Source organism: Haliotis asinina, chromosome 1, assembly GCF_037392515.1.
Source record: "Haliotis asinina isolate JCU_RB_2024 chromosome 1, JCU_Hal_asi_v2, whole genome shotgun sequence".
NCBI classification, from domain to species: Eukaryota; Metazoa; Mollusca; class Gastropoda; order Lepetellida; family Haliotidae; genus Haliotis; species Haliotis asinina.
Genome location: NC_090280.1, coordinates 97,138,328 through 97,282,506, shown reverse-complemented (window position 1 = coordinate 97,282,506; position 144,179 = coordinate 97,138,328). Strand labels below are relative to the sequence as shown.

Sequence of the window (144,179 nt, the reverse complement as noted above, 5' to 3'; positions counted from 1 at the left end):
TGCCTCCAGTACAAATGAGTATAACGTGACCAGTCCTCTCGATGAAGATGGGATTGAGATGAAGACCTTCAGCCATCAGGAGATACCACAAGGGGACATCCACAAAGCCCTATATGGCAAGGGGGATCATATTCCATACTCTGTCTTGCAGAATGAGAGTGATGATGAGGAATACTGTCACACAGAACAGCAGAGAAGGTTCATGAGTTCCGACTGCACTATGACAAGAGGTACCCGAAGTGTAGATGATGGGGTCTGCTTCCCTTTCAACAGGAACAATCGCTATTCTAGCTATTCTCGAACTCCTGAAGAAGCAGAAAGTGGAGGCTTCCAGAAGCATGGAACTTTCTTGAGCTGCAAACCTCCATTTGGTTATGGAGAGGAACAGCTGACGAATGTCGGTGGGTCAATCGCCCGTCTCCTTCCAAGCACCAACATGTCCACAGGAACAGACATTGGGGAAGATGGCAAGAAGAAGAAAGGCATAAAGAAAAAGAAAGGAATGAAAGGTAATCACTATGTTCCTTTATTTGTAAAATATGTCATCTCTGTCTCTTTGCAGTGTTTAAGACCTGAACTGACTCACACACATGCCTCCATCAAGGATACTCAACAACAGGGATAGGTCACTCACTTGCTTTCTTTACCATTTGTACTAATTTATGTGTGCCTCATCGTGCCCCAACGCACACAGTGACTTGGCTCGTTCCCGGTGCAACTTCAGTTGTGTTTAACCAGGGAGACCACATGTATATAGAGTAAATACGTTGTAGATTATCCCTGGTTTAACAGAACTTCAGCCAGTTTATTGTATCAATTGGAATTTTACAGTGAATGAATAAATGAATTATAGTAAGAATTAAGAGCAAGAATTATGTGAATGAATGAAAGAAATAAAGAAAAAGAATAAAAGGAAGAAGTCCATGTCATTGAATGAAAGAATAAATGATACACCGTGGCCTTCCCTCCCAAAACATGTTAAAGAAGGTAAAAGTATCGCGAGAACACGTTAACATCAGCTGTCCTTTTAAAAAATCTACTTTGAGACATTTTTGTTTACATTAATAATTAATTCAGATATCTTACTGTATGTGGGGAATGGAATGGACATTAACAAAATGTTAACTGACACTGTCACACTGCCCTCAAAAATAAAGTGTAAAACTCTCACAAAGCATTCTAAAACACCTTTCCAGTTTTGTCAAATAATAAGATCAACAAGAAAGAAAGAAGTTCTGGAACTATAACCCTAAAGCATCAATGGCGATTCAGAGCAGATCGGCGATATGTCATACTTTTCATACACCTCAAATACACCCTAACATTTTGTTTTAGATTATGGAACTCTCACTATTACTAGCAAACACATTTCACCTGATAGTATATTCCCCCTCATATGAATTAAAGGTGTATGTGAAAGATTTTTTTGAGGAAGTAACTAGGAATACTCAAACAATTGCGTACAGCATTTCAATGGCGAAATGTCATATTTTTCACACACCTCAATTATACCCTAACAATTTTTTGAGTCACAAAACTGTCACTATTACTTCCAAATACATTTCAACTAAAGGTATGTTCTCCTGAAAATTAAACGAAAGTGTGAAAGAAGTTTTTATCGGCACAATTTAGTCTATCTTTGCGGTGAATTGAGAATAGAAGCCAGTGAGCTATAACTTACCGACTTGAAACTTTACTACAAATCTACTGTCCTAATACGGACACTAATACCAATTATTTGACTTAAACTGAAGTGACAAAATAGTTAACATATCTTCTACATATAGGATTTCAGTTGTTATAACACTTAGCGAACGTAGTCAGCTGTTGAAAATAAACCGGGCTCAATCTTAAATACTGCGCTGCCACCATATTGGCTACACTGGTTACGTTTCTCCCTTTATATAGGCTCCCTGGCTCCACGAAGAAGAGGCACAGGTTGGTTCAAGTTGAGCACATCGTCAGGAACATTGTCAGGCTCTGTGTAGCCAGTATGGTGTTGTACAAAACAACGCTTGTGCTCAGATGGTCATGAATTGTATACCTTATGATGGATTTATGAGAATTGTGGTTTTGTGGTTGCATAGTACAGTTGCACTAGTGGCCATATGCATCAAAGCAATCTTCATGGTAAAAACTACTAATATAGATTTGACCACCACAAATGTTATAATTCATCAAGACTTACGATTCTGCTTATTGCTGGTTTGAATCTTACTGTCATCCTTCATATGATGTGTCTGTACATATGCGTATGTGGTAAGGTTAGACATTAATGATAGCCCTTGTTTGCTTTGTGTCCCCAATCAGTCATATTCAGTGCTTAAAAGTGGTCTAGTGGTTCTTTTAATGATTTTGAATCACATATATAGAAGAAAATCTTGGTTCATTGTTTTGCTTCATTTTTAAATTGATCATATATTGTATGCTTGTTAAGGGCAGATTTAAGATGATCTACAGGAGCATTTTGAAAACATTCTGATCATACAAGATTAATGTTCCTGAATAGTTTGGGGATAATTTTGTAGTAAAGCCTCAGGAGTATTTGATGTTGTACAGTTACATGTAACAATGTTTCATGATCCCCAGTGTTCATGGATGGTGTTTCAAAGTAACAGGAATTGGTTCCTGCAAGGTTCAGATGTCTGTCTGACCCACTGAAAATTCACAGGACCCATGGCATAAGAATTAAACACACAATTCAGATTTGACAATTCTTATAATTGGCATTGAAATTATTAACAAACGTAAAATTTATACACAGCAAACAAGTGTGACATGTCACATATGATAACTTCAGTCAAAGTCATCGTGAAATATACAGGAAGACACTGGTCCCAGCAGGTTGTAGACTTCTATCAGCAAGTCTGTTAGACACTATTCGTGAACACTGAATCCCTATTATGTTTTTTCATCATATCAAACTCAAATTTATTTCCAGACTGTAAATTTTACATCAGCTGATATGTAATTGTTGAAACTGTTTCTTTTGTAACATCCATGATGCATGTATTTCCTGTTTAATAGGCTACTTTGTACACATTCTTGTCGTGGGAAGTGTATATTTACAGTGGAGTTTATGAGTATTCGGCAAGGAAGGGATTCCCTGGTTGCTTTGAAAGGGAGCAGATATAGGAATGGATGATATAGAAAGATGCCTAACCAAAGGTTCATTATGACATATGTCCTATTGTGGTTTGTGTTTGTTTCCAACAAATTCATGGGGACAGAGTGTGATTTTTTGACCACCTGGTATAACACAATCCTCAGCATGACATGGTGTAGTGCTGTCTTGCATCCACCACAAACATCAGTTCTAACTGTTTTAAGCAGTGGTTTGCCTGATCCAAATCAGAATAACTATTTTTAAAAATATTGTCCTGACGTAACCAATTACTGTATGACAATCATCTGAATCATACAATTTGTGTGAAGTATTCACTACTTAAACATTTTTGATGGTGGATTAAGCCAGAGTTTAGTTGAGTCCATGGCTTTGTCAGTGACATGCTACACAACCGTGTTCGGTGGAATAGAACCATTTAATGGAACATCTTCAACATGATCAAATGACAGCAACAGCCATTACGCAGGGGTAATTTATGTAGGGCAGAGTTACCTCCCTTTCCCTGTTATTACAGTGATAGGCAGAAGCTAGCTGGTGGAGCTTATTTCCCCACTAAAGATTAGATCCAATTCACTGCCTTTCTCCCATTTATTTGTTATTGCAGCAAAATGCTGTTTCGGAAATGACTTCTGTGTGAGTTCTTTAACAGGAACCAAAATGGCCATTTGTTAATTTGAAAAAATAACAGCTGCTTGCTAGTTCTCCAATAAACAGTGTTCTTTATGTTGGTCCCTGGCTGTTTCATGTTGAGTTATGATTTTACTGGGAATGAGTGATTATGGAATACTTGCTCATGGAGATATCAAGATTCAAATAATTGGAAATTGATCATATTTCAGTGTCATGTGATTGAAGGTTGTACTGGATGTCTGAGTAAGGTTTGATGAATTGTGAGAGTGATATTTTTCTGATTTAGGTGAATCTGTTTCCATGTTGTCCTTTCTTTATAGTATACAGGTTATATTGAAGGAATAACAGTTACTGATTTTCTGGTTGAATTTTTTGCCCACCAATAAGTCCATATTTCATTATACAGAAGTAGGTGAATATTCACTCTTCCTTCGGTTGTCTGACCATTATTGTTTCTGCAAAATACTCATGGCAAGTTTATGATCATCCAGACACGGAAGTGAGGCTGGGACAAGTAACCCGGATACCCAGGACTGTTGGGTAATGAGTTCGACCGGGGTACCCATCTCAATATCCGGACCCATTATGGTCATGTGTCTGATAAATTAAACAGTGTACTATGTTCTTCTTTCATGATTAAAAAGATTTCGATGTAATTTTAGTCACATGGTTAAGATATTGAAAAACTCAAAATTTTTGCATCCGAGCTGAAGAATATATTATATTATAGATGATGGGGTACTTAGATAGAAAACTTTGACCCATCGCACACCCTACAAGAACATTGTGATTTGTAATACCACCTTTACAGATTAATGTGAGCTGGGTGTTTTTAACCTGGTTTTTGTAGTACATGTTGTGTTTGCAGTTAGAACCTTGCTTCTGTCATCTCACCCAGGTTATTATCAGTTTGATGTCAGTATTTTACACAACTTGATAGACTGAAATTTATTCTGCAAATATGTATAGATTTTTGTCTTAGTTGAATTGTGTTTTGTTATGACTGATGGGAGCTAAGAGGATTTCCTGAAATGGAAGTCAGTCTGAAAGTATTGACTAGCCTGGAAGGGTTTGCTTCAGGATCTGTTTGCGTTGACACACTGAAATTCCAATATTGAAAATGGTTTACATTCTTGACGAGTTTGTGTGAATGAACCCTTCACCTACGAGATACTGACGTGGAGTACTAGTAAGCACTCAACAGCTTTCCTAATGGACACAAGTAGTGTTTCTGTGCTAGATCACCTCTGTGGAGGCTGAGAGGACAGAAGCTGTGGTTTCTTTGCAGGCAGCTCCATACTAAAAGACACGTGAAGATCCAGGTTAGAATTGATCTGCTGTAACCCATGCTTATCTTAAGAGTCGATAAATGGGAGTGGATGGTCAGGCTTGCTGACTTGGTTTACGCATGTCATCATGTGCCATTTGTGAGATAGATGCTCATGCTTTTGATCACTAGAGTGATCCAGCCTCAGTTATTTACAGACGATGCCATATAGCTGGATTGTTGCAGAGTGTGGTGTTATACAACAAACAAACCATTCAAATCAAACTTAAGAGATGTCTGTGTTTCCAGTTACCTTTTCTATGGGGATAAAACAGGGACAGGGAAAGTCAGGCTACTTTGTTAGGGGTATCTGTGTAAACCTGGCCAACCTTTATGTCTTATTGTCTCAAACACAAGCTGTTGGAAAGAAGAAAGTATACCCCATATTCAGTACTGCATAAAAGTGAAACAAGAAATGGGTATTCCACAGTACTTGGTACAGATGTTATAGTCGCATATTAAACCTTATGTTTGCTATGTCTCTGTGTCTACATTTATTGTTGTAATTTTTGTTGTTGAATTCAGTTTTCAAGTGAATGCTTTCCTCTGTTTAACAGATTATGTGGACTTGTTGCTGTATATCTGATTTTTGTGATGTTGCTGCTGTTACTAAGCATACACAGGACATGTTCTCACAGGGCAGTGGGATAGCCTAGTGATGTAGAAGTTTGCAACTTCTCTTTTTCACATAGGTACAATGTGTATAACCCATTTCTCATGTCACTGCTGTGATGTTGCTGGAATATTGCTGAAAGCGATGTAAAACTAAACTCACTCACATGGTCTCACAACCTTCATGCTTCTTAAATTTTGTAACCAAACAAGAAGTCAGAAAGGAAGCCATTATTGATCGAAGTTGGTCATATTTAAAGTTTATTACTCTCATTAATCACAATAGCATGCTTCATACCATTCCTGAAGAGCAAGTCACAGGGGCTTGTAACACTCAAAACTATCATCAAGGTATATTCTGTCACTGCCAGGCTCTTGGAACTGTATACACTTGGCAGATTTTAGTGTTACAAGCCCCTGTGGTACAAGCAAGAGGTGTAAGCATGAAGACTAAATTTTTTTACACAGACTGAAGCCCAGATACATGTAGCAATAAAAAAATACTAATTGTTTGCCGGGGAATAGTGGTAAAGAATATTGCTGATCTAATAAAGTCTGATATCACAGATTCAGGTCACCACATGGGGAAAGTGTAAGTAACCCGCATCTTGACTCCCATACCATGGCAAGAAATGCAGTATATACCACCTCGGAAGATATTTACTTAAAAATTAACTCATGGTAATGGACATGCCCATCAATAATTATGCTGTTTCTTTCCTGCCATTGATTAAGTGGGTTGGTCAATAAAGTGCCCAAGGGTGTGTTAATATGGATCATTGGTGTATCAGCTACAGCAGGTTTCTAATTCCAGTGCTGAGGCTTATGGATTCTGTTTGAATTGTGTGCATGTCAGTGGTTGGCAAAGTAAATGGTGACAGTCGGGGAATAATCCTATGGGAAAAATGACCAGCATTTCTAATGTGCAATAATGGGTCTATATGTTAATATACTCCCACCCTGCCCTCCCATAAGCCACCTATTGGTCCCAGCTTATCAGCGCCAGTCAGTCCGTGAGTCCCACAGAATGCCATGATAGCTGTAGAAGGGGACCTGAACTCAGATCAATGGAAGAATGGCTGTGTACAGAATGCCTGCTGTAGGCAAATGTGCAGTCTCTGATATCGTCCTGCAGGGTGCTGCACCTTCCTGCTGGTAGAAAGGTTCCTCTATGCAGAAAATCTGATGCTAACATTTATGTGTGGGTAATGAGTTGAAAATATTATCATCATCAACCTGTGCTTGTTTTCATTCCAAGGCAGGGCGCAGTCAGTTTCTATTGATTTCTGGCTGCCAGTTCAATTACTTCACATGCAAATCATTGCTCGCTGGCATATCTCCCATCCTTGCGGAGTCCATGCCAGATTTTCCGTCTCAGAGTGGTTTTCCACAGAAGATGACAGGTTAGAAAAAGTCAGTGGTCATGTTCATAGACATGGAGTCTCCGATGAGCTACAAGTCATGTCCACTGCTGGTCTGTTGGCTGTAGGAAGTGCCTTGTAGGAGTAGTGGATCATTCAAGGTTACAATGACCAAGTCCAGTCGACAGAGTGGTTGGTCTGTGTAGGCCATATGGTATGGTGCTAACTCCAGTCGGTTCATCAGCCTAGAGCTGTGGAATGCAAGCTTGTGTATTAATGTCCAAATATTTACTTATTGTGGAGTAGCTCTCGATGGCCAGAGGCAAGTTTGCAATTTTCATGTGGATGAAATGACCTTATGATGAATTGATTATTGCTGACTTGGGACCAGAACGTGATAATGATTTTGGGATCAGATGATCAATGAAACCTCCATATTGGATGGGAACTTCAGCTATTGATGGAGGTCCTTTATGAATCCAGGAACTGCCTGTCATTTGTCACCAGGGAAGATTGTAGGACCAGACAAAGACATTAACTCGTGCAGTCTCGTGAGATATTAGCTCAGTTTTGCCAGTTTTCAATTCGGAAAGCTGGCATTCGAGATTGTGGGTATTGTATATAGCATTAAGTATATTTAACTTTATTCACTTGAATTGTCCCTGTCTGGGACAAGTGTGATTGTGTGGCTATATCTGGACTACATTGAACACAAGCTGTTTGTCACAAGACTTTGGTACTGGTCTGACCTGTTGGATTGATGCGCACAAAGTAGAACTGTCTTGGTCGATCTGCTGCAACTTGTTCGACTTGCTGAATTATGCATTTCTATAGGAAGAGGATTGTGCAGCAATATGTGTTAGTTGTGGTGTGTAGACTTGAATGAGAGAGGACGGTGTGATGCCGGCCGACACGGGCGGGAAGGCTAAATGCAGCTGGAGATAGAACGAGTCAGCAGCTACTGTATCAAGTACTCTCTAACTCGCAGACCCAACGCCCTTGGTAAGTTTCTTATACTCTCTAACTTGCAGACCCAACACCAGTGGTAAGTTTATTATGCTCTCTAACTTGTAGACCCAACATCCTTGGCAAGTTTCATATACCATCTGCCGCACTGACCCTCAGTAAGTCCGAAATGTTCTCTTTTGCTGAACCATCTCTGACAGAAAGTCTGAGATACTCACTCTACGGCCCCCAAACCCTCAGCAAGTCACAAATTGTTGACAGCCATGAGACCCAACATGCTTTAATATACCTTTCAGATTGTGGTCACAATGAGGCAGTATCCTTGGCTTGTTGCATCCTCAATAATCTCCAGGGTATACGTTCCGAAACTAGTGGAGATTTATCGAAATGCATACCATGGAGATAATAGATGATGGGTTAGTTGGAAATATGGTGATCACGTTTTCTCGATCCTGGCCGCTGTGATACCTCGGCTCTGCATACATATCATTCAGTGTATGACTCTCACAGATAACTTGTCATATGCTTCGAATACATGAAATCTGGTGTATGCTCTTTCAGTGCAGCACTGCTTAAGATTGTCAGGACGCCCAGGTAGCTTTTGTGAGCCTTATGCATCTCCATGGCACATGTTGTTGTTTGTCTAGACCAGGTCAAAGGTTGGTATTCTGAGTAAACATTGAAAAAAAAGTCAGTGAATGTGCCTAAACTGGAATTAAAACATTCCTAGTTCATGTAGGTGTGAACGTTTTGGTCAGTGTTGATTTCATGGCCCAGAAAGAAGAGGCTTTAATACTTAGTATTGATGTTCATGTGCAATGTTAAAAGACCTCTGAAATACTTAAGATTAATTATTGGAACTTCAATAAAATTGGGCTAGATTTTCTAAGCTCTCATAGCGCTAAGATAGTTGTAAATTAATGTTAATGCGTTACCATCTTAGCACTAAGAGAGCTTCGAAAATCTAGGCCCTGTATTTTGTAAAATTATAACAGTTATTATCTCAGTTTTTTTAGGACTCATGGTTTTGGAATCAAAGATGATGTAATGTGTTACCTTGTTTCAACAATATATGGGGGGATCTGACCTGTTAGTATCCTTGTTGATATGAAACTCTGATGTAGTATGCTTGTTCAGGGATTTTATTACACTGGCAGCAAAGTATTGTTTTAACTAAGATCTTCATGGTTAAAGTAGCCATGTATGTTTGTCTTGAAAGGTGATATGATTCTGTCATTGTTCGGCTGGTTAGACTAGATCAGTGACTTGCTGGTTGGCATGCCAGTTCACCATGATAATGTGGAAAAACCATAACATCAGACACTGTTTGTCTGGCCCTTAGGCAATTGTTTACAGGTTACAGGTTGTCTTGCTGCTATAAGGGCAGTCAGGTAGCTAAATGGTAAAGTGTTTGCCTGCTTACTGAAGACACAGGTTCAAATCGACACATGGATACAATTTCTGAAGTCCATTTCTCATCTCCCCTACCGTGATATTGCTGGAATATTACTGAAAGCGGCTTGAACTATTCTCAGTCACCTTTGCTGCTATTATTCTGCACATTGTGCCGTGTGTTAACAAACTACAATCTACTCCTTGAGACAGTAGGAACTGATGTTATTGATTGTTTAAAAGATACAATTTGAATTCATTGAGCTGAACATCTTTCACATACTGTCACAGCAGGTAATTTCCAGGTGCAGTGTTGTGATGTCAAGCCTGCAGACTGTTTCCTTGATGAAGATTGCTTATCAGCAGCTAACGAAACTAAGACCTGTTGAACTGTAGGCCACATGTCAGCATGTTGATTGGAGTTACCATTGTGCTGTGTGAAGCAAGTGATATCATTGGGTCCTTGATGTTTGCTTCTATGATGGTATTTTAACAGAGAACCAAATTGTAGCCTTTCGAAATTGTCTCTGATGAGTTTATTCCACAAAGAACAGTCAAATAAAATGTGAACCCATCCCATAGAAGGTTATGCCTTTTTCTGCTAATTAGTAATACACATCAGCATGAAACAACCCTTGTTTAAGTTTACATTAATGGACATAACTGAGAAAGTAGGATGTATCATCTCAGTGTAGATTAGGGTCATTTGACTTGGGCAACGACAAATTTGTCCAAGACCCTAGTGATGGGGGGAAATCATTGAGACCTTGGACAAATTTATGAGAAAGCTAGAACCTTGACTGGAATTGATTAATTCCTCAAATATCTGAATATTTTACTTATAGGATTAGCTGACTGAGTATGATTTTTTACCGCCTTTTGCAGTGTACTAGCAATAGCAATATCACGGCTAGGGACACTAAAAGCATGCTTCACACTGACAGCATTAGAGCAGTGATAAGGACCCTTTCACTTTTATGCTGATGTTTTAAACACTATGTTAATGTTCATTCTGATTCAGAAACTAGTATGTATTAGGAATATCTACCTGCCCTGTAATCAGATCCAACTAATAGTGCACAGTATACCTTTTAGTTCAAAATGGTGTATGTGCCAGCATGGGTACATGATCATGATAATATGAATATAAAAGACATTTGATGAAATGCTGTTGCCGTAATTGTTCCTGTTTGAAAATAACTTGATTTATTATCTCTTCATGTCAGACTTGAAAAGGGCGACACCCATCTTCCTTTTTCTCTTTGTGGTAATTCAGTCCAAATACTCTGCTGTCTCAATGGAGAGAAAAATCAATTCATTGGCTCATGGTCAGGATAAGTAATGCTGCACCGTAAATACCACAGTGCTAAATCAAAGACATCACACCAGCATTATTGCTTAGTATCACCCTGGCAGGATTGATTCTAGCCTGTTGTCTTCTTCCTGCAGCCTAATCTAGCGTTGTGTATGGCTGAACTGCCGTGCAGATCCTGTTTTGATGTTCAGACTTGCCATACATTGCATGGTCACAGATGTGGATGTGACTGTTTTGTCAACCAATCCTCTCAGCCAATGAGAAGCCAGCTACTCCATTGGAAGCTGGGTCTCAGCGGTTGTTGCTCGGCTGAGTGGATGGACTGACCGATGTGTGGACACTGTAGATGTCGGTGACAGATTTGGATGTAATGGAACTGTACCGAATGGTTGGCCCTGAACTCATCAATCTCTGTATATGGAAATCAGGTTTTCTGTCGTTCCTTTGAGGGAGAATTGTCATTAGTTACATGTAAATTGTCACAAATGAGTGTTTGCATTTTCAGTGATTACAGATAATAATCAGTCTAAATGATTGAAGAGCTGCACATTGGCTGTATTGTTTTGGTTATGTTTCAAAATGCTGTATCATCAAATTGTGGCCATAGCTCAAGTTTCAGCGTGTGACATTAGAATCAATACTGTTTCCCACATGGCCCAACCCTGTCATATATGCAGGAGTTGATATGCATTCTCTAAGTAATGCACGTGTTTTCGAGTGAATACTTGATTATCCAGAGCATGATGTTTAGATGGCCAATTTGGCAGCTAGTCTGTAGAGTTTCTGTGACACTTAACTTCATACACACTCCAGTCCACATCATGTATTCAGCCTTCATCCCCACATCCACCACATACAGCCTCCCTAAATGCTCCATACAGTTTTTCTACAAGCTGCATCCTGGATAATGTATTTTTCCTTCATCTTCCCCTTCATACAACTTTCATACACACCCCACAAGCCTCCCTACAAGCTCAATACAGCGTCTCTACAAGCTGGAACCTGGATAATGTTTTTTTCTTCATTTTCCCCTTCATGCATCCTTCATACACACCACACATTGCCTACCTACAAGCTCCCACAGCTTTTGTACAAGCTCCTTGCAGCGTCTCTACTAACTGCAACCGGGATAATGTTTTTTTCTTCATTTTCCCCTTCTTTGAACCTTTGTATATACCACATACAGCCCCCTACAAGCTCCATACCGCTTCTCTATAAGCTGCAACCTGGATAGTGTCTTTTTTTCTTCATTTTCCCCTTCATACAATCTTCATACACACCTCATAAGCCTACCTACAAGCTCCATACAGCCTTTGTACAAGCTCCATATGAGCTTTGGACAAGCTGAAACCTGGTAAATGTTTCTTGCCTATATCTTCCCAATCGTTAAACCCAAATTATTTCAGTTGATCGATGATGTGATGATTTGCAAAGGTGAGTCTCTGTGTCAGTATTTTGCGGGACGGTTTCAGTGGACATGAAGTACTTGAAATAGACCTACTTCTGAACTTGGGCTGAAAATATAAAGGATTGTTTTATACAATTTGAAATGAATGAGTGTATGTGTTGTTATACTGACCAACCAGAAATAGTTTTTACTTTCTACTTGTCTTATCACTAGCATGTATTTTTTGAAAATATTTCTACTAGCCTGCAAGCTACTTGCTTCCTGAAACCTATAAATCTTCAATCAGCCCTTTCGCAGTGGCGTAGCCTATTGGTGTGCTCACCGAAGACCTGGGTTCGATTCCGCACATGGGTAATGTGTGAAGCCCATTTCTGGTATCCCCTCAGGCCTGCAATGATATTGCATGAATATTGCTTAAGTGGGATAAACCATACTCACTCTTTCGCTCCCTCAATCAGTGCCACACACAACAGTTCCTTATTGCCAAGCTGAAACACGCAGACTGGTCATTGTGAGCCACTAATTTGGATTCTCAAAGTTTTAGATGCTTTCAATTTCAATTTCCCCAAAATAATTTAAAATTGAAATGAAATATGCCATATTCTTAATGGCCTTTCCAATTGAGTCATTAATATTGCAGCCATCTTGTCTTCTCCAGTTCTATTGTTATCATGAAAGGATTCTGTCTTGAGATTCAATTCGCTAGTCCTAACCCTGATAGGGCTGTCGGAACTTTATTGATGGGTTCAATTTGCGTGGACATTGCACCCTTTGGTGCACAGGTGGTCTGTATGTGGATTAGGATTTTTGGACATGCTGATCCTTGATGATCCGTTGTATAATCTCTTCCATTATTGTATGTAACCTGCACTAGAGTTGACTAGCGATACAGATTATAAAGGTTGATAGTCGCTGACATTTCCTAAGGAAATGAAAATATTTGACATCACTGGTCCTCTACATATTTTAGAAGCAATTCATACATAAATTCATATGCATATAAATTGAGACAATACTTCATCTACATAGTTTGTTAACAATATTATCAATGACAGTTCATGTGTCCATATTTGGGAAGCCTATTACTCTGTTCTTTTATGATTTAAGATCCATCAGTATCTCTTAATTTAAGACATTTAGACTTTTTGTTTGTTTGGTTGTTTATTGTTCAACGACGCACTCAGCAGTTTACCAGCTATATGATGACTATCATGTCCACACTGGTTAATAACAGAATATCTAGCAGTTGACATCATGAGCATCAATGTATGCACGTGGGATACGATGACATGTATCAAAACATGTCAGAGAGCCTGACCACCCTCTTTGTCACCACGTAAACAAGCATGGGCTGCTGAAGACCAGTTATAACCCAGATCGTCACATGCTTAATACATTAGAACATTCAAATAAAATATGAAGGTAACTTCCATGAAGCTGAACTGCAAAAATTAAAAGCAATTTGTCTGATATTCTGTGCCCAAAGCCCTAGTTACTTGAAAATATCATACCTGTTGGTGATACTGGTCACTGTAGGTTACCTTAACCTGAAAGGACATTTGATGTGCATGTACATCTATAATTATCCAGCTTTAATTTCAATTATTAGCTCTGTATAACTGCATAAACCTGACTTGGTGATATCCTGGTTAGCCATCTTCCTGTCTCTTGGGAATTTATTTATAGCCCAGTCAGCTTAACTTTTGAAATCAATATTTGGAATGTTATTCATAGAAACTGGAATTTATTGCTGAGTAGTGAAAATTGCGGAGTTTGCAGCAATCTGGTGCCACCAATCTGTCACCTCATCCATTTCTGACTAATATGCAAATTACAATAAGAATTGTACTTCAGTGGAAAGGATGGTCTCATATAGTCACAGCATCAAACTTGTGAGGAATACTTGCGTGATGGGTGCTAAGGAGGGGTTAATGACGGTCAAGGTCTGTTAAGACTGTGTGTGGTTGTTTCTGATATATTATACTGGTATTTTCATTGAAATACTGTTGTCTGTGTCAGTCTGTTATATCAGCCTCCAGAGCTTATTCTTGATTTTCTGTTAGAAAATTCTTTCTCTACCTTTGCAAGAAGATGTCAGTAATTTATTTCTATTCTGTGATTTCAAGTTCTTTATCCATGTGCCAGGAAATATTTTGTTCATCAGTGAGATGATGCCTGATTTATTGAATTTTATGTTTACCAGATGACAATTAGTGCATGAGTGAGACCGGTAAGCTTTTTAAACTGTTTGCTCACTGCATTGTATATCTTCCACAAAGCACAGGCTAATGTTGTCATGACAGTGCAGAGAATCAATGAATTCTCAAGCACATGATCAATGGCATGGAAACTGCTTGTCTTCCCTTCAAGGTCATTGCGGGCTTGGGACTCAGTGAGCAGGACACAAACAGTGGTGATAGTGCTGCAGTTCATACCTGTTTGCATGTCAGGGAAATACCTTGATGGTTCGTTATCACATGGAATCTGGTTAAGGAGAAATCTGGAGTTGGTGTTATTAAGAATTGATCCAGGTTATCTTAGGGACAGAGAGTAATCAGATCTGAAGAGGAGGTTGTCATTAATGATGTACCACAGGCCTGTCCTTACAGATGGTGCAGGCAGGAGCTAATTCAAGGCTTAGAACCACAGTGCTCAGAGCTGTTTTGTCACCCATATTGTCAATGATGAATCATTTGGTATGTATGTGTGGTATGTGATGATCCGAGAAATCTATGATTATCTATGAAGAGAGCAGACATGTCGCTGTGTCATTGATTTGGTTTGTTCTGAGGCATTTTTGAATTTGTTACTTTTAGTTGTTATATGAGAACAGAAAGTGCATCAGCGTACATGTTTTACACTTGATGTTCTCATAAAATTTGTGTAAATTCAGTCTCTCTTATAAATGATGGCTTGAGCTAGTCCTGTGACAGTACATTAAGAATGCTGTAAAGTAATAGTTTAAAGATTTTCTTTTTCTGTACACATACTTATACTGCTGTTGGCAATCATCACATCATGAGAGAATGTAAAATTAGTCATCGTTAAAGTATCTTACCTTTATATGTAAGAAGCTTACTAACTTCTAAAATGCTAACCGAACACTCCTAAATATAGGAAGAATCTCAAACAGAAATAGTTGTTTAGAAATAATATTTACTGTTGAGACTAGTCTCGCTATTAGACTAGCCTTATTCACTGAGTATCGTATCCAGTTTCTGTCTCCAAATGTTCTTTTGATGTTTAGCATCAGAAGGAATTGCCAGTTAGCTGTTAATGATGGTGAATTATTTTGAGTCTTTTATTCTTGTCTGAACCTACATGATACTTAAGATACAATTGTTTAGGCTTGGCAGGTCTGATAAGAGCTAGCCCAAGGGCTTCTGATTGTCATGCATCATTGTATCTGTGGCCATGTTGAGGAAAATTGTTGTACTATCAACAGACTGCCCATGGTCACATGACTGGACAAGCTGACTACCTGCGTAGTGATGTGCTTAGATTCGGTGCAGTGTGTTTTGTTACATTAAATCATCTTCAAATGGGGATCCCCAAGCAAAATAGGTCCCCGTCAAATTATGATTGCTGTAGGTGGTGAGATACAGTGAATATTATCAGATGAACTGTGGTGACAAGTTGCAGAAGTCGAATATTCAGCAGGATAGTTTTATTGCCATGGATATTTCCTTTGTTTTGAGTGCTGTGGCATGCACATCTGAAAGGAAGTACTGTTGAAGAGACAGTTTTATTCTGAATGGGATTTCAGTTGTACAAACCCAAATTTCAGAATTTACGTTTTTGGAAAATCAAGCAAATTTGTTTCAGAAAGCTAATGTTTGATTGGCTCAAGAACAGCCATACCGACCCTTTACAGCCTTCATTTTCATTGGGTAGTTATTGCTTACTCAGATTCTCCTGATGTGACTATAATCATGCTGGTGTCCTCAATCAGTGATACAGGGGTAAAACGTCTGATTTCCTTTTATGAGGTTGATGCCATTGTACTCCAACTTAGTGGACTTGGCTCATAGTATCTATCACTGGTACTATCGCTCTCAGACAGGATTATTTCTACTTCTGCAGAAATTGTAGTGCTGCTGTGTGTATAAAGCCTATTTCTGGTTTTCCCCACCATGATATTACAATAATATTGCTAAGAGTGATGTAAAAGCCAAACTCACTCACTCACTTTGAGATTAACTTGAACACTGCAATATGCCATCAGATATTTCACAGTAGTAGTAAAGCGTGGAGCGCAGTGGGGACCCCAGTGTACATCTCCAGTACCCTTTACAACCACAGGTAAGTATCAGGTGATTGCAGTGCACAACTTGGATGATTGTGTGTCGGTATCCCCCAGCGTTTCGTTCTATCTGTGACTGAGTCACCTAATACTGACAAAATGAAAAAAAGGCTGATGGCAGCGTTAAACAGTATTAATACTTACTACCTCCATGAGAGGAAATTAATTCTAAAGCTGTTGCCGACCCATCGTTTAGTTGATATCCACATCAACGTGTTGTAGGTTACTGTGTAGTTGAGAGAATTACAGATGGCGAGGAGCCTGATCATCCATATAGTCATTCTGTTTTAACACCTGTTGGATATTCTAGGCAGGACACTACATGCCTTGTTAAGCTTTCCACACATAAGTTAAGGCAAGTGAGACTTTAATCTGTCCTGCAAAGTCATCTTACTCTCCGGTCTAAACTTTGATCGGCCAGCTCTGAACTTGTAGTTGGTATTGCTCAACCGAGATTCAACTGAAGTGTCTGTGTCTGACCATATAACATCTGTGTGGATCTCTTAATCTCTCACAAGTCACCTGTAGTTGGAGTGCTGTCCCACCTTCTTATCTTGTTTGTCGTATGGCTTGCTCACAGTGCAAAAAAATGTTGCCTTAATCTGTCCTTGAGTCCTTGGCTGGTGGTGTGGGGAGATCAACTGGCCCTACACTAACAGATCATGTGGTTTCACATGCGCCGGGGTAGGCCCGGAACTGGAGTGTTCTCGTATCGGGGTTCACCAGAACACCATCCTCCTCCTGTGCTTGTGGGAGGACAAGGTCTGTATTCTCTTTCAAGACAAACTTAAATCATTATGGGTACACACTACTTGGTAGGTTTGTATTTACACAGATGATACTGGTTCTTGTCAGAAGACAATTGTCGGTTAGCTCTCTGTGTCAAAGGTTCCCTTGTCCGTGATGTTTGACCTAGCTCACGTGAAGATTTGCTCACGTGATTTTTCATTCATTATCTCTATTTCCATTCACATTTTCTTCATTTTGCTTTGGTTTTGTTCAGTTGTGATTACCCTCATTTGTCCCGCCACTATGTATGATTTAATGTGGAATGTTTTAGAATTTACTCATGTGTATAAATTTACAAAAAAAATTTTTAATGTTCTATGAAATTTCTGAAAAATTATTTTGATTGTGTTCAACTGCACTGCATCTGTTTGTAACTAAAATCACATTTAATTTTTACTTGTAATATCCATATTTCTGTATTTCACAATGACTTCATTGTGGTCAGTTGATGAAACAGTGTTTATAGCTGAATCATAATTGGAGTCCTGTCTTTGAAGTCCATAATGAATGTGATGCAATAGACAGAAACACCTAGTGGTAGACCCTGAACCACGTGAGGTGTTGACTTTTTCCACCAAGGTCATTTTGTCACCCAGTTTCATGTGTTGTGATTAATCACATCCTTCAACTTGTTATTCAACTTGTTATCTGGACAAAAGGCTCTAAGGTTTGTGTTTTTAATGTGATGTAAAATAGTGCTCAGTCATTGCAATATCGTTTATGACTCAAAACACCACACTTCTTGCCTGATTCATAGATGTGATTTAGTACAAGGGAGGTAACTCTACTGCTCTGACTCTACACCCATAATGTTTTTATAAGTAGATTTTCTCATTTTCTGGTAATGGTTTTTGAAATGATATTTTTGTGTGTGTCTGCTCTTGGCAATATGGAGTCTTGTGTTCCTCTTTGCCTCATGTTACCTTCTGGTGCTTGGTAGATAACACAAGAAATGCTATGGCAGTATACTGTTGGTAAGGAAACCGTATTAAACCGGGCATCTTAGATTATTGCTAAAAAGCTGTTTAGGCTAGTGCAAGCATGTGCTCACTCTTGCACGCACTGCTATAGCCAAGTTTTTTCTTTAAAGCAATATTACATTAAGACATGTTTCACTCCAACACACCATTCCATTGCTCTTAGTTAATATAATGAGAAATCCTTCCTGATTTAAAATGGCATTCATATATGAGACTTATTGTCAAAATAAATTTCTGCTCTTTTACTAATTTAATGTACACAAAAATTTTTACCCCAAAAAAATAACAAACTTGCCACCCCAATATTTTTCTGACACACAGTGAAGGCAAGCACTTATATCCATATGATGCAAATAGCCATATAAGTAATAATCACTCACCCTCACCCACCCCACCAACCCAATGAAAGTCATGATCAAACCACACCTAACCACTTTGACTTAACACATTTTCTTGTAGTGACTCAGAAAGCCTATCCTACTGGGATATGTCAGTTAACAGAACGTTAAGATGTCATGTAATGCATGTTTCAGGATGGAAAACAGAATATAAGTTTCTTTACTCAGTTATGAAATGTAGGGCTTACGAGCTGTAAAATTAAATCTATAATGTGATTCTGTATGGCAGCATGGGGACAGCTGCTTCTGCCTTGTTCTGTCGCTGCATATTGTGTTTTGCAAAAAGCTAACGCAGACTAGTTTGAGTGACGTTAAACCCAGTAATATACAACTATACAAGATTTTAACATAGTTACAAAGCATCATAAATTTTTCATTTACTTAATAAAATGAACACCTTTCATGGACATATTTGAAAAAAAAAATTGGCTCATACATTTAGGACTTAATATACATCTGTTTGGTTGTTTTACGCTGAACATTTTACCCATCAGGACAGTCACTAACTGACAGCAAATCTTCTCCTAGACTGGGTTTAGTCTCTACAGCAGTGATTATTAGTTAATAATAATTTCTAGGTTATATAATTGGCAAGAACAAGATGTTCATATTGAAGTTGGGCATAGTGTCTGCTTACCTAGACGTGCTGGTTATAAGGATTGAATTGTTCATAGACTTATCGCTCAGTCATGGCTACCACTCTTCCTAATCCGGATTCGAATAAGCTGTTTGAACTACATGTTTTTGGATTTGGTTTGACACAATGTTGACCTTGTCCAATACAAACTTGTAAATGAATTGGGCAGTGAATATATAACTGTATGTTCATATACAAACAAAGCTGAAGCATGAGTATGGATTTTCTATTGCGATGCTTCTGTCCAGTCCTCTGAAACAATGAACCAGGGCTGAATGTAGTTTGTTCAGGTGAAACAAAAGCAGTTGCCTGTCCAGTGGAGCTTACAGGGTTTGGTATGATGCTAGATACCTGTCCTTGACAGAAAGGACAACTAACAGTGTTTTACTTGGTTGATGTGTGATGTTGATTTTTGCTCTTGCTATCAAGAGGTTTTCCTTGTCCTGATTAGATAAGAGAATACTTTATTGCAAAATGGAATAAATCTGCAATTTGACATGAGTGCTCATTCACTCACTCACTTGCTCCACCTTGCCTCGCCTCACCTCACCTCATTGTACCTCACCCCACTGTACCTCACCCCACATTAAACCATGCATTATCAACATTTAAGTGTTCACATCCCGTGTTATGTGATGGTACTGATGACGTCCCTCCTCTCTCCTCTGTGCTCAGACCCGTGAAGGTCCCGGGGTAGAATAGGCCTTCAGCAAAACATGCTTCCCATAAAGGGCGAGTACGTCTCGTAGGAGGCGACTAACGGGATCGGGTGGTCAGGCTCGCTGACTTGGTTGACACATGTCATCAGTTCCCAGTTGCGTAGATGGATGCTCATGTTCGAGATCACTGGATTGTCTGGTCCAGACTTGATTATTGACAGACCGCCGCCATATAGCTGGAATATTGCTTAACTCGCTCACTCACTCCTCTCTCCTCAATTCATGATTCTTGAATTGATTGCAACCCTTCTCATATGTTTAGGGAAATAATTCCAATGCTTCATGAAATGTTTAACCAAGAATATCACCAGCTTTAAATGGATAGATAATGGTTCTAGTTTCTAGTCCACATGAAGTTGTTGTGTGCAGATTCTCCCTGCTCATATTGAGATGCTATTCATCAATAGAAAGATATAGAGTGGTGTTTTCATCATGTCATGTGATGTGGAAACTAACATCAGTCAGTGTCCCAGTGAAAAGTGAACCACTGATTCTGTTTTACTCCGCATCACTGGTTTTAGATTCAGATTCAATCATGGGAAATAGCCATCAGAATAGCCTACTGAAACATTTCATGTGAAGATATTGTCATCGTGACATCTTTCACAGATTGCTGAAATTATGTGAATCAAGGTTTCTTAAGTGTTTAGCTTAAAATGAAGTGAAAATCAATATTCTGAAAAGTTTGATTGGTCCTGTTTTTGTTACAGTTCTTGTTAAGTATGGTTTTTGAAAGTGGAGTTAAGGTGAACTCTTGGCAGGGAGCACAGACCACTGCTTTCTGTACCTGCCTTGGTGAGCTTTGTGCTCAGCATGTTTGCTCATTATAGAAAAGGTCTGAATTATGTTTCCCTCCCTAATCTTTATTTCTGGTGTCCTGCACCAATGATATTAGGGGATTATTGCTTAAAGAACTTTAAACACATACTTCCACATTAATGGATAGTCACTGTTGCCCCTTTGATTGTGTGTTTGACGATGAACAGAGTTGCAATTGTGTGTGCTCAGATTGATATTGTGTATATCCTGGGCTATATTATGTATAATTAGTGCAACTGAGCTATTTATGGGTACTACAAGAGCCATTTGCACTTGTGACTGGTCTTAATGTGTGGTTCATTATGAAGCCATGCTCTACATTCATGTGCTGAGTCAGCCAGTTTGTGGTATGATATTTTATGTTGCAACAACAGTGTACTTTAGAAAGGCCATGAAACCATCTTGTGTATCCCTCCCAGCACCATTGTGTAGGTACATAGATAACAGTCATGTGACAAGCTGGGTGACAAGACCTGGTCACATGACTGCACAGCTAAGAATAAGACTGTCCAAATATAGCTCTCGAGCTGCCTGTCATTGAGCTGAAGGTGTTGGTAGCAAGTCATCTCAACATGGCTGTAGACAATATCCTGAATGTCCAGGACCCCTCAGCTGTTGCAACATAGAAAGGCTGCGGCTCTGCCTTCACCTCCTCTCCCTAGTTTGAGAGAATGAGTGAGGACTGCAACAGCTCACCAGTCCTAAACCGCCCCACACCAGCTAGCCTCAACAAGCTCTTGGGTCTGCCTGCCTGCCTGCCTGCCTGCCTGCCTTGAGTATTGATTCTGTGGCTGAGTGGCCTTTGCTAGTATTATCATCAGCTCCGATCATTCTTCTGCCATCCACTCCTTACCTGAATTGTAAGTACAACATGATTTTCTCTGCGTGTGTCATGGAGTATGTGTTCAGCACCCAGTTAGTACAATGTGGACGTCAGGTAGAGCAACCTTGGTGGTACTGACAAGGTCTAGTCCGTACCAGCCGGCATCAGACAGATTCGCCAGCTCACTCCATATGTTTATCTAACCCTCAGTGTTTTGTCGGATGTTACTCCACAGAACACCCTTTCTTCACTCCATCCTCCGTCCCTCCTCCCCTCCCTGTTCTGACCACCCACCAGCCATGTCACTTTAACCTCGTAACAGCCCGACTGTGTTGGTCTCCCGCACATACCTCCAATTGCACACAGCTGAAGTCACGCCCTACCCCTGTGTAATCAGGCTGTGGCCGCTATATATCATATCTATTCATAGCAGTGTCTCATGTATACTGGGCTCAAAGTACAAGTCATGCTGCCGCTGCAGACCACATGGTCACAGGCAACCATACTGTTTGGAGACAATGTTTGATTGTAAAGCCCAGTTGCTTGAATATCTCGGTGTGATTGGTGAGTGTGATAGGACAGTGATGTGCTGCGAGTGTTAACTGAGGCATGAGGAATTGGGCAATACAGGTGTGTACATCCATCCCCGACATCACTGCCTCGAGGGGATAGGATGTTCCCTTTGGTGGTACTGTAATGGTGACCTCGCACATTCCTAACAACGATAATGGAGACTCCATGCATACTGACACAGGCCTCATGTACAAGGACAGACACATGAGTGGAGAGAGACACAGGACACAAGCAGACTTGTATACAGCAACACAGGTGGACAGGAACTAACACATATACAGGTGGAGAGACCTGATTGCAAGGTTGAACATATAGGGCCGCACAGGTAGACAGACTCACTACATATATAACAGACAGACATATTTTACAAGTGAGGAGACCTACATAGGTGGAAAGACCAACCTGTATGACAGTTAGACAAGTTGATCTGTTTTGACAAACACACAGGTGGACAGACACAGCCATGTGGGTAGACATGTACACAGGAACATGCAGACAGGCCTGACATTAGGGATAGACAGGTAAACAGATACATTGACAGACAAATACTTGTCAATGACATACGCTCATTTACACGTAGACATACACAGCATGAGTACAGACAAGACAAATGCACTTTAACAATCAAGCCCAACATACCTGGACAGGTATGCTTAGGTGGACAGACACTTGTACAGAAACACAGATACTCGTACTTCAGTGTTCAGTATAAAATATTTGAGCTGAATGTTGAGAAAAAGAAACTATTGCCAACAATGTAGTTATGGTCATATTAGCTGATGGACACTTCTATGTACATACCATGATGCTGTGTCATAGGCTGATCCTGTCAGCTACAGGGTCAGTCATAATAGATAGAAGAGTCTAATTACAGTGTCTGTTCTGCTGTCAGGTGGTAAAGGCACTGTATCAAGGTGACAAATATAGTTTTGTTAGACGTTTGCCTGGATTACACTGATGTCTTGGGCCTATCTGTGTATGCTCAAGGCAAGTTGCTCTTCAGTTTATCCAACTGTTTATGTAAGTAGAACTCTATAACTCCTACATTTGCTATGTAGTATGTCTATTCTGCACATGCTTCGCATGGTGTTTCCTTGATTGTCCTATAACTTGTTATTATTCCTTTGAAAACCTAACCAATAATACATCCTAGCCATAGATTCCCTGTTATAGCTGATGTTTATTATTCCAAGGAAGTGAATATTCCTGTTTCCACATGTGCAGTTGCTTTGGCTCAAGGGTCAGGTTTACCTAATTACACATCATGAGACAGTTCGTCTCTGAAGAGATCTTAAGGTTCTTGATCCAGTGGTAGTATTAGGATGCTGTTTCTTCCGGACCTGATGGCAGTATATGAATTAGCAATTCTGGACCAAATATTCCAGAGATTGACGTCATGAGCACCAATATCTGTAATTGGGCTATGATGATTTGTATAACTATGTCAGCAAGTCTCAAAGCCACTGGTTTCATGACAAATGTGGGTTACTGAACATCAGTTTTAACATAGATCCTCATCAGTAGTTGGACAATGTACACAATGATCAAATAATTAAATCATACAGTCTAACAGGTAGATTTACTTTTTCACAAAAAGGTTTCCAAAATTATCTGTATTTCAGACATTGTATCCTTCACAGCATTTGACATATTCCAGCTGTGTAAGGGATGGTGGGGTAGATACCCTAGTGGTTAAAGTGTTCGCCCGTTATGCCGAAAACTCATATGGGTACAATGTGTGAAGTCTATTTCTGGTGTCTCCCTCCATAATTTTACTGTAATATTGTTTAAAGCTTGCTCACTCACTCACTTCAGTCATGTATCTGCATCAGTAGAGGTGACACATGTCCTATCGAGGGTATCTTTGAAGCATGAAGTTTACTCTCTTTATTAATGTACTGCTCTGGCAGGATTTGATAGAAGGATCGTTTGCAGAAATAAACAAGTGCCCTGTTTTATATCAGATAATTGCTATTTTTTGTGATAAATGTTTTTGTCATGTGAAGAGGAAGGCATAGTTTGTCAGATTACAGAACTGGATTTAAGATTATCAGGGAGTTTCCTTCACTGTAAGCAGCTAAATCAGCAATGAAAATTATCCACGATTGTTCAGGTGTTGTATATATTATTGAGGTGCTGGAGTAATCATTGAATATGTTTTCTTTTCATCTTGAGGAATACAGGCATGAAGTACCTTCATGTTTTACTTTTTGTATTTGTATCAATTTTGTATCAATGAAATGATTTAGGAGGGACTGGTTTGTAGAAGGGCCTGTTCAATAAGGAAACAGCTTGCATGTTAGAACTTTTTTGTTATTTTTATTATTTTGTCCTCAACATGACATGGTAGTGTTGTAGAAGTGTCAGTGTTGAACATACAGTGGTAATGTTGATCACAGCTTATATTTGATCAGAGGCTTTACTGAAGGACATACCTATCTGAACTCATGACATTATTCCTACTTCAATGTATTAAAATTATTTATCAAAATCTGGCACAGAAATGCAATGCTTTTCTCGTAGGTTTATCACACAGACCTGACATTCATGTCAGTGTATTTTAACATGACTCTATTGACCCAGTTATGTTCTATATTTATTTTGAAAAACTGCTCATCATTTCCTCACCTGTGTATAGTCAAAGGATGTGATTCACATTGAACATGAATGTTTTGTTGGACTTTGTATGTTGTGTATGTCATCAGTGCCTAAAAGTTATCTAATAATAATGTTGCCATTAATCCAAGTGGTCATTCAAATTTATATGTCCAGCACACATGTTGTAATGTACATCATCCCCAGATATAGGGAAAGACTGGAAGTAAATTGATATAACTGGTTCCTTCAGCTGCCTGTAGGTGTCGCATGTGTAGAACAGATAGTTAGTCAGGCAGGCAAGGGGTCCTGCCAAGTCATCCTGGACAGACTGTGGTACAGGTCGGTACATAGTGTTATTCATGTTTAATTATGATGATGAAGGAGAGTTAGCTCTCCGATTATATTGACATCAGTAAAGCTAGTTTATTTGTCATTTACACAAGAAAGATACTGTTACACTTGATGGATGTGTGTGTTTCATGTTGCAGCCAACTTATTGATAATGTTAAGTGTACAAAGGATTATCCTCTTTTTCGTTGGTGGTATCTGTGTTATGTTGTGTATGTGGCATTTACATGGTTATAGATGATGCCAGACAGGGAGTCAGTACAGAACAGGATGTGGTATTGATTGTACTCCGACATTGATTGAATGCAACTCCCATGTTGAAATGCCACTGTACATTTTATGTAGGTGTTGTATTAATCATTCATTTTAGGCTATCTCTGTCAAGGGCAGTCAACTGCTTCATTGGCCCTGTGCCTAAATGTGGGTCGTCTGTAGGCAGTGACAGTGTCTGATATGCCTTGTATCTCATGCCTGTGATATGTCTTATAACACATATCTTTACTCCTTGATCTATGTTTATGATGTGTGGTCTTGTGCATAGAATCTATGTCACAAATACATTGCAACATTGATCAACATTGATCTTGGAGGGGTCAGCTTGTTAAAATGGCAGCCAGATCTTTACTACCCCTCACTGAAGCACACATAGCACATGTGATCTCACTTGGGCAAGTGAGTTTGTTTAATATAGCCCCTGTTCACCCAGCAGATAATGGGTACCCAGTGGGATTGCTGACTACCAACCTTCTAGCACCTCACTTGCAGCTTGGGTTATCCAGGGTAATAATGTCCTTGATGTCATGTGTGCTAGGAGCATGGCATGCAGTTCATTGCTACATAACTGACCTTGTCATTATTATTTTGAGTTACATTTATCACTGATTTTCTGTACTCCTGCTACTTAGACATTTGTGAGCACTTATGATACATATTAACTTGTGATGGAACTTCACATGAAATACGTTATACTAACATTTTGTAAATGAAGACATTTCTTTGAGAAGACATTTAATTTTCAAGAGAGGCTTTATATTCACCTTCTGTGAACTTAGTGGAAGTAGAAATTGTTTAGATTTAACTAGACTTGGCAAGGCTTTTTGTATAAATGTAAATATATGTATTGCACCGTCATTGCAGAGGATTGTGATTATAACATGTTAATATTTTTCTCTCAACGTTTGTGTATGTCTGTGCCAACATAGCCTCAGACATTCCGTCGTTGCTCCAGTGTATTACCTCCTGTTCATGTGTGACAAGAAAGTAAAATCTATTTTCAACTGTGAGAAGTAGTTGAGGCTGTTTAAAGACTGCAAAGATGTAATCTGCTGAGTGAGGATTTCTAATCTGGTATTTACATCAGTTGAGAGATTTTTTTACAGCATCCAGAGAGGATGATGGTTTGCTCCTCCACATTTAGCTGCCCTGAACTTGATTATGATAAAACTGTTGACATTTGTACAAAAGCATTATCATCAATAAAGAAAGACTATTGATTCCCTGGAGAAAAGTCTAATTGGAATCTGCAGAATGTAAGAGAATTTAGGCTCAATAGGACCTGCACTATCGATTTTTCATCAAGGCAATATAGGAATATCATAAGGTCAAAAATTCATCAAACGAAAACATTGGTCGGTCGAATTGATGCTTACAATCAAAACAACACTTCAGCTTTTCAGTTTTGAAAACAAATTGAGTTAATACTCCAGTCGTGTTGCTTAATATCCTTTTCATAATGTGCAATGTACCCCAGCCATGTTCAAAATTAACTTGAGTTCGGGAGTCCTTTAGGTTTGTTTCTCTAGAATTTGAATTTCAGAAACCATCAGTTTTTAACCATTAGCAATAAGTTGGTAAAAAGGAAATGGATGTGTAAGCGTCACAATAGTATTCATATCTATACAAGCATGTCAGTTTCAATACAGAGTTAAGTAACGATGTACAATTAAATCGTGAGAAGTGGGTTATTGCAACTTGGGTTGATTTTCTGAAATTGACCCACTGATATTGATGACAGCGTTTCTGGTATCATGATTTCACAGTATCATATCAATTTTGTTAGCTACTACATGGAACACTGGTTTTGCATCCTGTTCTCTGAAGCATTTTTGGTTATGTATTTTTCTAGTATAATAGATATTATCTTTCTTTCCAGAATGTAAAAGAAGGAAAAGGTTTTGTTAGTGTGCTGCTTGTTTATTGAAATAGATTGAAATGTATGATTATCCATTTCCAAATTGTTTAGTATGAAGTAGCTCATAGTCAGCCTGTAATCCATTTGGTTGCACCTAGTATGTTTGGTTTTATGAAGTCATCACATGATATGGAATCTTCAGTATGTCCTCTTCTGACCTGTGTGGGATTGGGGAGAGGGAAGACTGGCTTTGGGCAGCCTGTGTCCCATGACCTGCTCACCTGACTGACAGCATCATAGGTGTATTGAGATATACTGGCATGTCTCAGGTGTGTGTCATACAGATCCTGCTAAAACACATTGGATTCCTAACCCATTATCTTGTATCCTGGTCAGGTCTACACCGCCGTCATCCGATGACAGTTTGAGCTGCCATTTTTTAGGTGTTGTATGTTAATATTATTATGCTTTTAATTTGAGTTAGAGTTTTATTTTCTTTTTCACCGCTTTTAGCAATATTCCAGCAATATCATGGTGTGGAACACCAGAAATGGGCTTCACATATTGTGCCCTTAGGGGAATGGAACCCAGGTATTTGCTTTTAATTTGAACAATTAGTAGTGTAAACTGAGTGTAAACTGCACTTATTAATGTAAATTTACTTTTGACACTGCCTTACATGTCATGCAGTTATCTATAATGAACTATTTCATAACTATGTATGTGTTACTGCCATGCGTGTTACATGCATGGGCTAAATAAATGACAGCATTTAGGCGTGTGCTGACAGGGTTTTTTTTCTATCCATCTACATCCTTATGTCTGTAACAGTCATGGTCTGTTTTTGTCAGGGATTTTTCAGATGCATAGGAACATGAAAAATTGGCATTAACAACATGTTTCCTGTTTCATCACATTGTCATCATACTCCTACTTTGATGACATTTGAGGGTGGATTAGCCTACTGGTGAAAGCATCCGCTTGCTCGCTCACTGACTGTAGACGTGTTCATGAATGACGCCTTCCATAATTAGGTGACTTCAGTTATAATACAGTGAAGGATTCAGGATAATTCAGGATGATATTTCTCATCATTGTTTATTCTTTTAGTCTTTCAAGGTAACTGCTTTATAAGGGCACTGTAGAATAAATACTCATAGTGCATTAGTTGCAGCTCATTTGTAACAACTATTTTGGTAAATATCTGAATGTTTGTAGAAAAGAAATGGTGTAAAGGGATTTGGCTGCATTTCCAACTTAACCTGCTGGTCTTTATTTAGCCTCCAATTATTCCATGCATACAAATGTGTAACTTCTACAGGTTTGCCAGTGGTGGGTGGAAGCAGATAATTTCACATGATCTATATATCAATACAACAGCTGTTGTTGCTACCATCAGCGACGCCCACTTTAAATGTTGCACATCAGTAAGATTAACATTGTCATCACAACCATTATGCGGTCCCATCAAGTTCATGGTTATTCTACTCTGAAGATCTGGTGTTATTTCATTTCTCTACTTTTCAGTAAGTGTATCTGTGGTGTAGTGCAAGGCAAGTTCAGTTTCATACCTGGTTACAGCTTACTAGAAAATGGTACAAGATATTCTTTATGTTACCCTCTCTGACTTTCTGCACTCATGAGAAATGGTCATGTAGACATTACACTCACATGCAACACACCATTGAGTGTGTTCATCTGTCAGCTCATGGACATGTATTTGATATGGAGCTGTAGTTCAACATATAGTTAGTTGCCTTATATATGATCCAGTGGTCCACAACTCCATTTGGATCCAGAGAAGATTAAACTGTAGACCATCAATCAGATCACACCCACCCCACTTGACTGAGGTAACCTCAGTGCAATGCTGAAGACTTGAAATAAGGGTTAACATAAGTGAAGGATGCTTCGTGAAAAGACCCGAAGGTTTCGTTTGATACATGATACATGCAGAATCTCAACTGAGACTGTTGCCACTTTTCATCAAGCCTATATTAGCACTCTGCAATCAGAGAACAGATAGATAATCTGTATGATGCAACCATTCTGTCATCAAACTGTCATCAGACTGTCATCAGAGAACACTGATGACAGCCTTATGATGACAGTTCCTGTCATCAACTCGGGCAGCTTTAGTTCATTGAAACAAATGATTATAAGAGTAGTTCAGTCGGGTTGACTGGAGTGCCATCCTTAGCGTGTCCCTGATCTGTATGACTTGACAAAGATGTATTCCATGTTTAGCTACATAAGCTTACTCAAAAAGTACCTTGTGAATAACCTGTTTCATCATCAGTGTAAGTATTGGGATTGTGGGTGTGACTTTGTTTACTTTGAGACCAGCTGTTTCTAGTTGCACTTGTTCTTTCCAATATTTCTTCCTAACATGTCCCAGCGTGAATCCAAGGTTGTAATGTCAGTCTCTAGTAGCCTGTTGTAAGAGCAGAGTCAACAGTATTTTATGTTTACAATGATTTACTTAATGATTGGGATTATAAATTGTGCTACAATCACTGCCACCAGTCTAGGTGTAGGCCATGACAAGGATGTGATATTGCCAACTGCTGTACAGCAGCATTCGCCCACTGAATGATTCAACCTTGTGTGTGTGTTTATGAAAGGCCTTAAAGTATATACTACCTAAGAAGTTAAGGACAACCTGGTTCTTTCATATCACTTTCATATTGCACAAAATATGAACCATCCCGTTGTTTCATATTACTTTCGCATTGCTCAAAAAAGTTAGATACCATCCAGTTCTTTCACATTACTTTGTATTAGTAAAAAAAATGAAAGGATCACACGATTCTTTCATATTACTATAGTCAGTAGTAATATGAAAGAATAGATGTTCCTAACCAGATTTTAGTTGTTGCAATAGCCATATTTTCTTGTGCCATTATCATGGAAAATTGTTATTCCATGTGGATTAGAGCATGACTACAGTGTGGACATTTGAGGAAATCATGGCGATTACTGTCTGATACGGGGCTGCATGTCATAAACTCTGATCTGCTGAATATGGCTCTGTAACATTTATCTGAAACCAGGGATGACATTTGTCAAAACGGACACTAAAATCTACTGTCATTTGTGGAAATTGAACCTGAGGTCACTCTGATGTGTAATTCCCTTGGTTTCCTATGTGCCTAGTGTGCAAACTGTGACATGAAAGCGTTTGGTTTCTGCATCTGGCAATGGTCTGACTGATGAGGAAGTTCTTTGCATGTAATGAGTCAATGATATGAATACCACAGGCTTTGTGCCTGTCCTTTTATCTTCATCATTCAGACAGGTCATTTTAATAGTATATTTATTTATCAGATCATGTCAGTTTGGTAGCCTAGTGTTTAATGCATTTGCTCGTAATGCAAAGACCCTGGTTTTATTCCCCACTTGGGTACAGTGTGTGAAACCCACTTTTGGTGTTCCTGTCATGATATTGCTGGTATAGTGCTAGAAGCAATGTGAAACTGCACTCGGTCACTAATAGCGATGTACATCTAAACTTACTCGTTATGTCCAATGCCTGTTGTTTGTTGTCCACTTGAATGGTCAGTAAAAGGGTTAACAAGTGGTATTAGAATCGACCCCTAAATATTTTGTTGTCTCCATTGTGCATGACAAATACACAGGAGAATTTGTCACTGTACCTTTGTATTTTAGTCAGTGTTGAATGATGTGCAGAAAGTAGACATAATTATTATTTAATGATTATAAAAATACACAGAACTACACAGAGACGGTCTAGGGAAACTTATCCTCAGTACTTTTCATTACACTTCACTACTGAGTCTAACAAAACCTTATGGGAGGTCGCATCAGGTAACCTTTTGAGATTGACCAATCAGAGCATAGCTTACCAAGTTGCGAAAGTGCACATTCGGACATACCTTTTGACCTTATTATCTCGAAAAGGTTCGTAACGGAACGATTCCGAATGCTATTTAGCATACGCTTGCTTCCGGGTGATGCACACGGAGTACATACAACCATGACAATGGTGAGTAAACACTAGCTGAAAGTAGTGTTTTTGGCAATCTTCAAGGGTGTCATCGGAAATATTAGATAAAGGTAACCTTGTCCACAGAAACCCAACCCCAAAGCGTATATACTGCAGGTCAAATAACTGTGTTATATGCGGATTTCTGTTTGTGGAGAGAACTGTGTCAGTGACCTGAATATTTTGAAAGTCCCTCCAATGCCAAAATAGTAGCCGTTGACTGATTGGTTAAGTCTGTTTAACCGTCTCGCGTTGGATTGGACGGTCATTGGTTGCTCAAAGGTTACCCGACACGACCTTCTACCAGGTTTTGTTAGACTCATTGGTGGAGTGTAACGAAATACACTGAGACTAAGTTTACTTAGACTGTACACAGAGTTTTCCCTTCGATATGATAAGGTAATACTTTTGTTTGGGAATTTGGTTTATATTTGAGAAAAGTTCAAAACTGCAGGTTGAGATGAAATGTAGCATCCATATTGATGAGTATAGAGCTAAATATTATAAGCGCTGAATCAAATCTATGACTTATTACAGTATTGTCAGTATTTCACAGCAACACGATTAGAGCACTAATACGATGTCAACATGACATGTTAAGAGACAGTTAGTCCAGGATCTAAAAGATTAATGGGCCTTCACTGCTGCTTAAGGAAGCAGTGTCTTGTAATGATTAAGATCATGCATCATTTAAACTTTTGCAGAACATGGTTTTCATGAGGAAATTTGGAGAGATACCAAAGCAGACAGTTATTTTTAACAGTCTTCTGATTCAATTTTAGATGTGTCAAATCCTTCTCTGATGCAGTTTGAATGGGGGTCAGAGTTGTAGTTTAAGGAGGCATTTTGATTGGTTGTGCAAGGTTGGTGATATAAATATGATGGTGAACATCTTGCTTCCTATATGCAGATGTTGGAGTGAAGGGCTGTTAAGTTTGTTAAGTACTGACAGTATTGTTAATCTCATGCTGCCATGTATCCCCATTCAGTAATCCCAGCTTACTCCCCACATGTCCCATGTCTCCATGGGGATACCAGGTAAAAGTAAGGTCCCATGTGCTTATTGCAAGAGCCAGATCATAGGAGCTTTGGAAAGCCAACCTTATACTTGGCAGGTATCATTATGTCTTTATGTGATGAATGTTAATCTGACCATCAATGTCGTAGGTCCCATTTGTACTATGAACAGTTTTTCTGTAAGATATATTGATTTCAGAGACTAGTTGTTAATCTAACAAACCGCGAAACACCTGACATTGATTGTGTCCCCTCATCCTTCTTCCTTCCATTTTCTCTCTAGTGTCTGCTTTCCTGCAAGTCAGGGTTGGTGTCTAGGGTGAAGAAAAGTAAGGCACATATTGAATGGTTTCCCAGTCAGCTGCAGCTAAAAAGTAGATCCCATTCCAGCAGATGTATTGTGGGCATGCTTTGTAAAGAAGCCATAGACTTGTAGGGTGGCAAGCTGCCACTGGTTGAATGCTGACAGTGTAACAGTATGTTACTTTCTGAAAGACATACAGAGACTGCTCTAAGAACTTTGTGTTCATCCTTAGAACCAACACACTCACCATGTATATATGTTTCATGTTACCCTGACTGTGAAGGAACATTGCTTGGGGATGGCAGCCACAGGTTAGCTTGTTCACATTAGCGCATGTGGAAATGTAGACAGTATCGTGATGTGTTAAATAAAAAATTATTTGTGGATTCATGATTTGCCTCCAGTCTCCTTTACCACGGTGGGGGGCCTTTTGAGTAGCTTCGTGGTTAAAGCGTTAGCTCTCACCACGCCAAAGACCCTTGTTCGATTCTCCATATGGATAAGATGTGTGAAGCTCATTTTTAGTGTCCCCTGCAGTTATGTTGCTGGAATATTGCTAAAAGCGGTGTGAAATTGAACATACTCACTCCTTTACCACAGCAGATTGATATCTCTGATACAAGGAAGAGTACTTGTATCAGGTATCAGATATATCTGGAGAGGTAATGTAGATTGGTCATAAACGGAGAGTCATTTGTTTTGTTAATCACACCTTTATTGTCATTAATAAAGGTCATATGCCGAATAATACTGTTTTCGTCAAGTATATATTCTAGTAACTACAGGGGGTTGAGTCCCATCAGGGATTTGAACCCACACAGTCAGAATAGACAGTATCGAATTCAGTATTTGGCAGAACACTTTCCTAGAACAGTACAATCTGTGGTACTTTAGTGGTGGACCTGGTCAGGATTTGAACCCACATTGTCACTGTGAAGCACCAAATCATCAACACATGGTCCATGTACGAAGGAATGTCAGAAAGCAGTGAGTCTCACTACGACAATGGTACAAATGCAGCTGTTAAAACAAATACGCCTGTCTAAATCTAAATCAAGCAATCCAACTCTCTGACTTTTGATCATGATGGGAATACATTCAATACCATTCTGAACATATTTTATATGATATCTGAGGACATACCAAAATCCAAGAGGTACCAAATGACATATCGTTTTCATTTTTCTACAATTATTTTACAAATATCATACCCAAGTGTGTTGTGATGACTGATATTTTGTGAACCACATTACCCACATATGTGAAACTTTGCTTATGGCTTTGCTAATGATCCATTCACAATAAATGGAAACATTGGACATCAAGAATACAGTTAGGCTCATTACTTTTTGACATCCCCTTGTATTGGGCAGTCAGGATCATTTCATGGTGTTCACCAACCTGCTGTATAGTTCATATAAAAACTTTGATTTGTAACGTGGCGATTAAATAAAACATGCTTGTTATGACTATTTCCTTTACTTTTCTCTGCTGTTTAGTTAGCTTTGGAATTTTCTCCAGTTACTCCTTCCATTGATTTCCCTATGTGCTTTTTAAAAAGGCCTTGTTCCATTTCACTCTGACATTTAGTTAATGGGTTTTTTTGTATGGTAGTACTTGAGCAAGAAAAAAGAAATTAATTATTAAAAGACTTATCACACGCTTGTTTGAGAATCATAATGCAGACTGACATTTTGCGTGTCCAGTAGCATTTGGCATTCAGGAATTTAGGGGTAGTGCATCAGTGGCAGCTTGTATTGGGTAGTGTCAGTGGGTTATTGTGTAGAGAACTCCAGCTCTAGCTCTCTAGATGGGGTGATAACATCCACTCCAGCAGAAAAAATCATTAAATCTAATCACAGGAGTGAAGAGAGGCTTGCTTCCACACAGCACAGTGATAATCAGCATTAACTTCAGAACGAGGTTATTGGAGTAATACATCTGTTCTCTTGACCTTATGTGGAGTCAATATGTCAGATGTTTTATAACATGTTATTCTATATTTATGAAAACTTTGTGGTAAAAGTGTTTGACATTCTGAAAAGCTAGTTTGATTCTTCACATTGTTTTGCTTGAATTTCGAAATTCCTCATGCAGGATATTGGTTGAGTATTTTGCAATATTTGTAAGCCTCCTGAAAAATGTGATTTGGGTCTCTAATTCTTGTCTTCTATCTTCAGATGATGCAGATGAACGTGTGAGCAGCTCAAAGACCAGGAATAGTTGCCATGACATAAACGGAAACCCAATTGCACCTAGTGCCTACAGGCAAATGAGAGAGCCACCCAACAAGTCAGTCGAGGGAAGTCTTGTCAGCTCAAGAAAGCCTACTAATTATGGAACATATCCCCAACATCCCCCTGAATTTCCACGTGAAACTTCGAATTTCGACCCTTTCCCATTTCAAGGGCAGTCAGTTAAAGACTTGGAAGACGGGTCCTCTAGCACTGATCGCAAGAAACCTCGTAAAAAGACACATAAGGAGCCTGTGAAGCTTTCTGAAGATATTCCCAATTATGTTGGGAACATAGCTAGTGTAGACGATCTTGTCAAATTTATAGAAACACATAAATTTGGTGAAAAACAGCTGAAAAAGAAAGTCAGTCAGAAGTCTAGTCCTGGCAGCGAAATTGCTGCAAAAGCAGACAAAGCAGCAAAAAAGAATAAGGAGAAGAAGATAAGGGTAGGTCAGGCAGACGAGACTAACGACTCTCACAACGAGAGTGTGGAACTTGTCAACTCTCCCACCGCAGTTACCAGTGAGGCTCCACCATCCCCAATTCCTCCAGCAGACGCAGCTGCTGCAGACGCTTGTCCAGTTATTGCGGCAGACGAAGAGGAGGAGGAGGACATGGGCAACTATGGTGATAAAGCTGCAGCCACCAGTGTAGTAGAATCACAAGCTCCACTGGAGGATTCCCAGTCATGCAGCAAACCAGACACAAAGTGTGTGTTGAACAAAGACATTGAACCACTTGCTGACAAAATTAGTTCTTCCAAAAGTCCTCCTTTGCATAAGAGGGAGGTTGATCCAAAAGACAAAAACAAAACAAAAAACCGAGAGAAGGAGAAGTCTGTGGAGACTGTTCCTCCATCTTCAGTTGAGAATAAGAAACAAAAAGGTAAGAACGGAAAATCAGAGGGTCAGCTTAGGAATAATAAGAAATTGGAAAATAAAAACGACATCATTAACAATACCAAAACTCTAGACAAGATGAAACTTGAAAATGGTCCAACAAGGATGGTGTCTAATTTAGACAGTGATGATCTTGCAATCACTGAAAATCATCAAGACTATATTTTCACTGACATTGATAACCTTCCGCCAGTTGAACAAGAGTTCACTTTGGTGAGTAAGAAAAAGAAACGTCCAGGTGCTAAAGACGTTGTGCCCGAGATTCCTCGCCAAAAGAACGGACCAAGGGAGAATCGGGGCCTTCCACAACCCCGGTCTGTGACACCACCACCTATATCCTCACTGTTAAAGAAGGAACAAACGCGGGATCTCAGCCCATCAGCCTTCCCAGCTCTTGGCAAGAAGGCAAATGCTGCCAAGTCTCGGCCAACTTTCAGAGAGGGAAGGAGGAACTCATTCGGTGATGTTCCAATTGATACTCTGACTGAACTGAGGTCCCAGGATGACAGTGACATTGAGTCAGTGAAATCTCTCCCAGCTGCCAAAGGAGGCAGTTTGAGTGAGTTTGTGTCGCGTTTTCCAGTGTCTTATGCAAAGATGGCTGCTGCGCCTAAACCACCCAATTCACCCACCAGCCCAAAAGCTGAGGAAGAGGAGCCATTTGACAGCCAGTCTGAAAATTCCAACTCCAGGAAACCTACCATCTGGAAAGGCAGTCCTACTGAACGCAGACATTCAATTGGATCAAGCCCTGAAGATACCAAGCAAGAAAACAGTCCAAAGTTAACACAGAGATCACGACAGAAAAGTGGTAGTCAAGAATTCCTTCTGTCTGACCCTGTGGTGGTCGATAAGGATGTGTCTGTGCCTGCTAGTGTAGACGTTGAAACCAGTTCTGTGAGTGTGAGTGATTCAATGGTCGTCAAGAGTAGTAATAGTTCTAGCGATAACACTGTTTCAGAGGACACTCTGTCAAGTGTGACTCCGTCGGGGGAACAACCCTCCAGCTCCTCCAATGACAGTCAACCTATTCCAACCATTACTGTAACATTTGATTCCAAAATGCCTGGTATTCAAATTGTAAAATCTGAAAACCCAAATGGTCCTAAGAATGGGCCTCCTAATGGGCCTAAAAATGGACCTAAAAATGGACCTCAGAGAGCTATTAAAGCGGAAGTGTTGAATTACACCGAAAGTTCACGATCTCAACATGCTGTGAATCTGGGTAGTGTTTCCAAAGATACCCGTAGTAAGCAAGTGTCTGTGAGTGCTCGTGTTGGTGGTAACAATGGCAAGAAAAATAATAAGTCTGTTATCTTCCTGGACAAACGATTTGGTGAAGCTCCAGAAAACCTGGGCATTACATTTGGGTTTGATTCCAACTTTGAGCACGATGTGAAAAGCACCTGTGACAATGACCATGTGACAACTAGTGTGAACAATATTCAGCAGGAAGGGACTTCTTGTGAAAGAAAAGATAGTGTAAATCATAATCAAAGTGAACCTCAATCTATACCAGTGACGTTACCAAAAGACATTTCTAACAAATCAGAGCCAACTGCGCCCAAACCATCAGAAACACCATCACAACCAACTCCAAACAATGGCGGTGGGGCGGAGGTTCTTCCAGGCAGTAGCATCAGCTCCTCCACATCCTCCTCCACAACCAAGATGTCCAAGACACGAGTAGGAGGACTCAACGGAGTTGTACTGCCGAAAACTCAGGGTTATAGAAACAGCCATGGTTCTGATGCATTAAGGACCGAACATGCAGCAGTATCTAGTGAGACAAAGTTATCAGCTGCTGCTGCTGCTGCTGCTGCTGCTGCTTCTTCCAGCAAAGATAATAATAAAACTGTGTTTGTTTTCTATGGTGACGGTATTGTAGCAAAACTTCAGAACTCCAATGTGTCTGTTGATTCCCGGGATGCTGAGCCTCCGCCCTCGCCAACTAGTCAACACAAAGGACAGCTTGCATTCTCTCCCGACGCCAACCACAGGGGGAAGTTCAATGTGTCCGAGGCTGTAGCCTACTTGAAGAAAGGTAAGTTGTGGCCCTTAGCAAAACCTTGTGGTGATGTCTGCCATTGTAACCACACAAGCCTGAACCTGGTGAAATTCTGTTTGGGGATAGATTTACTAAGCGTATTTTCTGAAGCTGTTTATGGTTAGACTCTTATATACAACAACTGGAAGTAGCTGAAACAATGGAACCAGGATAAGTAAAGTGCTCCCTGTTAGGCCTTACAAGCAGAAATAATCTGGGATGTCTTTTTGAAATGGCATTTAGGAGGTGGTGACAAACAAGTTACAGTCAAGTGTCATTAATCCGACATCATCAGTCGCACAAGTTATCAAGGATGTCAGACTTAATAATTGAGACAATATTATGTTTTTTCAATTTGTTACCAACAAAAGTGTGGGATAAAGCCGGTTGTTTGAGAAATGAAGGTCAGATTAAGGAGACAACTGTATGTGGGTTGACAAATTCTTTATTGCAGTAGGTGCAATGATTCAGTTTAGACGGTAGTACATTTATTAAGCACTTGCACTTGTTTCATAACTGGTATCTACACCGAAATGGTGCCGCTTTTGCCATAAAAAACATCGTCAATCCATAAAACATCTTCCTGTTTTGGGATGTCATTGTATATCAATAAGAACATAATTAATTTTCATGCTGTACTGGATCAAATAGATTAATATTGATACTAAATTAGTAATTTACTGCCATGGTAGATAACAGATAAAATTAATTATATTTGTATAGTGAAATTTTATTAGTAACTTTAAGCCTGTTTCATTTTTAGTATTAATTGATTGAGTTCAGGCCTGCATAGGTAATGCATATTTTCACAGGTGCAGAATAATTATGTTTTTATTATGCATATATGATAGATAATTGTAATATTTGAAAATAGATGTCAAGTTTTGTAATTTGAAATTCCAAGTATTGATTGGTTTAGAAAGCTGAGAAACATATCACACTAAAATATACTGAAGTGATATTAAGATACAGGGCCTAGATTTTCGAAGCTCTTATCGCTAAGATAGTTGTAAGGTAATGTATGGCACTTACGACTATCTTAACACTAAGAGAGCTTCGAAAATCTAGGTCCTGGTTCAGACTAGAGGACTTAATTAATTAAGTAGAATTTCAGGATGATTATCCAATGATGTATTTTACAGTCAGTACATAGAGCCATTTAAACAAAGCCACTGTAACAATGGTAGCTGTTGTCTGTAAGTCATGTTAGTTATTGTTTGTCTGTGATACACTTACAAAAATGTTCAGAGTTTTAAAAAAATGTGGACTACAAGCTCAAATACAGCTAGACCAATTAAGTTTTAATGGATTCTTATCCTCCAAGTACCTTATAAGATTAAAAATTTTAATCTTTTAAATAAAATTTTAAATGAAATAGATTGATAGCTTAATTGATAGCGCATACATTGTTGTTGTTTACAAAATCTCTTTGTCCTTTTTTCTTTGACCTTCAGTTCATGTAAGCTGGAGAGGAAAAATGTGCATCAAAGGTTGTAGTACTCATTTATACCATGTTGAAGTTTGAATAAGATAAAAAAAAAAACATTAAATGAAAAAATCTTTTAACAAGTACTTTAGTACATGAAACTAACACTTAAAATCCCAATGTGAGAATGACACAGATGTGCTAGAGGCATATTCTCTACCACTGTTCTTAGCCTGATTGTTGAGCAGTGAGTACGTTCAGAGAGTTGATCTATTTGAGATTATTTATCTATGTAAGTCACAGATTAACTGAGCACGATCAGACACATTCAGGAGTGATTCAACATTAGTCACATGACATCGAACCATGTGACCTGGTATCAGTGTGCAGTGAAACACTTGTACTGTAGAGCACAATCTGTCACTTGTCTAAGTACTTGCCAACTGACGATGATTTATACTGCGTGTAGATGGTAGATTTCCATTAAGAATTGCATACATGGAAACGAATTGAGGAAAATGTATTGATACAGGAAAGACCAATTATAGCTTAAACAATTTCTATGTTTACTTTGAAAACTGTCAAACTGGTTTCCTCCGGATTGTTTGTTCATGAAGATTGGACCCGTAAAGGTCCCGGGGTAGAACAGGTCTTCAGCAACCCATGCTTGCCACAAAAGGCGACTATACTTATCGTTAGAGGCGACTAACAGGATCGAGTGGTCAGGCTCGTTGACTTGGTTGACACATCTCATCGGTTCCCAATTGTTTGGTGCAGACTCGATTATTTACAGACTGCCGCCATACGGCTGGAATATTGCTGAGTGCGGCGTAAAACTAAACTCACTCACCCACTCACTCACTCACTCACTCATGAAGATTGTTGTTTTGTCAGTAGACTTGGCATACTTCCGTCAGTCGGAATTTGAGCAGTAACACAACTCTAATCTTTGCAAGGGGTCCTGCACCATGACTTTGAAACATATTCTACAAACAAACAGAATGTATGGGAACACCCGAAAATTTAATAGTCATATGAGGCTATTGCATATATATTTCATGAAAACAAATCCAACCAGGAATTAACCTAGAGGAGGAAACAGGAGAGAAATGTATAGTTTGATGCAATATTTCTTCTTACATATTAAAGGCAGTGGGGTAGTCTATTGGTTAAACTTTTTCTCATTATGCCGAAGACCTCAGTTTGAATGCCCACATGGGTACTAAGTGTGAAGCCCATTTCTGGTGTCCCCTGCTGTGATATTGCTGAAATATTGCTAAAAGTGGCACAATACTTAACTCGCTCACTCTTACATGTTAGTCTACCCGACATTGAACGACACCAGAGTTTGTCAGCTGATCGATGATTTTATAGAATAGTCATCTGAGGTCACTGACTGATTTCAAAAGTACTTCCAAGATTAACAATAACATAGGGATGAGTCAGTTGACAGTTGTAACAGTATTTCTGTTGAATAAATCAGTCGCAATTTAGAACCTTAACCTTTATGGTTTGGGTTTTGAGATTATGTGACATGTGCTGTTTTTCTGTGTAAAGATAAGATTGTGTAATCTATCTGAAAGCATTCGGACTTTTACAGATGTGCTTTGAATAATACAGTATTTTGAGTAATCCATCGTTGCCACGGCACATTAGTGATGAGACACATTAGAAGTATATCTGTTCAAACAAATACACTTGATGAACACTATCATCAGTTGTGTTTTTTGAAACAGTGTGGACATTAATGTAGCCGGACAGGTTGCAGTGTACACGCCATATTCTACATGACGCATGCTGCCATGTGGAGTAGTTTTTCTATATAGGAAGCAGTGGGTAGGCAACAGGTGGGCAAGATGGGACATTTTCCCCTCCAAGATGCTTTTGTAAAGCAGTAGTCTTGAGGCAAGTCTGGATTTTCCATATGTGCAAACTTCCTATCTCACATGTGTCCTAATCTGACGTTGGTCTCTTAAATTATATTATTACGATAGAGACAAGAAAATACATTCAAACTGGAAGGGAGCCCTAGTCAGGGTGGAAAAATTCAGAACATTTCCTGAACCTGAAGAAAATCTAGACTTGCTCCAATGGGTCTTTATTATGAGAGAAAGGCTTGGGTGAACAGAAACATCGGATGTTTTAGAAACTTAGACAGTCTATGGGGATTACATTTTCAGTTCGGTTATTGCTTGTTTCTGTTAAGAATATATGTTTACAGAGGTAGCATGTTAGTGTAGAATGGTCTCCGAACTATGGGGGAATGTTGCTGCACAGTATCTACATTTCTTATGCTGCAACATTCTTGTGGTGCTAGGCTGCTATATTTAGTGTCAGTGGAGAGATTCCATTACTGAGATGCATGAAACATACATTGCATCAGATCGGGTTGTGAGGGACACATGTATGTAGAGGGTTAGGGCACATGGAGATGGAGGTGGTGAGGGCTAATGGAGGTAGAGTGGGAGGGCACATGGACGTAGAGGGGTGATGGAACATGGACATGAATGTGGTGAGGAGGAGGAGGGCACATGGAAGTAGAAGGATGTGGGCACATTGGGTGGTGTGACATTAGGTGTGAGGCGTCAGATTAGTTAGAGATCAAGATTATATAAAGAAGGGTTGGATGGAATTTGGGGTAGATATGCGAGTACATATAGCATGAAGGAAAGGATGAATGGAATGTGGGATGGTGACACTGTGAGAAAGGAGGGGAAGGATTTACTTTGCTGAAAAACACATTTCATATTCACTGACAGCATTTTATGTTGCACCCTTGGCTAACCATCTTTTGAAGTTATTTGGAGTACATTATTACGGATGGACAGGGCAGTTTCAAGAAATTTATAGCCAGCTACCTTATGATCTGTTTGAAGTTTCAGTCACTGATGTAGTTTCAGGGCAGTGTTGAAAATTATGTTAAGTCAAGGAATCTCTGTCATTTAAATACTGAGGAGGTCCTAGACTGAAATACCATAGGAGATGACTTACGGACTTGAGGACCCCATTATTTTAATCGTTACTGAGATGGTGATAGGATGTATGGATTGATGACTGGATGACAGGATGGAAGAAATGTTGAGCGCATCTTGCTTCTTGTGGCTGAAACAGGAATACTGTCTTGTAGTGTAGAATTCCTCCAGTGTGTGGGAGCCCCCATTAATCAGCATCCATCCATGTTTCCAGCATCCTGTATTAAGTCATGCAGTGATACTGTAATCAGAAACATGCTGGAAATGCTGCTCTGTTTTAATTCATCCAATAATGAGTGAGGCACTTTATGACTCTAAAATGTTTGTAGGCTGACGTTAACCAGAGACTTATCAGCTCCTTCAGCTGTTGTTTCTCAGTTGAGTCAATGCAAATGTCCCCTTTCTAACAAAGTATCAAAGATAGTTTATCTTTGAAGGGGTGACTCATTTTGATGGGATCCAGGTCAGAAATATGATTTTTCAGTAGACATGCTTCTTTTGGCCAGGGCAGTGTTTTGAAAGCGCATGATCTAAGCCCTACGGTGATCTTAACTTTCACAAATGAACACTGACTTGCAATCATCATAGCACTAAGATCAGTTTGTGGGAGGGCCATGAGTAGTGTTTGATTGCAAGGGTTGGTCATTGATTGGATAAGCTTGTCATTAATTGAATAACATGCTCATTGTTTGGTTAAGATGGTATGATCTTTGATTGGATAAGATAGTCATTGATTGGATAAGATGGTACAGTAGAATACGTTTATAACGAACACGGATATAACGAACTGACGGCTATAGCGAACTGTTTTAAAAGTCCCGAATAAACCACCATATGTTATCATATAAAAAAAGTCGTGAATAACGAATTCTCTATAACGAACTTACCGGCTATAGCGAACTGATTTGCAATCCTCACGCGTCCCAGGTAACACTAATTAACGATGTGAATAACGAACTGAGCGAACTTAATCAGTGCCATTGTCAGTTACCGATGCTCATTTTGAAATCCTCGACAGTATATGCCTCCCACACACATCAGAAATGTGGGCAGAAAGTTTTGATACTCGTGAGACTTTTAAAATACGATATATTCGATGACGAATGCGTAGTGACGAGTGACCTGTGTAAGATTACTGACTTTGTAGTGAAAAGAACGCAATGTGAATAAATGAATGAACGAATAAACTGAGTAGGAATGTGTTGTACTGTATACTGTGTGTTTTACTGTTCTTTCAATGGATTTTCGTGAATAGCGAACTACGGATATAACGAACGAATTTCAGTGGTCTCCTGTAGTTCGTTATAAATGTATTCTACTGTAATTAATTGGATAGGATGACCATTGGGATAAGATGGTCTTTCATAGGATAAGATGCTTTGGGGGATAAAATTAGATGTCAGATTAATGAATGGAAGCTGGGTGTAGACACCTGAGATCAAGATACAACTTTGTTCTCATTTGTTTGTGTAATCAAGCATTTTACATGATCATATGGGTAAAAAATCTCAGCTAATGGAAAACATCAATCACTTCATCACATAACTCTAGATATATTTTCATGAATCGAAAAAAAAATCAAACCATAATTATTATTCCAGTTTTCCAGTACGGTTTTACTATTTTTTAAATATATTACATATGTAACATCTGTTGCCTAGCAAAAGTTATTTATATTCAGTGACATAGTATCCCTACTACAGTTGATTTTATTTATTTTTTTTTATCAACCCACAATGCTTCCATGTTATAAGCTGGTACTATTGCACCATTGTTCTGATTCTGTGTTGATTGTGTGAAGAATTGTCTTGGAAGGCAGAAAAACAAACCACATTTAACAGATGCAAGTTGTAGGTATCTCAATCACTATGGCATGCGTATTTTATCTAAATGTGTTGTATCAGTATCACTTGCTCTTCAGGTAGGCAAGAATGTTGTGGAAATGAATGAGGAAAGAATTATAGCTGGAGACAAATTGTATAGATATAAGCATTTATAACAGTATTTAGTATTTATAACATTGTAGACAAATGTCTGTGTTACAATGTCTTGATTTGGATCAGTATTAATGTAACAAGCTGGGTAAATAAGAAGAGACTATTTCACTTCAGGCTGAGTACAGTGAAAAACTAATTCACTCACTGTTGTCAGTGTTAACCAAGTAGATGGAAGGGTGTGAATGTTATTGACAATGAATTGGTAACTAATTTATTAAGTTAATAATTGTTTAAATGCTGATATTTTTAGTTATTGTCAGACCACGCTTCCTGTTAGCAAATGAGAACATGCCAAAATGGTAGCAGTGTTGTTAAATTGTCATTAGTCGCAAAATAGTGAAAACACGAAAATAAGAGTGTGCTTGTCCCATCTAGCACAGTTTGGATCAGGGCTGAGATTTGTTGTCGCTGACACTAGAGGATCACTAGGTTGAACATGCTAGCTCTTTACCATAACAGTGTAAAACCTGTCAAGCTTTGGAATCAGTTAACCTTGAAGTATGCAGGCACAGCATGGGAATATTTGGACTTGCCCTGATGCCAATATTGGGCCACAAGTCTTCAGCAAATGTCAGTAGAAAGTCCCAAATTGGAATTCAAACTTTCCAGTTCTTGTTAATTTTTCAGTATTTTGGCTTTGTTGAGATGACTTGGAATTCACTTATGACAAGACTTAAACCCAAATTGCTAAAAGTACTGTCACGTTAGTGTTGAGGCACAGTGCACCCTTTCTACAGTTATGTGGATATGGTGCAAGGATCTCGCTGTACAGGAATATTGATTGTTGAAGCTGTATTGGTGATATTATGTTCTTTTTTTGCAGAGTGGGACAAGGTGCTTGAACAGAAAGATAAAAGTAAGTTTTGGCAGTATACATCATTTGTTTCAAACCGGTGTCAGGATCCACACCAAAGCGTCACATCTATTAGCTCTGCAGAGTTGTCACCCTTGGAAACATCAGGAACCTATGATTTTGGTGGAAATCCACTATCCTACAGTATGTTTTATAGGTTTTTCGGCAACACACCTGTGCCAACAAGTTTCACCAAGTGTATCAAGTAAACATCTTGGAAGACTTGCAGGGCTGGTGGGGAAGCCTTGTGGTCAAAACGTTCTCTCATCATGCCGAACATGCAGGTTTCGTTTCCCCTCTATAGGACAGTGTGTGATTCCCTTTTTTCTTTTTTACATTGTTGGCATCACTTCAGGCTCTCTAACATTGCTGCTAGGCTGTACTGAATGTTAAACCCATGGATGCACAATAACCTTTACCTGCAAGTCTAGATAAGTGGATGGTCTAAGGATGCAAGTCTGTTAGAGGAAAATTGTGTTATTTTTATTTGTATCTTTTAGAAATTATCATTTAGACTATTGACTGTTACCTTCGAGACTTGAGCAAGTCTACATAGTGTCCTCTTCCTTCAAGCAGACACACAGAGATATAACTGGAATACAGTTCAAAGCTTTGTTAAGCCCAACCAATTCACTCACACGTTATGCATTTATTGACATGTTAGGCACTAGACGGATCCTGTGACACTAATGATGGTTTGTCTGATTTCAGATCCCCAAGCAGTTCAGTTTTATGATGGTCAGTAGATCACAACCACCAACAACAACAGTCCAAGACATGGGATATTCTGATCATGTGATCTCTCACATCACATGTCAATCATATGACAGCAGTGAGTGGTGTGCAACAACCATGTGATAGCCAGGAGAAAGCAAGTGTTGATGATGATATGGGCTGAGAAGAAAGTGTTTCTTTTCTGAGTTGAATGCTTGATATCTTTGCTGAAAGAGAAACCTGGAATTGAGTGGAGGAAAAAAATGAGGAAAAGCAGTTAATATTTTCTTTTGCTGTATCTATTTTTGTGTGTGGAGAAGTGGCAGCAAAGTTTTTTGTTTTGTTCATTTTGTTTTTTAACGCAAGAAAAGCATTTACAAGAAGCTATCCCATGATTGTTTGTTGTACGGAGTTGTTTTCTGTCATACAGACTTGTTTTCTGTCAAACCATGCATCTTGTAGACATGATTTGTTTCATGTGAAGGCAAGATGACCCACATCATTGTTATATTTATTGACTACAGACCAAACATCCACTGCAGTCAACGCACATTATACTGTTGGTGTCACACGAGTGCCACTGATTACATCTTCAACCATACATTCACTGGGCATTTAACTCCTCTGACAGATGGACTATCTTGTGGGTCACTACTGAAATACAAGCCTCAACCAATAATCTATCTCATTAACTACATTCAACAAAGGATGACAGCGGTCATGTACATACTCCCCTCAGGATATGTGCTGTAGCATCTCTCTGCGTAGATGTGTGTAGTCCTCCCATGCTGCTGCTGCTGCTGCTGCTGCTGCCGCTGCTGCATTGGATCAAACTGAGAACCATGTCTGCTCACAGGTTCACTACCATCCTTTCTGTGCCTGCTGCAGGTGACAACCATTTTCACACTTGTGACATCCTTGTAATATCAAATGTTTTAGTGACAAAGATGAAGCAACATATTCATCAGGCAGACATTTATGTTGAGAAACCATTCAGAAACAGCACAAGCACATAGTGTTTTACCAATATTATTTGTCTGAGAGAAGAATCTGTGAGTCTTGCTGAAGTGAGTACTTTCCTCTATTGAGTTCCGTTCTCCATCTCTGTGCCTTTATGTTCCGTTGACTGTCCTCTCCACCGCTGCTGCTGCCGCTGCCAGTTCCATCATCAAAACCTGCAAGGCCAGTGATAAACTTTGAAGAAGGCCGACACTCGAGGGACACATTTCTATAGTATCTCTTCTCTTGCGACGTGTACGCTTTACATCTACGGTGCTAACATGGACGCTAGCCATTGACTGTGATACCAGAGATCAACTCTTATTGGACGTACGTGACGACTTGTATGTGAACACTGGTGTTTTCTACTTCCTGTGCGATGATACGTGGAGAGATTTGAGTGTGCAGTTCAGGCAGCAGCCTACACAAGCCTGTGTCTGTCCGCACCACTGGCATGTCTGTCTGTGTCTTACACCACCATTTGTGTGCAGTTTGTGTTTAAATACCCTGGTCTGTGATGAGAGGCAAGCTGTGTTGTTGCCCTATTTGTGTTGTCAATGTATAGTATATACATCTGTGATCCAACTCAGTAGATGAGGATTCAAATCAAGGATACATGAACTAGCCACCTGCCAACCAGCAGAGATTCCTTAGAGGAGAGTACCAGTGTTAGACAACATGACAACTAACTGCCTTGGTAGTGGCTGTGCATGATTTCATCAGCTGGGTATTCAAGCTGGTGGGGAAACAGTCCTCATTCATTTGTAGAGCAAGCTACCACTGCCTGGCACATTAAAGCTAGTTGTCATCTAATAGTATTTGCTGCAAGAGTCGGCATCCACCATATGTCATTTGTCCATGTTGAACATGTCTGTCAGTCTCTAGACCTTGATGGACTCCTGGTCAGATTCAGGATCCGCGCCTGGGTCCGAGTTCCGACAGATTGAAGTGTACATTTGTATCATAACCAGAGCTATTACAGCTTGTAGACAATAATTTGACTGTTATTTAAGAAACAATCCAAAAATTGAAAATCATTCCGTGTGATGCTGTAAGCATGTAGGAACTGGGGGATATATAAGGGAGGTGTTACACTGTGAGAACAGTTCAACAAATTAACATATTTCCATAGGATAACTTGGTCAGAATTAATGTGTTTCTACCATTCTTCTGTGTGCGCCATCAGGACCTGTGATGTGATTTCCAGTGATCTTTGTTTACAAAACGCTTTAAAAAAAATCATCAACAAAAAGCAATGACGCTGATGAGAGTCTTTTTCCATACTTCAAACTGGTAACCATTTTGTGCTGAGCCAGGAAAAAAGTCAAAGTCATGCTGTATGTTTTCTACAAGTGACTTTGGGTTTTCTACAAAACTCAAAATCCAAAAAGGAGAACCAACCGTTATGTGTCAAGAGGGAGGGCCAGAGCCACGCCTTGACCGAGAGGCAGGGGCAGCCACTATAAGAGATGTGCCGAGTGTGCATATCGTGGGTATATGTGTAGTAATGTGGTAAACTGTCATACTTTGTACGTTCAAAGAAAGATGAAGAGACTGTTACAAGGTTTCAGGGTGGGCTGTAGTCTTCTATTGCACAAAACACCCATTATAGTAGAATAGATATTTATTTTGTAACTATTTAATTAACATTTGTAAGTATTTAATTAATGTTTGTTACTATTTAATTAACATGTAACCTATTTGGTATCTGCTCTGAATTTATTTCCTGTTTATTCATTTTGAATATTTTGGCATAGTGTTGAGATCTGAATATATTTGAATTGCTTGTCAGTAATATGTTTGATCATGAAATGGCCTGTCCTTGAGATCAATCCAAAATGGTTGCAATCATGTCTGTCATTTTTGGTATATTTGGTGAGAATAATAAGTATCTAAGTGCAACTTTAAAGACTACAGCTTGCTCTGGCTATTCGGAACTGTTAAAAACTTGTTATGGTGAAGAAGAAAATAAACAGCTTCTGTTTCAGCGATTTTTTTTATTCTTTATCTCAGCAGAAAATGGTAGATATGGAGGGAGTTTGTAGTCTTACAACATTTTTAACAGTATTTCAGCAATATCACAGCAGGGGACAGCAAAAACTGACTTGACACATTGTGCCTATGTGGGGAATCGAACCTGGATCTTAGGCGTAATGAGTGAATGCTTCATCAACTCGTCTACCCCTCAGCCCCTGGTAGATATGGGCAAGATTTTTTAGTAAGTTACTGTTGTAAGTGATGAATGTTGTAAGACCTGTATCACTTCAGTTTCCCTCATTCAGTTTCCCACATCAGCAGACTCTGAAATAACTGATGTACTGCTCGAAGTAGTATTAAAAACCTCTAATGACCCTACTTCAGGAATTGGTGGCTTAGTTGTATGAGTGAGTGAGTATGGTTTTAAGCCACTTCTGGCAATAACAGTGGGGGGACACCAGAACAGAAGCCGACTCTAACCACCAGGCTACCCCACCACCTACCAGCTGTGAGGTGTTGTAGTGCTAGTTTGAATCCAAGCTTTGCCCAGATGTTCATCAGTCCAATTAATTGGATTCAAAATATTGTTCATTTTCATCCTTTTCTTCTGTATCATACATCAAGCAGAAATGATTTCCAAACCCCTTTTAAACTTGCCATGTTTCCCTATGTAGACACCTAGATTTCTCTTAACTTTAGGGAATGCAATTGACCAGGCATGAGTTACTGTTTGCAGTGATAATTCACAACCTTACCAATACCCCAATTCTAGAATCATTCAAGGGCACATTTGCTGGGAATTGCTGTAATCATATGAAGGAAGTGATCATTACATGCCTGTAGTAAATGAATAGGAATCGCTACCTTTCATCAAGAGACCAGGTCTTGAATAGATGCACAGCTTCATTCTTCTGCGAAGACCATATGACTGTCAATTTGAGGTCAACCAGTTTTGTTTCTTCTCTCACTCATGATTTATTATGATGAGTATCAGAGTGAGTGAGTTGTTTTTACATCACATTTAGCAATATTCCAGAAATATCATGGTTGTTGACACCACGAACAGGCTTCGCACAGTGTACCCATGTGAGGGATGGATTCCAGGTGTTCAGCATGACCATCAAAAACTTTAACCACATGGAATATCAGAATATCTGGACAGTTGACAGGGATATGTTGCATAAGAATGTCATTTGAAGCTTTAAGCAGTAAAATCCATGCTCATATGCTATCAAAAGCATTATCTGTAAAATACTCAATAACTTCCTTGTAATCAGTATGTTTGCAAAGTATATTCTTATGTTGTGCCATATTCCGTGTGTGTGTGTGCGTGTGCGTGTGCGTGTGCATGCGCGCGCACCTCAGCTTTAGATCTCTCTCCCTCAGGCTGACATGTGGCAATAGTAACAACCATCAATATGAGCATTTGTAGAGAAAAAAGCACAAAAGAGGGATTATTAACCCGTAATTTAATAAATCACAGTTTTCTTGCTGCTCATTTCAATACCATAGGTAAGTCACCTTGGGATTAAGAAAGATATGAATCTTAATGTGAATTAAAAGAAATCTAGTTCTGCAAAGTTTTACTCAAATATCTCAGTTGCAGAATATGAAGCTGTCATCAAAATTAAAGTTGGAAAGCAATCGACTTTCGCTTCATTTTCCGCCATGTAATCAATGATAAGGAAACAAATGGGTCATATAAACTGGTAGGTACCATCATGGGCTTCTTTTATTGGTCTGTATTTTATAAGCACTTGTTACTGAGTGAAAACCAGTAACCCCAGGATATAAGGACTTTTTCTGAGAACTATTGTAGGGAAGCCGAACAGACATGATGTAATGGTCACTGAAAGCATGTTCAAGTAGTTGTTATCCAGACGTGTCACACTAAACTTTGTTTCAAAGTATATAAAAAATTACTGAAATTAATTCACTAATAAACCAAGGTATGGGGAACTTGACTGAAAGCCAAGCAAGTCTTTGGGAGTCTGAGTAGATATAGCTGACTCAAAAGTAGATCATAGAACATATTTCAGTCATAAAAAATTCCGAGTAAGTCAAATTATTTCGAACTGGATGGTGGATACAGTGTGGGGTGCCCATTTCTGGTGGCCCCACTGTGATATTGCTGAAGTAGTGTTAAAGCTTCACTCACTCACTCACAGCAGGACGAGGGGTGAAAGCCAGGAATGAGCTGTTTATCACTATATATATAAACTCACAAGCATGGGTTTGGACTCACAGACCAAAGACCTGAAGGAGGGAAAGTCCACTACAATCATCCTGGCATGGCTGGAGAGGCTACTCCTTAACACACGACAGTAGTAACACAAATGCATCACAACTGGTGGAATAATTAGACTTGTACAGATGTTAAGTCAGGAATTATTCTGGTTATTGGTGAGTAGGCTTACAAGATATATTATACGTTAGTGGTATTCAAGGGATGACCCTGGACCCATCAACCAAATTAGATTTGGCTTGTATGTGAGGCTCCACCCTTGAGATAGCAAGGACGACACAGTCAACTATGGGTTGGCAGAGTCCAGAGTTATGTCCCTTGGGCACGCCAGAAAATATGACGTGGGTACAAATCATTGTCCAAATTTTACTTTTCAGGTTTGCATGCACCATACAGACGTTCATGGGTTTCATTGAAGTTTGAAAGTGGACACCTATATCACACCAGGTGTCCACACACACTGACGAAAGTAAACCAAATCTATTATTACTGGAACGGTTCAAACTAGCCCTAAACTCGACTCAACTCGACGCTTGCTGGTACAATTCTCTCATGAGCTTGTAAGCAAACACCGATCAAATTGAGTAGTAGATTGACATTTATTGACTTTCATCACCAGGCCTAGAATACGTGAGCCCCCTGGGGGCCCACAAAGATACAGGAATCTGCACCTGGAATGGACATCTTCCTGAGCATTAAAGCAGGTAGCGCTGTGATGCATCTCTGGGACTTTTTTTTCAAATACCTTACATTTTATCTATGTACCGAGGCAATTTACTTAGAGATAGGTATTATGTGTAAGCACCGTTCGTTTCATAAATCCTTATCTTCCATAGTGTGAGATAATATTTCAGCAGCACAAACAGGTTAGCAAAAGATCAGATTTCCTGGCCAATTTCAGTAACCAGGTATATTTGTTTCTTCTATATAAGTATGTCTTCGTCGCGTTGAAGATCCAGGTTCGATTTCCCACCGGGATGCAGTGTGTGAAGCCCGTTTCTGGTGTCCCCCGCCGTTATATTCCTGGATTAATACTAGAAGCTGTGTATAATCACTCGCTCGCTCACCCACTCACACAGCCGAGTTCCAGCGATAGCAGAATTCGTAGCAGATGCAGCATCGTTAATCCCTCCATTGTGTAGATGGATGCTCATGATGTAAATGACTGGCTTGTCTGACCCAGACTGGTCACAGACCGCCGACATCACGCTGCCATTGTGTAGATGTATGCTCATGGTGTAAATCACTGGCTTGTCTGACCCAGACTGGTCACAGACCGCCGACATCACGCTGCCATTGTGTAGATGTATGCTCATGGTGTAAATCACTGGCTTGTCTGACCCAGACTGGTCACAGACCGCCGACATCACGCTGCTTGTGTAGATGAATGCTCATGGTGTAAATCACTGGCTTGTCTGACCCAGACTGGTCACAGACCGCCGACATCACGCTGCCATTGTGTAGATGTCATCCTCGATATCTCCAGGGTCCACGTTCCGTAAAGTCTCCACTATACCCTGGATGCATCTACGGCTCAGCCCGATAAATTTATTTCCTTCCTTGGCTGGCTTTTTATCCAATCAGGTGTCTACGCTGGGAATTTGAGCGAACCAATCACAACTCACTTTCGCTTTTTAAATTCTCTAACCGATTAAACTTGGCAAACAAACCATGCGTAGGTTCTCTGAAAGTATTAGATGGATTTCTTGCATATGTTTTAAAAAAGGTTTCGGACCTATGAAGTTGCATGTATGATTTCCCCAAATTGTGAGTCGCACGGCGAGCAAACCTTCGCAGTTGCAACTGCTACCTTTGTTGACTCTGGCAAATTCGGTTATAACGGCGACCACTCTGATTGGCTACTGTGAGAAAGCGGAGTCAGCAAAGGGAGATAATAAAATTATCGGGCCGACCCGTAGATGCGTCCAGGGTATAGTGGAGATTTTTCGGAACGTATACCCTGGAGATATCGAGGATGTGTAGATGTATGCTCATGGTGTAAATCACTGGCTTATCTTGCAAAGACTGGCCACTGGCCGCCGCCATTATGGTCGAATATTGTTGAGTGCAGGATCAAACAAAAAACAAAAATCATGTAGAATAATTGACAAAATCAAGAAAAGCAAAAACCACACAAGTGGAATCAATATATTTCACAGAGAAATGGTTCATAGAGATTAACACGAAATTCCTCGAAAGTGAAAATTGGGAATGGCACTCTTTGTTCGCGTGTCGAATTGACGTTATTGGATAAGATGTTTTTGCAAACATTTATCTTTGTTCTAACAATTTGTATTAACATTCACAGTTCTTGATCCCTACTACAGACATATGGACACCGACGTTCTTCCTACTTGCCAGGTATCCACTGGAACAATCTACATGCGTCCATCAAAGAATCCCAATCAATAGCCAACTTCCAGACTAACTTAAAGACTTTCCTGTTCAAGAAGCACTATGACCTCTTGTTTGTAAATATGTATATATGTCAGCGCCATAAGCAACCACTTGGTGATTGGATATAGGGCGCTCTACAAATGGACTTATTGTTGTTGTTATTATTATTATTATTAAAATAATCAAGAGCGCCTTCGTTTATTCACTTCGCATTTTATTTATTAAAATGGTCTGTAAAAGTGACCGTTCAATAAAACTCAATAAAAATTAAATACGTCATCTTCCAATACTTATTCGTGGAAACATGTCGAATTTAATATTTCAGCCTCACCATGACACGAATAGGATTAACTATAAATCTATTTAGACTGAATATAAAAACTTTGACAGACAGCACAATAACCAGATTATCACAGATTCGATATTACATGTAATGAATGACAGTAATTGAGAGTATTGTAGAGCTATTTATGTGAACAGCATATCATGACACACAGAAAAGCACTTTTTCAACTGTAACTGACGGTTAGGAATACCAGATAGGAGCGTGGGTATGTTGCAAAAAGTTACACCGTGAAAAGAGGCTTCAAGACATTTGTATGTTCACCAATACACAGGATAGTCTCTCTTTGGAAACGTTATTGACAGCAGCACAGATCAACCATATTTGGTTTATAATAACCTTGACCTTATAGTAAACGTTTCAGGTTTTATATATGGCCTAGGATAATTATAATACCTAGAATTGTTGTCGGGGAATTAGCTTGGGACCGCACACCTTCAAAATAACCAAGAGAAGCATCAATTAGTGGCCAGTCTTTATTCGGTGCATTTCATGAGTCATCACATAATAAAACATTAGCAATATTTCAAGCTTGTACAAATAATACATATAATAACCTTGTGAATTAACAATTACATAAACCTAACAGACAAAATACCTTACAATAAACAATTGCAAGGATTACACATAAGTGAGGACAGCACAGCTGAGAAATAAGCGTCGAGACTGATGTGAGGTAACGCTACAGTAAGACACGTAGTACATGTGTTATCTTCTGTTTGTGGAGCTCGTAAATGATACTTCCCAACAGAACACAACTTAAAGGGAGTAATAAGAACACACAAATAATATACACGTCAGTGTGCTAGTTGAATCATATGACCACACCTTTACATCTAGACTAACGAGAGATGCTAAAGATCATATGTCGAACAGCAGGTTATTGAAAGTGTTCAACGTATACATAATTAGAGCTTAACAATACTGAAAACGTGGCAATATTGAGCAGCAGAATGAAACAACAAGGTTTATGCGCGCTCCCTAGTTTTGCGTGTACAGTATAGTTCTCTCATGTAATACATTTAAACTAAACGCACACAATAATCATTTAGAAATACATTCACTGGTATACATTTGATTGCAAACACGCAATAAAATATACAAGCCGTGCAGAAGGATTTCTCTGCTTCCACGAGCCCGATTATATGTAAATGTGATTTACTAAAGTTAGACTATGCCTGACGTTACAGAATTATACTCTAAGCTGTTTTGACGTAGACTAAATATTTAGGGTGGTGCTACATGGTCTTACCTAACTAAATATTCCCTGGTGTGCTCAGCTTAGTGACAGTATATCGTATAACAGTATGGAACGAAACAGAAAACTTGAACATAATTTAGGGACATACATTGAATGAAATGAACATGGGTTACCTTCAAAATAACCAAGAGAAGCATCAATTAGTACATTACAATAAGTGGCTGAATTCAAACGAAAACGTTCCGTCCTTCGTGGCGCCATGACCGACGCAAAATCATACATAGCGACAACGGTTTTACGAGCATTTCTGTCATCCTCATTGATTGCAGTGAAAACAATTACAAGCCAATATCAATACACAGATAATCAGAATGTTTCTGATTGTTTACATGACATATTTATGTTCAAACGGTTCCTGTCATTCGCAAACTCCTGTGTTGATCTACCTAGATCTTGAAAATCCTGACCGGAAGTTAGGTGATATTTCAACGATACGATATGAGACGGCGGTGCCGACTATCAGCCTGTGGATATCAGGCCAGCTAGGTTATGCTACCCGGGATGACAGCTCGAGTGCTTCGTCATCTCTCACAGCGATGTGTTAATATTTGCAGTAAAATTTCATTTAAATGAAAATATATTCACCTCATTTACAACTGGTTATTGATATTTTCGACATCTTATGTTTGAAATTTGCATTTTTCAACACAAATTTACATATTACTGGGAGAACGTGTCGTAAGTTGGGGAGCTTATTCTCAATTCCATCCGCCTTCAACTTAGTGGATGTTTTCACAATTTAAGAGCCACGGTATACTTTATTTCGGCCGTCAGTTTAGATGATTGGTCTTTTTGTGTAAAGTTACTAAAACAAGCACGTGACATGTTATATCAGAAGCGTTGTATATTTCACACTGTTGTTTACTTGAAATGCCGTCTGTTGTCATGGTTACGAGCTCGGCCAATCGGGACGCATTTTCGCTGCACGAGTTTTTCATGAACGTTATTCAAACTCAAGGGAAGGAAGCAGACGTGTTTCAACCTGATTTCCTGTATTACTGTATCTTGTCAGTTTGGACTCAGTTGGAGAGGACTCGGTTGAAAATTTCTCCTCAAGGTAAGTGTCCCAGCCGGTAAGACTTCCGCCCATATCCCCATAATTTTAACGGTGATGAAAACTTTCTCCGCGTGGCATTTTTTGAAGTTGAACGTGTATTTCAGTAGGGACGGAAGTTTTTTTCTTCCACGCCAGTGTATACAGTGTTACTGTGCATGTACTAAACTCTCCAAATGTAATATTTAGGGTGAAAGTGAGGCAATGCATTTATGGCTACACCCACTGCATGCCAGACGGACATAACCTTCACTATGTAGTCTAATAAACTTCAACACATATCACACACAAAGATGCACTTCATAGTTTTGAACTCTGCGGGGTATCATTACATATTACATTGTGCAAAACAGAAGTGCTGAAAATCACCCCTGAAAATTGAGTACACGGTGATACCATGTTTCGAGACCATTATCGACCCTTTTCGCCACTCTGCTGCTGAGATCAATTTGAGTGAGTGAGCTTTCAGTAATAGTCCAGCAATATCACGGCGGGGGACACCAGAAAAGGACTCCACACATAGTACCCATGTGGGAAATCCAAACCGGGTCTTCGGCGTGACGAGCGGACGCTTTACCACTAGGCTACACAAAAGTCCCTGATCTTTTTGACGCAGCACAACATTGCAGGTCGAGAACAAGGCGATAATGCTGTATCTTTGGTCGACATTTGGAACAATATTCCTCAGGCTGTTTTCAGCGTCTAGTGTCTTCAGTACGCTGCCGCACTGTTGTTTGTTTGTACGCAAATGGTGGTCACACCCTATATTGACGTAGGTAATTGAGTTGTTACACCGCCTCTCTGTAGGGCGCTCTTCTGTTACCGGGTGTGGGTTTTGTCAATGAATTAGTTATGAAACATTGATTGCAAGAAAGATCAGATATGTTACCTTCGTAATATTAACGCTTCAGGTCAAGTTACGTTTTCCGTCAGTATATATACCAATAGGCAGGCCTGTAACTAGATGGATTATTTATGATCATCTGTCTGGGAAACAACTTAACTGTTTCCATGACAATCTGAAATCAATGTTTCTGTGCTTTATGGTTTTATCAATGTTTGACAACATTTAAATGCTGTCTGACCTGAACGAATGTCAGGCAATGATGCTTGTTCATCATCACCAGATACTGTAATCGTTCATGAGGTTGTGTCTCAACCGTGTATGGAGTCACGGCTGAGGAGCCTCATCTCAGATGCTCCATTTGACGTGTAGTCGGTTAGCGCCCATGTCCAAGGTTTCGCTAGAATAGCGAATACAGTTCGTTGTGTCGAAGCTGAAGGGACCGAAGTACGACACAACCGATATTTTTAGGGATCAAGCAATCAGTTCGAAACTATAGTCTAGTAAGCCGAGCTGTCACGAAAGCCGACATGCTGTAGAGTGAGTAAGGTATTTTATTCCGCTTTGAGCAATATGCCAGCAATACCACGGTGGGGGACACCAGAAATGAGCTTCACACACTGTACCCTTGTGGGGATTCGAACCCGGGCCTTCGTAGCGACGAGCGAACGGTTTAACCACTAGACTACTTCCCCCTGCTGGATGCGGCGTTAAACAATAAACCAACTGAAATACGGTACGGTAACAGTTTATAAAACTATTAACTCTCTAAAACCACGTCAGCAATATTTCAGGCACTTTCGTGACTGTAGAAAGCAATGCATATCTATTTTCGAAGACAGTCCTCAAAGGACAGAGAGATAGCCAGTAACAATACATGCACGTAATTATTTATATGAAATGGATATTGAGAACAAACTCACCAGAAAACATAGGTAAACCATCTTGTGTAAAAAGCCCCTTCGCTTCCACTGTCGCGTAATTTGTCCCCCGTGGGCAGCCTCGAGGTTAAAGCGTTAACTCGTCTCGAGGAAGACCCGGGTTCGATTCCCAACATGAGTAAAATGGGTGAAGCCCATTTCTACGGAAAGCCATTTCTTTGTCCCCCGCCGTGGTATTGCGGAACATTACACCATTAGAAGTGGCGTAAAACCCAACTCACTAATGAGTACCCAAGAATGATTTCCATTTCTTGACCATTGCTTGGAGCCAAGACGAAAAATTGGGAACCGATGGTACGTGTCAACCAAGTCAGCGAGCCTGACCATCCGATCCCGTTAGTCGCCTCTTACGACAAGCATTGTCGCCTTTATTGCAAGCATGGTTTGCTGAAGGCCTATCCTACCCCGGGACCTTCACGGGTCAAGCCAATAAAATATTCTAGAGGTGAAAGAGTGACGTATATACAAAATTTATTCAATTACATACTTTGAACAGCCCCCCGAGATAATGTAGCTTTAAACATATCTGTCATATATTCTGGGATAATTGTGACATTTGGCACTCATTTGGTGCCCAATAACAAAAAAATAAAAGTAAATAAAAATAAAAAATAAGCAATTCGTTCCCCAAATATTTCAAGATTTAGGCTGAAACACAGCACATTCTTGATGGGCATTTTAGAAAGCAATAGTCATGAGGGGATCACCGAACATTAGCTAGAATAGATCACGGTTAACAATTTGAAGGATGGTAGCATCCGACGGTCATGGTTATTCAGTGTTTGGTTAGTGCTTGCTTGGGTAACTTCAGTTTCTATTGATTTTATGCAGACTTGTCTGTTTGTGGTAAACCTGTCAAACTGCACTCCCAGGTCGATAGAGGATTTGCATTTGCTGTCAGTGAACATGTAAAGCTTTACCGAGATTGTTTGAAAGCAGATTCCTCTCCATAATGGCCTGGTACAATGGATAGCTACGTGCCCTTGAAAATCTGTATCACCCCGAGGAGAATCACATGGTAACAGACTTTATCTCATGGGAGAGGATGAAGTGATGACAGACTGTATCCAATGACAGAGAGTAGGTGGTGACAGACTGTATTCAATAGGAGAGGGCGAGGTGACGACAGACTGAATCCAATGGGAGACGGTGACAGACTATATCCCGTGGGAGTGGGTAAGGTGGTGGTGATGGACGGAGTCCATTGGGAGTGAGTGAGATGGTGACTGACTGTATCCAATGGGAGAGGGTGACACAGGTGTAACAGGTGACACAAAGGGGCCATATCTTACATTGAGTGTGGTGGATTTGACAGTGGCATGTAAATAATAGCATGATGACCACACAAACCAGTGATAAAAAAATCGCCTCTTACAACAAGCATTGGGTACTGACGACAAATTATAAACACTAACCTCTTCACAAGGTCATTAAAAAGAACAAAGGATTAAATCTTGGTGTAACTTTTAATGATACAAATGAGAAGATGGTCACAAGCCTAAGATGCGCACAATGGGGACTTGTGGGTCTATGCAACATGCAGTCAAGTCTACAAGGTCAATGTATACTACTTACATATGTACAAATGCACACTATTTACACAATATGTACAAGTCATAAATCCTCTAAAAGCCTGCTGTACAAAACTTTAGATGAACTAAAAAAATAAGAAAATTCCACTAGGATCTACACCATGATAGGCAGAAGATGAGAGCTCACAATAACTTATAGTCAACATATTTAATTGCTGGTTTTATGGACAACCACAAGGTACTGGTAACAATTATAAAAACAATTTTATGAAAAGTCTCCTTTCTACTAAAACTATTTCGTATATTCGCAGCGATTTTTGGCAAACTTTGAATCACCTATAATAGTTTAGTTTATGCTTTCTATCCTGCATCTAAGCATTTTCAACAGGAAATTCCATTAACAAGAAGTGTAATAATTTTGTACATGATCATAATACAGTGGTTTTCGCTTTCTGGAAATCACATTAAGTACACACAAAAAAACCAACATGGGACCTTCCTTTTATTTCTTCACTTTGATTTAACAGCTATCTTAAAAACACAGCATAACAACAGATCTAAGTCATGAAACAGACCCCCATCAAACAGGTGGTGCCACAAGATCACAGGTCAGACCAACTTAACACAACCTCTCCAAAACATCTCAATTATTAAAAAGGCAAATAAAAACACTTGATTTTGGCACATAGGGAAGAATTCACAGGGCTCACTAGATGTAGTCTCTAGTCTACACAGTAGGCCCCCAACAGAACAACAGATATAATTTGTATGAAGTGCATAGAAACACATGTGTCACAAGAGTCCACATACACTGCCTGCATCAGTAAAACAGGCTGGTCATAAATTCTAGAGGAGTGGTGATTGGTAACTTTACAATCACAAAAAAGGTGAGATGAATGGGTTTTATGTTCAAGATTGTCACATTCATACAGGACACCTCTGACTGCTGCAAGTCTTCACTAGCATCAGTTTTATAGTGACAGCACACTGAGATGCCATGACACAGAGAGCATGATTACTCAGACCCCTCATACTGACTCCCAGCTGACATGTCCTGTTATATCCTCTCAAAAACTGAGGACAACATTGGGTTAAAAGTATCATCTTTGGCGAAACGGTGAGAGGATGGAAATACCTTTGACTCTCTGCACTAAACTACACTGTGTTCCAGAACACAATACCTAAAATCTTAAGACTCTAAATTTCTAATAATAACCATCCTTTTCAGCTGTACCCAAATTGTACCACAGTTCCCATGCTGTGTATCAGAGAAGTATCCAATTATACATTCCCCTCTGTAATAGTGAGCGAGTGCAGTTTTACATTGTTTGTAGCACTATTCTAGCAATATCACGACAGGAACACGAAAAGTGGGTGTCACACACTGTTCCCATGCTATGTCTTTGGCATGACAAGTGAATGCTTTAACCATTAGGCTACCAAACAACCCTCTCCTCTGTAATAAATGACCAGTCACCTGCTGTCAGCGACTATTGGTTTGTCAATTTCTATTACTATGCATAAAAGTGATTTCTGTGAAAACTGGCAAATGAAAGCATAACTCTTATCCCAAAACTTAAAGAAGCAAAAACTGAAAAAGAATAGAATACTGACAATTATGTTTGAAACATATTACTGGGTTGATGGATCCAGAATTAAGCAATAATTAAAAAAGGTAACTATGATTTAAGCCTTCAATTTCTTCCTATGTTTCTGCAAACACATACACTAAGATTGAGCACTTGAACACATTCATTAGTAGCAAAAATAGTTTCTGAAGAAGTGAAATATTAAGCAGCCTTAAAAACCTTCCAGCCATTATCAAAGTCACGGAACACAAACAAGCCTGCAGCAGCTGTATAACAAAACTGAACACAGATTGTAATGCCAGCCTTTAGTGTGGGTGGGAGACAATCAGAACACATTTCAAATAGAGTATCTGAAGACATACACAATTAAAGCACATGTAACAGGTAATGTTCTATTTTAGTTCTGTAGATAACAATTATCTGGTCTGATTAGCACTCAGAAAACAACATTAAAGCACATGATAAAAAAATACCATACCTGATGTAGTATGCACCCCTTAACTAGTATCCATATCTTCAACTTGTGATTCAGCTACTCAGGTAACAGATTCATATTTTTTTTTTATTTTCATATCAAATTCTACTGAATTCATACTGAAGTCATACTTTTGTTAATGACTTGGCTCTGCTGATTACAAAATTAAATATGTAAATTATGCAGTAGTTTCACACCGAGGAGCGCGACGTTCAAAGATCAGTAGCATGTCCAACAGTAGGTATATTTTCAAACCGTACACTACTAAAGCAAGTACCTAAACAATCACCCAAATCTCAATAACAAATCAAATTCAAGTATTTTGCTCAAAAGGTAGGGTCACATTACACGTTAAACAAAGTTGGTCACCACTGAACACAGTATTTGGATTACTTTACTGAAAACAGCAGAAATACTGCTTCCAATTTCACAATTCTCTTCACACAATTTATGCAATTTCCTTCATCTAACAACAAACTATTACCAAAGGGCATGTCACAAAACATGTGTTAGCCATACTGAATTAATTATCAGATTGTGGATGCAGAAGTTTTTTAAAACTCACAAATATCCCATTAAACTGGTCATTTCCTATTCACAAGTGATTGTCTGCACATTATCAATAATATAACTCTACCTCAGCCCTATTCCAGAGTCATCTATACACTACGATGATCATAACTCAAATTCTTATGTAATGGACATAAAACAATCTATACTTTGTTCAGTCAAGCCAGATCTTCACAAATAACACCTTATTTTCAGATCTTACTCCAACACTCAAACCTAATGCTCTGGTTATAATGTCTGTTAAACATACCTACTTCTAAAATAGGGATTCATGAAATGAAATGGAAGTTTGGATTTAATCTCCCGTCAACACTTCTTCCGTCAATGGAACTGAGTTGTAATGACAAACATAGTTTTACCTTCGATGTGATTTCCAGGAGACATGACGAGCAAACTGACCTAAGGAACAAGACTGAATATCAACTCGCCTGCATACACAAAGATATGTGCTATCATGAAGTAGGCAGCCCACTAAACCTGCCTTCCTGTCCATTACTAGTTATCAAGACACAATGTGCTGTACCAATGTAATATAACCAGTCATACGTGATTCATAACACATTAAATATTTATATATATTTAACAGATGGTTGTGTTTCTTCTGAATTTGCTTTGATCAACTACTTTTATAAGGGTCACGGAGAAATGGAGACCATTCAAACATTAATGAGTTTCAAGCAAGACTGAAAGTGATACATGACACACTACAATGTAACATTGTTATCAACAATCCACTTATTTCGGACAAAAATTAAAAATCAATTTACATTTCCTAATATCATGGTGACGATATGGCATCGACTTACTGTTCATTACTGAAACATTTTGGTTTTATAAAGCCTTAAAATAAACATAGTCTGATCTTGTGGAGGTGCTTTGAACAATGAAGTGTGTACTGTTAGTGACCGATTATCTTACCTAGATGTTTTGGGTAAAACTTAAATAGTTCACTCGTATCTTCAAGAGAACTTTTTGCCCAAAAAACCCCACTTCTAAACTTTTGTAGATGTTATGACAATATTACTCTATTACAAAGCAAAATCCCTATCATGGGACTTGATAAAAAATGAAATCAGCTATCATCTGTCATAATACAAGACTCTATTTTTATTCTAGATTCAAAACAACTCAACAACCCTTTTGCACTGACTACTTTAGAGAGTACCAACTGATCTGGGCAATGTGACAACTTTGACAAAATGAAATAAAACAGTAAACAGGATTGCTATAAGGGGAGACAACCTTAGTCACACAGAGAGCACCTAAAACTCTGATTATGACACAAATTTTGAAGAATTTGTCTGAATGTTTTTACCTATTGAGGGACTGCAGATTAATCATGTAAAAACAGAAAAATAAATACCACTATTATATACATTTCATTTTCTTAATCATATTAGAATGGAATTTTCACGGTCAAATATTCATAAAAATATATACATATAAAATTAGTCATATCAGAAAATTTAAGTACAATTATTTTAAATTAAGTGTAACTTTCCATACAATTAATAGTTAGCATTTTTTAACATTCAGTACTCAATGTTGCTGTGGAAGAATCAGCCACATCTTATGCTAGTTTTAACAGTATGTCAGTTCTCTCCTATGTAAATTTTCCTGTGATGGGAAAGGGCGAATTAATGTAGGTCATAGACAATTACAATTTAGGTAAAACCAGTGGTGCTGACCAACGTAGAAAGCAGAAACAACAACCCAATTCATGATCAAAAGCATCAGCCTATCAAGGGGACACAACTCTGCAGATCACATTGAAGCTGCTTACAAACAGGTCACCATGCCCCTCTACAGCTGCTAACATTCTGAATATGATCTAATCCCTGAAGAACAAAACCTGAGATGAACAGATTACACTATATACTTAGAACCTAGCAAGGACATATTCCAAACCTACTGACGATTAACTTTCTTGAGTTTTCAACATAAACTTTCCTCAGACTTGGGCCTAGATTTTCGAAGCTCTCTTGGCGTTAAGATAGTAGTAAGTGCCATATATGAACATTAACTTACCAGTGCCTTAGTGCTAAGACAGCTTAGAAAATCAAGGTCTTGGTTTGCATTCCTCTTGGAAAAGAGCTGTCAAGAACTTTTGTGTATTTATCATAATCAATTCAACAAAAATGCTGCACATTTGCATCTCACAATAAAATTGTGATTAAACACTAATGTCGTGGCAGATAGAACAATGGAGAAAGTTTTCATGAATACCCAACTTCTTTATCAATAAAGTATTCAAGTCATCAGCGCACATGCTAATACTGTTATCAGGTGATGATAACCTGTTTAGATGCGGCTCAAAAAGCTTACATCGATGAAAATGATTACTGTGTACATTTTTGTATCAATAATATCAAACATTAGCAATGAAAAAAGTATTATCTAAGCCGTTGGCAAGCACAGTACATATTTTTTATTCCTAATATATGATACTAATGATACAGTAAGACACAAGGTTAATAATAATAATTATGATGGTATTCCTAAAATTACTTTAAAAACAAAAGCAAATCATGTGTGAATTTAATGAAAGAGAATTGAGACCTTGTAAGAATACTCGGCAGTACACTAAGGTGAAGTTCTTTCGTAAACTCACGATGATGTCATCAATGCAATGTTGCATGGATTTCTTAAAAAGTAGTTTCTGCATTGACCTTATTTGCATATGTATCAGATTTGGAACCTAATATTACCAGGTTGTTATCATGCATCAGTAACACCATTCTTCTCCGCCCTCAATGATAAAGTCACACATTCAATGAACTTTCCCCGTTGTTCATCACGCCAACTTCTAATGGCTCTGAAAGAAGTTCGGAGGCAAAAGGTAGTTTTAACCAGATATTGGATTTTTTAGACATGACTGTTGTGTTACGGATAATTAACAGTACGTACAGGAGCAAGTATCTTTCACTTGTCCTTCAACAACTAAGGGAAAACTACCCACTTATCAAAGGAAAGGGAGAATAATTGAATCTGAAGATTGTATTAGAAAATCATGACATCTGAATAAATACATGTTAGCAGTAGAGTAAGCAACTGGTAATTCCCTTAACAAATATTTCCATAAAAGAGAAAAAAAAACCAACAAAAACCTAAGTAAGATATTTATGGGAAGATCCTTTTGTGAACTCCTGTTACTGAGCTGCTGCCTTTAAGTGAGTTTTTAACAATGACATAGATTCAACTTTTTTCTCTATTATGGGTTCTGAAGCCGCCTGGTCGACAATGCTGAACACAAACTGGAGACATCCCACTTTGATGTAGCTCCCATGATGCAATAGGGCTGTCCCCTCCCAGCCGGCACCACTCCCTCCAATGAGACTTGAGCTGCTTACTCGACAGTTGCAGGGGCGTGGCAGCTGAAACAGGGAGATTGTTACAGTAACTGGAAACAGGCAAGCCTACTACACAAATACTTCAGTGACAGTGACGTTCTCGGGGGGACACTTTTTCCGTAATATCCCTCCAATCTGATACAATCTCGCTTCCTCAAGCAATTATCTACGCTTCCATTACTCCTGCGCTGAAGAGTTGAGCTTTAGTTAAGGTTACGGCTTAGGTTGGAATCCGAGTTAAGGCTGCCCTAAGGTTTTTTTTCTGCAACGGGCGTATCTTTTTCTTAAGGTGATCGTAACTGCAACCTTAGTGTTTAAGGTTGATCTTGACACGGCTAAGGTTGTTTTGAACAATGGAACACTGGTCACATAGAAGATTACCTTCTGTCAGATGAAACATCATTTCAAACAAAAGTTTTCCAAATAGACTGAAAATCTAGACTGAATGATCCCAATGTAAATCACTTCTTACAAATGAATAATGTTACTAGTCCTCATGTTATCTATTTGCAACTATTTCAAACCACAAAAAGATCAAATTTGATGTTGACATTTAACTAAAATCGCTTAGTTCTTTTTTCCTATTCTGAGATACCTGAGCTTTATGGTGATAGCCTCTAAATAACTGAGTTCCTCTCTAACCAGGTAAGGTTGCTGGATATACGCATCAACCCAGAATCATGACACTACTAATCTGATGACATGTTCTAGAAGTGTAAACATTAAGCTTCAGGAACTCATGCCATACTCACATCGTGAGCTTTCGCCGTCATCGTGTGCTTTTCTAGTTTTTCAGAATCGGAATCAGATCTCCGTCGGGCCTTGCTGTTGATTTCCCTCACAGCAGCCACGATTGGCGAGGGCTGTGGGGTGGTTGCTGGCTTGTCTGAGAAGTCACATGAGTACAGCACATTGTCAACCGTTGTTCCATGCTCACTGTAGTTCAGCAGCTCATAGTGACGGGTCATCTGGAGGTGGGCATAAGTTATATAATGATCACTGACAATTAACTTCTCAATACAATCTCTAATCAAAGGTAGATCAGTAATCACACCAAGGACATAACATACTGCAGCATCTGCTACAAACAAACAATGAATGGAATGGTGATCAAATACCATATTATCTGACTAAACACAAACAAACTGAAAAATATTGAAAACTGGAAGAATGTTTTATAAGGAACTTACCTCATCATAAAATATACAGGCATGTTTTGCTGAGACAAAGTTGCAGTTTCCAAACTGACTGAGGGACACATCCATGTCTGCACCTGAAACAGTCATCAAGTACTGACAACATTTAGATGGATCAACATTCAGCTTTCAATGTATTATAACACCTCTAATTCAGCAAGATGGTGTGATCACTTTGTGGTACTGTTGAAAAAAGAAATCTAAAAAAAATCTAAAAAAATAAGGACAATGAAAATGACATTCTGGGTCCTGATTCACAGAGCACTGGTTTATCACTAGCTTACAGGATGTAGCACATCCAGTACTTGCAGTACTGCAAACTGGATCAGGATCTAGGACTTCTCATATGTTTTTCTTATTTGCTCGATCAGTGCATGTTTAACCACAAGTTTAACCATGAGATTGTTTACCTGTGCCAATACTGAGTGTTCTGTAGGGCATCGGAACTGCCTGACCCTTCCCTGTGAGTGGACACAGCACAGCCCGCGCTCGAACATCGCTGGACCCTGCAACATACATCAGTTTATCAATACACATGAAAGTAAGTACTACATAAACCATATGTTTTGGACTTACGAGTGATAGACAAATTATTCCAGGGCATAACATTATAGACAAATTATTCCAGGGCATAACATTATAGACAAATTATTCCAGGGCATAACATTATAGACAAATTATTCCAGGGCATAACATTATAGACAAATTATTCCAGGGCATAACATTATAGACAAATTATTCCAGGGCATAACATTATAGACAAATTATTCCAGGGCATAACATGTGTTTTTAACTGTTGAGAAATTATCATCATTCTCATAGGTCATAAATAGTCGGGACTCAATATATTTGTACAAGTCTGGACCAGACAATCCAGTGATCAAAGAGAACAACATTGAACTTCGCAACCGGGAACCGATGACATGTGTCAACCAAGTCAGCAAGCATGACCACCCAATCCCATTAGTCGCCTCTTACGACAAGCACAGTCGCCTTTTATGGCTAGCATGGATTGCTGAAGACCTATTCTATTCTACCCTAGAGATTCATGGGTTGCACTTCAGTGGCTTTAATACATACCACCTTGATGTGGTATTTTCTGAAAAGTATGATATTGTTATGCTGTTTAAGTTGACCTATAATTAGCATATGATGATTTTCTGGCAAGTGTCATATAACCTTGTAACATGTGATACATGGTACAAAGAATACCCGGGCCTCCTTTCTCAAAGCACAAAAGTTATTGTAAGTCATTAAGGTAACCTTAGTGCAATGTTAAAGAATGGGAGTCGAGGTTAACCTTAGTAAAGGTTGCTTCATGAAAGGAGCCCCTTGGCAGTTTGTATCCCGACTCTAGAGCATGGTTTGGTTGTTGTGGCAATTTACTGTGTAACAATGTTATATATACTTTTTAAAAGAAAAGTAGGGGATAATGAACTTTCAATCTGGATAGGAACTGTAAACGTTAACACACGTTTCTAGGACAGAAAGGTGCACAATACAGTAGCCCCACACATGTGCATGGGGTCCCATTCTTGATTTTGACGTTTTTTTCAATAAGGTCAAGAAATCACTTAGAACACCACTTCAAGGACAGACATCTTATGAACACACCACCATTTCCCTGTATTACCTACCCTAAGCAAAACACGATATGCACGTGCACAACGCTGTAGCCCCATACACGTGCATGGGGTCCCATTCTTGATTTTCAAGTTTTGTCAAGAAGGTTGAGAAATCAATGAGAACGTTAATTTTGACACTCATCTTGTATCACACATCTGTTAGTGTTTGTTTCTAGTGGTTTGCTTTAAAATAAAAATTGTCTACATGCAAATTACATGCCACACTAATCATCTTTCAAATTTCCACAACAAACAATGTCACCTCACTGTTACTTTCAATAAGCGAACAGCTTGTCACTATTTACGACGGCAAGGGATAGGTATTAACACAGAATTGTGATATGCCTGCAGGTTCAGTGATACATACCTGGTTGAGAGAGAAGGCCATTCAGAAGACTCTTCTTGTTTGGTGGTGATTGGGACTTGTTTGATGATGACATCAACTGCTGTAATCTTTGCCATGCAAGGATTTGGATCAATTTCTCATCAATCTTGTTTAACTCACAATCTGAAACCAAAAGAATGTTGTAACTTAAATTACAATGAACAAACCAATGTGCCACGCCCATTTTGGTAAATGAGACTGTTGGGAAAAACAAGAACCTAATTACACAGATAGTCAATCACATACAGTACCTGTAGAATTTCCAACTCTTTTAAGAGATTAAGGAGGATCCTGTGCTTGAAGCAACACTTGGTGTCTGAACCAAGCAACATTGTTCATTTCTACTTTCAAAGAAGGGTTTGGTTTCTGTGTTTTGGACTGGATATATCATGATAAATCTATCCCTATTGAAATACACTTTCTTCATGGATTGGGATCCACAGTGTTTCAGTCAGATATTGATTGTTCATACATACCTAATCTGAAACTAGTGAAAGTAAATATTACTGAACGTAACCTGTCAAAAGTACTAAAGTTATTTTGTAGTCGGGCATAAATAGTTTATACCGGTGTGAGAAAAAACAATGAAATATGTGTATTAGCTTTGAAGAGCATCATTACTTGTGAATAATAGTGTAGATCTGAGGTTCAACAAAACACATATTATCTTTAACAAAACTTAACATAAACACTGTTCCACTGAAACTGAAGGCACTTCAACATATGTCAAGTTATGTAAGGACCATCACAGCCGAAAACTTATGAATAAAGATAGAATATGCAAGACCACTGTATGTCAAACAAGACAGTGTCATGTAATATTCAGAACGTGTGTAGAAAAAGACAATAGTGTGCAGTCCTAACTAACGACTGAGGACCCAGGGACTTTCATGTTAATAGATCTGTCCAATGCGTAGTGAAACACAGATAAGTGCATAGATCTATTTTTCATGTGGATAAAAATAGTTACCAGACGTAGACAAAATGTTGGCTACTTGTTCAGGGCTGCATTGATGCATTGAACTATCGATGTATTGCAATTGTTCACTATCTAAAAGCAATTAACTGATTGTAGAAACAAAAAAACTATTGACGCATCATTGTTAGGAAGATTGACTATCGACAGTTTAATAATTGATTTCCAGTGATAGATGAGCAGCAGAAAATACAGAATGTTTGGGTGCAGACTTGCAGACTTGCAGACTTGCAGCTTTACTGTTTTATCTGTTTACTGGATCTGGGTTTCAGGTTTCTTGTCAGGTATTAAAGAGACTGAAACTACTTCAACTCGTCTTTACTACACATAAACTGTACATTTATTTATGAAATAACTTGTTACTTTGCAAGGTTATTAATGGATACAAGGCAATACATCTGTGGATAGCCATCTAACTCACAGGCAAACTGTAGCACAAATGCGGTTGTATAGCTTAGAGAATATGACTTTTTATATGTGAGTGAAGCTAGCAAAGGCTGGCAACATAGTTCCCTTGCTTCGGTTCTAAAAATACTTTTAACGTCAAGATAAAATATCGCCACCTTTTAAAGTATACACCCATTTCTTCACAGGGATGTGCTCTCAGATGTCCAAACCTCATGTTGAATAATTACTCACGTGAAATATTTCATTCAACATTTTAAAGGAAACTCGTGGTATATCAGATTATTCTTTGCCTCTATTTCCCCTGAGAGCTTTCAGTTCAAAGGAGTGAAGGAACATGAGGGTATCATTCAATATGGAATGCTCAGAGTTACCTACCCTGCCTCATTCGCCCACAAGTGTTTTTATGTAGAATAAATGTTAGATGGGTTCAGAAATTTTTTGAAAAGCCACTTGCCATAGGGCAAGTCACTTCAAGAAAGTAACTTGTCCTGACTAATTTTCCACTTGCCCTGATTTTATGACACAATGCGTTATGTTAATGTTTACTGGACTATTTATCAAAGAGTATAATTTCACACTCTACTAGCTCTACTTTATTATTATTACTAACTTTAAAGGTCACATATACTCTAATAGGGTACAAATGCAAAATCACATGCTGACATCATTATAAATGAAACCCTGTCATTAAAACTGCTCATTTCGATCTTTAATTACCTTAAATCGACCTTTTTCTCAACAGTGCACAAATCCCAGCCGCAAATGAAGTTTCAACCAATCAGAGCAGCGCGTCTCCATGACGTAATAGTGGGTATAAAAATGAAGGTCTGTGCAGTATTCATCTACATTTCAGGGGTTAAACTATTTCGTTTACAGGTTTGTACAAACCTGAAATCGCGAACTGTTGAGAAGAATAAAAGCTATATGTTCTCACAATCTACTATCATTTAGTTTTGTCTCCTGCTTTGCCTAGTTTTCGAGTTACAACCCTTGTTTTCATAGACAATTCAGTCAAAATCACTTGGTGTCGTTAGGTTGTAATCCGTGTTAGGTGGTATGAACCTACACGTTATTTGTTATCATTCACTTGATGCTCAGTTAATGAATTTATAACAGGTATAATTAGTGGTAATGCCACTTAGATTACCCGACAAAGGTCCCCATTTGGCATTACTTGTGCCTGGATCGATCAAAGGATTAACCGATAACACGCTGATTGATTAATTAGTTTTATGGGGATTTAAATGGGGGATTTGTCAAAAGGTAGAGTTTATGTATGTACATTTACTTATCTATACTGAATACACTCTGTCGTGTCTGTGGCTATGTAAAGCAACACCCTTCTTTCAAAGGAATAACCGTCAATACATTGATTGATTGGTCATTATTGGCTGACTAAATAACTTTTTAAAAAGAATGACGCACATTATGCAATTAGTTGCCAGGTGTGCTATCTTGGGTAACCAATGAAACTATACTGATATGTGAAAAACCTGAAACAATAAATCACGTTTTCGTGTATTAGACTGTTAAAAGACACATAACTTGGGAAATCTGCAGGTGAATATATATCACATGTTTTTGTGGATATTGATGGATACATTCCCCGATGAAGGTAATAGCCTGACCTTGCTCCTATAACTTTAATTTTAATATTTGCATTTTTGTTTTTAATAGGTTGTCGTAGCTTTCAACAGAATCATTGTTTTCGTCGTTAAGTGTAATGATGCAGACGACATGCACTAGGGCGTGCATGCGAATTACGATTCATATAGGAAAACTATGAAATCTCTACATATTACATTCCTGTTATACATTCGCAGATCGCTTCTTTTTCAAAATGCATGCAAGTATGATTATAAAGTAATTAGGATTAAGTATAAAGTATAAAGACGTATATTGACAAGTGTCTACATACTGGTGAGTGAATGTTACAAACCAAGTAAATTTAGCAAGTGAAGAAATTCATCACGCAGTATTTTCACTTCAACCCCGACCTCGCCTTGGTTATGTTACAGGTTGTGTCATGCAAACTCCTTTTGGTAGTGATTCAAATACATATTTATGTAGTTTTGATTTTCTAGCGTGATGAGAACAAACTATACATAATCTCATTAATTCATATGGATTTGACTTCACTATTTTCAAAAATGGTGGTGCCCTGTCTTGGTATGAATGCTATTTTAGTTTGTTTTCACCAACTTACAAAAGGACAATTACTTTCTACTGGTAGTAAAATATGTATTTTATTGATGGACAATAGGATTTTGCATGACATTGCTTATAACATAACAATTTCACTCTTGGAAGTGAGGTACAGGTCAAAATAACATTGCTTGCAATATAAATGTCACTTTGACCCCCACCTTGCTTCCTTTGAAGAAGTCCTTATGTTAAAAGTTGTGTCATGCAAAATCCTTTTGGCCATGATTCAAATACATCTTTGACTACCAGTAAAAAGTAGTTTTGATTTTCTAACTTGATGAGACCAAATCATAATCTCAATAATTCTAACAGACTTTAGCCGTGACTTCTGGACTTTCAAAAATGGCGGCGCCCATTCTGAGGATGAATGCTATTTAAGTTTGTTTTCACCGACTTACAAAATCAAAATTACTTTCTACCGGTAGTACAATATGTATTTTATTGATGGACATTAGGATTTTACATGACATTGCTTATAACATAGCAATTTCATTCTTGGAATCGGTCAATATAAGGGGTCAGTATAATATTACTTGCGATAATATTGACACTTCGACCACAACCTCGTTTCCGAGGAAGAAAGCGTTATGTCCATGCAAAATCCTTTTGGTCAGCAATGTGTAGAAAGCAGTCTTGATTTTATAAACTCGATGAAACTTTAACTCCATTTTCTATCCTGGAAGCGTGGTGAGGGAAAACCATCCCATGTAGTATATACCACAGGCTTCCACAACGCTCGCTTCGCACACACTAAGAACCAATTCAAGCACAAACTACAGGGTGCGGTGGAAATCTATGCATAGTGACACCATCACCCGACCCCAAGGAACAATTGACGGCCACACAACAATTCGGCATGTCTTTGGTGACGTCGAGAAATCAGCAAAATGACGAGCTCCCTACACATTTTCTATAAATTTAACTGGAAACCGTTCCTTCTATGACGTCACTGTAGGGTTCTGGCGACAGAGTTTTGTTTGCGGGCAAGAGGGAAGCAGACGGTTTTTTAGCAACTTTTAAGCGCTTGGTATTAACTAACCACAAGTTTTTTTTAGAAAAAAAATGGTGTTTCGTTTATCACTAACCAAAAGTCTTTCATGAGCAGTGATAAAAAGAGTACCAAAAAATTGAGCAGTGGTCCTTTAATAGCTTCATTATGAGCAGATATGAAATGAAATCCATGATTATTTGCAGTTTGAAAACATCAATTGAAATTATCCGGGCGATGGGATTTTTTAATGCCTGAATGTTATGAAAATTCTGACAATAACAACAGACAAATAAGACAAATAAAGTAACAGGTTCATGATAAAATTAGGCAATACGCTAATAGGTATTTCTTTTTTATCTCTGCTTATTCTTGTTCTTTCACTCCACTGAACCGGAATTTTGAGGGGGCAATGTAGGCAAAGAACAATCTGAATACCACATGTGGCGTTTAAAATGTTGATTAATATATTTCACATGAGCAAATATCAAATACAGGGTTGGAAATCTGAGAGCACTACCAAGTGAGGAAATGGGAAAGTACCTTTGATCATAGCGATATTACATTTTGACGCGTAAAATATTTTTTGAACTGAAGGGAAGCATGATGCAAACCTTTGCTCGCTTTAATTGCTTATAAGTAGACTGGTCATATTCTCTATGCTACGCAACCCTGTTTGTGCTACGGTTTGTCTGTGATCTAACTACAGTCTGTCTCAATGCTAGATGGGATTGTAATTAGGCCAGGTTATCACTGAACGCACTTATCATACACATAATCTCAGCACAACTGGGCTATATGTCATTTGATCCACTTTCTCCAGTCAGATGGTCATCTTACCTTGATTTCCTTCTATTAGCTGCTGTAGAGTTGAGTTGACATTGATGATTGTAGGCAGTGAGCTCAGATTACTTGAGTTACTTCCCTTTCCCTGAGAGATTGCCACATTGCTGCTGCCAGAAGATTTCACTCCTGAAAGTGAGGATTGAAATATATACATTCACACCGAGACGTGGCCAACTGTTGCCAGAAAACTCAAGATGAGAACAGAACATGACATTAACAGTGTCTACGAAAAGAAGAACAAAAAATCCATACTCATGGTGACACCATACTCACGTTTTCACAGTATTTTGGTAAGACAAAACGAAATACAAATAAATTCAAAATGAAAACAAGCACTGTCACTCAGGGTGACATAAGCCCCTGTTGCAAATTATCAAATCAAACTTTGTGCTGGAACCTTCAATGTCGAAGATCACCAAAATCGACTGGGCCATACACCATCTGTAGATAGTGTATATAGCAACCGGTTCTTGAGATATCTTGCTGACAATGGTAAAACGTTACCACCTCCTTGTGACCTTGAAAGAGAGGTAAGATATGTTTCCTCATGCATTGAGGATGTAAGTTTTTTAAAATAAATGTTCAAGGGGTCTCGAATTTAGAGTTTCTTCTGAAAAAGAACTGATATGAACTGTGAAAGTGTTTCAAAAAAGTTAACTTATTCATGTAAAACACACACTCATGAAAAACCCAGCAGTCTAAGTCAAATCAGAACATATCCCCATGAAGACATAGGGTTAAAACTTGATACAAAACACCAGCATCTAGTGTTTTATCAACATCTGCATCATCAGCTATACGATACAAATGCATTGATACAAAACACATTTAAAGTCCAACTCATACTGGGTGCTCACAGATTCTCAGTGGTAGTCAATATAGATAATAAAAGTAAATAGTACAAAAGTCAAATTCATGGAAAGTTTTCATCAGAGCTGAAATAATATATACTGAATTATCGATAATCGTGATACTTATTGGATGATAAATATATCAATACTTTTTTTCATATAGTGATACATATCATTGACCTTAAAGTTAATTTTCTCTAGAAACTGACAGTTATCTAAAAATCTAAACTGTTACTTGATATCAGATTATACATTTTCAGTGTCTATTCTAGGACGTGCGATTTACACCAATAATGATCAAATCGTGCCTCATAAAAACAACAGAGTGCGAACTGTCGTGCATAGTAATTTGCTCCCTACCTAACTTCCAAAAAAAACATACGAAAAAAGCTTCATGTTGACAAGGAATAACTTTTTAAATCAGAGTCGGCCACAGAGTCAAACTCAAGTGACAACATGTAAACATAACAGAGTAACGTCCCTTGATTAAAACTACTATTGGCACTGGGGAAATGAAATTCCATTCATATCAGTATGAAAACAGATAACATTTATCGATGAAGTTATTATTTGATTAATTAATTGATGATGTTAGACCATGAACTCTAAACATAGTGCATGTGTACAGCACTTGCAAAACAGTTTCGTCAATCGTTTTCAGAATATCAGTTCGTTTTAGCTTTGTTTTCGAAATCAGTGAGTGAGTGAGTTTAGTTTTACGTCGCACTTAGCAATATTCCAGCTATATGGCGACGGTCTGTAAATAATCGAGTCTGGACCAGACAATCCAGTGATCAACAACATGAGCATCGATCTGCGCAATGGGGAACCGATGACATGTGTCAACCAAGTCAGCTAGTCTGACCACCCGATCCCGTTAGTCGCCTCTTACGACAAGCATAGTCACCTTTTATGGCAAGCATGGGTTGCTGAAGGCCTATTCTACCCCGGGACCTTCACGGGTCTCGAAATCAGAGAATATTATCACTTGAAGTTGCAGACAACAAATAAATATGAAATTCTTATTTACAACGGTTTGTGGTAATTTGGCGTGAATAATGCCACGCAAAAGAATGAAAATAACTGACTTTTTGGCACAAAATACCACTGAGAAAGCAATGATGTCCACCATGTCTCCCCAGACCGATACGTCTGTTAAGGAGACGTGTGAATCAAAAGGCGAGCAAAACCCCAAGACTGACCCTGGTCCCTCGGACTCTAAAAAAACAGCAAACCAAGTGTTTTTCAGAAAAAAGGTTGCAAGACTGCCCATGGCTCTTTCAAAATGAGCTTGGTGCTATGATATGTGACTATTGTAGCCAAAATAAAATGAGCAATAGTTTCACTTGTGGTGGTTGCAATAACTTTCGTACATCCACACTATTTTGAAAGATGGTAATAATACAGGTATTCCGACATTTTCCAACCCCCCCCCCCTCCTTTTTTGTAAGGGGGCAACAAATCCCCCCTAGATTTTCAGTTCTAGAATGGACATTGCATTTTTAAAGAAAATAAAAGACAAGGAAAATAGAAAGATTGCATATTGTGATGTTCATCGAACCGCACTGTATCATTCCAAGATATTGTGATATGTATCGTATCATGAATTTTCTATACTGTCACACCTCTATAATTTAGATAGATATTCAAATATCAAATCATTTTGTAACTTATGGTTACTGAAAATCGAAACCAAGGTGTCAGAATCACTTTACAATGAATCGAACCAAATCATTGCAGCCATAGTAATCATTACTAGTATCCGGGCCGATATCGTACCACCACCATTGTATTATCTTCTCGCAGGTTCCTTGCCAATACTTTCATGATATATCATATTGCCTCACTGTACTGGTATCGGGATATACTGTCTCCTCACTTGGACCACAACTCAACTAGTGCCAGAGACAAGATTCACAGAACAGCCTGCATATATACTCTTAAAAAGAAGTAGGGGATGATGAACTTTTAATTTAGACAAGAAGTGTAAACGTTAGCAAACGTTTCAAGGACAGACATCTTATGAACACACCACCATTTCCCTCTATTACCTACCCTAAGCAAAACACATGATATGCACGTGCACAACGCTGTAGCCCCATACACATGCAGGGGGTTCCATTCTTGATTTTCAAGTTTTGTCAACGTTAATTTTTACACTCATCTTGCATCACGCATTTGTTAGTGTTTGTTTCTAGTTGTTAAGTTTTAAAATGAAAATCGTGTATATGCAAATTACATGCCATACAGCAATCATCTTTCAAAACATATATTCCAAGTAACTATGGTTGTAAGGAAGTGCAAATGGTGATGCACTCTCAAAACATTCAATAATATCATATCAACGTTCATTGATTTCGATAAATCTCCTAAAGTAAATAAAACAAAGAAGATTCACCCGTTTTTAAAAGAGCATAAGAATTCTGAATCAGTGACATTATCTCTTCCTTTCCAGAAATGGGCACATTACACCCATGTAGGGAAATGAAGACTGGACTCTGAAGTGGCGATAAAACTCTAAACACTTGGCTACCCTACTGCTCTGAAGCATTGAGGTCAGCTAAGTTCCTAGAAATCAAGTGATTTTCAGCCTACCTGAAGGAGAAGCTGATACTGTGATGACTTTAGGAGAGGATGTGGAACCTGAGCCAGTTGATGAGGGTTTACCCCCAGGGGTGGCAATCTTCACAGCTGGCTGCATTGTTACCCGTGGGGAGAGAATTGAGGTAGGGTTACTGCCACTCACATTCTTGGCTGCCATATTTGCTGGTAGCACAACCTTTCCCACCTGACTGGAATTGGGCAACACTTTTGTCACTTTATTAATAGCACTGATTAAGATATTTTTCCCTTGTGTATTTGTCACTCCACCGGAAACCTGTTTTTCACCACAGGGCCATGTGACCTTGACCACATTGGGAGAAGCTGAGTCAGCACTATTACTTCTTGTCCTTATCACAACAGCATCAGGCTTTGTTTTCTGAACATCTGCGTACTCCATCTCACCGTTCATGGTGCTACTGCTGGTTGCTGCAGTGCCTCCATGGAGGAGGGATATTGCTGCTCCCTTGCCAATCTCGAAGGGGCCATTGGGTAACGTCTCCTGTGGACTGGTCAAGCCAGATCCATTCAAGCTATTAGTCCTATCACAGTCGTTGCTATCTTTGAATGTATGTGAGGGTTGGGCATCTCCAGCTGCCAGACTACACTGAGCATTGTCCGTCTCTCGATGTATCACCGGAGCCACAGACGCTGTAGGCTTTCCGTGTTCACAGCGACCACCAGAGTCTGATTTAGCACTGTCAGATGATTTTTGTAATTGTTTCTGAGCCAGGAATTTGGCAATGCTTGTTTGAAGAGACACAACAGCTGTCAGCCACTGAAATCAATAAAAAAACACCATTTTACTGATGACAGAAAATATTTAGCCATTCTTCCCACTCAAACACGAAAGCCTTCACCATGTCCCAAAATAGTTTCCAATGGGCACAAGACAAAAATTAAAATGGTGAAAAAAATAATAATCAGTTCTGACACTGATGTCAGAATCTAACTTCCTCGTTGTAATTTCTTAAGCCTGTTAACTAGACCTCAACCAAAAATATACTTCATTTACCAAATAACACCAAGACTGCACATATCTACAAATCTATCTATGAATGTCCTGATAACCCCTTTGCCTAATGTCCACCACTGGTCCAGCATTATACAGTAGGTAAGAGAGAAGTGGTTGGCTACTAAAGCAAGATTCAGTTGAGTATTGTCACCTCCTCTTGTTCTTCAAGTGTTGCCTCTGATGATGATGCAGCTTGGTTGGACGTTTCCACACTGCCAAGTGTTGCTGTAGCTGCCCTTGGAAGTAATGGGGGAGGATTGTTGTAGTGATCTTTTATTGCTTGCGGTATCTATAAACAAGCAAAGGGTTATTGAAGGCAAAGTTAACCAAGGGAGATAACCTTACCACAAATCCAACACTGACGTTTTCAAAAACACAATAGTTCTGCAAGTGTCAACTGTTGCAAAAACATTCAAGTTAATTCAAGAAATCATAACAAAATTTAGAATAAATAAAAAATTATAGATTTCATTTTCCAATATAAATGATGGTACTTATGATGAACTTGAAATATGTCATGACTTGTCACTGACAACAGCCACCTTGCTGTTGTCGAATTTAATGTCCACGACAAACCACATTTCATTGTTAGCCTGTCTTACAACTCAAACTGAGTAGCTCAAGCCAAAAGATGTGTCAATCCTGTTTTGTCAGCACAGCAAATTAAAGACTGACAGCAAAACGGTTTTCTGACATTGCCACACTATCCATTGTTATGTATACCACCAACCATACAACCAGCGATTACATTCATACATACTACTACAATCATTTCATTCACTGTGCCATCCCAAAACTAAACTTACAGTTATGGTCTTCCTTGATGGGAGTCTTCTCTTGAACCTGAAGGGAGGATTCTGGCGATGTACTTTGTGCAGGAAGTTGACCTTGACAGCATGCTGGTCCACATGACCTGCTGACTGGTCCCAGAGCTTCACCCTCTCACAGAGACTTAGAGACTTTAACAGGTACTCATCCTGAAACAACCGGTTCCCATCATTGAACTAACACACGAACTAGGAACTTCATGCACATTGAGAAAGACAAAAAGCTTATGTTTGGTTTAATGTCATTCTGAACAGTATTTTTGTTATATCTACAGCATATATGCGTGATAAAGAAAATATAGGATTTGAGGTTTCAAACCGATTTAAATATTCCTGCAATATCAAGGCAGTGACACCAGAAATGGTCTTCACACATTGCCATAAGGGGAACAGAACTCGGACATTTTGTGTGGCAAACAAATGGTTCAACCACTAGAATACTCCACTGGGCAAATATTGGTTGTATGTACAGAGTACAGCAACTCACCACACTCTGTTCCACATGGTTGGGGCACATCCACCTGCCTGTGGGGAAGCTGGTTAGGGGTGGAGCAAGACAGTCCAGGTGGAATAGTAGTGGGCAATAGTCACACTGGATGAGGGGGGCGACCCGACAGCTCCTGAAATGCATAACAAACACTTTCATTTCTAAGCTACTTATAAATACTTATATATACGACTTGACAGGTTAAGCAAAACTGACTGTTTAGATATTAGACAGAGTTCGAATTACTTACTTAATTAGAATTAATGTTCACATCACTACCACCTTCACCCCTTTAAAATTATCACAAAGTTAATAAAAAATAATGGGAATACAGATCTTTCAATATTCTAGATATATCACATGAGCCACAGTGATTTCAACAAATATGGCTGAGAACTCCCCACCCCTACAAATTGTTTCTGTTTGTCCTTAGGACTTAGAAATAGCAAAACTAAAATTCCTGACAAAAATGGTCCCTAATTAATGCCAGTAATGAATTGTAGAAAGTTTAGATAAAGGGATTTAAGGTGTCCAGGAAAACAAAAACGTTAGTCCAAATTCACATACTTGCTGCACTGGAAGCAAACTTTAGCTGGTAGTGGCACCATGCCATTGTCCAGTTCATGGGGAGCTTTTCGGCTGGGTCCTCGACTCCCAATTCTTCTTTTGCTTGATCCTTGATAAATTATCAAAATATATACCATTAAATTTCAGTGAAAGCATACATAAACGTATTGTAGTTTTATCATCAGGAATTCTTCCAGACTAAAACAATATTAAGTGTGCATATTCTCTATAGTCTCAAGATGCGTCTACATGATCCAAATATTGCCAGACTTATCAACATGTATGTAAATAAATACAAAATTACCTGGAAGTGGAATAGTGCATGCAATATCCTTTGTCAGATCAAACTGAATGGGGTTCATGAGACGAGCAGCTTTTGCAAGGGTCTGAAGGGGGTGTTCTGGCACATCTTTTTCATCCTCTTGAGAATGTTGCCTCTTAGGGCGACCTCTTGATCCGGTGGATGTACTTGGTACTGGATCCTCCTTACTCTACAACATCAACAGAAGATATCACAAAACTTGTACACTTTCATATATGATCAGAAATGACATCTGTAAATAGAGAATATCCACCAACAGAACAATTACTAGTTTAACGTTTTGTCAGGAGGAGATACATCAACACCATCAGTATGAACAGTTTGGAAATTAATGATATGCACTCTAACAATTTTATATATATTCTATTTTTAACAGAAGTGCAAATACGTAGTCACTGATGTAACCTTTCTCCTGAGAAGGAAAGACATGCCTGTGTTTACAGTGTCTAAGATCACCAAGTGACCACGAGGAAACACTTTCTGTTCAAAACCAGGCGGGTTGGGTGTTGGAACACAAACCTGATTGTCAGCGATCCGGCATCTGTGACATATCCATTCCCCTGGAGGCAAATCATCTTCCTCTAATGGCGGATCACTTAAAGATTAAAAAAAAGTATTTCAGAGATGTTTGAGACTCTTATGTTTGACTCTAAGCACTGACCCCTAAATTCTGATTAGGCTTATTCTTTCTGTTGCTCACGAAGTAATAAGCTAGAGACCAATTAACATACAGAACAATTTTAATCAAGTTCAACAACACTGACTACATAGCCTCCAAGTTCAAAAGAGGGTGGTGCTCTTCTCAAAAATGCATCAATCATAAAAATGTCAGAGAGATACTACACCAGCAACAACACCTGTATACAGATAACATCTACAAAAACAGTCTCCTTAACAAATATAAGAAACAACTGATATAGACAACATGTGGACATAATCATGCCTTTACAACTGGGTGACAGTTTTCTATATTACATCCTTCTTTGGTCACAACAATGAACCAAGCATAAACCCTGATACTACGTTGCTTTTCACAATGGCGTCCTTGTAAAAATGTGCTGGCAAACAAAGTCAGCCATCTTGGATTTCTTCAGGAGAAAACTGAAGAAGGCATTCGTGATCCTGAGAAAACATTGTCAGATGTGAAACATCTTCGTCAGTACTTGGAACGTTTAAACTACTGATTGAACTACTCACTGGCATTGCAAATGAAAAGCTGCTGGACAACGATCGCAGCAGAGAAGATCGCCACCTTCCTTGCAGCTGTCACAACAGTCATGGTTGACAGAACGACCGTGTCTTCTATGTTCACGGTCTCTTCTTCTCATTCGTCTCGCATATTCTTCACTGACAGGTGGTGCGACAAGCTTCTGGATTTGCTGCGAATAGGAAAACATGTTATGAACCACATGGTATTAGGAATAACTTGAGACAAGCAGCAAGTTGCTGTATGTCAAACACGAAGAAAGTAGTTTTTCGTTTCCCGAGCAGTTATTTTCCCCAAATTCATTCATACATATTTAGAAATTGCAAACTTTACTTACCTCCATCAGTCCGCCAGACGTATCCAAATCATATTCAACAGTAGCCATCTTTATTTGTATGTAGATTAGCCCATGCACGTCAGATAAGATTCTTCAAAATACTGCTGTCACAAGTCGAACTCCATTCTCTTTTCTCGACTACATCACCTTCGACCGGATCACCCACTTTAGAGCAATCTTGCACTTGAACTGGAGCTGATACGACCAGTTTCTTTACATCACTCAATTAGAATTTCATTGTGCTTAGCATTTTAGCCACTTGGGAGTTAATTTACAACCACTGTTATAAAATATAACAGTTTTAGTAGTTGCAGTATCTGACAAACCCAGAAAGTTGGCGCAAAATGTCCGACATTGCCTTTGCGCATGTGTACATCCGGGAAATTTTAGCTTTACGCATGCGCAAATCCAATATTATTTTCTAAAGCGGAAGTGAGTAAGGTGAAGGTCGATATTATTTGACATGGCGGGAAAAAGGCCTACGGGTCCAAATTTGTTATGATCTGCCAAAAACGCTATTTTGCACTCTTTACATGTTAGAAATAAATTCAATCAATTGATATTTAAAATAGTATAAAAATCTACGAAATTAAAGAAATACCAAGCATTATGATCGTTGACGGTCTTGCACCGATTCATTTTTTGTACCTTCTGCATGTATGAGGATAATAGAAACAGATGAATGAGGATACTTAAATTCCTCCACTTCGCACCAGTATGAAAACGGTATCAGATTAAAACGTTCAATCGTTGCGCCGAAGGCCAGGGTTCGATTTCCCACATCAGTACAATGTGTGACGGACATTTCTGGTGTTCCCCGCCATAATGTTGCTGGAATATTGCTAAAATCGGCGCAAAGCCTAACTCACTCAGTGAAGCTCATCTTCTTCACCTGGACATCTCAGACGTGTGTAGAGATCCAAGTTTGAGAATTATGGAGCAATTTATCAGCAAAGTGAAAGGCCATTTATGAGCTTTAATCATTATTCCTGCATTATAATGGTATGGCACACTAAAAATCGGGCTCACATATGGCACCAACGTAAGGTATCGAAACTGTGCGCCTGTCGAATGGTACGTGACACACTACTCATATATGCAGAATTCCTCCATGTCCTCAGATGACATCCCGTGAAGATCCGGGTTAGAATTGGCCTTCAAAAAGTTTAAACCGTGCTTGCACGAGGCGACTAACGGGATTGGGTTGCCATATGGCCGCTGACGCAGTTGACGCCGGTCATCGTTTCCCAGTTGAGTAGATCTATGTTCACAGTTGATCACTGGATTGTCTGGACCAGACTCGAATATTTACAGACCGCCACCGCATAGTGCGGCGTTAAGCAACACACAAACAAATCATCCAGTGAGTGAAAATTAGGAAACACGTACATGTAGCTATAATACATGTATACACCTTTCCAAAATGAAAAGAAACACAATCGTTTTCAGCGGTTTATTTAGATACATGTATATTTTGACAGCAATCGTCACTGAGACAATTAATATGTTTGAATCCCGTTAATCATGTCACAGTTCTTATGTAAATGAGTTCTACGTAATGCACGTATAGTGTGTCGGAACATGAGTAGTGGCATCGAAACAATTCATTATTTCATTTCGAAATTTACGACGTAAACGAAGAAAACAAATGTCACCGTTTTGCTACTACAACGGACACTGCGGGACAGGGGCTGGTTTTGGAAGAATTTCCTATTTGAGCATATCGACCAGTCCTGACACGACTGCATCATGTCAAGTGGTACAACATGGTATAGGCACGGAACATATAGAGAACTCACTGAACGTTTTAGGTTCCCATTGCAATAACAAGGGGGGAGGCGTCAGCACAAAGGTTTTGGGCGGATTTTGTTGAAGAAAGCGTCATGGTGTGTGGAGCCATGTCGAACACGTGTAGATCAGAGCTAGTGGTAGTTCAAGGTAATCTCATGGCAAAATGCTACATCTACCAAATAAGTGTGACCTGAACTACTCCCATTTTGTAACCGCCACAGGGAACTGTTTTAACACGACAACGCTCGACCCCTCATAGCTCGTGTTACTGGTTCCTAGCTCGCCAGTGCAAACGTCATTGTCCTTCCCTGGCTTTCCATATCGTCTGATCTGAACCCGATCGAGCATCTTTGTAACGAACTTGATTGACGCCTCTGTAAATGTTTCTGCCCTCGGACACTTGAAGAATGTGCCAACGCGTGCCAGAGGGAATGGCGAAGTTTTGTTGTCATCATCGGCATTCAGGTCACTCACTGCACGCGTATGGGCACGAGGGGTCGTTCAGGTCAGTGCCTCGTGCCACCACCCCACGCAGCTGTCACAGCTCGACACCGCCTTGGAAAGGATTGCATACATCGTCCGATTTTTGCTTAGGGAATTCTTCGCCATTTGTTCACCTTCACCTCGGAACGTTCTGCAAGTGTCTGAGGACGATGGTGGCGTTTACATTTAGAAATGTCGTTTGAATCTGTCACGATCCTACCTGTTTTGTTGCCTACCCAGTTACGACAATAGGCGTTAGGGCAAATTCGAGGACAGATCTGCTATTGACAGGTCGATGTCGAGCAGTACTCTTTCAATTGATCTAAAACCTGCTGTTTGATATGGTGGCTGATTCGGGCCATCGCTTTATCGCCCTGTAAAATCAAGGCGACATTGCGACAAAGCGATAGCACGACACGACATTGCGATACGCCGACACGATATAGCGATATTGCGATACGGCCAGAAAACGAAATAGCGAAAACCCGACACGATATAGCGATAACACGACACGAAATGGCGATATCACGACACGAAATGGCGATATCACGACACGAAATGGCGATAAAACTGGGCGACATTGCGATATGGCGATAACGCGAAAAGGCGACATTGCGATATAGAGACACGATATGGCGATACAGCGACATTGCGATAACGCGAAAAGGCGACATTGCGATATAGAGACACGATATGGCGATACAGCGATATTGCGATAAAGCGATACAGCGACATTGCGATATAGCGACACAGCGATACAGCGACAATGCGATTTGGCGATACAGCGACATTGCGATATGACGATATTGCTCCCTTTCCATTTGTGAAATGTGGAAAAGTGGATAAATTTATTCACTTTTAGAATCTAATATGTGGAGTATGGGATTAAACATCTGGTTAATAAAAAATAATTTACATGATTAATGTTCATGGGTTTCAGTCTATCTCTACAGACCTTTATAGATTAAGAAAGTCTGGGTCTTGTAGTTGTTATTGCATGATGCCTCTGGAAGACGATTTGGAAACAAACAGTTAAAATTATGTGTGGCCATGGTAATGTGCACAAAAGGATGAAGCTGATTTCCCGTTTTCCGAAAGTCTACGTCTTGCCGTGTCAAGTTAATGTTTAGTACTAATGTCATGATTTTTATCAGTTCATAATGCACAAAGTGCATCCTGCCGCCGACTGGTACATACTGGATGAAGAACGTGCTTTACGTGTGCATTCTAGTAATATCTCATGTTTATTTATTTATTTATTTATTTATTTATTTATTTATTTATTTATTTATTTATTTATTTATTTATTTATTTATTTATTTATTTAAAATCAGAACCTTATCTTTTACTTGTTAAAGTTAACACTTTCTCGATTTGGTTGTAGCTTAGAAGTTCGTTTTAAAGTACGACAATGATTAATTTGTGGACGTGGCCGATAATACCGCTTAACCGTTATATTGCCATACGAGCTTCACAGTACTATATATTGCGGTACACTTTTCGCGAACCGGTTCACCCGATACGATCTGCCATTTTTGTGATGTAGCCAAACTTCTAATAATATTCGTATTTCCTTTATATCATTATACATTAATACACTCCGTATTGGGTCCTCTTATGTTCCTTGTTTAGATAAATGAATCACTTAGTGGTATCAAGCAACATACTTTTATTTGCTGATGATACCTCCCTTTACATAATCATACGTAACCCCACCGATGCACCAAGAATATTGAACAGTGATCTTGCTAATCTGTCTGAATGAAGAAATGAATTGCAGGTGTCGTTTAGTCCCCCAAAACCAGTGACAACGTTATTCACTGAAAGGCAATACCTAGAGCGAAAACAGATTTAATGATGGATGACTATCATAAACATTTAGGGCTACGATTTCAAAGCAATGGTATATAGAATATGCAAATCGAATATCAAGTAAAGAAACTAGTCCTATAATATATTGCTTTTGGGGTCTTAAATATGAACTAATAAACTAAACAGAAAGACTGTATATATCATTCCTCCTTCCTGTCTTTGAATACTGTGACTTCATTTGGGACAACTGATCCCAAGACCAAGGATCAGTACTAGAAAGATTACACCTTGATGCTCATCGTACCTTAAGTGAGGCCATCATGGGTATCAGTCATTAAACAAATGACGAAGAAACATGTATGCCATCTCTCTTTCAAAGGAGAAAGAATCATAAATTGTTTATTTTTTATAAGATGGTACATGTTTAACGCCAGAGTACTTAACAAGATAAGCTCCCCAAGAAGTGGGCAGAAATACTCACTATTTCCTTCATAATGCCAAAGATACTCAAGACAGCCAGAACAAAAACAACTAGACGAGTTTAACACTATAACACTCTCTTCTTCCATTAGTCATACAAGGCTACAATAATCTGGACGAATATGTAAATCGGCAAAGTTATTGTCTAAATTTAAATTATATCTTACTTATTACACTCTCATTTTCAGAGCTATAAATACTTTAATTATTGCCAAATTATCCAACTTTTTCCAAATTATCATGTCCAAACTGAGACTGGGTGTAGTGTTTTAAACTTACACCATTTCGAAAGACATATAAAACAAAACAGTTCATACCACTGTGGCTTTTTAACAGAAGATAACCCCGTACTTCATTTTTTGCCCTGTATTTCGTCATATCAGACATAATATAACCAGTACTTCTACCGCAATAGATTCTCTGTTGAAGAAAACATCTGTGGCAAAGATAACGTATCCAATATTCATGCAGAATTACTTCTTACATCCATTTATCATTTCATAATTCAACTCCAAACGTATGGTTAAATAACACATAAACTCGTTTTCTTGGTTTTGAAAATTGACTCATTGAATTATACATCCTTTTACAATCTCTTAATCGTGTTTAATTCGTTTAAGCTGTTTTCTCTTGGGAGAGACATCAGTACAGGCCTTGTTCGATCTGTTTGCCATTCCTTTTTGTGGGTTCTCCGTTGTCTTTCTGATGTCTTTTCTTCTTTTATTTTGAATAAATACTGTTTAAACCGCATATTTTTAGTTTCCAAAATGTTAATTGGTCATGTGATTGTACTAGCATGAATTTTAAACCATGTGAATCAAAGAAAATAGATTGGCAGGGCACTTCTTGTGGGGATAAACAAACCGAAATGGGGGACCCTGCTGCAGACGCTTTTTCTCGAGTTCCAAACATTAGAGCAAAGCATTCAGAAACATGTTCATTTGATCTCTCTTACAATCACATCTGATTCCTAACTTGCTAGTGGCATTGTTTCAAAAGAAATGAAACAGTAATTTCATGACCTTAAACCATGTGTTCCACTTTCACAATGTATTGCAATACATATTGCAGTACGCCGACGTATATCACAAAACATCGCTATACGAACATTTTGGTAACACCCAACCCTGCTAATGTCTATTTAGAGAAAATCGGTAAATATCTCAAACATTTCTACATTTAGTGTAATATTTTTTGTCCTTATGTATGGAACAATGTGTCGACTTTGTTCCATTATTCTTTAGTTAGTGGTAATATGACGCCGCACTTACACAGATGGTAAGACATAAGAGGTACGTTTTAAATAGTAATAACCACCCCACCATTCAAATACAACATTGACATTGTCAGAAAGCAAACAAACAAACAAACATACATGTTTTTATCTGTTTGTTTCCAAATCGCTTACCAGAGGGATCATGCTATAACAACTACAAGACCTACACTTTCTTAATCCATAAATATCTGTAGAGACAGATTGAAACCCATGTGCATTAATCATATACATTGTATTTTATTAACTAGATGTTTCACCCCAAAAACATTAATTTTACATCCCTGTAAATTGTACCTTTCCAGTCAAATTCTATTGCTCTAGCCTCAACAAACCTAAACTAAAGTCAATTCCACCCAATTTTGTTTCAAATTGTTTAATTTAATCATGTGTAATATTGTATCTCGGACTGTTTAATTGGGCTGTCTCCTCAAACGCCTGAAGGTCATCAGTGGGTCCACAATACTGTGTTCGGCGTCAAATATATTTTGCTTTAAATTCTTTAAATTCTGAGAGTGACTTACTATACTTACTGAAATTAATTCAGTGTACAATGTAATATTTTCTTATTTATAGATACAAGAATATAAAGTCTTCTACAACTTTTCTTTATGATCATATTTTCATTTCGTAAAGAAGAAAAAAAGGCACGGTATGATGCCAAATGCGTTCTGGTGAAATCCTATAGCCTACAAAGTTAGCATGACCATGGCCTGCACAACTATCACACTTTGAAATATGTCATCACTCATCGTGCTTTTGGATGAGCTATAGCTATTTCTGTAAAGTGGATGGTTTTACAAATGTGTCTATCTCACATACTCCACCTATCACATTCTAAAACTGAATCAGCTTACCCGCTTTTCCATATTTCATAAATGGAAAGGAAGCAATATCGCAATATCGCAATATCGCAATATCGCAATGTCGCTGTATCGCCATATCGTGTCTCTATATCGCAATGTCGCCTTTTCGCGTTATCGCCATATCGCAATGTCGCCCAGTTTTATCGCCATTTCGTGTCGTGATATCGCCATTTCGTGTCGTGATATCGCCATTTCGTGTCGTGATATCGCCATTTCGTGTCGTGATATCGCCATTTCGTGTCGGGTTATCGCCATTTCGTGTCGTGATATCGCCATTTCGTGTCGTGTTATCGCTATATCGTGTCGGGTTTTCGCTATTTCGTTTTCTGGCCGTATCGCAATATCGCTATATCGTGTCGGCGTATCGCAATGTCGTGTCGTGCTATCGCTTTGTCGCAATGTCGCCTTGATTTTACAGGGCGATAAAGCGATGGCCCGAATCAGCCACCATAGTTTGACAATACGTCAAAAAATGTCTCATAAGCTTGAAGTCGTGCATCGCTTGTTAGTGTCATGTCCATATTATATCATGTGCTCCGACGGGATCACATTGAACACAACCATTACACCAACAAATCAGAATAAAGGTCGTTTTATCACTGACTATTCAGAGTGAGAACAATGGGAAGAATTTGCCCAATGAGCAATGTATTGACAAACCTATGTATAAATTATACTTGTGAACTGCTTTACACTTTTCAGATGATCAGTCAGTTTACAAGCGATAACGCAGAATTAAGGATAGGAAATAGAAAATAGAGTGTCTTGAGCTAGGACCATCAAAGCACCGACTAGTGGTTGAAACGTTCGCTCGGTATGCTGATGATACGTGTTCGTTTCCCTACATGGGTAGAACACAGTACATTGCATTTTTCAAGTGATCACTTAGTTTATACATGCTTTTAACTCTAGAATTAAGAGTATAGAAAAGACAAATTTAGGGACATGAATATAATGCACAGGAAACGTTTCATCAGAGTGCGTTGGGGTAGCCTGGTCGTAAATAGCGTTCGCTCGACACTTCCATGAGCAGAGTTCGATTCCCCAATACGTACAATGTGTGAAACCTATTCTTGGTGTCCTCCAGCGTGATATTGCTGGAATATTTCTAAAAGCAGCGTATAGCCATACTCACTCATTTACTAACGCCAGAATCAGTAGTAAGGAAGAAGCAGTTCAGGGACCTGAGGATGATGCGCGATCTTTGAACCACCAGGAGCGGTGGGATAGCATAGTGGTTTACACTGAACACCCAGGTTTGATTCCAACATTGGTACAATATGTAAAGCCCATTTCTGGTGCACTCTGACCCGTGAAGGTCCCAGGGTAGAATAGGCCTTCAGCAACCCATGCTTGCCATAAAAGGCGACTATGCTTGTCGTAAGAGGCGACTAACGGGATCGGGTGGTCAGGCTCGCTGACTTGGTTGACACATGTCATCGGTTCCCAATTACGCAGATCGATGCTCATGTTGTTGATCACTGGATTGTCTGGTCCAGACTCGATTATTTACAGACCGCCGCCATATCGCTGGAATATTGCTGAGTGCGGCGTAAAATTAAAACTCACTCACTCTGGTGCACTCTAGCCACAGCATTAGTGAAATATTGGTAAATGATGTGTAAAACCACAGACGACTACGGGATGGGAGAAAATAGAACATACACGACCTCAGTGTTGCATTTATCACTGGGAGGGAGAAGAGGGAAAGAAAAATTTGACCAGGTTCGGAGACTTTCTTAATAACTTGTCATTGTTTGTTGCTCGTGCTGTCAATAACCCGACTGTCAGGGGACACGATTATAAACATTCCACTGTCATATAGCTCGAATACTTCTCACTGCTACTTAAAACGTCTAAAAGAAAAAGTTGGTTATTTTTCACGCAAGGAGCATTGTGAACAGAGAGTCACGATTCTATCTTCTGTCAGCTGTACTCGACCTCGTTCTCGGGCGAACGTCGAGGACGAGTGGCTTTAAACCTCTGTACTAACTCATTTCAGGCACATAGTATACTGGGAGTCGACCTTTGTATAATCAGGTCGTGGGACTGAAACACTTTATAACTGATGCTTTGTTGGACTGGATTGGACGTTGTTGCTGCAGCAAAATGTCAGTGAAATCGACTGGACAACAACATGTTCCGGTTAGCGAGGCTAAGTTGTAGCTAGATTGGAGGCTTTGTTTTTGCTAAGCTGAAGTCAGTCTCCCTAGTATATTTTAACTAGACTGGAGGCAGAATGAAAGGATAAATGACGCACCACGGCCAACCCTCCCGAAACATGTAAGGAATGCACCTTTCACCTGGTGGCATATTCCTCTCACAAAAACTAAAAATGTATTTGAAAGAAGTTTTTAAAACGCACTGTAGTATTTTAATGGCGGCAGAGACCATTATATAATTATATGGTCTCTGATGGCGGCGATATGTCATGCTTTTCACACACCTCAAATACACTCTGACAATGTTTTAAAGTTTTTAATCACTTGCAAACTAAATATTTATTTCGCTTCTGAAAATTAAACGAATAAATGAAAGAAGTTTTCAGCGACAGAATTTGATCTTTCTTCGCTGTGTACCGAGAATTGAAGCCAGTGAGCTATGACACGCCCACTTGAAACTTTACTACATATCTACTATACCAATACTGAACAAATAACAATTATATTTGACTTAAAATGAAGGCACAGAATAGGTAACTTATCTTCTACATGTAGGGTTTCATGGCGCCTCATGACCCAGGTCAACAGTTCCAGCATGATAATGCTCGGCCGCATACCTCGATGTTGACACGAAATTTCCTTCAAAACGCTGGAATCAATGTCATGGACTGGCCATAGGGGTCCCCTGACCTGAATCCAATAGAGCACGTTTGGGATGCCCTTGGGAGAAGGCTTCGTGCTCTTAAGAACCAACCTCAGATACTGCAGGTACTTGGCGTTGCCTTGCAAGAGCAATGTCGCAGAATCCACAACCTCGTGTTCACAAGCATTAGGCAGTCGATGAGGAGGTGTTTGGCAGTAGTGAATGTGCGGGGAGGCCATACACAATATTGAACTGAGAAATTTCTAAATTTTATTCTTGTGACTTGACATTCTGTATGCCCATGTTTTGGAACGGCGGCGTAGCCTAATGGAACTGATTGTGGCACTGTCAGTGCATCGAGTACATCACACAGATCTCAGCAATGAAATAACAATTTAACCATCTTACCAACTCTTGTTCTTTTACAGTGCCCTGAAGAAAGAATGTGAAGTTTCTGTTTTTGACTCAGTATATTTCATCTTTACCTTCTTCTTGGGGAATTGCCCACAGCGTCTTGAACAATCATAGTTCTCACTATGGAGGTTCTTTCTTAAATCATTCTACAACTCTCCACATAGAAGGGTTCTTGCTAACCAAGCTGTGGAACCATTTGTTCCCAACTTCACAAAGTAATGTTATGGGTGCAAGGATCGCCTTTCACTGTAGCATCATGGACATTCCAGAGCTGTCGGGGAAACATAGGGAGACAGGCCTTAACCAGGATGTTGGCGGTAGGATCACCTTTCACTGTAGCGTCATGGACATTCCAGAGCTGTCGGGGAAACATAGGGAGACAGGCCTTAACCAGGATGTTGGCGGTAGGATCACCTTTCACTGTAGCGTCATGGACTTTCCAGAGCTGTCGGGGAAACATAGGGAGACAGGCCTTAACCAGGATGTTGGCGGTAGGGTCACCTTTCACTGTAGCGTCATGGACATTCAAGAGCTGTCGGGGAAACATAGGGAGACAGGCCTTAACCAGGATGTTGGCGGTAGGATCACCTTTCACTGTAGCGTCATGGACATTCCAGAGCTGTCGGGGAAACATAGGGAGACAGGCCTTAACCAGGATGTTGGCGGTAGGATCACCTTTCACTGTAGCGTCATGGACTTTCCAGAGCTGTCGGGGAAACATAGGGAGACAGGCCTTAACCAGGATGTTGGCGGTAGGATCACCTTTCACTGTAGCGTCATGGACTTTCCAGAGCTGTCGGGGAAACATAGGGAGACAGGCCTTAACCAGGATGTTGGCGGTAGGGTCACCTTTCACTGTAGCGTCATGGACATTCAAGAGCTGTCGGGGAAACATAGGGAGACAGACCTTAACCAGGATGTTGGCGGTAGGGTCACCTTTCACTGTAGCGTCATGGACATTCCAGAGCTGTCCGGGGAAACATAGGGAGACAGGCCTTAACCAGGATGTTGGCGGTAGGGTCACCTTTCACTGTAGCGTCATGGACATTCAAGAGCTGTCGGGGAAACATAGGGAGACAGGCCTTAACCAGGATGTTGGCGGTAGGGTCACCTTTCACTGTAGCGTCATGGACATTCCAGAGCTGTCGGGGAAACATAGGGAGACAGACCTTAACCAGGATGTTGGCGGTAGGATCACATTTCGCTGTAGCGTCATGGACATTCAAGAGCTGTCGGGGAAAGATAGGGAGACAGACCTTAACCAGGATGTTGGCGGTAGGATCACATTTCGCTGTAGCGTCATGGACATTCAAGAGCTGTCGGGGAAACATAGGGAGACAGGCCTTAACCAGGATGTTGGCGGTAGGATCACCTTTCACTGTAGCATCATGGACATTCCAGGGCTGTCGGGGAAACATAGGGAGACAGACCTTAACCAGGATGTTGGCGGTAGGATCACCTTTCGCTGTAGCGTCATGGACATTCAAGAGCTGTCGGGGAAACAGAGGGAGACAGACCTTAACCAGGATGTTGGCGGTAGGATCACCTTTCACTGTAGCATCATGGACATTCCACGGCTGTCGGGGAAACATAGGGAGACAGACCTTAACCAGGATGTTGGCGGTAGGATCACCTTTCACTGTAGCGTCATGGACATTCCAGAGCTGTCGGGGAAACATAGGGAGACAGGCCTTAACCAGGATGTTGGCGGTAGGATCACCTTTCACTGTAGCGTCATGGACATTCAAGAGCTGTCGGGGAAACATAGGGAGACAGGCCTTAACCAGGATGTTGGCGGTAGGATCACCTTTCACTGCAGCGTCATGGACATTCTAGAGCTATGGGGGAAACTCGTTTCATGTTGACAGACAGGCCTTAACCAGGATGTTGGCGGTAGGATCGCCTTTCACTGTAGCGTCATGGACATTCAAGAGCTATGGGGGAAACTCGTTTCATGTTGACAGACAGGCCTTAACCAGGACAGTACACCTGATCAAGGTGTGTCACAAGTCATCCACAGCATCAGCGGCTTCTTTCTTCTATTGGAGTCCAACTTTGGTCATCTCAATCTCGGATTGGAGGATGAGTGGTTAATAATATCATATTTCATGAGGAATATAAATTAATTAACAGACTGAGGGATTCACACAGATAAAAGTTTGATAAAATTAATTTTCGTTGAGTAATAAAATCCTTTTGATGAATGAGTAATACCTGAATTCCAAGATTATACAAACTGGTTTAACCTATCCCAGAAAGGTATGCCCTAGGTACTTCGAGGTAGCTACCTGTATGTCAAGATCAAGGTGAAAGGAGAAAATATGAGATGTGCTTGGTCTCGTATGTTCGATTTGTGACAACTATAGTTAATATCAAATGCTGTCTTTTATCTGGGCACATATCATTATTATCAAGGGTACGGCTGAACTGAGCCACAGGCAACCATAAAATGTGTTGTTTTAAGTGGTCTGTCTTTTGGGAGGTCTGTCTTGTGTCTGTCTGTCTAAGTAAACTTAGTCTCAGTGTATTTCTGTCTGTCTAAATGTTTTCACAGCTCTCCCGACTCAATTAGCAAAAATGACCCTTAGTTTCACGCCTCAGTTGCCTCATTTGTTATGTTTTCATTTCAGAAACAGAAGCTGATACAACAATTGAGACATTTTACAACCGGCTAGTATATATTATATTACCGCATAAATGTTTGTTTAGTTGTGACTTTTTTTCCTGTGACTTTCAAATCCTACATTCAATTCAATTGCTACTTGGTTCCGACCAGTGACCGTTTTAGCTGGGAGCCTCTATGTGGTCCAATTCTCCGCTTGAGTTATTTTAATGAGATGGTGCCAAGCTGTACGGAAGACTAAGGCCATTGATTTTTTTGTATTAGCTTCAAAATTCAATATATTAAGTCGAAAATTCAACATATTACGTTGAAAATTCAAGATAATATCTTAAAAATTCAAGATATTAAATTGAAAATTCAAGACAATAGCTTGAAAATTCAACATAATAGCTTGAAAATTCAACATATTAAGTTTAAAAATATCTTGAATTTTGAACTTAATATCTTGAATTTCCAATACAGTATCTTGAATTTTCAACTTAATATCTTGAATTGTCAAGATAGTATACTGAGACAGTGCAGAGCAGTTTTGGGGACACAACAGACTTTAAGGACAATATCTGGGAATGGACGCTTTCACTTAAATTATTGAACATTTTGTAAGGTATTCATTTCAACAACTGATCAAGAATTACAAGCTTATAGTGAGTGAAAGAAGCTCATGATCATATAGGTATGAATAATGGAACAAAATTGCCATTAAGGAAAATTTAATGAATCAATACACAACATACTGACGTCACACATGTTTTAAGGGACAAAACATACATTTGATTCACATATATCAGCACAGTCATCATATAAATTCACATCGTAAGCATCTGTTATATTTTAATCCTGTATAATAAAGTAGACATAATACTATTGCATTTGGCAAGCATTGGTCAGAGTAAGGGCAAGGGTTTCCCTGACAGCTGAAGAATATTGAGTGTATGTTGAACACAAATACCACAAAGTCAAAATCAGTCCACGAATAATGATTTAGATTTTAGGTAAGTTGCAGTTCTACAACATTACATAGCTGTGGATTACAAGACGCTATCTGAAACTGGATCATTTTTGTCTGCATTTTTGACACACAATAAAAATATCATGTTAAAATCAGAAACAAGAATATGGTTTAGACATTATGTTAGTTATAATCCTACAATAGTTCATAGCCTTGGATTGTATGAAGAGGAAGTGCAAAAAGCAACAGAATCATGACTGTCAGCTTTTTAACACAACAAGTGAGTGAGTTTAGTTTTAGGCTGCACTCAGCAATATTCCAGCTATATTGCGGCATTAACACAGACAAGACTGAAGTAATGCAGATGTATTATCAAGTATGGACTTAGATTTAATCATGTGTGTGGTCATTTTTCACAGCTGCAGACAGCACTATTCCAGTCATTTGATGAATAAATATTCATACTTGGGCCAGATAATCAAGTGATCGACAACATGAGCATCCATGTGCACGATACATATGCGATACAATGGCATGCATCAACAAGGTCAACGACCTTGGAGTATCCTTTAACAACCAAGATGTTTGGTTGAAGACCAGTTTTTGCTTAGATCTCCAAGGATGACAGATTATTATTGTTATCATTATCATTATTATTATTGTCACAATTAGCAACATTCCAGCTGTATGATGGTGGCCTCTAAAATACCCGACTGGATCGGACAATCAGGTGATGGGTATTGTGAGCAATGATCGTAGCCATGAGGTACCAAGCACGCAAGTCACAGACTGGACTGTGTGTTTTCATCACCCTTGACAACCAATATTGGTTGCTAGGTATCAAATCAAACTAGGAATCCCCATAGCCTTACAAAAGATGTTGGATGCCATTTTGAATCATGAGTTGACATACAGGTTTATAAAATGAGAGCAATTTGAAAATCAGTTTGTGAAACTTCTTTGAGGGGCATCAAGATGTTTGTGTGATGTTAACGGGTTATAGTTCTATGAACATACATCTTAACAACACATGTACACACATGTTGTATATCCACAGTACTCTCCCCCTTGTATACATACCCTTTCAGTAACTTGACATATCACATGACCGTATTATTACTTGGACTTACACCAGAGATCACAAGATTGCTAACTGTGAAATGAGTGACAAACACAATGTAAGATAATATCCATTTAAAGCTTGGTTTCCACTTGTATTCTTCTGCTAGTGTGGTGTCACTGATCTTGGACACTGAGATTGACTCCCATAGCTGTGCGTAGTTTCTCCAATCTGTTGACATTAAACTTGTGTCCATAGAAAGGACACCAGAAGAAAGCCTGAAAATATTAACAATGAATATAGCCATTATTTCAGATGTGACTTTCTTATAAAACAAATAGCTAATACCATTCATCCCCAAGTCCTATTCACTTTTCATTATCGTTTAACGCTGCACTAACGGCAATACTCCAGCGTATATGGTGGCACTCAGGCCTGGCTCAGACAATCCAGTGGTCAACAGTATGAGCATCATTTTGTTCAAATGTGATACATAATATGTATCAACCAAGTCGAGGAGCTTGATCACCCGATCCCATTAGTTGCTTCTACTGAAAAGCATGGGTTCATGAAGACCAGTTGTAACAGGTATCTTCATATTTTAGCAAGTGAGAGAGATGGTCTGAAGGATTCCAGTTTTCAAGGCCAATTTTGTGAAAGCCACAAACACAGGTATGGTGTAGAGAAAACCACAAACATTACTGACAGAACCTGGATTCTAACCCACGATCAAGCATTCTGGCATATATAAGGGGCGCAACTCTGCATGGCAAAAGTTCCCTTGACAACCTGACAATATTGTTTACCATTAAAATACTAAGTGAGATATGTAACCCAAAATTACAGTTAAAACAAATGTTAAGTATTCAAAAAAAAAAAGATTTGTAACAATTCAGAATTTATGGCCGGGGGGTGATGATGATTTTTATGGAAAAACAAAATCAATACTTGTAACCCCTCCTATCACATCAATATTATTGATAAAAACCAGCGCAAACATTTGGGGGTGGATTTTGTGACTTTGCCTAAAGCTGCTATACTCACAGAAAATAATGGTGCATGTTGGTTGGTAGTTTTTGTTTTTTCCTCTGCTCAGAGTTGAAATATGTGCGATTTGATGTAGTGACCCAAAATTCCTACCTTTCTTCTCCCTTAATTTTCAGTGATCTGACCCTTAAGTACAAATACACTCAGTAAATACTGGATGCATCTTGCTTTCTCACATTTCAAGGTAATGTGTAATGGAACAGATATACGTACAACATTTAATATACAGGCAAATGGAATGGACAAGGGAAACAGCCCACTGGAAAATGACACCACCTGAAAAATATATATCATTTAGAAGTCAAATTGATATGTAATTATCTCCATCGCTAGTCAACATTTCCACCTGATTTATGTTGGTTTTGGTTTGGGGAGTTTGTTGTTTATTGCAACAGTCAGCAATATTCCAGCTTTATAGCAGCTATGAGAGTAAATAATCTAGTCTGGACCAGACAGTCTGGTGACTAAAATCAACATGAGCATTAATTTACACAACTGGGATATGCATAATGTCAAGTCAGCCAAGTCAGCGAGCCTGCCCCACCCAGTCCTGTTATTTGCCTCCTGAAGACCAATTTTAACCTGCATCTTTTCAGGTATGGGTGTGTGGAACTACAGCTCTTGACCTTAAAACTATGTATAACAACCCTGATGCTCTCTTTCAGTTTAATATTGAATGTCTTAAAATCATGATGATTTGTTTGGACTACTTGATGTCTTGTGAAACAACATCTTCATTAGCACTGCAAAACATGTTTTGGTGATGTTGATTTTCCAGTGTTTTACCTCTGCATGATGGTCAACTAGTTTGATTTCAACAATGTCCAGCCATTCTGCCCAGGTAAAGGCAAATATTCTCACAAAGTCCTTCTCAATCTGAAATGAGACACGTAATATATCAACAAAACATTGTCTTCAAGGCCTTAGAAGCAGCCAGCAAATAGGAACCTTCCTTCCTGTATTTTGATGTATGTTTTATAAAATTAGTGGAACAATTAGTGAATTGATAATTTATTCTCTGATGTTGTGAGGTTAAGTGATGTGACTGCGAGATTAAAGGATGATCTTGAAATAAATGGCATAGAAAATGGAAGGGTCCCATGTCACAATTATTTAAAGTTATTCCAGTTGCACTTCTTTTTTATACAACATGATTCTTTCATGAAAACCGTAGATTTGAAAATGAGAACTTTCCGTTTATTTAAAGAGTTGTGAAAATATGCAGACCAAAACTCTAACACACTCCATTTGAGACAAATAATGAGTGAGTAAGTTATTTTGAGTAAGGGAGGGAGTGGGGTTGTGTGAGTGAGTGAAAATTGTTTAATATCTTTCTGGGTGGTGACAAAATATCATTACAAAGTTATTATCTATACTTTCTCCATTTTCTCAGTATTTTGGGTTGGCTGTACCATAAATCAGCTACAATAACTCCTGCACAGGGTTTGACTTGTGTGGCCACCTTGTGTATATCATAGAATGTTCCCAGCTTGTCCTCCTGTATCATGGTGGCAAGGCCCTTCTTTACTGTCTCCACAAAGTTCATGGAAGTCTGGTCTATTCTCCATCTACAAAACAAGCATGGATTGTGAAATAATTATCTTTGGAGGAGTACACAGCATAACACACCAAGCACAGGTAGCACATGATATGTGAGCTCTGTCAACATGTGGCACAGCATAACACACCAACAACTGGTAGCACATGATATGTGAGCTCTGTCAACATGTGGCACAGCATAACACACCAACAACTGGTAGCACATGATATGTGAGCTCTGTCAACATGTGGCACAGCATAACACACCAACAACTGGTAGCACATGATATGTGTGTTCTGTCAACATGCTGTACATAGTATGACACACTAAAGACATGAGGAACATGATACGTGGCCTCTGTCAGCATGTGGCATAGAGTATGACACACCGACAACTGGTAGCACATGATATGTGTGCTCTGTCAATGTGCAGCACATAGCATGACACACTAAGGAAAGGTGGCACATGATGTCAGCTCTGTCAACATGTGGCACACAGCATGACACACTAAGGATAGGTAGCACATGACATGCATGCTCTGTCAACATGTGGTGCACAGCATGATACAGTAGGGACAGGTGGCACATGACATGTGCTCTGTCAACATGTGGCGCACAGCATGACACACGACACATTATGAACAGGTGGTACCTGATGTGTGCTTTGTCAACATGTGGCACACAGCATGGTACAGTAGGGACAGGTGGCACATGGCATGTGTGCTCTGTCAACATGTAGCACACAGCATGACACAATTGCTTCCCTGAATATGACGTTCAAGGCAAGTCAAGGCATATTGTATCACTGATTATTCTTATTACGCTAAAACAACCTAATTTGAAGGACAGGCATTTTTAGCTCAGGGTTAGCCAAACTAGAAAAAAAATGAGCCTTAGAGGTGGTGTATGGTGTGGTGTTATACATGTATAAGCCAAGACACACTTAAATGTGACATGACATCCTGGATAAATGAGGGTTTGCTGAACTGTGACATGACACACTTAATAAGTGAGGGTGGCCGAAATGAGACATGACACCCTGGATAACTGAGGGTTTGCTGAACTGTGACATGACACACTGGCTGGATAATTGAGGGCTTGCTGAACTGCAACATTACACTTTAGATAAGTAAGAGTTTTCTGATCTGAGACATAACACACTGGAAAATTGATGGTTTGCGGAACAGTGACATGGTACACTGGGCAATTGAGGGTTTGCTGAACTGAGACATGATACACTAGATAACTGAGAGGAGAGCTTTGAACATGTTTTTGAGTCATGATAAGATTACTCCACAGGGCACATATCAATATATGCAGGACAAAAATAGAGATATATGTAAATACTGAAATTATGAATAATGATTTATTTATTCACTGATACATTGATGAAAAATCAATCATGAAAATATCAATATCCCTAACGTATTTTCTCCAGTATATATTGCAGCTGTTTTGAGTGGAGTGTAAGTGGAGTGGAGTGTAACAGTTACTTCTCTCTGTGGACATGAAGGTCCCGAAGCCCAGGCACCCACATGGATGGCCGGAGAGCACTCTGTATCGGAGCTTGGACACCACTGGCCAGTGTCAGGATCACCATGGCAACACAGGTTCTGACATAGAAAAACCTAAACATTAATGATGCTGGAATTATCACTTTAAAAGAATTAATACCATCAGGCATTAGATTGTTCTTACTGGAATATTTTGTTGTATAGTTTTCCACTTTGTAACAACTCCTGTTAAAGGGCTACGTTCACTACTGACCAAAACACAGTGTTTCATTCAGGTCAAGTCAAATTCAAATACAACTGACCCAGAAAGCACCAGACTACTGATAAGCGCAACATGCCCCTTTTGTTCTAATCACCCATCAACCTTCTCACGCAGATAGCTTTTGATAGATGAAATAACATGTTGTCCTTTGTAACAAAATGATCTCAGATTGTCATGTTCTAGATATATTTTGACTATGTGGCAATCACACCGTATAATGTAGTATAAACATGTCATGGGTGCCCAGAAAATGCTTTAGAACAGAGTACATGAAAGTAAGAATTTAAGTAACATTGCTGAATGTATCTAGAGGAAGGCTAAAGCTTCCTTGTGAAAATCATGGTGTAAAATTGCGTTACAACATTGATAGGAATGCTGGATTCCTAGGTTGTGAAGCAACACTGGGAATGAATACTGTGTACCCAAGCAATCGTAACCCCTGACCATTTTCAAAACTGCGCTTAAGCTACATCCTAAACTAAAATCACTCTATATGGTAATTATCAATAATCAGGGGAAATAAATAGTTCTTAACCAAAACCAGAAGAAAAAATGAAAATGTCAATCCAGGTTACATGTCTGTAAAAAACCTGATAAGTCATAGTGTATGGTTACAATTAATGATATTCATTCAATGAAATGGATGTGACGTTACCGTAATAGAGTCAACAGTCACATAAAAGTATGTTTTCATGTTTGAATGAATCAGCATTTTCACTCCGAAAAACTAATCCGTCACTGCTTGATATGAGATGTGGATGGCCTGCTGACGATAGTGAGACGGTCACATGTATTGCCACCAAACAGACATCGCTCACTCAGAAAATCGTCACTCAGAAAATATTCGTCACATTCAACTGACATCTTATAGGATATGCCAACATGATAAAGAGAAGTCTGCATTTGATAAAATTACCGAAATATTTACCTGGCATGAATTTTCTCCTTTGAAATCTACAGTGTCGACAAACTATTTGGCCTACATTTATACCACGCAGGCCACGCCCCTTCCCATAGCAGACAGCTTCTGTGTACACTGGTTTCTGCTTCATTCTGCGATTTCAAGAGACGGAACCCAGTTCACTAACAAAGCTAGAAACATACGCCAGTTTTGTATTATTCTTAACACTATTATGAAAAACGGATATTTTTCGACAATATTTAAAATATTCAACAAATCAATAGTTTTCATCATAATGTTCATGGTATTGCGACAGTTATAAACACCTGATTTACTAGAATGCCACATGACCTAAACGTGCTGGCTTTGTATCCAGGCCATGACCTGTTGTTTGGTGGATCACAAGACATAATGACGAATTTGATCCTTGTTTGGGTATAAGCAATATGTGCTACTGTGCATACAATCATTGGTAAGTATACCATTTTCAGTATCGCTCCAGTCTTGTCTGATATGTTGTCGAACGCTGGAGATGGAATGAAATCCAGTTTTTGGACATTTTGAATTTGGTGTTGTGATGTGAACCTTCTTATCCCGAACCGAGTTTCAGTTTTATAATTCCGTACGTGTCATTATTGACTTAGGATCTACTTAGGACGTTGCCTGTTATCCCTAGTGTTTTCAATTTGATAAATGTTGCAGGTGAATGACCTGTTAAAATCTGAGTAAGACCAAATGCGTCAGAGGTCATGTGTTTTTGACGGTTGGGTGGGGTTTCATAAGACGGGGAGACTTCATCAATGTTCATGTGTCGGTTATTTATCATTGGGAGAACGACTTCACAAAATTTTAGGGTCTGGTATGAATGCTTCTCTTTTGAACCTTCCTTCATCAATTACCACCGTCCCTGGGTTACAAGTTGGCAAATTGATTGTTGAATTACCAGGACCCTTCGAGTCATTGCGGTCTCGTTGAAATAGACCGTCCTTAGTTCTCTCTCACAGTCAACAACAATCTGAGGACATACCATCAGCAGTCATATCAGTGCGACCTTTCATCTTACCCATCAGTGTCACCAATTTGGAAAAATGACAAGGTGACTGAATGTATTTGGTTATATCATCATGTGATTACTTGTAAAATGTTAAGAAACCTAGGAAAAAGTCCATGGTAGCAACACTTCTAAGAAACAAACTTTTGCAGTGACCCACCCTGGAGACAGACAGGGTGACAGCGTTATGTAACACTCAGGCAGTGCGTATCAGGGATCATCTAAAATATCAAGCGTCAGTATCACTGCTGGTCGAGGACTCCAGTGGAATTACAAGAGGTGCAACTCAGGTGACGTTAATGCTGTACTGCACAAAGTATTCGTCCTCCATTTTGGGAACACAGCCTTCAGCCATTTGTCAGTATGCAACACTTCTGAAGTAATTCTCTGGGCTAAAACACAAGCTCATTAATGTCTGAAAGCTTATAAGTTATAGTTACCCCAGATCAGCTCGATGGGATTGCTCTCACAGTGCCTTACTGTTGTACTCAGAAATCTTTGCAGCTTGTTCATTAGTGCTGCCAGATGTTTTCCATGAGCTGGGGCTTTGTTACTGTTCACCTGTAAGGCACGTTACTGGAAATGAGAAAATCTTGCAACTGAACTATCAGGGACACTCTGGTAACTGGCTTCATCTAATATGATAATGCTTGGTTCATCCAAATGTATTAGAAGCTGATGTTCAAACCAGTCCCCAAATACCTGCCTATTAATTTCACAACCCCCTTTCAGTTCCATGCTACAGGTACCAGCATGCAAAGACGTCTACCTTTGCCTGTTGGTAACACTGGCACCTCAGAGCAATCTAAAGGAAGCCGCGTCCAACAGGTTGAGTGATTTTTATTACATCAGGTTTCATCAAGGCAGTTAATTTGAAACTCCAAATTGTGGTACTCTTAGGTTCAACTACTTTACTCTTCTCTTTACAATCATTTATGTTATTTAATTAGTTGAGACTGTATGAGTAATTATAGTCTGTATTTCAAAGTATAGTTTGTACTTGAAATATTTACAAATGTTGTTAAAATGTCAAAATGTCCTCTGGTGAAGTCACCTGTCATTATAGTGTCAAATGCATATTTTCATGTGAGGTTTAATATCCAACTAGATAAAGTCATGCATGTTTCATATATGTGCTTTTATCTTGTGTCAAATTCAGATATTGAAGCCAAAACACATTTTCCAAGCATTTCTGCCATTTCTTCAGATATGCACACAAACCTGTAGTCTGAAGTCATTAGTGGTAAAACCAAGTGAAGATAAACTTAAAAAGTGTGTTGTAGCAAAACATCTGTCATAATTGCCAATGCCATGTACATCGTAAAATATATCAAGTCATGCTTCTGTTAATTACCATTGACTTCTATGTTTGTGTAAATTGTTGACAAGGGGGTTGTAGCATATAGCATTCATGTAGCCATAAATGAATATGTAAACAGTTGAAAGGTGAAAGATTTTGTGCATGCATAAATGTAAAATGAGATGTATTATCTGTTGTGTGTATTTTAATGCTGAAACCATGACAACTGAAGAAATCACTTGTTATCTCGCCCATCACAGTGATTTTTATCACAGTGCAGTTCTGCTGGTCATGCTTCTGTATTTGCTTGAGCATATTGAGGACATGTTCAGCAGTGAGTGACTGAGCTTGGTTTTACGCAACAGTCGGCAATATTCCAGCTATGGCGGTGGTCTGTAAATGATCGAGTCTGGACCAGGTAATCCAGCGATCAAGAGCATGAGCATTGATCTGTACAATGTGGGATAGGATGACATATGTGAAGTCACCGAGTCTGATCACCCGATTCCATTATCTCTGAATTGAGGAAAGAAAGTATTTGCCAAAGTCCTAATGTTGATAATATTTTCCCAGTGTGTATACCATGGCTGCTTGGTTCAGTCTCAAATACAAATCAAATTTGTAAACTATAGATTGTGTTAGTATGGCTAATGAGTGATAGTATCATATATTCAAGGATTAATGGATTAAGGTCACATTATGTTTTCCTTCTGCCCATCCCTTTCGGCAATACTAGTGCCCTTAATGAAGCAAGTGTAGATTTCCTCAGGTTCTGAATTTCCCATCTCACTTCGGCTTCTTTTCAGTCCTAAAGGAATTGTTCATTACTGTTAAAGTTATATATATTCAGGAGATAAGCTTTAGTCTAAACTGTAAGTTGGAGAGCTGGACATCCTGAACACTAACATGATTTCAAGAATTGTTCAACTTCACAGACCCATAAACTATCACAAACTGTTTACACACATTGGCATTAAATTTTAAAAATGCCCATATCCATCTTAAGCTGTGAGACTGAGTGCTACAGATAACCTGCTTTAAGGGGTACCAAAGTAGCTTTCATGTTAGTTTAGTTGGTCAAATCTATTACATTTTTCATCAAATGTATCATGGTGTATATGGATTTTATGATTTTAGTAGTTCCAAATGGGCACATTGAAAATATCTCATCTGTAGCCTTTCAGTATTTTCTGTGACATGGTACACAAGTTCAGTGCTCTTTTGAACCCTGATGTGTAAATGAAATTATTACATTTGTACAATCCAATCCTAAATGGCATGGGAATCTGTACCATGTAACAGAGTATGCTCACATCACCTAATTTTCCGGCCTAACCCTCGCCCACATCACTTACTATCACCTATATTTTTAGAATTTCTGCCAAAGCCTGCATGGATGTTTAGATTTTAGAAAGTCTCTTTTTTTTATATACCTAATGCCTTACAAATTAGTACAATGTTTTTATAACACATGTTTAGACTATGTCATTTATTAATGTGGACATCGTTGTATTGTATATTTTAGGCTCATGTTCATAGTTTTATAGTCTCTCATAATCCCATAAGGGATGGCTCATCACGTTTTTATCATCTGATTTGTATACATATTTTAACTTGTATGAGAGAGACTAAAATAAAAAATCTGTCTGTCTGTCTGTCTGTCTGTCTGTCTGTCTGCCTAATGAGCAGAGAGCCCAAAACACCTAATATGCAGGACACCCATGGTACACAAATTCAGTGCTATTTTGATCCCTCATGTGTAAATAAAATTATTACAACCCAATCCTAATTTGAATGGGAATAGTCATGCTCCAATACAACACAGACAAAGAACTATTTAAGAAATCACATATGGTTTGACTAATTCTGGGCAGTATTGAATTTTAGTAAGCTCTGTCAGCTATAATAATACATTTGGATGTTTGAAATGAAATAGCATATTGATTATTGTAACATAAAAGGCATACAAATGATATGTGATATTGAACTTGGATAGTGATATGGATGTATGATATTTTGCACTAATAGTTTTGTTTATAATGAGAAAAATGAAAATGATACGTATTGGAACATTATCGTTTGCTGTACAGTTTTGATGGGGATGTATATACTGCTCAGCTTCCCAAGGCAAGGGAGTCAGCTGACTATCACAATCTCTTTGGTCCGAGTCCCTCCAAACTATACCACCACCATCAGTTTTCAGCCTTGCAGAACTAGGCTTGTCAGTCTGAGTTATCTTTTTACTATCAAGACTTTGCAAAATTAAATAGAAACTGACATCCTGTTTGCTATCAGTTCTGGTCAGTGAGTGAGTATGTTTAGTTTTACAATGCTTTTTAGCTATTTTCCAGCAAGATCATGGTAGAGGCATCAGAAATCTGCTTCACATATTAACGAAACCTGGGTCTTACGTGTGATGAGCGTTTGTGCTGCATTTTTGTTAGAGTAGAAACTGTGTTACAGTTCTAAGAGGGTATAGTTTGCTCTTCAGTTTTGTGTAGGCATAGAGATTGATTTGAATTATGTATTCTTTCCCCTCATCTGTTTCTCTGTCATACAAGCACAAGCTGTTTATTAAGTGTACTTACCTCTATGGTTGGTGATTTTAATATAGAAAGAAAAAAACTAACAACCGACGCTGCAAACACTCGTGTTTCAGCTCCATTGAATCATTAATATATATGGAAGCTGATTACTTGATGTGACATGGTAATGGTAATTAGATATTAGACCACTAGTGCAGTACCTGAAGATGCACTGGTTCCACCCATGTGTCTATCAGCTACCATGGTTACTGTTGTCAGGGGCCATACTATTTGATGATGCCCTGGTTCTACCCATCTGTCCATCAGCTACCATGGTTACTGTTGTCATGGGCCACACTATTTGATGATGCACTGGTTCCACCCATCTGTCCATCAGCTACCATGGTTACTGTTGACAGGGGCCACACTATTTGATGATGCACTGGTTCCACCCATCTGTCCATCAGCTACCATGGTTACTGTTGTCAGGGGCCATACTCTCCATCCATAGTTACTGTGTTCATGGAGCCAGGTTGTCCAGTAATGTTTTTTTCACCCTCTCATTGCCTTTGTGTCTGTATTCATGGGTCCATGCTGTGGTGATTCAGTCAGCTAGTGATTCAGAAGTTAGATCATTCTGTATGAATACCAGCTGCTGCCTACTTCTCGTGTTAAACAGTCAAGTTATTTATGCATCTTGTGTCAGCTTTGTCATCAGCTTTGCAGTGTTTATATTAGCTCCACAAAATTCTTTGTCTCATTATGGGATTCAACTTCGAAACCTTAAGTCCAAGACAAACGGTGAGATGCATGAAGTGTCTTATGTCTTAGTTACAAGTTTGCCTCTGGACAATCTTGAATTCATGATGTACAAACACACTGATTATATGATTAATTTTTTCTTTAAGTATTAACAACTGACATTGTTTCAGCTTGCAACAATTAACAGTAGCTTGGATGCATTACATCTTCAGTTTGCAAGTTGATTGTTAAATGTTTTTTGTTATGCACATGTTCAGGGCTCAAAATGATGTTTGGAGTATTTGATTATGAATATTTATTCACAATTGTCTTAGTTAATTATTATATATTGATGGCTTTGGGCATTTCAGTTACTTTTTTCCCCTTGAATCTTGTCCAGTCAGTGTTTTAAACTATTGAGAACTGTATTTAATTCTGTGTCTGATTTTTTCATATTTGTGTTTGTTTATGTGCAGCTCCAAGTGTAACATGTTGTATTAAATGTCTGAATAACAATTAGCCAGACATGTTGCACTTAATGTGTATTAGTGTCATCTCCTGTTTCTTTAAATTTATCCTGCTTATTGACACATGTGTTGTTTGCCGGCAGGACACAATTAATTAGGTAATTGAGTATGTTGATGATTAATTAGGTAATTGAGTATGTTGATGATTGATTAGGTAATTGAGTAAGTTGATGATTAATTAGGTAATTGAGTATGTTGAAAATGAAATCTGCATTAGTTAAGTGAGTATTTTGAACATTAATAAGGTAACTCAATATTTAGTATGTCTGGAGTTTTGTGTGTTAAAAGCTCATGGCAAATTAGTCAGCATCGTTAGTCATTCATTAATGTGTGAAGTATATCAAGTCCGGTCACTTCCTTGGAGGCCATGGTTTTGAAGAGTTCTGTGTCATCTTGTTAAAACATTTTGTACACTCAGCAGCAGACACTCTGACGTGAGCCATTATCACAGGCAGTCTTGGACTAACAACTGGTCTCTGAAATGAACATATTTTACTGAAAAAAGTTCATAGTGGACAAAAATAATGTAATGAAATGGAGCCCGGAGACTTTCTTCATTTTCAGAAGGGCCTCTAGAATGGCCACATTTTGTAGACTTGCATGGACTTGATTCAGGGTCTGTATGACAGACTTATAAAGGCAGTCTTTAAATATTTAAATTTGTCTACATCCTTCCATAGCATTCGGAGACTAGGAATGTTGATAGGTACATGTGATTTACCAGTAGGCAGCTAGTCAAATGCATAGTCTCTGGATAAATATGTATTTAGTTGGTGTCCTCTCATTCTGCCTACATTTCATTCTGCCTACATCTGAAAACAACAAAAGTCGTGGTTTGTTGGTCACAACTGTGTAGGCAGAATGAGAAAGTGATAGATACTGCTTGACCCTACCTCTTCACAAGAAAGAGTGGAACAATCTGACTTTTGGTGTCTTTACTTACTTACTGTTTTCTTCTTGTTACCTATCAATTAAAATCATTGAATAGACTGGTTTCTTCCTGATCCCCCTCCCTTTCTCCCTTTGTACTTCTGGTTAATTAGTTATCTCTTTTAAGTATCTTAAATAGATTCTTCAGAAAAATAATGATGAAACTGACTTCTCTCTAATCCACCTTTAATCCCTTTCTTGAAACCCAGTGACAGGCAAACATGAGAAAAATGTGTTATATCTGTTATACAAATGTCTCTACATCATATTTATCATGTTATCTACTATACATAAAATATGAATACAATCAGTATTGCGTTATGTTATTCTCATGGTCAATGCCATTTCTAAATTAGGGGTGGCCTGATTTTTCTCATTCTGCCTATATTTTTATTATGTCTGTAGGTAGAATGAGATGCAGGCAGAATGAGAGTAAACCATCTAGTTAATGAAAATAACTCCATTCAAAATGAAAAGGAGGCCCAGTCTTTTTAGAGATTCTTGAACCTGAGGAAAAGTCTTGCTTCACTTCTGTTCCAGTCATCGAGGGTTCTCTGGAGATTTTGTTCAAACATAGCCATAAAATGGATTATTGACTATTGCTTAGCTCCTGAAGCATTTTTGATAGGAACAAACAGCATAATGTAGAATGATGATTGACTTCATGTGAGATGGGACATAGAACCTGTCGAACTCAGGATAGCTTCATGTAGAACTGTAGCCTTACAATAACACCTGGTCTGGAAAAGAAAATTGCTCACCTGGTCTGGAAAAAAAAATTGCTCATGGACGCTTGACAGCCAGCCATTAGTGACTGTCGTATCAAGAGGCAATATATCTCCAGATCCTACATGTCGTTTTGATGATGATTATGGGAATACTGTTTTGCTTTCATGTTCTTCATCTAGTGTATCAGTGTTCCCACATCAAACTCATTCTCTCACTCTCACTCTCACTCTCACTCTCACTCTCACTCTCACTCTCACTCTCACTCTCACTGAGGTTGGGTTATGTGTACAACTCCAAGCATGGCTGTAGCCCACCTACCACAGTAAGGAGCTGTAATAGTGAGAGAGAGCTCTGGAACTGGGCTCTCAATGGTAGGAGCTTCATGTATTGAATTTCTAGTGAAAAGTATTTTGAGTTGGGCCTGACAAGGTGTTACACTTTTATTCTGTGTGTAGATCTGCACTGACTTCATTCTCTTAAGTAAGGTAACAGAAAATAGCAAATACTGGATTTGAAATATTTTATCATATATACCTCAGTTGCTTCCTTTAATGTTGTTTTAATTTGTCTTTCAGATCCATAGCTTTGTACTAGGCCCAAGCTCACAAGATGAGTAAGGAAAAGAAAACGTCCAAGAAACTTCACTTGGAGTCAGCAGACTTGCTGTGTAAAAATGGCTGTGGTTTCTATGGTAACCCAGCATGGCAGGGTTTTTGTTCCAAGTGCTATCGTGAGGTCTATCAGCCAGCAAAACAAGCACAGCAACAACATGATGCCATGCGGGAAGCATCCAAAAGGTTAGACAAAATACATTCTTCATTAGATTTGAAGTCTGTTCCATGTCACATGTAGTGTTTCCTCCAGACCACAAAAAGTGCTGGGTGAAGTTTCTACAGAAAAGGGCACCCTAGTTTGAAAAGGGCACAAACCACAATAAAAACCAAAACAAAATGATCAGATTGAGCCTCATGTATTATTAACCTACAGTCTACTTTGCATTTTTCTCAGGAATCTTTTCACAACAGCTTCCAAGTCAGTGTCATTGTGGCTGTCAGTGTTTAGGCTGATCATAAGATGCTTGTTACAGTTGCTGACTTTCAGTCTGTTCCTGTGCTCCGTCACAACTAGCAAGTACTGGGCAGGGCACAGTAAAAAGGGGCAGGGTGCCAGAAGAAAAGGCAAAATCTGTTTTTTTTAAAAGTTATTTGCTTTAATGTTAATGTGAACATTGGCAAATAAGCTATAAATTTTTCACTTGGAATATTTTTGGACATTCAGAAACCCTCTTATTCATGATCAAAACTAACCATGTTACCATAAGGCCTGGCTATCAATACAGATAACAGAAATCTATAATCATTAAGTATTGATTGATCATCGGTAAATAGCAATAGTGAGTGAGTTAAATTTTACGCCACACCCAGCAACATTACAGCTATATGGCGGCAGTCTGTAGATAGTCGAGTATGGATCAGACAGTCCAGTGATCAACAACATGAGGATCAATATGCGCAGTTTGGAGCCGATGACACGATTCATCAGTGAGTCTGACCACCCGATCCCATTAGTTGCCTCTTACGACAAGCATAGTCATCTTTTATGGCAAGCATGGGTTGCTGAAGGCCTATTCTACCCCGGGACCTTCATGGGTTGGTAAATAGCAATATCAGACGAGATAAAAATGCAAAAAAAAGTAATCAACAGATTTCAGTGTTTCATCTGACTAGTTGCTTTTTATATTTTCCCTCCAAGAATACCAGCAAATACAACTGTGCAGTCATCAAAATCAGGTGTTTAATAAATTATATTGATAACAACAGATTCTGCTTTCTTTGTTCAAATTTGGTGGAGGAACTTTGAAGATATCTTATTCTGTTTATTGCCAATGTAATGACTAACAACCAAGTTTGAAAATGAAATGCTGATGGATTAAGTCTGATTTATTCACACCTCATCTTTATCATGCCATTTTAAGCTACCACATGCATGACAAGTAAACAAAACTGGTCATGTTTTATACGTATCCCTTCTCTCTTTCTCTCTCTCTCTCTCTCTCTCTCACACACACACACACACACACACACACAGATAGAGAGTCTTAACCCCCACATTAAGTGTATATGGCTTTTGTCAAAGGTGACATATTAATGGCTCAGATTAATGCCCCATGATCCACCATAAATTAATGTGCCTGGGGGTATGACCTCTGACCCTTAACATTTTGCCAAGTGATTCAAAAAGCCACGCCAGAAAAACGCTCCTTGTTTTATTCCAAGAATGGGTTTGTTCTGCTTGTGTTTCATTAGTGTTTCAAGAACCTTATAAAAAATTGTACTGTAGAATTAGTATTTACAAGATTCTGATTCAGAAAAAAGTGCATCTGTCTGTTTATTGATGGTGGTTCATATTGCCATATTGTAGAAATGTGTTTGTCACTCTCCTACGTATGTTCATTGAGGGAGATACGCTTCACTTCCTCGTTAGTGGTTAGGCAGGATTATGATAATATGCTGCATGTCAGCTTGCTAAGTGCATAGTTAGTGAACAGCTTCCAAGCTTTCATGACAGGAGTTATGAGATTCAAGCTGCAGTTGTTTCTGAACAGGTAATGTATTTGTTAATGGTCATACAAGCGTCAAGTCTTTCAACAGCAATTAGAAGTGATACACGGAAGGGAGAGAGTTTATTGTCAAAATCTGAATTATGTCTGGTTCATTGTTTCATTGCATAATCTAATTTTGTCAGGTGTAGGGCTGGCTATTGATGTAGACTGATAATCAATAACTAATATTGATTATCAATCTCTGTTATCTTCATGAGTGCTCAACCTGTACCTTATGAATTATACAAATGATAACTACTATTGATCAGTTATCAATAAATAGTGAAAGAATAACTTTGAAAAGTGTGATTGGTGGCATAATTTTGCATGTATTGTTAAGAAATCATCAGCAGATCAGAAACAGATCATATGTAAAGACATAGCTCTCTGTATTGTGTGAATAAGTTCACGATACAAATGTATTTCATTACACTAGTTGATGCGCAATATTATCAGTGACGTCATTATCCATGCAGGGGGATATAGTCGTCGCCTCGTCTGTCCGTCCGTAATCATTTTGTTTCCGGAGCATAACTCAGAAACTGTTCATTATTTTTAGACTAAACTTGAGAGATATAGTAATCTCAGCCTATGGTTGTGCCTTTTGCTATTTACAGATTTCTGGCATTTATATTTTTTGGGGTGGGCTTCGTTTCCGGAGCAGAACTTAAAAAACGTTCAATATTTTTCTGCAAAACTTGGTAGATATATCAATCAGAACCTAAAGTGGTGCCTTTTGCTAGATACAGGTTTTTGTGATTTATTATTTTCTCGGTTTCCATGGAAACGTTTCGGACATAGTCTCAAAAGTGAGAGGTGTGTTTCGTTTCTGGAGCAGAGCTCAAAAACCGTGCAATATTTTTCTGCAAAACTTGGTAGATATATCAGTCAGACCCCAAAGTGGTGCCCTTTGGTATTTACAGGTTTTGTGATTTATTATTTTCTCAGTTTCCGTGGAAATGTTTTGGGCTTATTCTCAAAATTTAGGGATGGGCTTCGTTTCCAGAGCAGAACTCAAAAACCATTCAATGTTTTTCTGCAAAACTTGGTAGATATATCAGTCTGAACCTATAGTGGTGCCTTTTGGTATTTACAGGTTTTTGTGATTTATTATTTTTGGGGTTTCCATGGAAATGTTTTAGACATTGTCTCAAATATGAGAGGTGTGTTTCGTTTCCTGAGCAGAGCTCAAAAACCGTGCAATATTTTTCTGCAAAACTTGGTAGATATATCAGTCAGAACCTAAAGTGTGATTTGCTCGCTTTCTCGGTTTCCATGGAAGCGTTTTGTACTTACTCTCAAGAGTGAGAGGTGTGTTTAGTTTTTGCTAGCACAACTCTAAAACTTCTTAATATCTGTCAGTAAAACTTGATAGATATGTGTGGCAGACCCCAAAGTGGTGCCTTTTGCTATTTACATGTTTTTCTGATTTATTATTTTCTCCGTTTCTATGGAAACGTTTCGGACTTAGTCTCAAAATCGAGGGATGGGCTTCGTTTCTGGAGCAGAACTCAAAAACAGTTCAGTATTTTTCTGCAAAACTTGGTAGATATATCAATCGGAACCTAAAGTGGTGCCTTTTGCTACTTACAGGTTTTTGTGATTTATTATTTTATCGGTTTCCATGGAAACGTTTCAGACTTGCTCTCAAAAGTGATAGGTGTGTTTCGTTTCCGGAGTAGAACTCAAAAACTTCTCAATATCTGTCAGTAAAGCTTGGTAGATATGTGTGGCAGACCCCAAAGTGGTGCCTTTTGCTATTAACAGGTTTTTATGATGTATTATTTTCTTGGTTCCATGAACGCTTTGCTGACTTCGTTTCCGGAGCACAACTCAAAAAACATTTCATATCTTTCAAAAGATCTTGGCAGATATACGAGACAGATCTTGAAATGGTGACTTTTTCTGATTACAGATATATGGCATTTATATTTTTCATGAATTCCATGGAAACAATTCAGACTTGGCCTGAAAACACAATAAGTAACTGTCGGATGATTTGTCCTTTCAAATATGTGGGGGCCAGGGGGATATGTCATCTTCTGATGACTCTTGTTCATTCATTCAGTAAATCAATCATTCATGATTCTTTACATCAACAATATTTCTGATTGTCAACCTTTTATAAGATGAATGAGAGCAAGAGTGTGACATGTTATGATATAAGAAAAACAAATATAATAAGATACCCAAAGTGAAACCCAGGCATACACACAATGCAATAATCTTGAACATGACATTTCCCTTATCACATCCCAGTTATGCTGACAGCATCAACATCAATTTATGTTTTATAATTGACAATGCTGGTACATATTTGTACCTCACATCTCCGAAAGGGAGCCATGTGGTGATATTATTGATAGATGTAACAGCTTTGTAACAGACACAATGACATATCGACAATACACTATGTGTCAACTGCACAGTTTACATCCTGTAGAGGAAGAAATTAAAATGGACTGTATATTTGTGTGGAGGAACATCATTTAGCCTGTGTAATGATGAAGGTCAGAGACTCTTAATTGCAGCCAGTGTCCATCATTGAAACAATAACTTGAAGTTGGTCATGTGATGCAGATGCAAGAATATGCCACTCACAAAAGTGTATAGACCTCCCCTTCTTTCATATTAATCTGCCATGCACATATGAAAGAATTGGATGGCCCTTGACTATATTTGAGTGGTGTATAAATGTTTAATGGTTATAGTTTGTGTAAGTAGATTACACTTTGATGTTACTTCAATCTTGACCAGTTTCGTCAGTGTCATGGTATATGCAGGAAATGGGACAAAGGTTAGTCACTGGTTTGGATGGAATTTAAGATTAATTGTTGACATGATGAACATGGTTTAGCAAATACTAATCTACCTCGACAAATTCGAAGAAATGTTCTTTCATAACTTGTAATATTTGATATTTAATATATATATTTTTTGTTCATTTGGTTTGTCTAGTCCAGTATCAGTAATGAATTTTGTGAACTGTTTAATACTATTGTTTGAACAATGTTGGAATAGTAATTTGGTCTGTACAAGATTGAAAAAAACTGTGCTTTTCCCGTCAGATCAAGGGTTAAGTGTCTTAATTGTTTATCATAGTACATATATTTGTAGGACCCTGTGTTGAACGTTTTATTTCTCCAGTAGCTGTAGACATTGTACCTGTAACAGGAAAGGGTAGAACAAAGAGTCAGCTGGTGTTACCCTCAATTACTGCAGTTGCCGTTACAAAATTAAAAAATCAGCTTGCATCTCATGTTATATTAAGTTCTCTTAATTTAACATATATGTGACAGGAAAGAAAATACTTTTGAAAATAGTCTTCATTTCAGGAATGTTTTACTCAACAAAATTTAGGTATTATGTTTATTATAAAAGCGTTTTCTGTATCTAGTGATTAGACAGGTAGAGGTAATTTTATTGTTTTCAGTACAATTACTCGTCTCTTTCAGAACGGGGGACACGCCTCCGCCTTCCTTCTCCAAGTTCGCGGAGAAGAAAACGCAACAGATCAACAAGCGCAGTCACACTATGAAGTCTATTTTCAAACGCACACCAGTGAAAGGTATGCACATACAACAAAGAATGTTTTGATGATCTGAAAACTAGTTGCAACATATTTGTGTCTGTGAATTATGGCATCACTCCTTGATTAATGTGTTAGCTTGTCTTTCTGAAAGCTGGGTTCAAGCATGCACACTTCCTGACATGTGACAGGTTTTATGTAGTTCCGTTCTATGCAAAAAAAAACAAACCCAGAATTTGTCATCCATAAGTGTGTATGCTTCAATTTTGCATCTCACTTACTCAGTGAAATGGATGTTTTTACAGAAAGATCAGATGCATTTAATTAAGAACAAGATTTATTAAGTTAAAATTAATGAATAGTATTCATGTTATCTCAATGATCCATAACTTAAGACAACGTACAAATGAAGTTATTTGTTACTGGATTGATCTCAGTGTCCTTCATATGTCTACCTTGAACAGAGTTGTCTCCACCTTTTTGTACAAATGACAGCTGCAATGTGGATGTTAAATTTCAAAATCTGTTTTATTCAAAGAATATGGTATTTTTTTATTTGTCCTGCCACGTTAAGAAGAACACTGTTATGGTTGGTAATTTGCATATGCATGGGTTCAAGTTTTGTTTTTCTTGTCTAGACACATCAGCAGACCAACATAGCCACACCCAGAAAGAGACGCGGAGGTCCAGCATTGAGAGTCAGAAAGTTGGGGGAGAGTTTGCGGAGTTTCTCAAGACCCTTCGTAAGCCTGCCGCACTTGACATCTCAAAGCAGGTCCGCAGTTTTATTGAGCGCATCCAGCAGAGCGGGGAGCAGCCGATAGACGATCTGTCTGAGACAGTCCAAGACTTCTACCAGAGTCTCTCAGACAGGCTCAACTCTCACACTGTGTTCAAAGGTGAGAGTTTTGGTGTTTTTGTGTGTGTGGTCTCACAGATAAGCAGTGGTCTCAGTATAGTCTCACAGGTAGGCAGGTGTCTCAGTATGGTGCCATATATAGGTGGGTGTCTCAGTGGCTTTCTGTCTGGTCTCACAAAGAGGGTGTGGCAAGTATCTGTGGTCTCATTGGTAGGTTGCTGACAGGCTGTGCTGCCTCACAGGATAGGCAAAGTGATTTTCTGAGTAGAATATTGTAGTGATAATGTTTGTTTATTGTTGTACATCTTTGTTAGAAAAGGGCAAATGTTTTATTCCTATGTCATCTCTGTATTAGAAAGTTTATACATTGATAGTACATAATATTCTCCTTAACTGAATATACTCCAATATTGTAAACTTCATATCGATCTTGAAGAATTCAAGGATCTCTCAATAAAATCAACAGCAACCTACATACACCATAGAACAGAACTGAAGTATTTTTAAATGCTTATGATAATATTACAATAGGGCTTGACAGTGTAAATGATCTTATCGCCATGTTGCAGGGTTGAACCAGGACGTGATAGAGAAGATCCTGGATTTTACTGAGCGCTATGTCCTGGTACGCCTGTATCGCATAGTGTTCTGTCCGCCCTCCACCACAGATGAGGAGAAGGATCTGCTGGTACAGAACCGAATCCGGAGCCTTCATTGGATCACAGCCCAGCAGCTGGATACCCTCATCAATGAACACGATCCTCAGATCAGACAGCTAATTGATCAAGCCATTACATGTAAGCTGTCATGCTTTTAGACTTCAACTTCAGTCAGAATGTCAGGGTTTAAAACCCATTTTTCAATTAAAATGCAAATGTTAAAGGTTACATACAACCAAAATTCAAACATAATTAAAACACAATTATCACTTATTCATGACATATAGTATACAATGCTGCTTGTGCAAAACAAATAAGCAAAATATTAAGCGTACAATCGCGATTCAAAAGTGCAATATTTTGTACTTGGGCTTACTTCGCTTGAAACAAAGCCCTCGGGAGACCGAACCCAGTCGTAGTGTGTACAGAAAGATGATCTGTTTGATGGGCATTTTAGAAGTATGGTGAGTCACAAGAAAGTAAGATTTCTTATGGATAACAACTTTTTTTATTGTGGCTGATGCGTCGTTTCCGTATGGATTCATATACCGTTGTCAAACAAAATCATATACACGGGAAGAAGTTGTTATCCATAGAGAATGTATATAGAGATGTTGGGTTTTGTAAATATACATGTTCTCTGAATTTGCGATCAATCCATTAAAAAATCATGTCAGTAGAGATGGTGAACTACTGCATGGCTGGAAACTGCCATTCATTCAAGTGCAAAGCAGGACTTGAAACTGACAAAAGTTTGAACCAGTTTCCCTCAGGTCCAGTCATCCGAGAAAAATGGATGTACATGTATTTTGTATGCAACCCACAGACATGAAAACATGTCATGTGTACAAATATCACCCCTGCCTAATTACATAATGTGGCAGAGACAGGACTCAGGTGCTCAAGTCATAAATCAGTTTATTTTGTTCATGGCGTATTTCCTGATAAGTGTTAAGTTCAAATGGCATGTGGTCAGTGATTGAAGCTGTATATTGCATATTGTCCTTAGCAGACAGGCAGGCAGACATATAGGTGTCAATAAACCAGACATTGAGCTTTCTTTGTGACAGAGGCAGCTTACCATAATCAACATGTTTTTCTTATGTAACTAGTAGATTATTTTTTTGTTTGCGTACACAACCAAGATTAGACTACTGCTCACGACCTCATACTCCAAACATGCATTCTGTTTCAATCTCCGCAAACCTATTCACTATGCATGCGTTATGTGCGCAGGACAGCACAGTTGTTGAAAGCACTTTTTCCCCAGCGCTGGGGGAAATTTAGTGAATCATTTCACGGGTTTTTTATTCATTGCGGGTTTTTTTTCAACTTTATAGATTGAATTGGCATTTTTGATGATTTGTTTCAGTAAGTGCATACGGAAAGGTATCAGAATCTGCAAAGTTGTGTTTTACGTTGCATGTGACCTTTAAGGCAGAATGTCAGTTCCAACAGAATTAAATTGTAGGGGCACAGTGGTTTGTGTCTTGCCGAAACCATGGGTATGATGGGTTCATGCTGAGACCAGGGTATGATGTTCCACAAGGGAACAATGTGTGAACCCCTTTCGGGTGTCCCCAACCCTTATATTGCTGGTATGTAGCAAGAGAATGGTACATAGATTTAATCACTTACATGCCATTTGAACTTAACACCTATCAGGACATACGCCATGAACAAAATAAATTGATTTATGACTTGTGCACCCAAATCTTGTCTCTGTTGCATTATATAATAAGGCAGGTGTGATACTTGTACTCATGACATGTTTTTATGTCTGTGGGTTGCATACAAACTACATCCATTTTTCTCGGATGACTGGATCTGACGGAAACTGGTGCAAACTTTTGTCAGTTTCAAGTCCAGCTTTGTACTTGGACCAATGACATTTTCCAACCATGCAGTAGTTCACCATCTCTACTGACATGATTTTTTAATGGATTGATCGCAAATTCAGTGAATATGTATTTAAAAAACCAACATCTCTATATACATTCTTTATGGATACAACTTCTAGTGTGTATGAATTTGTTTAACAACGGTATATGAATCCATACTGAAATGATGCATCAAGTACAATAAAAGAAGGTGTTACTCATAAAGAATCTTACTTTCTTGTGCCATACTTCTAAAATGCCCATCAAACAGGTCATCTTTCTGTAGACACAATGAGCCCCCAGCATATCAGCCAGTTGGAAGCCGTCGTTACACTTGAGTGCAAATCCACCCTCTATGACTGGGTTCGGTCTCCCGAGGGCTTCGTTTCAAGGAAAAAAAGCCCAAGTACAAAATATTGCACTTTTGAATCGTGATGGTACGCTTATAATTTTGTTTATTTGTTTTTTCACCAGCAACAATGTATATTATATGTCATGAATAAGTGATAATTGTGTTTTAATTATGTTTGATTTTTTGGTTGCATTTGACCTTTAAGTCTGCCCTGCGTATGTGCTCAGAAAGGGAGAGATAACTCTGTAACAAGTAAAAAGCTCTCATGAAAGTTTCACTTGCTGCTGTTGACTGGAGTTCTAATCTGGCCATGTCATCATATGATATATTTTGCTCCGAATTATATCTACTTTAACATAAGGCAGATGTTCTCTCTTTGCAGTTGCCATAGAGATGGATTCGAAGCGTGCGACGCAGGACAAACTAGCCTGTGTGGTCAATTGTAGTAAGAATATCTTTGAGCTTCTCCGTGAGTCGAAGCAAGGTCCAGCAAGTGCTGATGAGTTTCTTCCAGCCCTCATCTACATCGTGCTGAAGGCCAACCCTCCACGACTTCAGTCCAATATTCAATACATCACACGATTTGCTAACCCGAGTCGGCTCATGAGTGGAGAAGCTGGTTACTACTTCACCAACTTGGTGAGTCCCAAGGATATTGACTGTTGCTTAAAGATTCAGAAACATGTTTGAGCAAAGTTCATTACTGGCACCTCTGATATGATAGACTGACGCATTAGTTAGAGGTACATTTCTGCTGTGGCTTACCCTGTGGTTGGGGATTGTGGGTTAGAATCAGTCAGTTAGTCTGTCTTTGTGAATTGGTTGGGGGTAAGTGTTGTTCAGAATATCAAATTCTTGTAGCTGTGATATTGTGGAGTGCACTGCTAAACGAATATACTCATGCACTCTGTGACTATTTAAAGAATTATTTACTATATAGGTGTCGCTATATTGGTGGAATACTGCTGAGCGTGTTAAACAACTGAATAAAGATTCTACTTTTCTGTGCCTTGTCTTAAGTTAATAACTGATTTTGTGTCTTGTTTTCAGTGTTGTGCAGTTGCTTTTATCGAGAGCCTGAATGCCGATTCACTGAGCATCTCCCAGTCCGAGTTTGATCGGTACATGTCCGGTGAGGCCGTGCCGCCATCAGCAGGGAACGAGTATATGTGTGAGGGCCTGCGGATGAGCAAAGAAAACCTGCGTGGCCTTGGGGAACTGCGACAACGGCAAGAGAAGGTGGCAGCGGAGGCGCTGCAGTTGCAGCAAGAAATGATGGAGTTTAAAGAAAACTTTATGAAAGAAATCCAGGACGTTCTTACACGAACCCCTTTGAAACTAAAACCAAGGAAGGTGAAGATTGATCTTGATGCAGAGAGCGAGGAACAAGGAACATTGAATCTACCATCTCCGATCAAGCCATTCACAGCACCAGAACCACGGCAACTTGAATTTACAGAGAACATGGATGCCACGCCATCTCATGTTGCCATGACAAGTGATAGTGACACTCCAAAAGTTGATCTCATGGATGAGCCAATCACAGAGTCTACAACTTAACATTTTCACAAGAAACGTATATGAAAAAGAGATTATTTCATTGGATGGAGAGAGATATTTATTGGGTTCTCCAAATCTGCGATACTGGTGCAATGACTCAAGGTCTTCATTGTGGTTAGTGAGAGTAGAAACTCATAGAGGTCGTCTTTAAATAATCTTTCAGTTGGTCAAATGTTTCAAATGTACAGCTAAGCAGGGTGAGAAAGTTTAGTTGTATGCCACTTTTAGCAATATTGTTGCTGTATCATGGCAGGGGATACAATAATTGGACATCACGCTTTTTACCCAAGTAGGGAATTGAACCTACTGTGAACAGCATGAGCGAACCCTTTATCCACTAGGATCCGTTTGCATCTGAACAAATGTTGTTAATGAATTGTTGGAGATTGTTAAATGAGGGACATTTCCAAAACAGGTGTGTTCAGACAGGCATTTCTGTCTCCATGTGAGTAGCACATCTTCTTCCTAGTAAGACATGCACTAGGGGCTAGCATGAGCTGCCTGAATATGTCGCTGTGTTGCAACTGGAAATGAACTGTCTTTTGGATTATGTCTTAAAATATTTGATAGAATGTCTCACATTATCTCCTGATTAGAGTAGAATCTTGATATGTGGACACTGTTATCCAGAAACCCAACCTTCAATGTGATTACTGAATCTCCTAGACTGGAATCATATAATCTGGACACTATTAATCTAAAATACAACTTTCAATACAACTGCTGAATCCTTACCTGCACACAAAATGGCAGTTGATTGTTGATTCTGACAGGTTCAGTGAGTGTACACCCATGATCCATTGTCACTACTGATCTTTCAGCAGCCCTGCTTATCAAAGAGGCAACCAACAGGATTAAGTGGTCATGCACACGTCACCCTGGCTCATGATATCAGTCACTGGTCTGGTCCAGACATGATCTCTTACAAACCAAAGTCATAAGGCTTTAGTATTGCACAGCCGGGCATTAAGCAGCTAACACACTTAAGGCCTGTTAGCATCCAGATTAAGGTTTCATTAAGGTATAGCATGAAATATCTTTGAAATTCCCATCAGTGGCTCTCGTCGTTTGTGGAACATCTTGATTACTGATGACCAAACCCAGTTGTATTCACTAGGGCAGTGTCAGGATTTCCAGTGTTTCTGTCATAGGTATCTCTCAATTAAAATCAGACGTACTTTTATTTATGTCAATCTGATATGGGGTTTAAATTGAACATTCAGATTGACATTGAACAAAGGTGTTTAAGCACCAACATCAGTATCTCTCTTTCATACAATATTCTACAACATTACAGAAGACAGATTTTTTAATAAATGTTGTATGCTCCAAGCCATTTTGATAAATTTCTGTATAAATGCAGAGACAGGTAATCTGTAATTCGTATTTGCACAGAGGGAATTAATATTGTAAGCTCCATTCATCGTGAACTTTCAGTATTAATGCTTGAGGGACATATAATTCTGATTTGTGAGTGGGTTATCCTTGATAGTATTGTTACCCATACTGTATTTTTGTTGAGAAAATGTAGAAAAAAATATGCAGTGTTTGCTTAGGCATAAGAAATTAGGAGTCATCATCACACCCTTGTGTGAGTCATGGATTACAGTATTTTGGGGAGTCAAATAAGCAGTTTTTCTGCATCCATGCATAAAAATGCATGAGTCATTATGACTCCCATGTTACAAGAGGGAGTCGTGGACATGATTTGGGAGTCAGGTTTTCTACATTTTGGCAAACACTGAATATGTGCTGCACTAATCTCCACTGGAGACATCAAACTTGTTTCCCTGTTCCCTGAGCAATGTTTCCAGAAATCTTTGTGACTATCTCTTAGTAACACATTGCTATGCCCCACTATAAACTCATGGAATAAGACTAATGGAACAATTGAAATGAACTATCCAATCAGCATGCTGGAAAGAAATACAAGGAGCTATACAGGCAGTGAGCACTACTGAAAATAGTGGTGCCTGTATCTGTATATCCATGCTCTTGTATTATGGCAATATGCCTCATTCCTTTGCACGTACCCATGACAACTCAGGAGACCACATTGTGACAAAGCGTTTAAATAATCACCACCTTCTGACTTGACAAAATTCTTGTACCATTCAAACTGTGCGCGATTACGAGAATATTTGCATTTAATGTTTTTCACATATCAATTGTCATCTCCACTCTCATCATGAAGCACTGGGCATTCAGTGCTTCAACAATGAGCACTATGAACACGTGGAAAAATAATTCCATCAAATGTTAGTCTGACTGGTAGTTAAAGATCATGTCCTCAAATTTCTCAAAATGCTGAAGGTAGAGGGGACAACTCAGTTTTGTTGCTTAGAAAGAAATCATTGACTTAATTTAGTAATGTTTTATGTATTTGATGAGCCTTCCAGTTCTATTCTTTATAAATGTTTTTCAGTTTCAAATCATTCTGAGCAGCATGTGAAGTTTCACATGAGCAATGAAGACAGAAAAACTGTTATATTAATGTCAATGTTTAAATAAGTTTTTCATGGCTGCTCTGTACAAGTAGCAGACCTCATTATCACATCTTTGTTATTCAATTGTTCTTTAATAATGTCACCATTTCACAGGCATGCTGTACAAGTGGATGAATTAGCGTGGCCTTGAATAGATGAACTATGTGAGGCTGCAGGTAAAGGCTTCCCAAGTGATGATGTGTTATGAAACTTTACTGGACAAGTACCCGGTTCTCATATATGGAATACTGTATGTGATAACTATTAGGTTATCTATCATGTGACTGAGTGTACAGCCCTGTAAGTGAGTTATTTAGAGTGCTGCTGTTAACGTTGATGTGAGCTGGTGCTGAGATTACGACAGAGGGCTTTCAGTGTAATGATGTTGTGACTGCTGCTCTTCTGTGTCAGTCCAGATTCAGAAAGTGTTGTGCTAAAGTGTATATTATAGGACGTAGTGTAACCTTGGAAGTTGGCCTGTGTCATCAGCACTGATATATATCAGGGCTCTCCTAGCATGATGCAAGTACCGGTAGTTGTAGCAACTTTATAGATGTGAATGGGAGGGACACAACCAGTGATTAACATGTATCAGGATTCGAACCTGGGATGTGTCTTGTAGGACACAGTAACCAGTGGGCTACATTCTGGAAGTCAGGAGTGATCCAGTTAGAGAAATGGTTAAGTTGTCCCAGAACAGGAAACTTGTGTCAGGGTTCAAACTTGGATGGTATGTCTCATGAGAAGGCACAGAACCCAGTAGGCCACTCTGTCTGTGACTGTTCCAGGTGGACGGAACAGAGTTTGTTACCACAAACACATCCTCCTGCCCAGTCATTGGTAGACATGTTAGCAAAAGATGTACACAATCATGAAGAGATGACACTGTTTTATTGATAACTTCTTGTTCATGTATGTCAGGACTGCTTTTGTCCTCATTACATTTGTAGGCACATTTCATGGCCACTTCATGCTTCTGTCAGAGGAATACAAGTTGGAGGCAAGATAGGGCCTTGGAATGTCCTTAATGAAGATAATGTTTAATATATCTGAAAAGGCAACAAGAAGTAGTCCTGAAACATTGTTACAAGTGTTTGTCATTAGAGTGTTTATATTTTTTTACCACCTTACCAATTAGGTTTCCTGAAGTTTAGCCTTTTCTTTTTATTATTTGTGACAACATTCATTGCCAGTATCAATGTTGTCCATTGATTGTCCCCCATCCTGTTTTTAGAATTGACTTTCTCCTTGTGATGGAAGTCTCAAACTGAAAGATGGTAGGGGCTTGAGAATCTGTCGGTTTTAGTGAATGTTTGTTTTCATGGTCATGTGGCTTCCCTCTCATCCAATCAGAAAGTTGTACATTGTAATTTCACACTGATGCTGTATTCCAGTGAAGACGGTTTAGGGGTTCCCTGGTTGTTATTGTGTAGGGGTTGAACTCATTGTATTTTTACCAACAAGTCTTCAGTTGTTTATTTATCCTCATTCTAGACATTGCCATGACAGACAGTGCTGTTGTTTTGTGTAAAGGAACATTTGATACCAACCTTGCAGTCTACCTGTAAGGTATGTAAATTGCCAAATAAAAAATTCACAAGATCATGAGGTTCTGTTTCTGTATCTGTACTTGGTGATCACAATGTAGCAGTTTGATTGTTAAGATATATATGTAACTTCCGACATGGTGGGAATTATATAAAGTATTTATCTAATGCAAGGATGGATATTAATAATTCCTAACTAATGCATGAGCTGCTAATCATTGATAACATTTAATCAGTACATGTGGTGGAATTATTAAAAGTCTTTCTTAAATACTGGGGGTGATATTATTGACAATATTTTGAAATGCATTGACTATGTAACCATTGCATTTGTTTAAATTACTAAATATCTTCAATAACAAATATTGCATGTTGTAATAATTATTAATATGACACTGCTTGGCTGATGGAATTATTAAATATATTACACATCTGTAGAGATGGTATTTATTAGTATTATCTGAATTTGATGGAAATTAATACCATAATGCCTTTATTGAGAATTATTAGCAATATGGCGTAAGGGTAGGGCAGAATTTTATGTTTCCTGTCTTGCAGGTTCAACAGTGCTAGTGGGTACAGGTATGAACATCTACAACCTTCACTTGGGACCATTCATAATTTATGGCAAGGGGAGTGATGTTGATTTTAAGAGTGGGGGGAAGGGGGGTGGGGTGGTATTGTCACAATTGTCTACACGATTCTTCTTTTCAAAAGTATGCCCCAAGGCGATCGTAGCGCTACGAGAGACAGATGTAAGCCTAAAAGCATGAGAGTAACGATCATCTTAGCGCAACAATCGTTTCGTGGAAAGTTACCACGATTCACTCAACCGCAGTGCTAGAGATGTAGAATTGCCCCCGTTTTGTTCGTCAGATAAGTAGTCACCTTGTAATCAAAAGGAACACGGTATCTGTTGTATGATGGCTCGTTTAGTAATCTTGCTTATAACGTATCATATTCTGTTCCAATATCACAACAAACATTGCGGCTGACCATCAGGATACATTTCTGGATAAGATATGTGTTCAGCTGACGTGGATGATTCAATGGTAGAGAATGTTGGACAGTTTGACAGTGGCGCTGGAAGGGGAGGTAAGAGACAAAAATAGTTTCACCATTGACGAAAGATCAGTATTTATTTTTGTACATGATGGATGTCCCGTAAATAATATGATAACATTACATGTCTGCACGATTCAACTTATCTGTAAGAGACTGTTCATAATTTGTGGCTAGTAGGGGAGATTGTCAAGCATGTTTAATATTTCCAAGTAAAAATTGCTGACACCCCCACCCCCGGTCCACGTGTACTAAATTGATGACTCTCCCAAGAACAAAATGGTTGAACACAGTCTAAGTAAACTTATCCTCAGTACTTTTCGTTACACTCCACCACTGAATCTTACAAAACCTTATGGGTGTTCGCGTCAGGTAACCTTTGAGATTCACCAATGAGAACACAGCTTACCAAAAGTGCACATTCGCACATACCTTTTGAACTTTTTATCTCGAAAAGGTTTCGTACCCGAACGATTCCGAATGCTATTTAATACTTCCCGGTGATGCACACGGCGCACGTTACAACCATGACAACGGTAAGTAAACAGTCCCTGAAAATAGTGTTTTTTGCAATATTCAAGGATGCCATATTGCTGAAATATTGGCTAATGGTAACCATGTCAACAGAACCCCCAAAGCGTATATAGAACTGGTCAAATAACTGTGTTATATGCGGATTTTTGTTTGTGGAGAGAACTGTGTCAGTGACCTGAATATTTTGAAAGTCCCTCTAATCCCAAAATAGTTGCCGTTGTGTTATTGGTTAAATCTATTTAACCGTCTCGCGTTTGATTTGACGGTTATATGTAGCTCAAAGGTTACCTGACACGACCTTCTACTAGGTTTTGTTAGACTCAGTGGTGGAGTGTAGCGACATACACTGAGACTAAGTTTACTTAGACTGGGTTGAAAGCCCCCTCGCCCCTCCCCTCCTTAAAATCACCATTGGGAACGGTATATCTGTAATCAATGTTTCTTGCAAATGACCTTTACGATCCAGATGAAATATTTTAGAATGTTACATCTGTACATATAGAAATGAAAGCACTGATCGCAGTTTAGTAAAGTAAGTATACTTGTCGAACGAATGGATCGCAAATGAATTGAATCAGGGTGTGTTTTCTAATCAGGTAACCTCAAAAAGTTTATCTTGCTCAGTTACGGACTGTATGCGTGAATCTGGCACTTCATGGAAACACACGTCCTCAACTGAGGAAAAACAAATAACAAAATTCATCAATTATCAATTAGAGCTTTAACACAGGATGAACACACACACCCAAACACCCCCGCCCCCTGTGATTTTGTTTCCAGATAAAGGACACGTGCACTTACAGATTGGTTGTCATGACAACCGTTTAATTTAGCATGTTATCTTCTTTTATACTGCATATCTCTTTAAACATGGCATTCTTTTATTGTCCACGTGCATGGACAATGGAATATTTTGACAGGGATACTCGACAACACATATATAGGCTCCCTGATTTTGGATAAGCTTGGAGGCCGTGTCCACAAATTAGGACCACTTAAATTTGCATGGGGGATGTCAGTGGATTCAAACTTGGTCTATCACCTTCGTGAGTGATCCATATTTGACAATAAAACAGGCCTGTCTGAGTAGTAGGAAAAATGCCAGTGCTAGGTTCCAGGGGGAGATCCCTCACGACAGTGGGACAAGCAGAGCGGAAGAAACGTCACTCTTGGTATTCAGATACTGATAGTTCTTCGTCTCCATTACTCCTGCCACCTTCTGGTTGAAAGGAGTGACGGAACAAGAATAAGCAGAATTTAGAAAGACACACCATATTGCCTAATTTTATCATGAACCTGTTAGAGCCTATTTGTCTTATCTGTCGTCGCTATTGGTAGAATGTTCGTAACATTTATTCCGCTTAAAAACACTTCAGGCGCAAGGGGCTATTGAAGCAGGGGAGATAACTGTAAGTATTTCATGTAGAATAATAGCCTCCTGTTCCTTCACTCCATTGGACCTAAGCTAGAAGGGGGAATGGAGGCGAAGAACGGTCTGATTCAATAAAAAATGTTTCACGTAATTGTTAAGACATGGGGTTGGAAATGTGAGAGCACAACCCAGCGAAGAAATGGGCGTATACTTTTGATGGTGGCGATATTTTATTTTGACATGAAAAATATTTTTCGAACTGAAGGGAAGAAAGTACGTTGCCAACCTTTGCTCTCTTCGCCCGTATGTAAGAAGACTGGTCAATTTCTTTATGCTGCGTAACCCATTTGCGCTACAGTTGCCTGTGATTGGCCGTGTGAACGGCTTTGTTTACAGTATGGGTTGTCTATGTGAACGGGTTTGTTAACTGTGGATTGTTTGTGTGAACTGTTTTGTTGATGGTATATCCCCTCTGTGTGAAAGGTTTTGTTCACTGTATGAGTTGTCTATGTGAACGGTTTTGTTGACAGTATGGATTGGCTGTGTTAACGGTTTTGTTAACAGTATGGATTGGCTGTGTTAACGGTTTTGTTAACAGTATGGATTGTCTATGTGAACGGGTTTGTTAACTGTGGATTGCCTATGTGAACGGTTTGGTAACAGTATGGATTGTCTATGTGAACTGTTTTGTTGACAGCATATCCCCTCTGTGTGAAAGGTAGTGTTCACAGGATGAGTTGTCTATGTGAACGGTTTAGTTTACAGTATGTATTATCTATATGAACTGTTTTGTTTACAGCATGGGTCGTCTGTGTGAACGGTTTTGTTAACAGTGTGGATTGTCTGTGTGAACGATTTTATTAAAAGTATGGATTGTCTATGTGAACAGTTTTTTAACACTATAACCCTTCTGTGTGACCCCGTTTTGTTAACGGTTCGCTCTTCTGTGTTGACGGTTGTATTAACTTTTCAGGTCCCCTATGTAAAAGGTTCTGTCAACAGTTAAAAGTAAACGTCTTCTGACGGAACTGATTTAATAACCAAAATATCTCTACAGCAAAGGTCTGGTGCCCAGGATGATTTATTTTGCGTTCGAATGTGATTTCATTATTTAGTATACTTATGGTAGCGTATCCGTCTTAGAGAATTAGAATTCAAAGACATTCGCGAAGAACAATATTATTTTCAGAGTGATCGTGATTGATTATCACAAAAACTGATAAAAGCAAAATGATTTCCTGCTTGTCAGAAAAAATAATCTTTGTCACAAGAAATGAGATGGAAATGCACGTGTCACAAATGGACTACTTGCATATATATAAACAATAATAATAAAATGAAACAGGAAAAGCTACAAACGGTTTCTTGTTGCAATTTTCAATTCATTTGGTTGTGGTCTGGGCTGGGCCGGTTTGCCATGGTTACAACAATTGTGAATCACGCCCCTGTAGTGTGACATTTTGTCATGTGTTGCTATTTGTGATAATACCTTTGGCTCGAAATCTACCTACCATATTGTAGTAGGTCCCTAACCCTAACCTAACCCTAAAATTAATCCCCAAATCCACAAAGTAATCCTAAAAACATCACACGGAAATGGCTAATATCTCCAGTGTAATGCATTATTACCGCATCAGAAATGTTATGAATAAACTCCATTCTTTGAAAAGATGAAAGTTACTGAATGAGAAAGAAAATAGAGATTTTTACACGAGCAAGTGTGTCATATGTCTTTTACGAAACGAGTTTGAAATTTTGTATTGTCCGAGCGAGAGCTAATTTATGGGAATAAACGATATTGCGCGAGTTTCGAATAAGTCGTGTGGCACACCCTCGAGTGTAATACTTTCATTACTATCCATTGTATTCATATACATATGGGTCGTAAATAGAAGATATTACGTGAGTGCACATGTCACACTATGTTTACGACACGAGTGTATACATGTTGGTATTTCCCCCTGTCTGAATCCCAATACTGTTTACTGGAGTGAGTGAGTGAGTTTAGGTTTACGCCGCCTTTTAGCAATATTCCAGCAATATCACGGCGGGGGATACCAGCAAATGGGATTCACACATTGTACCCATGTGGGGAATCGAACCCGGGCCTTCGGCGTGACGAGCGAACGCAGTAACCACTAGGCTACCCGACCGCCCCCTGTTTTCTGGAAACCTTGATTGCTGCGATGTATGAGATAGCGCCCGATGCATGGAATTCTGGAAGGGGCATTGCTCTATGCTCTTCTTCTTTGTGTCATAAACTCCACCTGTGAAACACCTTAGCAATTTACCAGCAATACCACAGCGGGGGCACCCGAAATGGGTTTCACACTTTGTATCCATGTGGGGAATCGGCCCTGGCCAACTGTGTCACGAGCGGACTCTTTAACTATCGCCCACTGTACCCAGGAACAGACGGTGTTGTGTTGAACATGCTAACAGACAAACAAACTACAATCAGATAGTGTGATAAAGGGATATATTGACGGATGGAAGTCCTGCTGTGTCAATTAGGATGAAAGGACGTTGTGGTACTTTGTAGCGGCGCTGAAACAGAAACAGAGATTGTAAGATTTAAAAAAACCATTTAAAACGTATTTCTACAAAAATTGGAAATATTTGCACGACCAAAGTTTTTAAGTATAATGGTACGGATACCATTTTGGTTATAATGGGTATGAGGCTGAAAAACCTAGGAACAAAATCATGGCGAACCGGGATTCGAACCCTCAGTCATATTTGTTTTTTTGTTTATCGCCGCACTCAGCAATATGGCGGTGATAGTTATTTACATTCAAATCAGATTTTTCGCTTCCGGTAATCAAAGATATGATTGCATCCTTATAAGGGTCACTCTTACGGGTCCTTCCCACATGATCCTTAACGGGATGTCCTAAAGGCCATGGTGTGCTAAAGGGCCGTAACTTTTAACAGCGTGTGGCGCCTCAGACAACCCGTGTGTATAAATCTGATCTTACATTCTGCAGACGTCCTTGCAGAGGTTGTCCCTAAGTCCCATGTTGGTTTCACAGTCAGTAATACACTGGGCCTGGGTGATAGTTTGTTTAGAATCGTACATTCCTTTCAGAACCTTGCCGAGCTCTTGGGCAAGACCATCAACTGTTGAAAAAAATGATATAAATATCTAATCCATGTTATTACTCACCCGATGAAGATATCACTGTTTAATAAATCTACAATGCTATTACACATATTGTAATATCACGTGATGCCAGATGATGCCACAGTGCTAATGCCTGTCACAGTGGACATTGGATGACTTGCAGAAGGGTGAGATTCCCCGAGAAGGATCTGGTATCAAACTCTTTAACAAAAATGGTATTACATTGAAGGACGTTTAGTATCCTCTTTATAAACAACAACATCAACATCTCTGTTGGCAAGATATTTTCATGTGGACGAGCCAACGTTTCAGACAATACAGCCGTAATCTCAAGGATTCATACATTAGATCAAAGTGCCCCTACTACTACACTACACCTCGTAGCGACCAGATGTCTGACCGCAGTGAGATGCAGAATATATACATGTATACACAAAGAACTTTGTTAAGCGCCCCTGTCATATTCCACGATTGAATGAGTCCTGATCTTAACCCTTTAGCGCACATCTTGGACATGATTGGTCGTTGTGTGCAAAAAGAGATCCTTCTGTATAGAACCTGACCCAGTTGGAAGCTGCTTAATATGAGTTGTGGCGTATACTGCCCCTCCCCCACGAGGATCAGGAGGCTGACACGGGGTACGAGGGAAGTGTGTTGGCTGTCACATGGGGGTTACACTCAGTATTGACCTTGAATCGTGTAAGACACGCAAAATGACATTCCGAATGTTCTCATTCACCCGAACTTGTAAAACAAAACGCCTTCGTATGTGCTTGAGTATATATGAAGTACATCTGCAGTCTGTGTAAACACCTTCTTACACTCTGAGATATAGGTGAATCTGATAATGTTTAGGAGGTACTGCAGGAAGTATTGCGTTTTCATATGTCTGAGTCACATACAGAGATGGGCGTCGATTGGAGCGCTGGCGTGGACGGCGGCGACAGCAACACCAACGCAGACGAAGAAGAGGATCAGTTTCATGTTGAAGCTGGATTCCGAAATAAGAAGAAAAACATTCATTCCATGAATGTTTAGAACATTTCAGTATTCTTAAAACAAATATATTGTCTTGACACACTTGTGAAGATCCGGTAAAACAAATATATTGTCTTGACACACTTGTGAAGATCCGGTAAAACAAATATATTGTCTTGACCCGGGCAGATTAGCCTTCAATAAAACATGCTCAAGGGCGACTTATTTGTTTCTTTCATGTTTTTCTGTTTAACGCCGAAACTCCGCAATACATGACAGGGGACTGTAAATATTCGAGTCTGGACCAGATAATCTAGTGATGAGCATTGATCTACGCAGTTGGAATACGTTGACGTGTCAACCAATACAGCGGGTTTGACCACCCGACCCCGCTAGTCGCCTCTTCCGACAAGAATGCATTGTTGCAGAAGATCAATTCTCAGCACAGGGTCTTCTGGGCGACTGTATGAGTATGCGTATTTCTAAAAGCGTAAAACTAAACTCTTCTTTTGAATATTTAACTATGATTTTATTTTCATTTTTCGCCCCTGTCCAAGATACACTGAGCCTCGGCAAGACCAAATACATGTTAAATTCATGGCTTCAACCACGGTAACACTATGGAATAATTTCACAAGAAAAGGGAAAATATGTACATACCTTGTTTGAAAAACACCTGTAAGTATAAAGACAGATAAAAGCCGTTAGGTCTATATTTATATAAGAAATGCAGATAATGATGGAACGCGATACCATGGCAACAAATCATGGGAAGGGAGCACCTGCACTTTCAAATATTGTCACGCGAATTCCCGAGTATGTGTTGCTACATGTCCTCCACGTGAACTGTCACCTCAGACAGCCTTATGTCACAAAGGACAAACATGTTTTTTCTTTTATTTCTAAATATCAGTTCTATTTTCATGTTTCTGGTTAGATATAAAGGCGTGACTCCGTCACACGTGTCCATTAAGATCAAGTGAGTCTGCATGAAATTCGAGCACCTTGAAATCTTAACACATTATCTCCAATTTTCAGGAAAAAATACTTGAAAACACATATCGCCTTAAACTCCTGACGCTGTTAATGCCTTGTGCTTCATTCGAAATACTGCCTTTTGCTTAATGGAAGCATCTACCACTGACTAACCCGTGAAGGTCCCGGGATAGAATAGGGTTTCAGCAACCCATGCTTGCCATAAAAGGCGATTAACAGGATCGGGTGGTCAGACTCGCTGATATTGTTGGCACATGTCATCGATTACCAGTTGCGCAGATCGATGCACATGTTGTTGATCACTGGACTGTCTGGGCCAGACTCGATTATTTACAGACCGTCGCCATGTAGCTGGAATATTGCTGTGAGCGGCGTAAAACTAAACACACTCACTCAATGAGGCGCTGACTCTGAAGGACCTGGGGACACCTTGTGGCTGAGGGATAGTTCCTATTTCCTGTAGTATACCCAGGTTAAATAGCCCACGTTTGGACATTGTGTAAAGACCACATGTGACATATTCCCAAACGTGGAATAAAAGAGTATCAAAGTGAGTGAGTTTACTTTTATTCCGCTTTGGGCACTATTCCGCAACATCACAGCGAGGGACACCAGAAATGGGCTTAACACATTGTTCCCAAATGGGAAATCAAACCCGGGTCTTTGGCGTGACGGGCGAACGTTTTAACCCTCCACCATCACCATAAATATATCTCTTGCCCCGACAAAATAATATACTGAGTACCTCCCCGTAATATTGCTGGAAATTTGCTTAAATGGGTATATTTTTAATTAACTTGTCACCTTCAACTGAAGATTTGCTGTATTCGACATATATTTCTTCGTAAACAACATATTTTCTATAGTCGCTGGACAAAAGCCTTACACACACGCGCGCACACACGCACGCACGCACACACGCACGCACACACTTTTTTCTTTTGTTCACATAAGATCTTATTCAAGTTAACGCCATAATACCAGCTACTAAAAGTAACGGTGACTTGGTTCAGTCTTGTGTTGAGAAACCACAGGTTTTGCAAGTGCCCTGTTTAACTTCACTTATGCGTGATCACATCGGGACACGTCGTGTCCTTACCCTCTGTCGTTTTTCACTTCAACTTGTAGCTCACCTGACCCAACACTTGAACGCGCACAACAGAGGGTGAATGTTGTTTATCGCCGCATCAGCAATAATGCAGATAACGTATCAATAACGAGCGTACTTTAGTGCCAACAAGAAAGCATTCGGCACGTCTCAGAATAACACAGTTAGTCACGAATGTCTTTCACTTAAATGAAATACATCGTGCAACAATGGTAAAATTAAGGTGAGCTTCGATTGGAGAGGTCATGTGGCTTGGTGCGATAAGGGTACGTTTTTCTTGTCAGCTGTAAGTGATATTTATCTAAGTTGGAGAAAACTCTTCAAGATTTGTGATATATATATATTCTTTTAAAGGCAAACATTTTTTCTCATTACAGTGTTCACTTCTGACGTTCGGCTTTATGGATAAACTTCAGCTGCCTGTGATAACCTTTGCCATAAACTTGTAACACGTTAGTAATCAAACAAATAACCATATTTCGTTATTTACACGTTTATGTGAAAATGTAAATAAAATCCGGTTTCCGTAAGACTCGATAGCAGTAAAACATGTTTGTCTCGGTCAGGTAATAGGTGAAGTCGGGTTTACCACAGAGTTCAAGATTATTGTACTTGTCTGTGAAGCTGTTTACACATTGCCGGTTTTGTCATACTACCGCATGTGGTTTCATGCCGCTATATGGCTAACCAATGCTGATGTGAGGTTATACCCAGATGTGAGTTTTGTCTCCGACCTCCCGACAAAGACCTGGGTTAGTTTAGTTGTCTGCAGCAACCCATGCTTGTCGTAAATGGCGACTAACGGGATCGACGAATATCTTGTATCCCAGCCTCGAAAATCTGTGCCCACGCTGTCATTCACTGGATTGTCTGGTCCAGACTAGATTATCTGTACATACCGCCGTCATGTAGTCGCAGAGATGCACAATCATATGGTAGAGATACACAGACTGCATTTGTTTCCTTCATAGACCACTTTCAGTTATATGAGTCTGATCCGTAAAATTAACTGAGTTTCGACCACCTAATCCAGTGACTGATAAAACGAGGAACCATTCGAGTACACGTGCCGCGTGACTCCCTGATGCCTGGAATAGTCCATAACAACCTGCCTTGCATGGTGAAAATTATTTCCAATCTGTGTCCCTAATGTGCGGTAATCAGAAATATATACGAACATATGTTACATATAAAATATCCTTTAAATTCTTAAATATGATATAAATACTTTATTTGACATGACTAAGATCCAATGGTGATCCCCAAAATAGTTCACATCGAATATACGAAACAGTGTACAGCTAACTAAGGATCAACTATATGTAGCTTATGTGTTACATCAATGTAATAATTATGTAAATGAAAACCAGGGCCTATGGATAGTCAACGCTGTGATAACATACACGAAAAAACGCACTCATTGCAATAAGAAGTTGACTATACACAGAACTTGGTTTTCCTTCATCTTTACGGCATAGCTTATCAATACACGTAGTTAATAATACACGTAGAACTTGTAGGGGATCATGCATGGATTACTGATCTGTGTCGAATATCACACTTATAAGAGATCGATTCCAGTAGATCAGTAAATCAAACAGCACAGCTGAAAGAAATCATAAACAGTCCTTACACACATAACAATCAAGTCGGCTCTCCAGACCTCCAAAAAGAACTGGCTACAAGTCCTCGATTAGCCAGTTTAGTGGAATCCAGGTATAACAATACATTGGGTAATCGAGGTTTGCAGTCAATTTTGGAACTCATTTTTCTCATCTCATTTGACAGACAGATAAAAGTATATCAATGTAGTTTCAGGAAAGGAACCATAGACGCCGGGTGTTCTAACAGATGTATGGTCTTTATATTTGACACACTGTACGTATATAGACGCACACGAAATATAAATTATCTTGGAAAAGACCATGGAGCCGTTGTACAAAGCGATCTTAGCAAAAAGGCGACTTTAACTCCCATACCTTAACGTAGACTTAAGGTAGTCAGAGCGCTACGGTTGTTTTGCACATCGACCCCTATGTAAGAAGAAACTGGCTTAAGAATAATTTCAGTGAATAAAAAGCAACCCTGCAAATGTCAGATTAATGTAAATGTTGGCCATCATATTTTCAGGAACTCCAATCACTGATACCAACATGATGTAAGTCACATGCGTGCAGTGATAGTTGTCAAAGTGAAAACATGTTCAGTACATGCAACGATTTAAAAAAAAGAACCCAACGGTCGTAATATCTTGTTATGATTTCAACACTTTTCTATCAACACAATAAAAGGTTGGAGGCATTAAATGACGGTGACATGCTAATTATGCCATGAATATATATTTTCATCAAATACGTGTTCCTTTAATAAGATTCTAATATAGCAAATTGTTAAGACCATGTGCTGGACATTCGTCCCCTCTCGTCTCTTTCCGTTTTCGGTTTGTCCCGGGATGACAAGAGTGGACACGAATGATCAGATTGGAAAAACTGCAGCTATTGCAATGAACAGACACCAATCTGTATTGAGTTTATGTTGGGAACTCCTTCAGCTTTGACGAGCGATGCTTTGACAGGAACGTTGCAATTTCAGAGCGCTCAGTAATATAATTTCTATAGGTATAGGATGAAACTGAACTAACTCAGTGTTGTTTGTCCATTCATGACCAACTGATATTATTAATGAACAAGTCCAATAGCGTCTTTACATAAACAGGCGAGTGGTGACGACTGGTGTCTGCTATTCGTAAACCTTTCCGGAAGAAGCCGAATGGAAACTGTAGGTTACGGAAATAAGCCAGTTATGACGATTGACGTTTTTCATTTCAATTGTAATATCCACTGTATCGGACGGGTGGGAAGTGATTGAAACGGGTGGGTTCCTCGTAATGGTGTGGGTGGTACAGACCCCACTTAGGGGGAGGAACTTCCATGGGGAAAGGTTTGGGGAAAGTCACGGTGCCCTGGAATCCCTTGTTGTGTGACATGGGCTTGATGACGTCTTTCATCATAACTTCGTTGGTGTAGGGTACGAAGTCGTCGTGAGTGCGGCTGGTGGGTTTGGAGGGGCGCTCATAGTGCCAGTTGATGTTCTTGTAGTCGGCTGGAAAACAATGGTGACAGGAATGAATGCTCAAGTTCGATTAACACTACTTGAGTTACATCAGCTATTGTATGGGCTTACTTTATATGTGAGTGTGTTAACGCCAACTTTGAAGACCTATGCAGCCCCTCCACATACTAGAATGTATCTGAGCATTTCTTCTGAGCACGAATGGAAAGGGCTGAGATCCTGCCACGTCACATAAGCATTTACTCACTCACTCACTCACTCACTCATTGTGCGAACTGTGTGTAAAAGAATCAATCTGACACTCAAAAGGTTATGATGCAATCAGAATTAATGCGACATTATGCAGAATTACTGAAAATACTTTTAAAAAAATCACTGTACATAGTGGAACAATGCAAATATTAAATATAATATGGGGATTACTAAAATTCCTAGTTGTACAAATACAAATTAGTATTTTATGACCTATCTTGCCCAACAGAACTACCCTGTATTACATCACACTCCCTTTTAGGCCGACTGTTTGTATCGATAACACAACATATTAGACAACAAGCTGGCTAGATGCCAAAGTATGCCAATGTCCTATGAATGCTCCACCTCTCCTCACTGTATCCCTCCGCCGGTTGTACCAGTCTGGGTGCTGTGACGTAGCACGACGAGCGTACCAGTCAGGATGCTCCGCGCTCCACTTCCGCCACCCCGCCTGTTTTGTTGAGGGAAAGTAATGTTTATCACATCAAACAACGCTTTTTAAAAAGATTTCAAGACTGTTTTCCCTCAAATACAGTTCTGCCGCTATGCTGAATAATCAAAAATTTAATCAAGGTATTGATAGTATGTTACTATGTGTCTATTTTGATTACGAGAGTAAATGGGTTTTCTCGTATGTTTAACGGGGGTTTTTTCCGGAAAGAAGAATACCTGCTGTATTCACTTTCAATATTTACACATTAATGTTGTTTGGAAATGGCGGATTTGTAAAACTCACGTGGGCAACATCAGGAGAGCTGCAGTGATAAGGGTTCCATTCGTGCAACTTCGGTTGCCTGAAACAATACGAACATCCCCCTATAAAGATATGAACCCTGTCAGGAGAGCAACATTAAAAACAGAAAACACTTAATGCTAGATCTGTCAGTGTTAAACGAAGTCTTGAAAAGCCGTATAAACGTGTGCTGTAAGCAGGTGTTATATGTCATTTGACTATGTTATCGCAAAATAGAGCTTCTAGTACTTTGATGGTAAGATGATTGTATTTTAGTAATTCAGTTACCTCTATCGGGTCTTATTCGCACGACCGTTAAATACTGTTTCTTGTGATATCACGCATTTACATAAATAACGTGTTAAAAATATTCCAATGCATTTCATAGGTTCTCATAGAGGTATCGACATGACAACCAAAAGTATGAAATCTACATGTTTCATTGTACCGGACACGCTGTCAAATAAATATGTTTTTTCTCAAATGAAATTATGATTAAACAACAGCAATAAACATACCATAATTTGGGTAATTTGGCGGGTGTTGACAGGAACTGTTGTGAGGCGGCCATACTTAGACCTCGGATATGTCGCTTGTTAACAAAACGAGGCAGGTGCGTTGGTTGATGCAACAATTCATCAAATGTAAAGTATCGGATGATGATTCCCCATTAATGGATGAGTTAAAACATCAACCATTAATATAGAGCGATAGGCATACAGTACATGATAAGCATTCAACCCGCCTCGACGCCTTGCAGGGCTGTAAGCGGCAGTGTTTATGTATCGACGTCGCCATGACAGCACGTTGCTAGCCCCTTCCAGCATGCACAATGTAAACAAACTCGACCCGTCAATGCCATTATTTTTGTGCTTATTGACAGCATGTGTCGTGTTGAGAAATAAATTTTGAATCGGTAGGAATTCATGTGAAAATAAATTAAATGAAATTTATACCGGGGCGTGTTTAGTGTATGTTATGTGCGACCTTCAACAATACATTTTCGTGTTGCAGTTGAGAGATAGTCTGCGCGGAAAGTTGGTGGAGGACAGCGGTAAAACGGACAAACATGGCGGATACGTTGTTTTTCAACAGACCACAGAGTCGATACCCCTACTGGGTTAACATTCCTCCGACTGTCCCGAAATATCCTTCGTCACAAGAAATGTTCAGGTATGTTTCTATTTTCACCCTGACGTCACCCTTGTAATGGTATGTTTTCCTATCACAAAAGCATTCAACAAAATACAGTCCTACAAAAATATTTATGAAATCACCTTAAAACAGTGAAATGTCTTCAGCCTGAGTGACAAATACTGACGATGCAGCTTAGAAAAAACTATTAATCAACCCAATTATTTAGTCAAACAGAGATTAATTAAGGTGTTAATACGTACATAAACCCATAAATTCTGTTTGTCTGTTTTCCTGTTGTGTCTCATAAAAGGGCGGCGATGTAGCCTTGTGGTTGAAGCGTTCTCTCGTAACGCAGAAAACTCCGGTTCTGTTCTCCACGTGGGTACCAAGTGTGTCCCTCCTTGATATTGCTGGAATATTGCTAAAATCTGCGCGAAACACAATTCACTCACCCACTTACTCTGAATATAAAGGCACTGGTTGGAAATAGCAGCCTATGCTGGTCAGAAGGGGCAATTAACATGATCTTCGGGACCTTCACTTGGTTGGTACATGTCCTCGTATCCCACTTGAACTGGGCGATGCTCGTGATGTCGATCACATGATTATCTGGTACTGACTTATTTACAGACTGTTGCTGTGTGTGGCGTTAAACATTTTATGGCATATTTATTTGTTTTATTATTTACCAGGCGAAGTGTTCCAGAAAAATACACTTCTAAAGTTGGCCGTGAGTCCTATCAGGTATGTACTCATCGTGGCCATCAGATCTGGTCATCTTTATATGGAATTAAGAGTGTTTCATTTCTGTCGACATTTGTAATATACATATAGGGTATTCAGATTATCGTGTCCCAGAAAATGCTGTAGACTGGTAGAAAAAAGAGAGGATAGAATCTGATTGTAATTGATGAAAAGCAAACGTTTGGAGTGACTGGTGAATGTGAAAATGTGATTTATTACTGTTCCAAGACAATATAAAGGAGTGTACAACTTTCCAAATAAACCATAATTATACATTCTTGCATCGATGTTATAATCATGGTTTGGAGTAGCAAACGATGGTAACTGACGTTGTGTCCTGTGTTTGAGTGAATGAGTGAATTTGTGTTAACACCGATCTGAACAGGATCCCAGTTGTATCACGTCAGCACATATTTGAAAAAAGCCCTTAGTAACACAGGTCTCAGAAATCAACTAGCCCTTATAATACACCGCCAGGTGTAGGGGTATAGTCAGGATGGAGCGGGACTGTAGCCTCTGTCATTGTTTCCTGGCGTGCCAGAGGGACAAAACTCTTCACGGTGGATTGCGCCGCCTAAGACGATTCAGCAACAAGATTAAAAACCAAATCCACATAAAAAGCTAAAAATGTAATGACATGCAGGTTTACACTGTTAAAAGTCCGACAAGGGACCTTTTCCCCCGAAATATCTATCATGGAGGACTAGATATGGGTCCAAGATCTCACTAAATACCATCCGATTCGAAATTGTCTGTTCACGGTATCAGCATGAACTCGTTGAAATCATTTACGAGAGTAGTACATATGTCAACATCATCAGAATCAAGTGTCAAAATATGTGTATCGTGTCTGATATTTCGGGATTTGTATCAATAAAGGTTTATCGTGACAAAAATATAAAGAACTCTGTTCCAGCACTGGACAGACAAATGGTACGACAACGGTGAACCAATGCGCCGCCAGGAGGAGCTACCGAAGGTCGTTGACCGACACGAGCCATGTCAACGTCCTTGGGAGTACAGAATGGGCACTTCCGCTATACCAAAGTGGTCACGTGAGGGCAAGGATTGGCCAGTCGACGACAGGAAATACCTGAGATCAGGCCGACCAGTCACCGAAACCATGCGAGCCCGGGGCATGAACCGTCTGAGCGCTCGGGAAGATAACCTCTACCCGTTCTCAAACTACATGACCTCTACATACCGGAAACCTGTATATTCCATATACGGCCCTCTACAGCGGCCCCAGGTGTACGGCATCACGCACCAACACAATCAACACGGATTCATGCCCTTTGAGGATTACTATTAATATTCTTATTTAACTGGTTAAATATTGAAAACAGTTACGTATGTACATAAGCTATGTACAGAATGTTTTGTCTTTGATTGTTATTCTTTGTAACAGAAACACATTTGTTTTCGTTTTGTAAGCCTCTGGTGCTGAAAATCTGAAAAATTATGTCATGTCACAAACTATGTTTTGAAAACTAGCTCGTCGCTTTAGCGTTTTCTAAATGTCCTTGACGATAAAACATCTCAGAGCGAGGTCAATGTAACCGGTGTTGAAGAGTTTGTGTCAAAGGGAAACATGCCTGGGTTGTCTGAGGATGATCCACAGGTGTATCCAGTTGATGCAGGGATGTAGACATTTGAAGCATGAGGAAAAAAACCTTTTTATGATCCGAACAGATCGCGAAAATTCATTCATCACTTATTCAGTACATATATTTTTGTAAACTCACACTGCTTCAGGTATGCCTATTCATGCTAAAACGTTTAGACAATATCGGCTTTTGCTTTGTGTTTGAAAGTACCGGAATAATGCTTGAACAGCACCAGAGTTTCCCTCCAAGGCACTTCTGTAAATTGCCACATCCTTTATTTTGTTTCGCACAAAGGATTGTGTATTTAGACCAAATTTTGAAGTTTTACATCTTTTCTCTTCGATGCGCCCTGTAAGCGCAAACTTGTATTCAGACGGTGTTTTTAGGACAATGTGGGCAATGCAATACCTGTCATTTGAATAAGTCCGCTACCTCGATGCATGTCACACACTCTGGATGTAATGTGGATTTTGTGTACGGTGTTTAAAGCCAGTCCCGTTTCAGTGCTGCCACATCGTGTAAATATACACCTACTGACAACACATCATGGCACTTGTATATATAAGCCTTTTCGGTGAACTTATGTAGAAATAAATCGACAATCTGTCCCGCATGTTCGTTGTGCTTTCAGAACGTTCCGTGGTCAGGTGGACTGAACATTGGTCTTGACAGTGGGTGGTCTGTCTTTACGTGTGCAGATATAAACTAGGACAGCTGGTTCTGAAATGGCTACATTAAAACAAATGTATATAATCCACATGCGCTGGGCCTGAATCACCTGTCTCATTGGTGCTGATTTTCAATTTTATTAAAGTAGCTTGTTTCTGTTGAAAAGAGATTAAAGGTTAGAGAATGCTTTACCCAACAACTGAAATAAGTTAGGATTTTCGTCCTGACAAATCATCAGCTTTAACACAGAACAAACCATCCGCAGAATGTACATACATCTTTATTTTCTTCTGAAAATGAAACATGGTCAGAGCCATGCAATTATATGTTGTTAATGTCGTTATATGGTTTTACGCCGCTCTTAGCACTCCTCCAGAAATGGGCTTCACACGTTGTACCCATGTGGGGAATCGAACGGGCAGACGCTTTAACCACTGGGCTACTCACCGCCCCTCCTAGATAACATGAGCCTGACAACCCGAATCTGTTACTCGCCTCTTGCGATAAGCATTGGTTACTGAAGATCATTTGTAACCTGGATCTTTATGTTTTGCGTCTGTCCAGAGGTTCAGAAAATTTTCCAACATGACCACCACCACCATATAATCCAATACCTATTCACAACACAAATGTTTCATTCCCGTCACTTTCAACTTAATGCCGTACGCTCCACAGAAGAAAGGCCAACACACGAACTGTCCTCTTTGGTATGACGTCACAACCACTGAAGGTCGACCGCTCTTGCCATAAAAATAAGCATTTGGGTGGTCGGGCCTGAAGCTGATTTTTGTTTTGGTTCATATTTATAATTTTTATTATTTGTTTCATAAGTGGATGGTGCAGATGTATATATTCTCATTTTAATATTCGTCATAAAGATTATAAGGACACACTCGCCCATTCTAAGTGAATCAGGCCTCCCCTAAACAACGGAAGCAAGAATATGTATATGGAAAGATATCCCTCCAGTTCGAGTAAAAATGTAACTTACCACAGTCGCTATTCCTTGTTCGGTCGCCATTTTCCCACTAGTCTGTCGTACAGACCCTGAAGTATATATATCCAAGAAAGCCCACGCAAGTCTAGAAAATGTGGCAAGTCTAGATTTCAATAGCTTCAGGGAAATGAAGAAAGTCTCAGGGCTCCATTTCATTATATTATTTTTTTCACTATAAACGTTTTTTTCATGTAAAATATGTTCATTTCAGAGACTAGCTGTTAGTCTATTTTCCCACCATTCGTGTTCCAGAAATGACGCTGGTGTCGAAATTACCGAAATTGCCCGTGAATGCGTAAGCAGTGCACGCGTTAACACAGAAACCTGCGTTTTTCACACAAAACAAATAACCCGTAAAAATATTTTGTATGCGTGTTTTGGACGCATGGGTTCTGATATACTTAATTTGATAAAGTACCCTAAAACAGCAACCAATACAATTTGAAATGATTCAAGATTGTAATGAAAATGTAACGCGCAAAAGATTTGGACTACATTTTCACAATTTTATATCTGCACTCACAAAACCTACCGCGAACTCTGATAT

General features: G+C 39.1%; 6 protein-coding genes across 9 annotated transcripts in view; 3 read left to right on the top strand and 3 right to left on the bottom strand.

Annotated features, from left to right (window-relative positions):
• Positions 1 to 48,714, top strand: part of LOC137256044 (serine-rich adhesin for platelets-like) — a 73,027-nt gene extending 24,313 nt beyond the window's left edge. For all 4 annotated transcript variants that reach the window (XM_067793719.1, XM_067793736.1, XM_067793728.1 and 1 more), the window contains exons 2-5: positions 1 to 509; positions 34,764 to 37,763; positions 44,985 to 45,017; positions 45,726 to 48,714. The exon at positions 1 to 509 is cut by the window's left edge and continues 476 nt beyond it. In XM_067793719.1, the coding sequence (XP_067649820.1) occupies positions 1 to 509; positions 34,764 to 37,763; positions 44,985 to 45,017; positions 45,726 to 45,760 (3,577 nt within the window). In that variant the 3' untranslated portion in view covers positions 45,761 to 48,714. The remainder of the gene's footprint in view (positions 510 to 34,763; positions 37,764 to 44,984; positions 45,018 to 45,725) is intronic.
• A 10,527-nt stretch (positions 48,715 to 59,241) lies between these two features.
• On the bottom strand, positions 59,242 to 82,536 carry LOC137256091 (PHD finger protein 12-like). The gene is made up of 15 exons (XM_067793794.1): positions 82,149 to 82,536; positions 81,802 to 81,983; positions 81,124 to 81,199; positions 80,587 to 80,773; positions 80,283 to 80,391; positions 79,716 to 79,848; positions 79,208 to 79,378; positions 78,553 to 78,690; positions 77,381 to 78,164; positions 73,929 to 74,060; positions 68,494 to 68,634; positions 66,912 to 67,007; positions 66,496 to 66,578; positions 66,058 to 66,273; positions 59,242 to 65,329 (listed from the first exon to the last, which is right to left on the bottom strand). Exons 1-15 carry the CDS (start codon positions 82,194 to 82,196, stop codon positions 65,105 to 65,107), a joined length of 2,721 nt encoding a protein of 906 aa, XP_067649895.1. The 5' UTR covers positions 82,197 to 82,536; the 3' UTR covers positions 59,242 to 65,104.
• Positions 82,537 to 95,388: 12,852 nt separating this feature from the next.
• On the bottom strand, positions 95,389 to 102,121 carry LOC137284811 (uncharacterized). The gene is made up of 6 exons (XM_067816804.1): positions 101,995 to 102,121; positions 100,784 to 100,903; positions 99,214 to 99,319; positions 98,538 to 98,627; positions 97,965 to 98,027; positions 95,389 to 96,982 (listed from the first exon to the last, which is right to left on the bottom strand). Exons 2-6 carry the CDS (start codon positions 100,888 to 100,890, stop codon positions 96,881 to 96,883), a joined length of 468 nt encoding a protein of 155 aa, XP_067672905.1. The 5' UTR covers positions 100,891 to 100,903; positions 101,995 to 102,121; the 3' UTR covers positions 95,389 to 96,880.
• Positions 102,122 to 102,324: 203 nt separating this feature from the next.
• Positions 102,325 to 125,299, top strand: LOC137256117 (rab5 GDP/GTP exchange factor-like). The gene is made up of 7 exons (XM_067793824.1): positions 102,325 to 102,439; positions 110,346 to 110,567; positions 115,828 to 115,940; positions 116,540 to 116,800; positions 117,330 to 117,557; positions 120,034 to 120,290; positions 120,702 to 125,299. Exons 2-7 carry the CDS (start codon positions 110,380 to 110,382, stop codon positions 121,209 to 121,211), a joined length of 1,557 nt encoding a protein of 518 aa, XP_067649925.1. The 5' UTR covers positions 102,325 to 102,439; positions 110,346 to 110,379; the 3' UTR covers positions 121,212 to 125,299.
• Positions 125,300 to 135,632: 10,333 nt separating this feature from the next.
• Positions 135,633 to 139,268, bottom strand: LOC137256159 (uncharacterized). The gene is made up of 4 exons (XM_067793867.1): positions 138,997 to 139,268; positions 138,482 to 138,539; positions 138,091 to 138,196; positions 135,633 to 137,520 (listed from the first exon to the last, which is right to left on the bottom strand). The coding sequence occupies exons 1-4, from the start codon at positions 139,047 to 139,049 to the stop codon at positions 137,243 to 137,245; spliced, it is 495 nt and encodes a 164-aa protein (XP_067649968.1). The 5' UTR covers positions 139,050 to 139,268; the 3' UTR covers positions 135,633 to 137,242.
• A 180-nt stretch (positions 139,269 to 139,448) lies between these two features.
• On the top strand, positions 139,449 to 142,579 carry LOC137256148 (uncharacterized). Its single transcript, XM_067793856.1, has 3 exons — positions 139,449 to 139,651; positions 140,308 to 140,359; positions 141,276 to 142,579. The coding sequence occupies exons 1-3, from the start codon at positions 139,548 to 139,550 to the stop codon at positions 141,669 to 141,671; spliced, it is 552 nt and encodes a 183-aa protein (XP_067649957.1). The 5' UTR covers positions 139,449 to 139,547; the 3' UTR covers positions 141,672 to 142,579.
• The last annotated feature ends 1,600 nt before the right edge of the window (positions 142,580 to 144,179 follow it).

Bases quoted from the DNA above. Each gene is read 5' to 3' on its own strand.
- LOC137256091 (XM_067793794.1), bottom strand. From the start codon at position 82,196: ATGGCTACTGTTGAATATGATTTGGATACGTCTGGCGGACTGATGGAG. The intron at 81,200-81,801 runs GTGAGTAGTTCA...TTAATCTTTAAG, and splicing joins GCTTTTCATTTGCAATGCCA to TGATCCGCCATTAGAGGAAG. The intron at 65,330-66,057 runs GTGAGTATGGCA...TCCCTGTTTCAG, and splicing joins TGACGGCGAAAGCTCACGAT to CTGCCACGCCCCTGCAACTG.
- LOC137284811 (XM_067816804.1), bottom strand. From the start codon at position 100,890: ATGGTGATCCTGACACTGGCCAGTGGTGTCCAAGCTCCGATACAGAGT. The intron at 99,320-100,783 runs GTAACTGTTACA...CTTGTTTTGTAG, and splicing joins CTTCATGTCCACAGAGAGAA to ATGGAGAATAGACCAGACTT. The intron at 98,628-99,213 runs GTGGCCACACAA...GTCTCATTTCAG, and splicing joins CATTCTATGATATACACAAG to ATTGAGAAGGACTTTGTGAG.
- LOC137256117 (XM_067793824.1), top strand. From the start codon at position 110,380: ATGAGTAAGGAAAAGAAAACGTCCAAGAAACTTCACTTGGAGTCAGCA. The intron at 110,568-115,827 runs GTTAGACAAAAT...CGTCTCTTTCAG, and splicing joins ATGCGGGAAGCATCCAAAAG to AACGGGGGACACGCCTCCGC. The intron at 115,941-116,539 runs GTATGCACATAC...TTTCTTGTCTAG, and splicing joins CAAACGCACACCAGTGAAAG to ACACATCAGCAGACCAACAT.
- LOC137256159 (XM_067793867.1), bottom strand. From the start codon at position 139,049: ATGGCCGCCTCACAACAGTTCCTGTCAACACCCGCCAAATTACCCAAA. The intron at 138,540-138,996 runs GTATGTTTATTG...GTATTGTTTCAG, and splicing joins GCCAAATTACCCAAATTATG to GCAACCGAAGTTGCACGAAT. The intron at 138,197-138,481 runs GTGAGTTTTACA...TCAACAAAACAG, and splicing joins GCTCTCCTGATGTTGCCCAC to GCGGGGTGGCGGAAGTGGAG.
- LOC137256148 (XM_067793856.1), top strand. From the start codon at position 139,548: ATGGCGGATACGTTGTTTTTCAACAGACCACAGAGTCGATACCCCTAC. The intron at 139,652-140,307 runs GTATGTTTCTAT...ATTATTTACCAG, and splicing joins TCGTCACAAGAAATGTTCAG to GCGAAGTGTTCCAGAAAAAT. The intron at 140,360-141,275 runs GTATGTACTCAT...ACTCTGTTCCAG, and splicing joins TTGGCCGTGAGTCCTATCAG to CACTGGACAGACAAATGGTA.